At 47.8% G+C, this 144,179-nt stretch overlaps 1 protein-coding gene across 1 annotated transcript; it reads right to left on the bottom strand.

Moving 5' to 3' along the window:
- Nucleotides 1–72,126: 72,126 nt before the first annotated feature.
- On the bottom strand, nucleotides 72,127–126,944 carry LOC308578211 (uncharacterized protein; the record flags this gene model as incomplete). Its single annotated transcript, XM_081178464.1, has 10 exons — nucleotides 72,127–72,149; nucleotides 79,996–80,215; nucleotides 81,060–81,161; nucleotides 90,166–90,319; nucleotides 94,808–94,908; nucleotides 95,683–95,823; nucleotides 98,850–99,045; nucleotides 107,289–107,368; nucleotides 120,102–120,218; nucleotides 126,927–126,944. The coding sequence occupies 10 exons, from the start codon at nucleotides 126,942–126,944 to the stop codon at nucleotides 72,127–72,129; spliced, it is 1,152 nt and encodes a 383-aa protein (XP_081034590.1).
- Between the last annotated feature and the right edge of the window lie 17,235 nt (nucleotides 126,945–144,179).

Here is a 144,179-nt window from a genome sequence, read left to right as displayed (position 1 = left end):
GAGTTGTGTGTGCAGCTTATCCTCGGCGCTCCATGGATTTGGTTGCTTATCTGGCTCACGTGAGGAGGGCACATGCTCTCGCGGGAGAAAATGCCGCTTTAACGTACAATGAGAATTTCCGTAGAAACGCTTCTCTCCTGCCTTCCACCCACTGGGATCTAACGGATCCTAATTACTGGGGCGAGGACGTCAATCCCTACATCGAAAAGAAAAATCAGGACTCATCCAAGGCGGGTAAGACAGAGGTGAAGCGGCGCCGTCAGTGCTGGGAGTACAACAGGGGTGTATGCTCGCGACCCTCCTGTAAGTATCTGCATGAATGTGAGCGGTGCTGGGGTAACCACCCCGCCTCTGCCTGCTTCAAGAACAAACAGTAGCCCTTTCGGGGGGCGGGGGTTCTTCCACAACAATAACAGGGGTGCCCCCGGATCCACCCGCCAGGGGCCTGGTAACCGCCAGTAACTTGCACCTGGGTTTAGCCTCCTCCCCCATCAAACTTCAGCCCCTCAAAACCTTACTGGACCAGTATCCCAATCGAACAGCTGCACAATACCTTTGGGAGGGGTTCTCCAAGGGGTTCAGAATCCCCGTGGCTTCCCCCCCAACACCGGGAACCCACAAAATCAAAAGTCTGTTAAGGAAAGACCAGAGATAGTTAGAAAAAAGATAGAGAAGGAAATCAAGGCAGGGAGGGTGGCAGGCCCCTTTGCCGAACCCCCCTTTGAAGGACTTCACCTATCCCCTCTGGGCATTGTACTAAAGAAGACCCCAGGGGAATTCCGCATGATACACAACCTTTCCCACCCAAGGGGAGGCTCTGTCAATGATGCGATCCCCCAGGAGCTTTGTACAGTAAAATACGCCTCCTTTGACCAAGCAGTGAAAATGATTCGGCGATTTGGGCAGGGGGCACTTCTAGCCAAATGCATCATCGAGTCGGCATTCCGCCTCCTTCCCGTCCACCCGGCTGATTTCCGTTGGTTGGGCTTTAGATTTGACGGAGCGTATTTCATTGACAAAACAATGCCGATGGGTTGTTCCGTGGCTTGCTCAGCCTTTGAGTCGTTTAGTACGTTTTTGGACTGGGCCCTACGCTTCAGGACAGGGTCGTTGGGCGTGTCGCATTGTCTTGATGATTTTATTTTGGTGGCAGATAACAGGCAGCGATGCTCCGCCCTCTTGGAGGCCTTCACGGCTTTAGCTGGTGAGCTAGGGGTGCCGCTAGCCGCCGAAAAGACGGAGGGTCCAGCCACCTCTATTGTCTACTTGGGCATCGAGTTAGATACCGTGGCCCAGACCTCTAGACTGCCCGAGAATAAATTGATCGCTCTTAAAGCACTGATACAGCAGCTGCTACCCCTGAGGAAGGTTACCTTAAGGCAAGTTCAGTCCCTGCTAGGCCACCTAAATTTCGCCTGTAGGGTAGTGGCGCCGGGCCGCCCCTTTTGTGGCCGCCTGGCCAGATTGGCCACTGGTCTCAGGGCACCACAGCATAGGGTGCGCCTCTCCAAAGAAGTTAAGGCAGATCTGGGAGTTTGGTTACAGTTCCTCGACAAGTACAACGGTATATCCTTGTGGCAAGACTCCATGGCGCTCAACGCTGATTTCCAAGTTCAGCAGGTTCCTTGGGTTTCGGGGTTTACTTCAGGGGCCAGTGGCGTGCCAAAAAGTGGCCTGCAGACTGGCAGGGCCAGCCCATTACTCGGGACCTTACATTCTTGGAATTTTTCCCTATCGTGGTGGCAGTACATCTTTGGTCGGAGCAGTTCCGCAACCATAGGGTTTGTTTCAACACAGATAACCAGGCAGTGGTAGCGGTTCTTTCTCAGCAGTCCGCGCGCTCCACCAGGGTGGGTAACTTGTTACGGTCCTTCGTCCTCCTGTGTTTGGAGCAGAATATATATTTTTCAGCCAAATTCGTACCTGGCATTAATAATGACATCATGGATGCTCTGTCTCGTTTTCAGATGGAGCGCTTTCGCTCATTAGCGCCGGAAGCGGAACAATCATCAATGCCTTTCCCGGAGCATCTCTGGAGCCTTGGGAGCAGGAAATGATGAAGGGAGTATTCGGTGCAGTTGCCCCTTCCACAATGAGATCATACAAGAAGGCTTGGGCTGACTTTTTAAAGTTCCGCAGCAGTATACCCAGCGCAAAGCAGAATTCCATTCCCTCAACAAGGGAGGTCCTCCACTACTTAACCCATCTGAAGGAGCTGGGCAGGGCACCAAAGACTCTCAATATTCAGTCCGCGGGGATTTCCTATTTTTGTAAAGCCTTTTTCGCCATCGACCCGTGCGCACAATTTATCGTGCGTAAGACCTTAGAGGGCTGGCGCCAGCTACAGCCCCCCAGCTCTGACAAGAGGAGGCCCATAACGTATGATATTTTGACTCAGATACACAAAAAAATACGAGAAATATGCTGGTCAAAATATGAAGCGCGCCTATTCTCTGCCGCTTATTCCGTAGCCTTCTTTGGTGCCCTGCGCATAGGTGAGGTAGTCTGCGAGGGAGGGGTTGCCCACGGCCAGAGGGGCATCCTGTTAAGTGATCTGACCCTATCAGAGACTGACCTGATGGTTCAAGTACGGAGCTCTAAGACGGACCAACAGGGCAGAGGGGCCCTCCTTCGGCTACCAGCTGCACAGGCTAGTGGTCCCTGCCCGGTGAGGGATACGAGGCGTTTCCTCTACTTAAGACCCAGTAGCCCCGGCCCCCTATTTATTCACGCGGATGGATCGCTCTTGGCCAGGCATCAGTTTACGCGGGTGATGCGCTTGGCATTGTCAGCTTGCGGTCTGTCCGCGGCCGAATTTGCGGCTCACTCCTTTCGGATAGGGGCAGCAACCACTGCAGTGCACCTTGGGCTCTCAGCAGACAGGATAAAGGACTTGGGGCGGTGGAGATCTAATGCATACAGAGCTTATGTGAGAAAGAATTTATGACTAGCTGTGGGGTTTCCTGACCGTGGTTTTCTGCCTGTTTGCTTTTCAGAATACAAGAGGGTGCGCATTTGGCTGGTGGGCCACAGCGTCGTGCATTGGGCCAAGAATCGTGCCATGAACACCGGTTTGGGTATAAATCTGAGCTTGCCTGCAAATGTAGAGCTGGCGTGGATAGCGCATAGAGGGATGCGCTGGAGCGAATTCAAGCCAGCCGTGATGGCGAGAGCTGCCTCGGAGGGCCCACCTGATGCCCTGGTTGTCCAGTTGGGGGGAAACGACTTAGCGTATCGCAAAGCTATTGACTTGAGATGAAACATTTTTGACGATTTTGCTGATCTGATGGCGACTTACCCAAACATTACGATCTTGTGGTCCTCGCTGCTTGAGAGGAGGACGTGGAGGGATTGTGTGAGCCCGGTTGGAATCAACAAGGCAAGAAAGGTCTTGGAACGGGCTGTGGAACGTAGAGTGGTGGCTCTGGACGGGTGCGTCATTAGGCACCCAGGCATCCAGTACAGCAACAAGGCCCTCTACAGACGGGATGGCGTGCATCTGTCAGATGCTGGAAATGATATTTGGTTGGGGGACATCATAGCAGGGATTACGGATTGGTTACAGGCTTGAAGGTATTGGCGGCGAGCTTTGCTTGATTGGCGGTTAGGCATTGGCAGGGGTAATTGTTATGCAAATGAGGGGGGAAGGAAGCGCCATCACCTTCCCCCAATGAAAATGGGTATTCCGGTAGAGGACTCCGGGGGGCGTTGCCTTGTCCGAAACCTAGGGAGGTAAGGGCCTCCGGCACGCCCCCGAGCGGTGACACCCGTGGGATCCTAGTTGGCGTACTTCAACAGGACTCCCACGGCTTGTGGACAACCCTTCCCGGTCTCCATGCCGGTTAGTCGATAGGAGCCAATGCCTAAGGCCAATACCTTCCAATTCTGTAATCAATACAGTTGTGGCCTTTTTATGCCCATTAACCTTAAATAATGTGTCCCGTGTCTTTATTTCACATGGGGGAGGGGACTTGCCACGCAAAGCCATTTCCGAGCTAGAGAGGAGAGGGGGTTGCGGGCTAACCCCTCCCACACACTCCACTCGCGGGGACTGGCCTTTTGCCCCCGCGAGAACAGGGGAATCCCCGGGCATGCCGGCAACCCTGCCCGCCAATTGGTGGGGCCGGGGCGGCGGGGCCTAGCCCATTTAAGGCCAGGCACGTCCGGGGACCGCCCTCTTTGCCCCGTTCCAGCTCACCGGTTATCCCATCCCAACCACCCTTTAGGCTTAGCTAGATATGACCTTGCTATGGACTTCGGTTGGTCGCCGCAAGGGGCCTGGTAGGAATTTTTCCAACTTGGCGCACTTCCAGCCTTTTGGTTTTTTCGCCTACCTCGTAGCAAACGTCACAACTTCTCAGTATTGGCGGTTAGGCATTGGCAGGGGTAATTGTTATGCAAATGAGGGGGGAAGGAAGCGCCATCACCTTCCCCCAATGAAAATGGGTAGTCCGGTAGAGGACTCCGGGGGGCGTTGCCTTGTCCGAAACCTAGGAAGGTAAGGGCCTCCGGCACGCCCCCGAGCGGTGACACCCGTGGGATCTTAGTTGGTGTACTTCAACAGGACTCCCACGGCTGGTGGTTAACCCTTCCCGATCTCCATGCCGGGTAGTCGATAGGAGCCAATGCCTAAGGCCAATACCTTTCAATTGTGTAATCAATAAAGTTGTGGCCTTTTTTATGCTCATTAACCCAGTGTTTCCCAACCTTTTTTGGGCAAAGGCACACTTGTTTCATGAAAAAAATCTCGAGGCACACCACCATTACAGCCCCGTGACGTCAGCGCGCAGCGTCACGCCGGGAGGGACATGAATTGCTAGCAAATTACATAATCACCTCCTTGAGGGCTGGCTCATCTTCTCCGAAGGCAGAACCCCATTAATTAACAGCACAGACTCACACCATAGCCAAGACGAGGGGGAAAAACCTCAGTCATGCACAGTCATGCACATGTGGGGGCTAAATGAGGACGAAGACCGGGCAGAGAGCAGGGTTCAAATCACCCCACCTGGCCAGGACAATCCCTGGGTGCTCCCTTGGGCCACTCGCCTGACCCACCTCGCAGGGCTGTTGTTGCGAGGATAACACGGGGAGAACCACGCGCGCCCCCGGGAACTCCTTGGAGGAGAAAGCGGGCGATGAATGCAATGCACGAAATATATGAGAGGCGACCAGGTTTTGCAGGTGAGGGGCCCCCGCCAGCCTCCGCTTCCAACACCCGGCGCAACGACGCCGAAGTTTCTCCCCGGGCTCGGCTCGGGGAGCAGCGCTGCTCCCCCCGGCTCCCCTTTGCCCTCCCGGCTCTCTCTGCCGCCCACTGGGGACCCCCCTCACCTGCCAAGTCCGGAGCGCCGGTGGAAGTTGCATGCATGCATGCAGGGCGCCGTGTTGCCATTGCATTGTACTGCACTCCATGCAACGCCTGCACACATGCATTGCCTTGCACGCACGCCAAGGGGTCTCCCCGCGGTCCGATGCGTCCCCTCCGGCGCGGATACAGCATTGCAAAAATAACACACACACCCCGACGCAGCCCTACCTGGGGGGCAGCCTCCGCCTCCGCCGCTCCGCCTCCGCGGGGATCCCCGGGCTCCATCCTGCCGCCCGATCTCCGCGGGGGCGCAGGCAGGCTGCGTGGGGTCCACGCGGAAGAGCCCCTGCCCGCCCAGCCGCCGCCGCCACGCTCATTCCATGGCCGGGAGAAGAGCGCTTCAAACAAAACGCCCGGCCCGCCAGGCCACGCTGGGAAACGTAGTTTGTGCACCCCGCGCGGGCGCGGAGCCCAAGGGCGAGGGGACTACGGATCCCGGCAGCCCCCGCGCCGGGGACGGAGGGGGAGAGGCCGGGTGCAGGGATGGAGGGACGGGTGGGCGAGCGAGTGAGTGAGTGGCAGCCGCCAAGCCTTGGTCGAGAGCCAGGAAGGGCCTCCCCGGAGGAGGAGGAGGAGGAGGAGGAGGGAGGCGCAGAGCGGGAGGGAGGGAGGGAACCCCAGGGGTCATCTAGTGAGGGCGCCCCAATCGAAAATTTGACTTAAAAAAAAAAATCTTTCGAATTTTTTAATTTTTCCCACGGCACACCAGGCAACATCTCGCGGCACACTAGTGTGCCGCGGAACAGTGGTTGGGAAACACTGCATTAACCTTAAATATTGTGTCCCGTGTCTTTATTTCACAAGGGGGAGGGGACTTGCCACGCAATCCAAGATTCTTCTTTCTATGTAGTTGGAAACCAAAATAACCTGTTTGGCTTTCTTTAGGCTTATTACACTTCGCTTTGCTATTTGTGGGTGAATGAACACCGAAAGAGCAATCGAAGCTTATTCGTCCTTTTTCTATTGAGATGGAACCAAAACACCTATGCTTGATTTGGACTTATAACAAACATGTCATCTGCGATTTTTGGTTGAATGTGCATTCTAACCCCAAAAACACCAATTTGAAATAAGCCCAATTAGAGCTTTATCATCTTCTTTTTACGTAGATGGAACCCAAAACACCTTTTTGCTTTCGTTTGGGGTGATTCTGGCGCACACCCAAATAACACCATGCGAATTGAAAAAAGCCCAATCAAAGCATTCGTCTTCTTTCTACGCATATGGAAGCGAAAAGAAGGTGTTGTGTTATTTTGGTCTCATTACACACACTTTGCGATTTCTGTGTCAATGTGCATTAAAAGCAATGAACACGACATGAAGTAAGCGCAATCCAAGATTCTTCTTTCTATGTAGTTGGAAACCAAAACAACCTGTTTGGCTTTGTTTAGGCTTATTACACCGCTTTGCTATTTGTGAGTGAAGGAACACCGAAAGAGCAATCGAAACTTATTCGTCCTTTTTCTATTGAGAGGGAACCAAAACACCTGGGCTTGATTTGGGCTGGTAACAAACATTTCTGCGATTTTGGGTTGAATGTGCATTCTAACCCCAAAAATACCAATTTGAAATAAGCCCAATCAGAGCTTTATCATCTTCTTTTTATGTAGATGGAACCCAAAACACCTTTTTGCTTTCGTTTGGGGTGATTCTGGTGCACACCGAAATAACACCATGCGAATTGAAAAAAGCCCAATCAAAGTGTCAGGGAACTGACATCGGAGCAGAGGGGAGAGGCGGTGCTTCCCGATTCTGCAGAAGAAGGAACGAGTAAGGGTAGAGAGAGAAGGTCATCTGGGGAAGAATGTCCCGGTGACACCAGGAAGAAGGAAGAGGGAGGAAGCACCTCGGAGGATAGGCTCCGAGATGCTGGCACTGAAGGTAGTGAAGAGAGTGGAGGGGCACCTCTGGGCATGCCCACTCTGCGCAGAAGGGTTACGCGCAGAGAGGCGAGGCGAAGGGTGTCTGTCAATGAGCTTTTATGTTGGAGGAAATTTAGGAAACACCCACTCACGGATACGTCCAGCGACTGAGCAGCAGCAGCACCTAGGCTGCTCAGTCAGGGAAAGACACCACCAACTTCTAAGCAGTTTGGAATAGCTGGAGGTTTACACACAAGCAACCCCATTCCCGTGACAGCAATCCGTGAGTCCCTTACCTTGCTTGTGTGTAAGAGCACTGGGGAACAGTCATGAGTCAAACAGAAGGAGCAGGCGCAGGAGAGGGAGCCAGAGGCGGACAGAGTCTTGAGGAGAGAAACCGAGATCTGGAGAGGCAACTGGCTCTACTAGCGGCGCAGCTGGATGAAAGGAGGACGCATGACGCCCAGGGCAAGATTACCCCCATCGCAAGAAAGGTACCGGGACTTGTGCAGAAGTTTGGGGGCAACCCCAGAGATTACAACGCTTTTAAAACAGAAGTGCAGTATGCGTTGGACCTCCAGTACGATGACTTTGCCGACGATGGGGGAAGAGTTGCTTTCGTGGTGGGGCACCTGGAGGGGCGAGCTAGAGATTGGGTTCGACCCTTAATGGCAGCGGAGAACGCTGCCTTAAAGGACCTGAGAAAGTTCTTCTCCGCAATGGATCACATGTTTTCGAGCGATGTGGAATTGAGTGTGACGCGCAAAGAACTGATGGGGTGCAAACAGGGGAACCAGTCAGTGAGAGAGTACTGGTCGAGATTTGCTATGCTGATCCATAAACTTGGGTGGGATCTGAGTTCGGAACCTATTCAAATGTTGTTTGAGGAGGGCTTATCCCCTTGGGTGAGAGACGAACTTTCCCGCTCGCCCCGCCCTCAATCGATGGACCAGCTGACCAAGTTGGCGCTCACTGTGGGAGTCAGACAAGAGACACGCGCACTGGAAAGGCGGGAAGGGAGAGCTGAGCGTTGGCAGGAGAACCGGATTCCAGACATGCCAGCGTCGGCAGTGCCGCCCAAGGAGCCAATGGAGATTGGAGGAGTGAGCGCGCGCGGATTTTCAAACTCCAGCGAGGTGCGTAAGAAGGAGGGGAAAACCAATAAGAGGTGTTTCCTATGCCAGCAGCCGGGACATTTTGCCAGAGCATGCCCTCAGAAGAAGGCGTGGCAAGGAATGGTGGGGGCAGTGGGGAGTGAGGAGGAAAAGAAGGAGGCACCGGGAAACGGCAAGGCTTGGCTGCAGGAAAAAGGGCACAGCAGCCAGGCGGGCAACCAGTAGTAGTGCCCAAACCAGACCCCCCCCCCGAGCAGCCATCGCAATAGAGGTGGTGCTAGAACTCCCAAACGGACACCCCATCAAAGTGAAGGCGCTGCTGGATTCAGGCAGCTCTTGCAACTTCTTTAGCAAGGATTTTGCGCTAGAACACCAGCTACAGGTGGTGCCTTTAGAACATCCCCTGCAAGTAACCACGATAGATGGGAGAGAACTTTTGGGAGGGGATGTAACCCACCAGACCCCTCCCATGAAAATGACGGTTTCCAGACACACTGAGACCATTGCCTTCCACGTAGCCACCCTGGCAGGACCACCCATCATACTGGGAATGAGTTGGCTGGCACTGCACGACCCAGTAGTAGGGTGGCACCAGCGGACAGTCAACTTTGGGTCAGCTCACTGCGTAGAGCATTGCCACGGAGGGGAAACCTCGAGGATGGCAGTAGCCAGGGTGGCAGGGATGGTGGTGGGGGGAAAAGGGAGAGTACCACCTCAGTATGCGGACTTGGAAGAAGTCTTCAGCGAGAAGGAGGCGGATCGGCTACCCCCCCACAGGCCCTTTGACTGCCAGATCAACTTGCTCCCAGACGCTCAGCTGCCAGTGGGCAAGCTGTACGCCATGTCAGATAGGGAGATGCAGGAATTGCGGAAGTTTATTGACAAGAACCTGAAGCGAGGGTTCATAAGGGAATCGAGGGCGGTGGGGGGTAGTCCAGTGTTCTTTGTGGACAAGAGAGACTCTCATGAGCCCAGGCTCGTAGTGGACTACCGTGGATTGAACAGGGTGTCGGAACCAGTGACCTTCCCAATGCCCAGAATTGATGACATTTTGGCCAGGGTAAGGAAGGGGAAGATTTTTGCCAAGTAGGACCTTCGGGGGGCGTACAACTTGATAAGGATGAAGGAGGGGGATGAATGGAAAACCACCATGTTCACCCCTCTGGGAGCCTTTGAGTACTTAGTTATGCCCTTCGGATTACAATCGGGATCGAGCACCTTTCAAGCTTTCATGCACCACGTGCTGGGGTCCCTGCTGTACAAGAATTGTGTGGCTTTTCTGGACGACGTACTCATCTACTCAGAGAATGAGGAGCAGCATGTGAAAGACGTCAGAGAAGTGCTGAAAAGGCTGCAGGAGCATCAGCTGTGGGTCAAACTGGAGAAATGCCAATTCTATGCACGAGAGGTGGAGTTCCTGGGCTACAGGTTGTCAGCGAAGGGTCTGGCCATGGACCCAGGCAAGGTGCAGGCCGTGCTAGAATGGAAGCCTCCCAAGAACCGGAAGGATGTACAGAGGTTTTTGGGGTTTGAAAATTTTTACCGGAAGTTTATCCAGAACTTCGCTCATTTAACAGCACCCATAACAGATTGTCTCAGCAGCAAGAAGAAGTTCGTATGGACGGAGGAGGCCCAAAGTTCCTTTGAAAAGCTCAAGAAGGCGTTTGCGTCGGAAGAGCAGCTCCTGCACGTGGATCTGCGGAAGCCGATAAGGCTAGAGACGGACGCATCAGACAGAGCTGTAGGGGGGATATTGCTTCAGCAGGCAAATGGGGAGTGGAAACCGTGTGCCTTCTTTTCCAGGAAGCTTAACAAGTCGGAGCAAAACTACACAGTGTACGATCGAGAACTGCTGGCAATTCACGAGGCTTTTCGACGGTGGTGACATTTTCTCATAGGCGCACAGCACAAGGTCCAGGTGTGTACTGACCACAAGAACCTGGAATATTGGAGAACGGCAAGAGTGCTCAACCAACGACAGGTGCGGGGGGCTCAAGAGTTTTCCAAGTTTAATTTTGAAATTAGGTACGTGCCCGGGAAGGAAAATGTCAGAGCAGATGCCCTCTCTCGCAAGCCTGAATACGAGGAAGGGGAGGGAGGACCAGAAGCACGACATGTCATTCCCGAGGACAAATGGGTGTGTGGGGGAGTGTTCGTCGGGAGGCAAGAGCTAGCCGGGTTGACGAGGGATGATCAATATGCACAAACCAAAATGCGAGAAATTGATATCACTGGGGAAACTCGGGGGGGGGGGTTCGAAGTAAAGGACGGAGCATTGTACTATAGAGGGGTCTTGTACATACCTGAGGGGGAATTGAGAAACAGAATACTCAAACAGATGCATGACAACCCCACGGCAGGACATTTTGGACAACATAAAACTATGTTACTAGTCACCAGGCAGTTTTGGTGGCCACGGATGAGAGAGGATGTGAAGCAGTATGTACGAGGGTGCCAGGTTTGCCAGAGAGCGAAGGGGGAGAGGTCGGCACCTGCGGGGTTACTGGAACCCTTACCTACACCAGAGAGACCATGGGAGGTGGTATCAATTGACTTTATGACTGATCTACCCAAAGCCAGGGGGAAAACGGCAGTTATGGTGGTAGTTGATTTGATGACAAAAATGTGCCATTTTATTGCGTGCTCGCATGCGGTGACTGCAGAAGAAACGGCCAAGTTGTTTGTAGAGCATGTTTTCAGGTTGCATGGCGCCCCCTTGAGGATTTTATCCGACAGAGGCCAGCAATTCACGTCCCGATTCTGGAGAAAGCTTATGAGTCTGCTGGACGTGGAGGTGGTGTTCTCAACGGCCAGGCATCCGGAGACCAATGGACAGGCAGAGAGAGCGAACAGCGTGCTGCAACAATATCTACGCTGCTACGTCAACGAGAGGGAGAATGATTGGGTGGACAAATTAGCGTTGGCTGAGTTTGCATACAATAACGCAGAACATGTGTCTACAGGGATGAGTCCGTTTATGGCAAATTACGGGTGCCACCCCAGGGCTTTCCCAGGGGAAGGGGAGGGAAGTTGGAGTGTTCCCGCAGCGGAGGAGTTTGTGGAAGAGATGCAGGCTTTACACCAACAGCTTAAGTTAAACCTGGAGAGAGCCAAAGAAGTGTATAAGCGGCAGGCAGACTGGCACCGCAGGGAGGGGGAAAACATAGGAGTGGGGGACCAGGTGTGGTTGTCCACCAAAGGGTTACCGTTCAAAGGAGGGTGCAAGAAGCCAAAGAGGCTGGGACCATTCCAAGTAGTTCAGCAAGTTAATCCGGTGACCTTTAGGCTCAAATTGCCATCTCACATGAAACTGCACCCTGTGTTTCACAGGTCCTTACTTTCACCTTTCAGGGAAGGGAGGGAGTGTCTGGGTCAGCAAAATGAAGCACCCTTGCATCCACAGATGGAGGAAAGGGAACTCAGTGGACATTCAGCTGAGATTCTCGATTCCAGGTGGAAAGGGGGGAGGGTGGAGTATTTGGTGGCATGGGAGGGGGAGCCAGATGAGGAAAACGCATGGGTCCCAGCAGAAGAAATGAGGGATGAGTACCTGCAGGAGGAGTTTCATAGCAGGTACCCGAGAAAGCCCAAACCACCAGAGAGATTTTGGAGGGAGCAATTTGGCACCACCAATGAGGAGGAAGAGTTTGAGGGTTTTCCCACCTCCGAAGAGGAGGTAGGGGGTTGGCCAGAAGAAGAATCCGATTGGGAAGAGGGGAGAGACAGCAGCAAATGGAGAGGGGTGTTTGAATCGTCAGATGGAGAGGAGAGTTCTTTCCGCGGGTTTCCTGCGTCACCGTCAGAGGGAAGGACGGGGGGAGGGGAGGGCCCTGGGAGGGAGGTGGATGTCAGGGAACTGACATCGGAGCAGAGGGGAGAGGCGGTGCTTCCCGATTCTGCGGAAGAAAGAACGAGTAAGGGTAGAGAGAGAAGGTCATCTGGGGAAGAATGTCCCGGTGACACCAGGAAGAAGGAAGAGGGAGGAAGCATCTCGGAGGAGAGGCTCCGAGATGCTGGCACTGAAGGTAGTGAAGAGAGTGGAGGGGCACCTCTGGGCACGCCCACTCTGCGCAGAAGGGTTACGCGCAGAGAGGCGAGGCGAAGGGTGTCTGTCAAGGAGCTTTTATGTTGGAGGAAATTTAGGAAACACCCACTCACGGATACGTCCAGCGACTGAGCAGCAGCAGCACCCAGGCTGCTCAGTCAGGGAAAGACACCACCAACTTCTAAGCAGTTTGGAACAGCTGGAGGTTTACACACAAGCAACCCCATTTCCCGTGACACAAAGCTTATTCGTCTTCTTTCTACGCATATGGAAGCGAAAAGATGGTGTTGTGTTATTTTGGTCTCATTGCACACACATTGTGATTTCTGTGTCAATGTGCATTAACAGCAAAGAACACGACATGAAGTAAGCGCAATCCAAGATTCTTCTTTCTATGTAGTTGGAAACCAAAACAACCTGTTTGCCTTTGTTTAGGCTTATTGCACTTCGCTTTGCTATTTGTGGGTGAATGAACACCGAAAGAGCAATCAAAACTTATTCGTCCTTTTTCTATTGAGAGGGAACCAAAACACCTGGGCTTGATTTGGGCTGGTAACAAACATTTTTGCGATTTTTGGTTGAATGTGCATTCTAACCCCAAAAACTGTTGTAATTGCAGAGTCCTGTGCACAACGGAATGATGAGCAGTACGTGCCACATGCTTAATGTTGCTTTATTTTCAGTTCAATGTAGAGAAATTACAAACATGCATCTTGCCTCTGCGGGAGCAGAGAAGCAACCGTCCTTCTCCTCGGAATGAAGAACACCGAGAGAGTCAGTGAAAAACAGGAAACCAGTGTACGTCACATCCAGTTTCCCATTCCCGTGGGAAAACCCGACAGTACTCTGACTCTGGAATGTAAACATTGTCTTGTGACAAGCACTTTGCTGCACAGTGAAGAGAGCAGAAACCAACATCCTCCCCCTTTCCGTGAACATCACTGGGCAGCGTGTTCGTACAATATCAGTACAAACCCAACTTCTGTACATAGGTACAGTGTTGATCCCTTGATACAATCTTGGACAATACATCAGCAGGAATTTCATTACCTGGCATATAGGACACCGTTACGAGTCCCTTCTGAATATGTTCCCTAGCATGTTGCACCTTCAATTGCAAGTGCTTCGTGCTTTGCTTACAACCTTCCGAATTCAGCAAAGCCAAACATGCTTTGTTGTCCTGGTAAACCTGGATTGGACATTTGACAGGAATTCTCATGTCTTTGCACAATTGTAACAACCATTCACAATCCTTAAGTGAATAAGACAGTGCATTCAGTTCAGCTTCACAAGTACTTAAGCTAATTGTTGTTTGCTTCTTGCAAGACCAATCAAATAGACCCTGATTGTACATGTAGCAAACTCCAGATGTACTTTTCCTGTCTGCAGTGTCACTTCCAAAACTTGCATCTGCAAAAATCTCAAGACCACCAGACTTCTGATTGTTAAATCTCAGTCTGTAATGCATAGTGCCTTTTAAATAGCGTGCTATGCGTTTCAGAGCTTTCCAATCCTTAACAGTAGGATTGTTAATTTGTCTGCTTAGCAAATTACAGCTAGCAGCAATGTCAGGTCTTGAACATCTGGCAATGAAGTTTAGCTTGCCTAGCACACTTCTGTACAGTGTAGTGTCAGAAAATGCTTCTTCAGTGTCTTCTACCTGATAACCTGTTGTCATGGGTGTGTCTACAGGGTTAGCATCCATCAGGTTCAGTTTGCTTAACACATCAGCAATTTTTCGTGACTGGTGTACTAGAATGTTACCACTTTGATCTCTTTCTATTTCCAGAGATAGGTAGTTGTTTACCTCACCGAGATCTTTCATGTCAAAGTGCTCTTTGAGCTGAGCTAGGGCGTTATTGTACATTGTGACATCTTTCCAAAAGAATAAAATATCATCAACATAAAACAAACAATACAGCTTCTTTTGCCCCTCCTCTTTGACAAATACACATGGATCAGCTTTTCCTTGCTGAAAACCTAGAGAAAACAATGCTTCAGTGAGTTTTGTGTGCCAACACCGTGCACTTTGTTTGAGACCATAAAGGGACTTCTTTAGAGCACAAACAAATCCCTGTTTTACCTGTACGCCATCAGGTGGAAGCATATAAAGTGATTCACCTAGAGATCCGTACAAAAACGCTGTATTCACATCGTGGTGACTAATGTGTAGATTTTCCTCTGCAGCTAGCTTGAGCATAAGCCTAATGCTCTCATATCTCACAGTGGGTGAGTAGGTCTCGTGATAGTCTTCACCTGGTACCTGTGCAAAACCTCTGGCTACCAATCTGGCTTTGTGTCTGACTATCTTGCCATTTTGATCAGTCTTCGCTTTGAAGACCCATTTGCTTCCAAGCAGTTTCATTCCTGGAACTACTGGAACTAGCTCCCATGTTTTGTTCCTTTCTAAGGAATCAAGCTCAGCCTTCATGGCATTTAACCATGGCTCAGCTTCCTTAGAATCCAAATCCTGGATTTCTTGGAAACTTGAAGGTTCAAATACCTTCTTGGAGCTTTTAACAGCTGCTACTGCTGTCTTAGCAAATTCATCAGCAAATCTCTTTGGAGGTCTGCCTTTTGTGGTTCTTTGTGACCTGCGAATTAGCCTTAGGTCTTCAACACTTTCCTCTTCCTTCTTAGGAGAAAAGTGGCCTATTGTGAACAATGGTTCTTCCAATTCCTGATCAGAGCTTTCAGAGGGTCGCATAGAGGCTTTCACACTCTTGAAATCCTCTGAAGTATCCGATTCAGATTCAGACTCAGAATCAGAACCTTCATCAGTGGGTGTGGGTTGCTGTCGCTGCTTTTGCTGTTGCTTATCCTCAGTCTCATCACTGTCATCAGGATAACATTGAAAAATTCCCACATTCTCCCCCCACTTGGCATTGTACTCAACACTTCTTGTGAGCTTAATTGTCTTAGAGTCAGTCATCATTATTCTGTAAGAACCTTTCTGATAACCTAGAAAGATACCATGCAATCCACGCTTGCCTAACTTGGAGCTTTGTGGTGAGTGAACCCACATGTCAGAACCAAAAATTTTCATGTGCTTGATGTATGGTTTCTTGCCAAACATTTTCTCATAGGGGGTACAACCAATCGCTGAAGATAATCTGCGATTGTAACTGTAAACAAAACACGAGAGAGATTCGGCCCAATAACTCTCTGGAAGATTGGCATCATGCAGCAAGGTTTTTAACCCTTGAAGCAATGTCTGATTTGCCCTTTCGCAAAGTCCATTCTGCCATGGCGAGCGAGGACTGGACAAATCGTGTTGAATTCCTTTCTCAGTCAGAAAAGCTTCAAACTGCTGAGAAGTGAATTCTCCCCCGCGATCAGTGAAAAGAGTTTTTATCTTTTTACCATGCACATTTTCCAACCAAGCACAGAATTCCTTAAACCTTTGAAAAGCCTCTGATTTCTGCTTGAGATTGTACACATAAATATACCTGGAAAATGCATCAATGAGAACCATGAAGAACCTATTTCCACCCAAAGAGGGCGATAGTGGACCAACTAAATCAGCATGAACAACCTGGTATGGTTCTGTAGCTTGCCTACTAGACACCTTACCTTTCGCAGCCATTTTCACCTTGTTTGCTGCGCATGCTTTGCACTTCATGTGGTACCTGCAGGGTTTAATAGTCATACCTTCAACCAAGGCAGGAATTTTAGATACTGCCTCAAAATGCAAATGACCAAATTTTCGGTGAAAATCATGAATACATCCTGCATGCAAACTTTTGTTAGAACCTGCAATGCAACAAGTATCATTCTGCACAACATCATCATAATACAATACAAACAAACGATCAACATTTTCAGCATGCAATACATAATCGTCTTTCTTTGTGATGGTGCATTTCTTGTTCTTGAAGGAAACGTCAATGTTCCGTTCATTCAGTACATCCTGTATCGATAAGTCCAAACTGTGAAGTACAACAGTTCCGTAGCCTTGACTGGGGATCGTGTGGTCATCCGCCTGGTGAATCGCACCTTCCTGCGGTGTAAAAGACACGAACAGTCGCTTATCGTTGCACAGGTGGTGGGTAGCTGCTGAATCAACAACGAAGAAAGATCTAGACGTCTTCTGGACCTTTGCAACCTTTGGAGTGAAGCGTGAGACCATTGCCTTGTGCTGCGTTGTCCTGGACACCGGACCTTTGCCTTTGCTTTGGCCTTTTCCACGCGATGAACTTCCGCTGCGCTGCTCTGTCTTGGCCCTGGGATATTTGCATTCCCTCTTCATATGGCCTAGACGTCCACACGAGTAGCATTTCACTGCCTTCAAAGCTTTGGCGCCCTCTGGTGGTTCCACTGCACTCTGGGATGACGTCTGTGAAGACTCCCCCATACCCATGCAGCTAGCACCCCGGCGATCTGCTTCATTCTGGATCACGGCAGTAACATAGGCTACTGTGAGCTGAGCAGTTGGCTGAACAGCAATCTGAGTGGCAACGGACTCCCAACTTGGACCCAAAGAATGTAGTATCATAAAGGAATACACAGCCTCTGGAAAGTCGAGTCCTCTCTGTTGCAACTCATGTCTCAGATTTTGCATCTCCATCAGGTGTGTACTCACATCTCCACCTTCAGCAAGAGCCATACCATGCAGCTTGGCATAGTAGTACATTGAGGAACCAGCCTCTGTCCTCAAGTGAGCTTCTCTTAAAGTGTCCCAAATTTCTCTGGCTGTGGTCTTTCCACGCAACAGACAGAGCTCTTCTGGGGATACTATCAACGTAAGCGTTCCCCTTGCTTTGGAATCCTTTGTAGCCCATTCATCTGTAATTGGAGCTGGGGGGTTGTCTGTAATAACATTAAACAGACCTTCCTTCCGCAGAACAGCCTCTGCATAAAGTACCCAGTCCGTATAATTTTTCTTATTGAGCTTAGGAATCCCAAAAGCATCAGCCAGCTTTGCATTAGCCATCATTGCTACTTTAATCAAGCTGCGTCACAGTACAGCTGCTTCCAAAAGCACTTGTGAAAAGTACTTTCGCTTTCCCAGCCACCAAGCCTGTGAGCCTGTGACTTAGTGCCTTTGCCTGTATCGCGGCAAAAACGGCTTCAAAAGTTCAAAATCCAGCCATAAAACCATAAACTAGAAGCTGGCAGGCTGCCCGCAGCATGAGCACATACCTCCATCAATCAAACTTGACGCGCAGAGCAGATAACGCCGATCCGTTTGTCTGTTCCTCTGCCGGCATTCCGACTCGACTTCTGGAGTCTCCATTCTTCAGTTTGATTGCGTCTTTCTGGGCCCGGAACCAAAAATGTTGTAATTGCAGAGTCCTGTGCACAACGGAATGATGAGCCGTACGTGCCACATGCTTAATGTTGCTTTATTTTCAGTTCAATGTAGAGAAATTACAAACATGCATCTTGCCTCTGCGGGAGCAGAGAAGCAACCGTCCTTCTCCTCGGAATGAAGAACACCGAGAGAGTCAGTGAAAAACAGGAAACCAGTGTACGTCACATCCAGTTTCCCATTCCCGTGGGAAAACCCGACAGTACTCTGACTGTGGAATGTAAACATTGTCTTGTGACAAGCACTTCGCTGCACAGTGAAGAGAGCAGAAACCAACAAAAACACCAATTTGAAATAAGCCCAATCAGAGCTTTATCATCTTCTTTTTATGTAGATGGAACCCAAAAAACCTTTTTGCTTTCGTTTGGGGTGATTCTGGTGCACACCCAAATAACACCATGCGAATTGAAAAAAGCCCAATCAAAGCTTATTCGTCTTCTTTCTACGCATATGGAAGCGAAAAAATGGTGCTGTGTTATTTTGGTCTCATTACACACACTTTGCAATTTCTGTGTCAATGTGCATTAACAGCAAAGAACATGAAATGAAGTAAGCGCAACCCAAGATTCTTCTTTCTATGTAGTTGGAAACCCAAACAACCTGTTTGGCTTTCTTTAGGCTTACTACACTTCGCTTTGCTATTTCTGGGTGAATGAACACCTGTAATGGTTGGGAGTTACTCGTGCGTAATCCTGCTCCGTTTGAGCATCGGATTGCCTGGTTAAACCCTCCGGGCTACGCAGCCCATATTAGCGTGGCTGCACTTAGTCACTTGTAGAATCTGACTGTGGGCGTTTCTTAAAGCGTTGCCGACATAAGAGTTGTTTGACGCCCAATCGTTTCCGCCTCTCACTGCGCGGGAGTCTCCTGCGCAGGGTGGGCGTGGGCAGCGGGGTGCTTGGGCTCTCCTCGCTAACTTCCAATGAAGAGTCTTGGAGCCCCTGCACCTCCCTGTCCTGTTGCTCTCCTGGATCCCTGGTGTTACACTCATTCTCTTCCCCTTCTTCCCGGCTAAGTCTCCCTCTAGTGCTAGGACCTTCCCCTGCAGAATCCGAGATCCTCTCCTTCTCCCGTGCCTCTGATGGCAGTTCCCTGACAACACCGAAAGAGCAAACGAAGCTTATTCGTCCTTTTTCTATTGAGAGGGAACCAAAACACCTATGCTTGATTTGGGCTGGTAACAAACATTTCTGCGATTTTTGGGTGAATGTGCATTCTAACCCCCAAAACACCAATTTGAAATAAGCCCAATCAGAGCTTTATCATCTCCTTTTTATGTAAATGGAACCCAAAACACCTTTTTCCTTTCGTTTGGGGTGATTCTGGCGCATACCCAAATAACACCATGCGAATTGAAAAAAGCCCAATCAAAGCTTATTTGTCTTCTTTCTACGCATATGGAAGCGAAAAAATGGTGTTGTGTTATTTTGGTCTCATTACACACACTTTGCGATTTCTGTGTCAATGTGCATTAACAGCAAAGAACACGACATGAAGTAAGCGCAATCCAAGATTCTTCTTTCTATGTAGTTGGAAACCAAAACAACCTGTTTGGCTTTGTTTAGGCTTATTACACTTCGCTTTGCTATTTCTGGGTGAATGAACACCGAAAGAGCAAACGAAGCTTATTCGTCCTTTTTCTATTGAGATGTTACCATATGTTTACGTATGCTTGATTTTGTCAGTATCTCAGCTCACAGTCAGAGGTAAACTGGCCTTCACGGGCAAACTGAGTGAGATACTTGTTTACCTTCCGTCTGCTACTCCCGGCAGGCTAGGTCGTAAACCGGCGATTCTCCTCGTTAGATGTGAGGAGAACACACCCTCTGCTTCTCTCTCCTTGCTTCCCCCCCCCCAGGGAGGGGAAATGAGACAGACAGGAGTCCTATTTACATATCTTTTATTCCTGTCATTCAGCAGTACAAAGAAACGTGACTGCACCCTTCAGACTCCATCAGAAGAGTCATAACTCCTTCCCTGTGCTTCCAGCACAGGTCAGATGACACTCTGAGCTAACATCCGGTGCTCAGTACAGAGAATAGACTCCCCCTTTTCCCCAACAGTACAGTTTGAAACAACAACATCCTGTAACACCTGCAGCTGGCTTTTGCCTTGGTGCTTTTTCCCAACATCCTCCCCCAAAAGCATCAATAGGCAAAACATGATTAGAAAACAAACAGTTGTTATACATATAACAGTCCCCTGTTGTTTCAGTTCCACCCTTGGAACTCCCCACCACTGGTTTCACCAGTGTACCTCTTGTCAGGAAAAAGCACCAACGCAAAAGCCAGCTCCAGATGGCTGGAATGCAAAACAGGATGTTATGTTTTGCAGATGTACTGTTGGGGAAAAGGTGGAGCCTATTCTCTGTACTGAGCACCGGATGTTAGCTCAGAGTGTCATGTGACCTGTGCTGGAAGTACAGGGGAGGAGTGTGTGTCTCTTCTGATGGGGTCTGAAGGGAACAGTCGCATTTCTATGTATTGCTGAGTGACAGGAATAAAACATGTAAAAGGGCTCCTGTCTGTCTCATTTCCCCTCCCTGGGGAGAATGCAGGGAGGGAGGGAGAAGCAGAGAAGCAGAGGGTGTGTTCTTCACGTCTGATTGATGAGAAGAATCGCCGGGTTTGTTTACCTAGCCTGTCGGGGTCGCAGATGGAAGGTAAACACAGTATCTCGCTCAATTGCCACGGGGGAGGCCAGGTACCTCTGACTGTGAGCGAAGATACTAACATATGGTAGCAGAGGATGGTTGTGATTCATCGGACATCTGCATGAGAGGCTGGTGGATTGTCCTCCTCTGCTCCAAGGCAGAAGGCAAGCGTCTGAGAGAAGCCAGAGGCTCAACAGACGGCTGGTGGAAAGAAGAGGTGTTTTCCACAGCAACAAAACTCAAGGTGTGCTGCATATCGGGCTAAAAGTGTGAACGCAGGTTGATTAATTCCCTGGTTCACGGGGGAGTTGCGTTGGAAAAATACAGCTCCGGGAGAAAGGCCTGCAGCTTGGAAGCTGAAGCCTGCATTCCACAAATTCCTGTGGTTAAGATAAGAAGTCCTGAATGCACTCTTGAGTGGAAAGTTACTGGCTACGCAGCTGCATTGTGAGGCTGGGAAAGCGAAACTAAGCCATGGAGTGTTTTGGCTACAAGCTTTACGTGCTCTTGGAAAGGGACTTTCCGTAGCACCCAGCATTTTGCTGCCAGGTGCTAAAAGCATAAACAACCTGCAGTTTCCCTGCTTGAGAAAGAAAAAAACAACTGTTGGATTTTACAGCTTGCTTGACAGTGTGAGCTAAAGACTTGGCTTCAAGATGGATGCCAAGAAGGGAGCGCTGCCTTGCCCACCTCCCTTAACCAATGACAATTATTCATCTTGGTCTGTAAAGATGAAGGCCCTGCTGCAGAATCAGAGGCTTTTTGATGTAATTGAAAACCCCATCCCTGCAGCAGCAACCAGAGGTTGGGAATCACAGAACATGAGGGCCAGGACTGCTATAATTCTGTGTGTCTCAGATCAGCAGCTTGTGCATATCCAGCATTTAGAAAATGTGAAAGAGTTTTGGGACACGCTGCGTACAACGCATCAGAGAGATGCTGGTTCTTCAGCGTTGCTGTATTTTGAGAAGTTGACCAATCTGAGACTTGTGCCTGATGGAGATGTTCAAGCGCACCTGACAGAAATGAAGTTTCTGCGTCAACAGATGGTGGAACGCAATTTCCGTCTACAGGAGGAAGTGTTTTGCTTCATGATGATAAACAGCCTTAATCGCACCTACAAGGTTGTTGCCAGTCAGCTTGGTTCCCTACCGGCTCAAGACCTAACCGCGGAAAGAGTGTGTGCCGTGGTCCTGAATGAACATGACAGACTTGCTGCACTGGAAGTGAAGGACAGGGGGAGGGAAGAACAGAGTTCTAATTCCCCCACTGTTGAATCTACTGGAGAGCATGGTGTAGCATTGAGTGCTGTCCGATGCTACAATTGTGGACAGACTGGGCATCTACAGCGAAACTGTAGGCAGCCGCGCCAGTCAAAAGGAGCGAAGAACAGCTCTACGAAGCCTGAGGCGTCAGGCAAAAGCCGTACCAAGTGTCAGGTGAAACCTGCAAAGGCTATGATGGCGAAAGGAACCACGCCAGTTGTTGGGAACGCCTTTATAATCGACACTGGATGTACAAAACATTTATGCCCACACAGACAACTGTTTTCGACGTTGAAGAAGCAAAGCTTCACTGTGAAACAGGCCAACGGTCAAGAGTTGGAAGCGACCGGAATTGGAACTGTGTATCTTGAGAGTCTGAACTTGACTATAAGCGATGTTTACCTGGTTCCAGAACTGAGATTTAATCTGCTGAGCATGTCGCAGATTGCAAAGAAAGGACTGAAACTGTCCTATGATGCTAAAAGCTGCAAGATCTACAAAGATGGAGAACTGTTTCTTACTGCCAAAGAGAAAGATGGACTGTATTTGTTGTCTTTTGATCAAAGTGATTACATGAAATGTAATTCTTCTGATTCTAACGAAATCTCTCTTGCAGGTGTGACCAGTGTGAGCACCAGGAAGGTGACCAAGAAGGTCGACAGAGCATTTCAGCGGGTGTATGCTGATGTGATTGGTCCTCTAGAACCATCTAGGGGCAATGCAAAATATTACCTTTTGTGTGTGGATTGTTTCACTAATTATTCTTGGGTTTATATGATGGAGAAACCGCAGGAAACTTTAGAAAAGTTTCAGGAGTTTTGTGACAAGGTTAAGAATATGCATGATGCTAACATTGATTGTCTTTTCACAGATGAGCAGCAAATTTTTCTGTTACAGAAGTTTCAGAAGTTCCTGGATGGAAAAGGGATAGACCACAAAATTGCTGTTTCAGCCGAAGCATGGAACAGAGGGGTCTGTGTTAGAGTGAACAAAGAATTGCAAAAGGGGATGCATGCGCAATTGCTTAGTTCACATTTGCCACATGAATATTGGGCCGAATCTCTAGCGTCCTATCTTCATGTGTGGTTGAGAAAAGTCTCAACAGAGTTGGGATGTTCTCCTTTTGAGAAGCTGTTCAATAGAAAACCTTCTGTTGCCTATTTTAAGGTTTTTGGGTCTCATGTGAGAACAGAAGCTCCAGGTGGAGTAAAGAGTGCCAGAGGCATTTTTGTGGGATATGAAAAGGGTCTCTACAGAGTAATTTTGTCTGAATCTGGTCAGGTGATTCTCACAAAGTTTCTAGAAAGTGCTCCTGAACAAGAGCGGGTTGTACAACACACATTTCCCACAGGAAACGATTCAGATGATGATGATTTTTCTGATGTCACAGATTACAGTGGTACTGATGATGACACTGATAGCTCAGAGAGTTCAGTTGTAACAGTCATTGAGAGAAAATCTCACACAATGGATAGACCTTCACAGGTGAAGGAAGAACCACTGAATGCTACTGGTTCTCAACAAAGTCCAGAGGTTGAACCAGTAAGCACAGAGGATCAGAACCTCGTACGCAGGTCTGAGAGAGTTACAAAGGGTGTACCACCAAAGAGGTACTCAAAAGAGTTTGCTAACTTAGCTGTTGCATGTGTTGCTATTGTTAACAACTCAAAGCAGGTTAAAGCAGTGTCTAAGTCAGAGACAAAGACACAACAGAGAGTAGCTAGCCAATGTAATGCAGAACTTCTGAAACTTCTGTAACAGAAAAACTTGTTTCTCATCTGTGAAGAGACAATCAATGTTAGCATCATGCATATTTTTAACCTTGTCACAAAACTCCTGAAACCTTTCTAAGGTCTCTTGCGGTTTTTCCATCACAAAAACCCAAGAATAATTAGTAAAACAATCCACACACACAAGGTAATATTTTGCACCGCCTCTAGATGGTTCTAGAGGACCAATCACATCAGCATACACCCGCTGAAATGCTCTGTCGACCTTCTTGGTCACCTTCCTGGTGCTCACACTGGTCACACCTGCAAGAGAGATTTCGTTAGAACCAGAAAAATTACATTTCATGTAATCACTTTGATCAAAAGTCAACAAATACAGTCCATCCTTCTCTCTGGCAGTAAGAAACAGTTCTCCATCTTTGTAGATCTTGCAGCTTTTAGCATCATAGGACAGTTTCAGTCCTTTCTTTGCAATCTGCGACACACTCAGCAGATTAAATCTCAGTTCTGGAACCAGGTAAACATTGTTTATAGTCAAGTTCAGACTCTCAAGATACACAGTCCCAATCCCGGTCGCTTTCAGCTCCTGACCGTTGGCCTGTTTCACAGTGAAGCTTTGCTTCTTCAACGTTGAAAACAGTTCTCTGTGCGGGCACATGTGTTTTGTACAGCCAGTGTCGATTATGAACGCGTTCCCAACATCTGGCGTGGTTCCTTTCGCCATCATAGCCTTTGCAGGTTTCACCTGGCACTTGGTACGGCTTTTGCCTGACGCCTCAGGCTTCGTAGAGCTGCTCTTCGCTCCTCTTGACTGGCGCGGCTTCCTACAGTTTCGCTGTAGATGCCCAGTCTGTCCACAATTGTAACATCGGACAGCGCTCAATGCTACAACTCGCTCCTCAGTAGCTTCAGCAGCGGGGAGATTTGAACTCTGTTCTTCCCTCCCCCTGTCCTTCACTTCCAGTGCAGCTGGAACAGTTCCTTCGCTCCCCCATCTAGGGTCAAAGCTCTCCTCAGTTTTCGATGAGCTCTTAGGAACTTGGCCAGCATCATCCTTGCTCACCCCTTCTGGGGTAGTCGTCTTTCCAGACCATGATGAATAACTGCCACTGGTCAGGGGAGATGAATAAGGCAGGGCTCCCCCCTTCTTGGCATCCATCTTGAAGCCAAGCCTCTGTCTCACTTTCCAGCCTTGCTAAAACTCCAATAGCCTCTGCTGGACTTGTTTACTGCCTTTCCAGGCAAGCTGCAAGCTGTTTCTCAGACCTTGCACAGCATCGAAGACATAGTCAAAACAAAACTTTCGCTTCCCAGGCCCTCTCTCAGAGCCATCTGCGCAGCCAGTAAATTTCCACGTCTCTGACGAGCGTCGCTTAGCAACTGTGCATACTTGAAAGCTTATCTCTAACTTTTAGCCCGAAATGCAGCATACCTTGAGCTCCGTTGCTTGGAAAACATTTTCCTCTGGGTCCAGCCGTCTGTTCAGCTTCTGGCTGCTCTCAGACGCTATTTTCTCCCTTGGAGCAGAGGAGGACAATCCACCAGCCTCTCATGCAGATGTTCGATGAATCGCAACCACCGAAAGCTGCCATACGTCAGTATCTCAGCTCACAGTCAGAGGTAAACTGGCCTTCACGGGCAAACTGAGCGAGATACTTGTTTACCTTCCATCTGCTACTCCCGGCAGGCTAGGTCGTAAACCGGTGATTCTCCTCGTTAGATGTGAGGAGAACACACCCTCTGCTTCTCTCTCCTTGCTTTCCCCCCCAGGGAGGGGAAATGAGACAGACAGGAGTCCTATTTACATGTCTTTTATTCCTGTCATTCAGCAGTACAAAGAAACGTGACTGCACCCTTCAGACTCCATCAGAAGAGTCATAACTCCTCCCCTGTGCTTCTAGCACAGGTCAGATGACACTCTGAGCTAACATCCGGTGCTCAGTACAGAGAATAGACTCCCCCTTTTTCCCAACAGTACAGTTTGAAACAACAACATCCTGTTTTGCATTCCAGCCACCTGCAGCTGGCTTTATCATTGGTGCTTTTTCCCAGCAGATTTGAGCTGGTAACAAACATTTCTGCGATTTTTGGGTGAATGTGCATTCTAACCCGCAAAACACCAATTTGAAATGAGCCCAATCAGAGCTTTATCATCTTCTTTTTATGTAGATGGAACCCAAAAAAACTTTTTTGCTTTCGTTTGGGGTGATGCTGGCGCACACCCAAATAACACCATGCGAATTGAAAAAAGCCCAATCAAAGCCTATTCGTCTTCTTTCTACGCATATGGAAGCGAAAAGATGGTGTTGTGTTATTTTGGTCTCATTACACACACTTTGCGATTTCTGTGTCAATGTGCATTAACAGCAAAGAACACGACTTGAAGTAAGCGAAATCCAAGATTCTTCTCTCTATGTAGTTGGAAACCAAAACAACTTGTTTGGCTTTGTTTAGGCTTATTACACCGTGTCAGGGAACTGCCATCAGAGGCACGGGAGAAGGAGAGGGTCTCGGATTCTGCAGGGGAAGGTCCTAGCACTAGAGGGAGACTTAGCCGGGAAGAAGGGGAAGAGAATGAGTGTAACACCAGGGATCCAGGAGAGCAACGGGACAGGGAGGTGCAGGGGCTCCAGGACTCTTCGTTGGAAGTTAGTGAGGAGAGCCCAAGCACCCTGCTGCCCACGCCCGCCCTGCGCAGGAAACTCCTGCGCAGTGAGAGGCGGAAACGATTGGGCGTCAAACAAATCTTATGTTGGCAACGCTTTAAGAAACGCCCACAGTCAGATTCTACAAGTGACTAAGAGCAGCCACGCTAATATGGGCTGCGTAGTCCGGAGGGTTTAACCAGGCAATCCGATGCTCAAACGGAGCAGGATTACGCACGAGTAACTCCCAACCATTACAGCATTCTGACTCACCCTGAAAGTTGCTCGTGCGCAACAAGCAGAAGGGGGCATCATGAGTAAGACCGGAGGAGCTGGAGCCAGGGGAGGGGCAGCTGGAGGCCAATCGCTGGAGGAGAGAAACCGCAATTTGGAAGAGCACATAGCCATCCTGACAGCGAGGCTGGAAGAACGACGGTCGCTGGATGCTCAGGGGAAACCCACCCCCATAGTGATGAAGGAGTTACGGGACTTTATCGACAAGAACCTAAAGAGAGGGTTTATAAGAGAGTCAAAAGCAGTGGGGGGCAGTCCAGTATTTTTTGTGGACAAAAAGGACACTGATAAACCGAGGCTGGTCGTGGACTTCAGGGGGGTAAATTTGGTGTCAGAACCTGTGACTTTCCCGATGCCCAGAATCGATGACAATCTGACAAGAGTGAGGAAGGGAAAGAATTTCACCAAGCTAGATCTGAGGGGGGCTTACAACTTAATCCGGATGAGAGAGGGGGATGAATGGAAGACCACCATGTTCACACCCCTGGGGGCCTTTGAATATCTCGTTATGCCTTTCGGATTACAGTCAGGCTCCGCCTGTTTTCAAGCGTTCATGCACCACGTGTTGGGGTCTCTGCTTTACAAGAACTGTGTAGCATTCCTGGACGACGTCTTGATTTATTCGGAAAATGAGGAGCAACATGTGAGAGATGTCAGGGAAGTGCTACAACATTTGCAGAAACACCAGTTGTGGGTCAAGCTAGAGAAATGTCAGTTTCATGCCCGAGAGGTGGAGTTCCTGGGGTACATGCTATCTGACAAAGGCTTAGCGATGGACCCAAGCAAGGTGCAAGCAGTATTGGAGTGGAAGACCCCAAAGACACGAAAGGATGTGCAGAGATTCCTAGGTTTTGGCAATTTCTACCGGACGTTCATCAAGAACTTCGCACACTTGACGGCCCCAATCACGGACTGTCTCAGTAGTAAGAGAAAGTTTGTGTGGACGGAGGAAGCCCAGCAATCCTTTGAAAGATTGAAGAAGGCATTCGCGTTGGAGGAACAATTACTACATGTGGATTTGGAGAAACCTATGAGGTTGGAGACGGACGCGTCAGAAAGAGCCATCGGGGCGGTTCTGTTGCAGCCAGGACTGAGCCAGCAAGAATGGAAACCGTGCGCCTTCTTCTCGAGGAAGCTGAGCAAGTCGGAACAAAACTACACTGTGTACGACCGAGAACTGCTAGCAATTTATGCCGCCTTTCGTCGGTGGCGCCATCTGCTGATAGGGGCGCAGCATAAGATCCAGGTCTGCACAGATCACAAGAACTTGGAATATTGGCGGACAGCACAGGTGCTCAACCAGAGACAGATTCGCTGGGCGCAGGAGTTTTCCAAGTTTTCTTTCGAAATCCAGTATGTGCCCGGCCAGCAAAACGTGAGAGCAAACGCTCTTTCGCGGAAACCAGAGTACTTCGAAGGAGAAGGGCCGCCGGAGACCCGCCACGTCATACCTGAGGACCGATGGGTGTGTGGGGGTACTCTAGTGGGCACGAGAGAACTGGCAGGACTCACTAGGGACGATGAATTCGCCCGGACTAAAATCAGGGAACTCCAAGAGGGGAGGGGAGCACCAGAGGGGTTTGAGGAGAAGGAAGGGGTGTTGTACTACAGGGGGGTGATGTACGTACCGGGGGAGGCTCTAAGAAGAAGGGTACTCAAACAACTACATGACACCCCCACAGCGGGACATTTTGGGCAACACAAAACCATGATGCTGGTGACCCGACAATTTTGGTGGCCACGGGTGAGGGAAGGTGTACGTGAATATGTAAGAGGGTGTGACCGCTGCCAGAGGGCCAAAGGGGAACGCACGATGCCAGCAGGTTTGCTGGAACCCTTACCCACGCCAAACAAACCCTGGGAGGTGGTGTCAATTGATTTCATGACGGATTTGCCCAAATCAAGGGGAAAAACAGCAGTGATGGTAGTAGTAGACTTGCTAACCAAAATGTGCCACTTTATCGCCTGCTCCCATGCGGTGACGGCGGAAGAAACGGCACGGTTGTTTGTAGAACACATTTTTAGGCTGCATGGCGCCCCCTTGAGGGTTTTATCTGACCGCAGAAAACAATTTACTTCCCGGTTCTGGAGGAAGCTCATGAGCCTACTGCAAGTCGAGGTAAGCTTCTCGACAGCGAGACACCCAGAAACCAATGGGCAGGCGGAAAGGGCAAACAGTGTACTCCAGCAATACTTACGCTGCTTCGTTAGCGAAAGGCAGAATGATTGGGTAGAGAAACTAGCGCTAGCAGAATTTGCGTACAATAATGCTGAACATGTGTCCACCAGTATGAGCCCCTTCTTGGCCAATTATGGGTGTCATCCCAGGGCGTTCCCGGGCAATGAGGAACAGAGCTGGAGTGTACCTGCTGCTGAACAGTTTGTGGAAGAAATGGAAGCGTTACATCAACAGCTCAAGATGAACCTAGAAAGGGCTAAAGCCAGTTACAAGAAGCAAGCAGATAAACACCGGAGGGAAGGGGAAACCATTAGGGTGGGGGATCGCGTGTGGTTGTCCACTCAAGGGTTACCCTTTAAGGGAGGGTGCAAGAAGTTGCAGCCCAGAAGACTGGGCCCGTTTGAAGTTATACAACAGATAAACCCAGTGGCGTTCAAGCTCAGGTTGCCCAACAACATGAAAATACATCCCGTGTTCCACAGGTCCTTGCTCTCACCGCACAGAGAGGGGCAGGAATTAGAGGGGCGGGAGGTAGAAGTCTTGCCACAACCACAGGTAGAAGAGAGGGAACACCAGAGCTCGGCCGCAGAGATAGTGGATTCAAGGTGGCGAGGGCGGCAGGTGCAGTACTTGGTGGCGTGGGAAGGAGAGCCCTGGTCGGAAAACACGTGGGTGCCGGCAGAGGCAGTTGGCGACGAGCATATGGTGGAAGTGTTCCACCGACGGTTCCCAGATAAACCCAAGCCCTTAGAGCGATTCTGGGAAGAACAGTTCGGCACGACGGAGGAGGAAGAGAGTTTCGAAGGGTTTTCAGAATCCGAAGAAGAATCGGATTGGGAGAGTCATTCCTTGGGTGGGAACCTTAGCAGGTGGGAAGAGGTGTTCACACCCACAGATGAGGAGGACAGCTCTTTCAGGGGTTTCCTTGGCTCGCCGACCAGAGAAGAGGCTGCAACAGAGCCCCCGGGTCGGAGGGGGAGTGAAGGGGGCCCTGGGAGGGAGGTGGATGTCAGGGAACTGCCATCAGAGGCACGGGAGAAGGAGAGGGTCTCTGATTCTGCAGGGGAAGGTCCAAGCGCTAGAGGGAGACTTAGCCAGGAAGAAGGGGAAGAGAATGAGTGTAACACCAGGGATCCAGGAGAGCAACGGGACAGGGAGGTGCAGGGGCTCCAGGACTCTTCGTTGGAAGTTAGTGAGGAGAGCCCAAGCACCCCGCTGCCCACGCCCACCCTGCGCAGGAGACTCCCGCGCAGTGAGAGGCGGAAACGATTGGGCGTCAAACAACTCTTATGTTGGCAACGCTTTAAGAAACGCCCACAGTCAGATTCTACAAGTGACTAAGAGCAGCCACGCTACCATGGGCTGCGTAGTCCGGAGGGTTTAACCAGGCAACCCGATGCTCAAACAGAGCAGGATTACGCACGAGTAACTCCCAACCATTACACACCGCTTTGCTATTTGTGGGTGAATGAACACCGAAAGAGCAATCAAAGCTTATTCGTCCTTTTTCTATTGACATGTTACCATATGTTTACCTATGGTTGATTTGGGCTGGTAACAAACATTTCTGCGATTTTGGGGTGAATGTGCATTCTAACCCCAAAAACACCAATTTGAGGACCACTGGTGTGAAATTTACGGCATGTAATGCCCTGAAAGAAAATATTATGAAAATGATTTACAGGTGGTACATGACCCTAATCAAGCTTGCAAAAATATATCATTTGCCAGACAATAAGTGTTGGAATTGTAAAGAAACTGAAGGAAAATTCTTTCACCTATGGTGGACGTGCCCAAGGGTTAAGGCTTTCTGGGAAATGAAATATAATTGTCAGGGGCTCAGGAGCAGAGGTACAGGGGAGAGAGGTGATGGAGAGCGAAGGGGAGACTTTAGAGATGAGGAGGAGAAAGTAGGCTTCATAATAACTCATCTGCATGGGGAAGCTAAATCGTGGCTGCGCAATTTATGGCGCTGTCAGGGGTTCAGGAGCAGAGGCACATGGGAGGCAGGAGAGGGAGGACTATTGGGAAGAGTCCGAGGACAGCGAGGAAGAGGAGGACGGTGGCCCGAGGGATTCCATGAGCCTTTCCAGCGAATCGGGGGATTCCCAGGAGGGGGCGCCTGTAGCCAAGACAAGAGGAGCCCCAGGGGGGACTCATCAGGGGGAAGGAGCAAATAGGGAATCCCGAAGCAGCAGCAGGAGATCGGGACCGGCTTCCCCTCCAGAGCGTAGCGGAGGGGGGGGGAGGTTCCAGTGTGTCAGGGGAAGCAGCTCCACCAGCAACAGCAGCTCCACCAGCAACAACACCAGCAACAGCAACAAAAGAAAAGAGGCTCAATTACAGGCGTAACTCCTACAGGAATAACAGGACAAGAAAAAGTGACAGCTGCCTCTATGGAGTCAGTGACACAAGCGTTACTCAAGATAAATCAATCTTTGGAGACCTTGACAAAGCAGAGTACAGAAAATACACAGAAATTAACAGAACTAACAGCAAGATTGGACTTGAATACAGAATCTATAAACAGGCTGGTTCAAGAAAATTCTGCAACACGTAAAATTGCAGAGGAAGCTAGAACTATTGCTGGAGAGACTCAAGAGAACTTAGAACCGATTGCTAAAAAGGTTCATGAACATGATGTAACTCTGGCTTTGTGGGAATTACAGAGAAAGGAAAGAAATCTGAAATTAAGACTGATTCCCGAGAGCGAAGGAGACAACCTGGTGGAGTTTTTAACACAAGAGTTTGCTGGTTTCTGGGAAGACTTGGAGGAGGAAGAATTTAAGATTACAACAGCATTTAGACTGGGCAGAAGACAGAACAGAAAGACCCCGAGGGACTGTTTGATTACCCTTAGATCTAAGGAAGAAAGAGATAAAATATTAAAATTACACTACCAAAAGGCCTTGCAAATTGAAAATTCATCCATACAGATTTTTAAAGACATCCCTAAACATATCTTGGAGTTGAGAACATTCTATAAGGATTTGGTTTACCTGCTGAAGAAGAACATCATCCCTTTCAGGTGGGAGTTCCCACAAGGACTGTCTTTTGACTATAAGGGAAAGAAGGTGAAAATAAAGACAATACAAGACAAAGAGAGATTCTTGGAAAGAAACCAAGAGGACTTACAGAAGGGAACTGTGGATCCAATTGCAGAACAAAGGAGAGCACTAGACATTCTGAACCTATCGTTTGGACTTAACCCATCACCATCAGAGGACGAGCAACAACTTGGAACGGTTGGAGGAGTAACAGAAAAATAACAAGACGGCTCTGCAATTCCTTAGCTGGACTTGTAATGGGCTGAACATGCCTTTGAAGAGACGTCAAGTGTTTCATATTTTGAAAAGAGAACAATTGGACTTGATTTGTTTACAAGAAACCCATGTAACCAGAGCACACAGGAAACTACTCATAAATAAAAGATTAGGACAAGAATTCATTTCATCGGATAAAGTTAAGAAAAGAGGAGTCGTGATCTATGTAAAAGAGAAATGGGTTCCAAAAATGATGTTTAAAGATGAACAAGGAAGATATCTGGCAGTTGAAATACAAGTACAAGGAGAAAAATTCTTAATAGTTGGAATTTATGCACCAAATGAAGGCAAGGCGGAATTCTTCAAGAAACTTCATGAAACTCTGATGGACTATTTGGATTACAATATGATAATTATGGGAGACATGAACGGTGTAGTTTCTACAAATATGGACAAGGCACAAAGACTGACAATCTCCAAGGAAGGGAGACTTCCGAAGACCTTTGAAATGACGGAAAATATGGACCTAATAGACATATGGAGAACAAGGAACCCTCTTGAGAGAGAGGGAACTTTTTTCTCTCAAGCAATGATGACCTGGACCAGAATTGATCAAATTTGGATCACTAGTGGGATGGCTCCAAAGATTAGGAGGGTAGAAATCTGCCCAAAAACTTGCTCCGACCATAACGCCGTGAAGATGGAAATGAAACTTACAACAACTGGTCAATTTAGATGGAGGATGAATGACACCCTGTTTCGAGATAAGGAGATCCACATGAAGGCCCAAAAAACTTTAAAGGACTATTTTGAAATAAATCTAAAGGCCGATGTGGAAAAAAGAGTGATCTGGGACGCAAGTAAAGCTGTGATGCGAGGATTCTTGATTCAACAAAATTCAATAAAAAAGAGAAAGCAGAATGAGAAGAAGGAAAAGATTTTGGAAAAGATAAAAGAAGGAGAGAAAAAATTAAGATCAAAACCAAAGTCCCAGGAGATTTTGAGAGAGATTAAGTTATATCAAACACAATATATGGAATTGATGAATCAAGAGATTGAATGGAAGATAAAGCAAATGAAACAAAAAACATTCGAATCGGCAGATAAATGTGGCAAACTTCTGGCATGGCAATTGAAGAAAAGGCAGAAACTAAATACAGTTACAAGCCTAGAAGTGGATGGAAAGAACATATCTAAACCCAATGAGATTAGAAACTGTTTTCTGAGTTATTTCAAAAAACTTTATTCTCAAGGACCACAAAATGAAGAGGACATAGATAAATTCCTTAAAAAATATGGATTACAAAAAATCTCTCATCAAAGCAAGGTGGATTTAAACCAGAGAATAACAGAACAAGAGATAGAGGGTGCCATTCAAGACATGCAATTGGGCAAGTCTCCAGGGCCAGATGGACTGACTTCCAGATACTATAAATCTTTGAAGGAGTGGTTGGTTCAACCGTTAAAGGAAGTCTGCAATGAGATTTCAGAGGGGGGAAAGGCACCAGAATCGTGGAAAGAAGCGTATATTTCACTCATACCAAAGACAGAGACTGAAAAGACTCAACTTAAGAACTACCGCCCAATATCATTACTTAATGTGGATTATAATTTTTTTGCAGACATTTTGGCAAAAAGACTTAAAAGAGTGTTGATGGAGAAGATTCATAAGGACCAAGCAGGCTTTCTCCCAAAAAGGCACTTATCGGACAATGTAAGGAATATAATAGACATTCTGGAATTGCTAGAGGTGAACATAAACACTAAAGCAGTGCTGATTTTTGTGGACGCGGAGAAAGCCTTTGACAATATTTCTTGGAGTTTTATGAAAAAGAATCTTCATGGGATGGGGGTAGGCCAAGGTTTTGAGAATGGTATGGGTGCAATATATTCTGAACAAAAAGCTAAGCTGATTGTAAATAATGTGATAACGGAGGAACTTAAGATAGAAAAAGGAACACGACAGGGGTGCCCAATTTCTCCATTGCTTTTCATTTCTGTTCTGGAGGTGTTGCTGAATATGATTAGAAATGACCAGCAGGTTAAAGGTGTACAGGTCGGAGCTAAACATTACAAGTTAAGGGCATTCGCAGATGACTTAGTATTGACCTTACAAGAGCCAAACACTAGTACGAAAAGAGTGTTGGAGATAATTCAACAATTTGGCCAGGTAGCCAGACTTAAACTGAACAAACAAAAAACTAAAGTCTTAGAAAAAAATTTGACAGTCATGGAGAAGGAGAAATTTCAAGAAGAGACAGGTTTGACAGTGGTTAAGAAGGTGACATACCTAGGGGTTCATTTGACATCTAAAAATTTGAACTTGTATAAGGACAACTATGAAAAATGTTGGTCAGAAATTAAAAAAGATCTAGAAATATGGTCAAATCTAAAATTGTCAATGTTAGGCCGAATTGCAGTTATTAAGATGAATGTATTGCCTAGAATGCTATTTTTGTTTCAAACTTTGCAGATTCTTGACAAGATGGACTGTTTCAAGAGGTGGCAGAAAGACATTGCGAGATTTGTCTGGCAGGGCAAAAAGCCCAGAATAAAATTTAAAATACTTACAGATGCAAAAGAAAGAGGGGGATTTGCCCTGCCGGACTTAAAACTGTACTGTGATGGGATGATGAGCTGCTTGTGCGTAAAATCGTAGTCCCTCAGAGTTTGTGCAACTCCACAAACCTCTGTGTGTGACAGAGCTCCTCAGACATGTCTGCTCTAGTCACTTGCAGATTCCGACAGTGGTTGTTTTCGGAAGCGCTTCCAGCATAAAAGCTCCTTAACGGAAACACGTCTTCGGGACTCACGGCGTGACAGCTTCCGGCGAGGAATAGGTCTCCCTATGGGAGCTTCTGACACCTCCCCACTGTTCTCGCTGGACGTGTCCCTGAGCCCTCCCTCTTGCTCGCTTTCCCTCAGAGATCCTCCCCTTTCCCTGCTAGTTCCTGCTTTAGCTGCTGCGTCTCTCTCAGCCTTTGTGAGACTCTCCTCCAGAGACCCATCTCTCCCCCTGCTGGTCCCTGCTTCAACTGTTGAGTCCCTCCCAGCCTCCGTGAGCCCTTTCCCCACCTGTTCCTCCGATGGCAGTTCCCTGACATCCACCTCCCCTCCAGGACCCCCTTCACCCCCGCCCGTTCCCTCTCCTCTGGGCGGTGAGGAGGTAAAACTCCGAAAAGAATCCTCTTCATCTTCAGACGTCTCGAACATTTCCCTCCATCGGTCGCTGTTCCGGCTCGCTGAATCCTCCTCCTCCTCGGAATCTGTGAACCCCTCCAACTCCTCTTCCTCATCTGTGGTGGCAAAGTATTCCCTCCGGAACCTCGCCACTGGCTGAGGTTTACGTGGGAACCTCTGATGAAAAGTTTCTATTAAAACCTCGTCCTTGACATCCTCTGCCATGACCCAGGTGTTTTTGTTATTGGTTTCAGAACTCACAGGGTTAAAGAGTTCTGTGTGACGTCTCTTCCCTGAGGCGTGGTTAGAAACACATACGGGGAGTGGTTTGACGCCGAGTGTTTCAGTCTGCTTTTGGGACGCTACGCGAAAGGGAGAATGGGCGAGCTTTCGCCAGGTTTAATTTACGATGTTATTCTACTTGATTAAAGGCTAGAGAAGATAAGGAACGCTTTGTGTCTGTTCTGAATTATTCACCCACACGCTGCAATTGCTTCTATCTGCTGCGATCGCTCTGCTGACAGCCAGGGAGCCAGAGGACTTTTGGATCGGCACAAACAGTCTGCAAGCCGCGCAAGGGAAGCGCGCTGGACTCCATGTTTGTTTTTCTTGGCACTCATGGCAACTTTGGCTTATCAGTTGCCATAGTTTTCCGACTCCGGTTCCCCTTCCCACGTTACCAAATACTCTACTTGATCTCCCTTCCACCTGGAATCGAGGATCTCCGCTACATGGTAGCTGTGTTCCCTTTCCTCCATTGCTGGTCCCCGAGTGACCCTCCCTTCTCTGTCCCCTTTATACGGTGACAGCAACGACCTGTGGAAAACTGGGTGCAGCTTCATGTGGTTCGGTAACCGGAGTCTGAAAGCCACTGGGTTGACCTGTTGTGTGACTTCAAATGGGCCCAGTCTTTTGGGTCTTAACTTCTTACAACCTCCTTTGAATGGTAACCCTTGGGTTGACAGCCACACCTGATCCCCCACCCTAATTGTTTCACCTTCTCTTCTGTTTTTGTCTGCCTGCCTCTTATATTCCTCCTTGGCCCTGTCTAAGTTAAGTTGGAGCTGGCGATGGATCGCTTCCATTTCTTCTACGAACTGTTCGGCAGCTGGAACGCACCAGTTCTCCCCTCCCCCCCCCCCCGGGAAAGCCCGGGGATGGCACCCGTAATTAGCCAAAAAGGGGCTCATCCTCGTGGACACGTTCTCCGCATTGTTGTAGGCAAATTCCGCCAACGCCAGCTTCTCCACCCAATCATTCTCTCTGTCATTGACATAACACCTCAAATATTGCTGGAGGATGCCATTGGCTCTTTCCGCCTGCCCGTTGGTTTCAGGATGCCGGGCAGTCGAAAAATTGACCTCTACATGCAGTAAGCTCATGAGCTTCCTCCAGAACCTGGAAGTAAATTGTTTCCCTCGGTCTGAAACCACCCTCAAGGGGGCGCCATGCAACCTAAACACATTTTCTACAAACAATTTAGCGGTTTCTTCTGCCGTGACAGCATGTGAGCATGCTATAAAGTGGGCCATTTTGGTTAACAGGTCTACCACAACCATGATGGCTGTTTTCCCTCTGGACTTTGGCAGATCAGTCATGAAATCTATTGCCACTGCTTCCCATGGTCTTTCAGGTGTGGGTAGCGGTTCTAATAACCCTGCCGGTGCCCGCCTCTCCCCCTTGGCTCGCTGGCATTGGTCACACCCTCTCACATACTCCCGCACATCTTCCCTGACCTTGGGCCACCAAAATTCCCTGGTAACCAGCCACATGGTTTTGTGTTGCCCAAAATGCCCTGCTGTGGGGCTATCGTGCAGTTGCTTGAGTACCTTCTCCCTCAAATCACCTTCAGGTATATATAACGCTCCCTTGTAATACAACGCCCCGTTTCTCTCCTCAAAACCCCCGGGTTTATCTCCCTCCCTCCTGAGACCCCTGAGTTTCTCCTGGGCGTATTCATCATGCACCGTTCCCTCTACCAGTTCCCTTTGCCCCACCAATGCCGCCCCACACACCCAGCGGTCCTCTGGAATGACATGTCTTTCTTCGGGTGCTCTCTCCCCCTCCAAATATTCAGGTTTGCGTGAGAGAGCGTCCGCCCTAACGTTCTCTGGGCCTGGCACGTAACAAATCTCAAAGTTAAATTTGGAGAACTCCTGGGCCCATCTCAACTGCCGTTGGTTGAGCACTCGTGCCGTTCTCCAATACTCTAGGTTCTTGTGGTCAGTGCACACTTGCACCTTATGTTGTGCGCCAATTAGCAGATGCCTCCATCTCCGGAAAGCCTCATGAATAGCAAGAAGTTCTCGGTCGTACACCGTGTAGTTCCTCTCGGATTTGTTCAGCTTTCGCGAAAAAAAGGCACACGGTCTCCACTCTGACTCCTCCTTCCCTGGCTGCAGAAGAAGCACCGCCCCTATGGCTCTATCTGATGCGTCTGTTTCGACTCTCATCTTTTTTTGTAAATCCACATGCAGAAGTTGTCCTTCAGAGGCGAAGGCCCTTTTCAGTTCCTCAAAAGCTCGCTCCGCCTCCTCAGTCCAAACAAATTTCTTCTTACTGCTGAGACAGTCCGTAATGGGCGCCGTCAGGTGTGCAAAGTTTCGGATGAACTTACGATAAAAGTTCCCAAACCCTAGGAACCTCTGCACATCCTTCTTGGTTTTGGGTGCTTTCCATTCCAGCACTGCCTGGACCTTGCCGGGATCCATGGCCAATCCCTTGTCTGACAGGCGGTACCCCAGGAATTCCACCTCCTTGGTATGAAACTGACACTTCTCCAGTTTCACCCACAGCCGGTTGGCTTGCAGCCTGCTCAACACTTCTCTGACGTCTCTCACATGCTGCTCCTCATTCTCAGAATACACCAACACGTCATCTAGGAAGGCCACACAATTCTTGTAAAGCAAAGGCCCCAGTACGTGGTTCATAAACGATTGGAAGCACGCCGAGCCTGCTTGTAAGCCAAATGGCATAACGAGATATTCAAATGCCCCCAAAGGGGTGAACATGGTGGTTTTCCATTCATCCCCTTTCCTTATACGTATCAGGTTGTACGCCCCCCTTAGGTCCAGCTTTGTAAAAATATTTCCCTTCCGCACCCTGGTCAAAATGTCGTCAATCCGGGGCATAGGGAAAGCCACGGGTTCTGACACTGCGTTTAACGCCCTGAAGTCACACACCAGTCTCGGCTTGTCCATGTGTTTTTTATCCACAAAAAACACTGGGCTACCTCCCACTGCTTTGGACTCTCTGATGAAGCCTCTCTTCAGGTTCTTGTCAATGAACTCTCTTAGCTCCTGCATTTCTCTGTCTGACATGGCATACAACTTGCTTACAGGAAGCTGTGCCCCAGGGAGTAAATTGATTTGACAATCAAAGGGTCTATGCGGGGGTAGTTGGTCAGCTTCCTTCTCGCTGAACACGTCGCTGAGATCTGCGTATTGTGGTGGTACCTTCACTTTCTCCATTACTTCCGTCCCTGCTAGGGTGGCTTGGGCCCCTGCTGAACCCTTTCCCCCTTTGCAGTGTTCTAAGCAATGTGCTGAACCAAAGGAAACCACTCTCTGATGCCAGCCCACCAGCGGATCATGTAACGCTAGCCAGCTCATCTCCAAAATAATAGGAGCTCCTCCCAAGGTGGCCACATTAAACGCTATCAGTTCTGTGTGCCTTGCCACCTTCATTATCATTGGGACGGTCTGCAAGCTGACTTCTCCTCCCAACAACTCCCTGCCATCGATCGTGGTCACCTGCAGGGGGTTGCTTAAAGGGATAGTCTGTATTTGGTGTTCAGCTGCAAACTCTTTGCTCATGAAATTGCAGGAGCTGCCTGAGTCCAACAGCGCCTTTATCTTTAGGGGGTGTCCATTTTGCAGCTCTAGCGACACTTCTATCACTAGGGCAGGTTGAGGAGCTTCTGGCATGGGCACTTTCACTGCTCTTTGGCCTGGCTGCTGTGCCCCGACTGTGGCAACCAGGCGTTGGCTTTTACCTGCTCCGGTTTTTCCTCCTCTCTTCCCTCAACAGCTCCCATCATCCCTTGCTATTCCTTCCTCTAGGGGCAGACTCTGGCAAAGTGACCTGGCTGTTGGCAGAGATAGCATTTCCGGGCGCCTTTTCCCTCCTTCTTTCCCCCCTCACTGGGCTTTGAAACTGCGTGCGCGCGCGCTGTTCCGATTTCCATCGGCTCTGCCGGCGGGAAAGTTGTCTCTGGAATGTCTGGAATGCGGAACTCCTTCCAACGTTCCCCCTTCCCTTCCCGCCTCTCCAAAGCTCTCGCCTCCTGGCGCGCTCCTATGGTCAGCGCAGATTTAGTCAGCTGATCCATAGAATCCGCCCTAGGACCCCGGGAAAGTTCGTCTTTCACAGCCGAAGCAAGGCCTTCTTCAAATAGCATTTGAATGGGTGCCGCCGATAAGTCCCACCCCAATCTGTGAACCAGCATGGTGAACTCAGTCCAGTACTCACGGACAGATCGGCTTCCCTGCTTGCAAGCCATTAGCTGTCTGCGCACCACTCCCTGCTCAATATCGCTGGAAAACATGAGATCCATTGCACGAAAGAACTTCATGGTGTCCTTTAGGACGTCATTATGCGTTGCCATCAGGGGTCTAACCCAGTCCCTCGCCCCCCTTTCAAGATGCCCAATCACGAAAGCCACTCGCGATTCCTCGTCAGGGAATTCATCAAACTGCACATTGAGGGCATATTGCATCTCTGTTCTAAAGGCATGGTAGTCCTTGGGGTCCCCCCCAAACTTCTGCACCAATCCTGGTACCTTTCTGGTGAACTGGGTGGCTCTCCCCTTCTTGTCTGCATCCTGAGCCCTTCTCTCCTCAAGCCTCGCCGTCTGCAGCGCCAGTTGGATTTCCAACACTCGGTATCTTTCTTCCAAGCTTGGACCCGCTCCAACTCCTGCTTCTCCGGTTCCGGCTGGGTCACTCATGATGCCTTCTCCTGCACAAACAGCTTACAAAGACTGTCGGAATGCTGTGATGGGATGATGAGCTGCTTGTGCGTAAAATCGTAGTCCCTCAGAGTTTGTGCAACTCCACAAACCTCTGTGTGTGACAGAGCTCCTCAGACATGTCTGCTCTAGTCACTTGCAGATTCCGACAGTGGTTGTTTTCGGAAGCGCTTCCAGCATAAAAGCTCCTTAACGGAAACACGTCTTCGGGATTCGCGGCGTGACAGCTTCCGGCGAGGAATAGGTCTCCCTATGGGAGCTTCTGACACCTCCCCACTGTTCTCGCTGGACGTGTCCCTGAGCCCTCCCTCTTGCTCGCTTTCCCTCAGAGATCCTCCCCTTTCCCTGCTAGTTCCTGCTTTAGCTGCTGCGTCTCTCTCAGCCTTTGTGAGACTCTCCTCCAGAGACCCATCTCTCCCCCTGCTGGTCCCTGCTTCAACTGTTGAGTCCCTCCCAGCCTCCGTGAGCCCTTTCCCCACCTGTTCCTCCGATGGCAGTTCCCTGACATGTACTATGAAGCAGCAGCGTTTTGCTGGCTGAAAGAGTGGATGCTCCTCGAGAATACAGATATCTTGGATTTAGAAGGCTTTAATAATACATTTGGTTGGCATGCATATCTATGGTATGATAAAATCAAAGTGCATAAGGCCTTTAAAAATCACATTGTCAGAAAAGCGTTGTTTAATGTTTGGATAAGATATAAAGATTTGTTGGAAAACAAAACCCCTAGATGGTTGTCACCCTTGGAGGCTAAGGCACTGAAGAAACTTAATATGGAGGTCGGATGGCCAAAGTATTGGGAAATTTTGGAACAGGATGGAGATAAATTGAAATTACAAAGTCATGAGAAATTGAAACCTAAAGTACGAGATTGGCTCCAATATTACCAAATAATGGAGGTTTACAAACAGGACAGGAAAATTGGCTTCCAGGTGGAGAAATCAAAATTAGAAACTGAATTGTTAGAACCCAATACTAAGAACTTATCAAGAATGTATAATTTGCTGCTGAAATGGAATACACAAGATGAAACAGTTAAATCAGCTATGATTAAGTGGGCACAGGACATTGGCCATAATATTATGTTTGCTGACTGGGAATGGTTGTGGAACACCGGTATTAAATTTACGGCATGTAATGCCTTAAAGGAAAACATTATGAAAATGATCTATAGGTGGTACATGACCCCAGTCAAGCTAGCAAAAATCTACCATTTGCCTGATAACAAGTGTTGGAAATGTAAAGAAACTGAAGGTACTTTCTATCACCTTTGGTGGACATGCCCGAAGATTAAGGCTTTCTGGGAAATGATATATAATGAAATGAAAAAGGTACTTAAATGTACTTTCCCTAAGAAACCAGAGGCCTTTCTCTTGGGCATTGTCGGCCAATTGGTGTCAAAGAAAGATAGAACTTTCTTTATGTATGCTACAACAGCAGCAAGAATACTTATCGCAAAGTATTGGAAGACACAAGATCTACCCACCCTGGAAGAATGGCAGATGAAAGTGATGGACTACATGACATTGGCTGAGATGACTGGCAGAATCCGTGACCAGGGAAAGGAGACGGCGGAAGAAGAATGGAAGAAATTTAAAATCTATCTTAAGGACTATTATAAACTTGATGAATGTTAGAATGTCGAGGTTTTGAGAAAGAAAGGGTTACAGTGATATAAGATTAGACTGAAGGAAAGATTAAGAGGACAGAGGCTTGAGAGAAATAATTAGAAGTTGCTAAAAATTTTGGACATCGGGATGCAGAAAGGGGAGGTATGGGGGAGTCTGAGAAACAAGGTTTATGAAAAAAAGATTATGAAACTATACGTGTTTGTATGTCTTTTTATATGTTTGTATTGTTTTTTAAAAAATTGTAAAACCAATAAAAAAAATTATAATAAAAAAAAGGGGGAAGCAGCTCCGTCGGCAGGAACGGAGGGGAGGTCAGAACAAGCTATCCTCCCGGAAGGGGAGGGGAGCAGTGAGAGGAGTGATGTAACGATCAGGAGAAAGGTTGGAAGCTGGGCGCGCGCGCCAAGTTCAAATGTGCAAGCGCGCGGGGAAACGGAGAGCCCGGGGGAGGAGCCAGGTCCCAAAGCCCGCAGGAGAGCCATCTGTGGATTCAGCGTCAGAGGAATCCAGGAGGGGTGAAACTCCAGCGGGCAGAAAGACCCTGCGGAAAAGGAAAGGCAGGAGGAGGTGGAGCAAAGCAAGCATCTTAAACTGGTGCAGGGGAGGGACTGATTCAGAGGGGACTTCAGCGGTCTAGCGTTACGGACGTGGGGCTGCGTGCCTCGGCTGTGAAACGAAAAATGAACTGCAATAAAATTTCTGTATATAAAGAGAGACTGGCGTTGGTCCTTTGTGAGCTGGGACCTGAGGCAGCCCTGACAGTAAGTCCCCTCTCTGTACGCAAAAAAATTTTTTTTGCAAGCTCACGAAGGTTGGCAGAGATGACTGCGGAGGAGCAACTAACAGAACTGCGAAACGCAGTAGCGGAGCTTTCCACGGCAGTACTGATCTCCAAAAAGACAGGAGAGGAAGCAGAAGCGCGATGCCAGGATCTGCAAGCCAGGTGGGAGCGTGCATGCAAAGAAGGGTTCCCGGGGCCCAGGTCAGAGGGAATTGGACTCGGCTGGCAGGGGGGCAGTTTAGTAGCCCACTTCGATGGGAACCTGAAGCATTATCCCAGTTTCAGAGCTGACGTCGTATATGCGCTGCATTTGCTTCGGAAGGATTTTAGAGATGAGGAGGAGAGAGTAGGCTTCATTGTATCCCACTTGCATGGGGAAGCTAAAGCCTGGCTACGCAATTTATGGCGCGAAGATGGTCCTGCCCGCAGGGATTCTGACGCATTTATCGCGGCCATGGATGCTTGTTTCCAATCTACCGTGGACATTGATGTGGCAAGGCGCGAGATGCATGGATTGAGGCAAGGCAAGGCTACAGTACGACAGTACCATTCCCGCTTTTTTGCATTGCTGAATGTGCTGGGCTGGGAAAAGGACTCCGTGGCAGTGAGAGATTTGTTCTGGGATGGACTCAATGGCTCCGTAAAGGATGAGTTGGCAAGGGGGGACAGACCTCAAACCCTCGCAGACGTCGTGCAGAGAGCGCTCACGATAGGAGTGCGCCACGAAGAACGCCCTTGGCACAGTGATGAGGGTCGCCAGGTGCGTGCACCGGCTAGAGCGTCTCCTTTTCTTCCCAGGGACCTGGGACGTACGCATCCCTCGCCTCCGCTGAGGGAGGGGGAGGAACCGATGGAGCTTGGTGGTGCCAAGGCTCAGACAGCAGCCGGAGCCCCAGCGCCCGGAGCAGTCAAGACTAAGCCTCCTAGAGGGAGCAGGAAGTGCTACATCTGTGACAGTGCACAACACATGGCCAAAGAGTGTCCCCAGAGGCTCCAGAAGCACACTGCAGCCTTAGCAACAGTAACAGAGGCAGCTCACCACGGAGAGCAGTTTCAGGGAAATGACAGTGCCTGGCTGGAAGCAGAGATGCTGGGGCTCAGACAGGCAAGTCAGTAAAGCAGTCCCCAGCGATTTTGCAGCCTACAGACCCCCTACCACCCAAGCCAGTGGTGCAACTCACTGCAACTCTCCAGTTACCTAATGGACTCACCCTGGAAGTCCCTGTTAGCATTGACTCCGGTAGCAACGCAGACTTCATGGGGGTGCAGTTCATCAAGGAACATCACATAGCGCTTCTACCAGCCACGCTGCCCTTAAACGTTGTCACAGTCGATGGCAGGAAGCTGCTGGGCGGGCAGGTGGTACAACAGACACCACCCATGGTGATGCAGATTGGGAATCACCGCGAGGTCATCAGTTTCAACGTCACCCGCCTGTCAGACACGCCTATAGTGTTGGGCATGAGTTGGCTGGATAGACACAGCCCGTCATTAGCGTGGTACCAGCGACAACTCACCTTTGGTTCATCCTACTGCGCACAGCACTGCATCCAGCCCGGCCAGGAAGCGGAGGGCCAGGAGGAAGGGCAGCAGCTGCACCTGGGCATGGTGCAGTCGGTGCCCCACAAGTACAGGGGGTTTTTGGAGGTCTTCTGCGAAAAGGAAGCTGACCAGTTGCCCCCCCACCGGCCCTACGACTGCGCAATTTACCTCTTGCCAGGAGCGACGCTGCCGACTGCGAAGCTGTATTCCATGTCCGAGGACGAGATGCAGGAGCTCAGGGAGTTCATAGAGCACAATTTGAAGCGGGGATTCATCCAAGAATCCAAGGCAGTGGGGGGCAGTCCTGTGTTTTTCGTGAAGAAGAAGGACACGCCCCAAAAAAGGCTCATCGTAGACTTTAGGGCCATAAACTCGATGACAAAGCCCAAGGCATTTCCCATGCCTAAGATTGACGACTTGCTCGCGACGGTGCGAAAGGGGAAGATCTTCACCAAGCTGGATCTGCGCGGCGCGTACAATCTCATACGCATGAGGGAGGGTGATGAGTGGAAGACGGCCATGTTTACACCGTTGGGCACCTATGAATACAAAGTTATGCCGTTTGGCCTCCAAAATGGCTCCCACTGTTTCCAAGCATTCATGCACCACGTGCTAGCGGGACTCCTTTACAAGAAGTGCGTATGCTTCCTCGACGACATCCTGATCTTCTCGGAATCGCCGGAGGCTCACGAGAGTGACGTAAAGGAGGTCCTGCAGAGGCTAAGGGAGCACAGACTCTACGCCAAACTGGAGAAGTGCCAGTTCGACGTGACGGAGGTGGATTTTCTGGGCTACAGGCTGTCCGACAAGGGACTCGCCATGGACAGCGCCAAGGTCCGCGCGGTGTTGGACTGGAAGAGCCCACACAATCGGAAGGAAGTCCAGAGGTTCGTCGGCTTCGCCAACTTTTACCGCAAGTTCATCAAAGGTTTCGCGAAAGAGACGGCGGCTATCACGGACACCCTCAGTTCCAAGAAGAAAAAGTTCATTTGGACGGACCAGGCGGAGCAGTCCTTTCGGAGACTTAAGAGCCTCTTCGTGTCCGAAGAACAGCTGCTACACGTGAATCCCAGCAGGCCCATGCGGGTTGAGACTGTCGCATCGGACAGAGCGGTGGGGGCGGTCCTCTTGCAGCAAGATCCGCAAGGGAACTGGAGGCCTTGCGCGTTCTACTCCAGAAAGCTCAGCAAGTCGGAGCAGAACTACACCATCTGGGACAGGGAGTTGCTGGCCATTCATGCAGCCTTCAAGGCGTGGAGGCACTTCCTCTTCGGAGCCAGACACACTGTGCAGGTCCGCACGGACCATAAGAACCTAGAGTATTGGCGCACGGCGAAGCTCCAGAGCCAGAGGCACATATGCTGGGCGGAGTTCTTTGCGGATTTCGACTTCAGGATAGAGTACATCCCAGGAGACAACAATGTCATAGCAGATGCGCTCTCCAGGAAACCCCAGTATCTCGAGGAAGCGGCACCAGTGGCGGCCAAGCACATTTTCGCACCGCAGGCATGGGCATGTGCTTCAGCCGCCGTGGACCTGGACGCGGTGCGTCGCACGCTGCAGACGGATCCGTTCGCGCAATCCAAGATGGAGGAACTGTGGAGGGGCACAGCAAAGGACGGCGATTTCCAGATACGCGACGGCCTGCTAACCCGCAAAGGTGCTCTCTACGTGCCGGGGGACGATCTCCGCGCGAAGGTCCTGCAGCAGTGGCACGACGCACCCAGCGCGGGTCACTTCGGCAAGGAGAAGACGGCGGACTTAGTAGCCAGGGACTTTTGGTGGCCCCAGATGCGAGGAGAGGTCGCGGATTACGTCGCCAGGTGTGACACTTGCCAGAGATCCAAACCAGTGCACAAGAAGCCAGCGGGACTACTGGAACCGCTGGAGACGCCACTACAGCCGTGGGAGAGGGTGGCGCTGGACTTTGTTACTGATCTACCCAGTTCGCGAGGCAAGACGGCGGTACTTGTGGTTGTAGACCTGTTCACCAAGATGGCGCATTTCATTCCTTGCGCGAAGGTGGCCACAGCGGAACAGACCGCCAAGCTGTTCATAGACCACGTGTTCAGGGTTCACGGCTTGCCACGGTCCATCCTGTCCGACCGGGGCCGCCAATTCATTTCCAGTTTCTGGCAGAAGTTCCTGGGTATCCTGAACGTCAAGATCAACTTAGCGTCGGCGAGGCATCCGCAGACCAACGGCCAAGCGGAGAGGGTCAACGCCATCATGCAGCAGTACCTGCGATGTTACGCCAATCAACAGCCTGCGACTTGGGTGGACTACCTACCGCTGGCCGAGTTTGCCTACAACAACATGAAGCACGCGTCAACGGGGGTGACACCGTTCTGCGCCAACAATGGGCGACATCCCAGAACCTTCCCGGGGTTGGAGACGACGGCACAGGGGGAGCCGCAGGGAGCTGAGCACTTAGCAGCAGAATTGCAGGAGGTCCACGAGGAACTCCGACGGCACTTGGAGCTAGCTAAACACGCCTACAAGGAGCAGGCAGACAGGCACAGGAGGGCAGGGGAAGACATCCAGGTGGGGGACTGGGTATGGTTAGCGGCCCAGGCAGTGCCGGCCAAGTCGTTAGCTAAGAAGAAGCTAGGACACAAACAGCTAGGGCCATACCAAGTTGAGGCCAGGATCAATCCTGTAGCTTTTTGGTTGACTCTCCCAGAAGGTTCCAGAATGCACCCGGTCTTTCATAGGTCGGTGCTCACACCCTACAAGGCCCCACACAGGTTTCAGGAGCCAGGGACAGCACCAGACCCACGCAGAAAGTCACCAGAGGGGGGGAAGTCACTGAGGGCTACGACATTCAACGAGGTCACGGAGATTCTGGACTCGAGATGGGGGGGAGGAGGGAGTAGAATATCTCCTCGCCAGGGAGGGTACCCCGGCCAGCGCCAACAGTTGGGTGCCGGATTATGCTCTGGAGGAACCGCTTCTCAAAGACGAGTTCCATGCACTCTTCCCACACAGGCCCATGCCAGCGGATTATTTCGACAGCTGGCTTTTTACGCCCACACTTTCCGCCAGCACGTTCCAGGGGTTCTCCTCCGCAGAGGAGACGACGCCGGAATCGAGCCCTCCAAGGGGATTGTGCTCTTTTTTTATATATATATAAATTTTTTATTGGTTTTACAGCATTTTTTAAACAATACAAACAAATAAAAGGACAAACAAACATGTATAATTTCCTAACCTTTTTTTCATTACCCTCATTTCTCAGACTCCTCCATACCTCCCCTTTCTGCATCCCAATTTCCAAGATTATTTCAGCAGCTTCTAAATAATTTTATCAAATATGTGTCCTCATAGTCTTTTCTTCAACTTATTCTTATGTCACTGTAATCCCTTTTTCTTTCTCAACACCTCGACATTTTAGCATTCATCAATTTTATAATAGTTCTTAAGATAAATTTTAAATTTCTTCCAATCCTCTTCCGCCGTCTCTTTCCTCTGATCACGGATTCTGCCAGTCATCTCAGCCAATGTCATATAGTCCATCACTTTCATCTGCCATTCTTCCAAGGTGGGTAGATCTTGTGTCTTCCAATACTTTGCGATAAGTATTCTTGCTGCTGTTGTAGCATACATAAAGAAAATTCTATCTTTCTTTAACACCAATTGGCCGACAATGCCCAAGAGAAAGGCCTCTGGTTTCTTAGGGAATGTACATTTAAGTACTTTTTTCATTTCATTATATATCATTTCCCAGAATGCCTTAATCTTTGGGCACGTCCACCAAAGGTGGTAGAAAGTACCTTCAGATTCTTTACATTTCCAGCACTTGTTATCAGGCAAATGATAAATCTTTGCTAGCTTGACTGGGGTCATGTACCACCTATAGATCATTTTCATAATATTTTCCTTTAAAGCATTACATGCCGTAAATTTTATCCCGGTGTTCCACAACCATTCCCAGTCAGCAAACATAATATTATGGCCAATGTCCTGTGCCCACTTAATCATAGCTGATTTAACTGTTTCATCTTGTGTATTCCATTTCAGCAGCAAATTATACATTCTTGATAAGTTCTTAGTATTGGGTTCTAACAATTCAGTTTCTAATTTTGATTTCTCCACCTGGAAGCCAATTTTCCTATCTTGTTTGTACACCTCCATTATTTGATAATAATGGAGCCAATCTCGTACTTTGGGTTTCAATTTCTCATGACTCTGTAACTTCAATTTATCTCCGTCTTGTTCCAAGATTTCCCAATACTTTGGCCATTCGGCCTCCATATTGAGCTTTTTCAATGCCTTAGCCTCCAAGGGTGACAACCATCTAGGGGTTTTGTTTTCCAGCAAGTTTTTATATCTTATCCAGACATTATATAATGCTTTTCTGACAATATGGTTTTTAAAGGCCCTATGCACTTTAATTTTATCATACCATAAGTATGCATGCCAACCAAATGCATTATTGAAACCTTCTAAATCCAAGATAATCCAAGACAGTAAGAGCTGTTCGACAGTGGAATTTGCTGCCAAGGAGTGTCGTGGAGTCTCCTACTTTGGAGGTCTTTAAGCAGAGGCTTGACAACCATATGTCAGGAGTGCTCTGATGGTGTTTCCTGCTTGGCAGGGGGTTGGACTCGATGGCCCTTGTGGTCTCTTCCAACTCTGATTCTATGATTCAAGATATCTGTATTCTCGAGGAGCATCCACTCTTTCAGCCAGCAAAACGCTGCTGCTTCATAATACAATTTTAAATCCGGCAGGGCAAATCCCCCTCTTTCTTTTGCATCTGTCAATATTTTAAATTTTATTCTGGGCTTTTTGCCCTGCCAGACAAATTTTGAAATGTCTTTCTGCCACCTCTTGAAACAGTCCATCTTGTCAAGAACCTGCAAAGTTTGAAACAAGAATAACATTCTAGGCAATACATTCATCTTAATAACTGCAATTCGGCCTAACATTGACAGTTTCAAATTTGACCATATTTCTAGATCTTTTTTGATTTCTGACCAACATTTTTCATAATTGTCTTTATACAAATTCAGATTTTTAGATGTCAGATGAACCCCTAGGTATTTCACCTTCTTAACCACTGTCAAACCTGTTTCATTCTGGAATTTCTCCCTCTCCATACCTGTTAAATTTTTCTCCAAAACTTTAGTCTTTTGTTTGTTCAGTTTGAATCCGGCCACCTGACCAAATTCTTGAATTATCTCCAACACCCTCTTTGTACTAGTATCTGGCTCTTGTAAAGTAAGTACCAAATCATCTGCAAAGACTCTTAACTTATAATGTTTTGCTCCGACCTGTACATCTTTAACCTGCTGGTCATCTCTAATCATATTTAGCAAAACCTCCAGGACTGATATAAAAAGCAATGGGGAAATTGGGCACCCTTGTCGTGTCCCTTTTTCTATCTTAAATTCTTCAGTTATCACATTATTTACAATCAACTTAGCTTTTTGTTCAGAATATATCGCACCCATACCATTCTCAAATCCTTGGCCTACCCCCATCCCATGAAGATTCTTTTTCATAAAACTCCAAGAAATATTGTCGAAGGCTTTCTCCGCATCCACAAATATCAGCACTGCTTTAGTGTTTATATTCACCTCCAATAGTTCCAAAATGTCTATTATGTTCCTCACGTTGTCTGATAAGTGCCTTTTTGGGAGAAAGCCTGCTTGGTCCTTGTGAATCTTCTCCATCAACACTCTTTTCAATCTTTTTGCCAAAATGTCTGCAAAGATTTTGTAATCCACATTGAGTAATGATATTGGGCGGTAGTTCTTAAGCTGAGTCTTTTCAGTCTCTGTCTTTGGTATGAGTGTAATATAAGCTTCTTTCCACGATTCTGGCGCCTTTTCCCCCTCTAGAATCTCGTTACAGACTTCCTTTAACGGTTGTACCAACCACTCCTTCAAAGCTTTATAGTATCTGGAAGTCAGTCCATCTGGTCCTGGAGATTTGCCCAGTTGCATGTTCTGAATGGCACCCTCTATCTCTTGTTCTGTTATTCTCTGGTTTAGATCCACCTTGCTTTGATGAGAGATTTTTTGTAGTCCATATTTTTTAAGGAATTCATCTATATCCTCTTCCTTCTGCGGTCCTTGTGAATATAATTTTTTAAAGTAGCTCAAAAAACAGTTTCTAATCTCATTGGGTTTGGATATATTCTTTCCATCCACTTCTAGGTTTGTAACTGTATTTAGTTTCTGTCTTTTCTTCAATTGCCAAGCCAGAAGCTTACCACATTTATCTGCAGATTCGAATGTCTTTTGTCTCATTTGCTTTATCTTCCATTCAATCTCTTGGTTCATCAGTTCCATATATTGTGTCTGGTATAACTTGATCTCTCTCAAAATCTCCTGGGACTTTGGTTTTGATCTCAATTTCTTCTCTCCTTCTTTTATCTTTTCCAGGATCTTTTCCTTCTTCTCATTTTGCTTTCTCTTTTTTACTGAATTTTGTTGGATTAGGAATCCTCGCATCACAGCTTTACTTGCGTCCCAGATCACTCTTTTTTCTACATCAGTTTTTAGGTTTAATTCAAAATAGTCCTTTAAGGTTTTTTGGGCCTTTCTGTGGATCTCCTCATCTCGAAACAGGGTGTCATTCATCCTCCATCTAAATTGACCAGTTGTTATAAATTTCATTTCCATCTTCACGGCGTTATGGTCAGAGCAAGTCTTGGGGCAGATTTCTATATTCTTGATCTTTGGAGCCAGCCCACTAGTAATCCAGATTTGATCGATTCTGGTCCAGGTCATCATTGCTTGAGAAAAGAAAGTTCCCTCTCTTTCGAGTGGGTTCCTTGTTCTCCAAATATCTATCAAGTCCATATTTTCAGTCATTTCAAAGAAGGTCTTCGGAAGTCTCCCTTCCTTAGAGATTGTCTGTCTTTGTGCCTTGTCCATATTTGTAGAAACCACACCATTCATATCTCCCATGATTACTACATTATAGTCCAAATAGTCCATCAGAGTTCCATGCAGCTTCTTAAAAAATTCCGCCTTCCCTTCATTTGGTGCATAAATTCCAACAATTAACAGTTTTTCTCCTTGTATTTGTATTTCAATTGCCAAATATCTTCCTTGTTCGTCTTTAAACATCATTCTTGGGGCCAATTTCTCTTTTGCATAAATCACCACTCCTCTTTTCTTAACTTTATCCGATGAGATGAATTCTTGTCCTAGTCTTTTATTTATAAGTAATTTCCTGTGTACCCTTGTCACATGGGTTTCTTGTAAGCAAATCAAATCCAATTTTTCTCTTTTCAGAATATGAAAAAATTGACGTCTTTTCCTGGGCATGTTCAGCCCATTACAATTCCAGCTAAGGAATTGCAGGGCCATCTTGTTATTTGTCATTTACTCCTCCTACCGCTCCAAGTTGCTGCTCTTCCTCTGATGGTGGTTTAAGTCCAAACGATAGATTCAAGATATCTACCGCCCCTTTTACCTCTGGAATTGGGTCTACCGTTCCCTTCTGCAAATCCTCGTGGTTTTTCTCCAAAAACTTCTCTTTGTCTTGAATTGTTTTTATTTTCACCTTCTTTCCCTTGTAGTTAAAGGACAGTCCTTGTGGGAACTCCCACCTAAAAAGTATGTTGTTCCTTTTCAGCAGGTAGACCAGATCTTTATAGAAGGTTCTCACCTCAAGAATATATTTAGGGATGTCCTTGAAGATTTGTATATGAGAGTTTTCAATTTCCAAGGCCTTTTGGCAATGTAGTTTTAATATTTTGTCCCTTTCTTCCTTGGATCTAAAAGTAATCAGGCAATCCCTCGGAGTCTTTCTGTTCTGTCTCCTGCCCAATCTGAATGCTGTTGTTATCTTAAATTCTTCCTCCTGCAATTCTTCCTGCCAAAAGTCAGAAAACTCTTGTGTGAGGAACTCCACAAGGCTGTCCCCTTCACTTTCGGGAACTAGTCTTAATTTCAGGTTTCTCTCCTTTCTCTGTAATTCCAGCAAAGACAAGGTCGCATCATGTTCATACACTTTTCTGGAGATTGGTTCTAGTTTTTCCTGTGTCTCTTCAGCAATATGTCTGGCGTCCTCTGCGATTTTACGTGTTGCAGAGTTTTCTTCAATCAGCTTATTTATAGATTCTATGTTAGATGTCACACTTTTCGTATTCAAGTCCAACCTTGCTGTTAATTTTTGTGAATTTTCTGTACTCTGCTTTGTCAAAGCTTCTAAAGATTGATTTAACTTGAGTAACGCCTGTGTCATTGAATCCATTGAAACAGCTGTCACTTTTTCTTGCCCAGCTGCTCCTGTCGGTGTTAGGCTTGATATTGAGCCTCTTTTCTTTTGTTGTTGTTGTTTTGCTTTAGCTCTGGTAGTTATCTCATCTGCTGGGCCGCTCATGTCCCAAGGACGTTCTCACAGGAGCAGTTTCCTGATGGAAAATCCCACTGTCTTAATCCGTTGCTCTGCAACTGTTACTTCTCAACCCTCTAGAGGGAGCAAACCAAAATGTCCAAGTGAAGGAAACAAAGAACAAAGAGACCAGGATTCCTCAATATAAGTGCTGCAACACTTTTTCTATATAATTACTCTGTCCACACTATCCAAAGAGTTGTTGCAGCAAAGTCCCAACACTGTAACAAGCAGAGCTTCCACAGTATAACTTTGTAACAAGTTGTATCAAGTTCTAAATACAGTTCCTGGTATCTTATTTTGACAGTCCGTCTCAGGGGATTAAGGCAGCGGAAAACTTTTCTCTTTTAAAAAGTCATGCAGGTTATAAAGTCACTTTTTCTCCCCTCTGCCCCTGCCTGCTAGAGAGGAGATCATGTCCAATGCCAAGGTTAAGCAGTCATAAGATTATTTTCCTTCAGATGCAGCTTTGTGTTTTCGTTGCTTAATCTGTCATGCAGTTGGGGGAAGGCAGACTTCCTTATTTTTTGCCTTTCCCGTTTCCGGCTGAATTTTAAATTTTAGTTTTAAAGTCCCAAATAATCTTTCAGTCCTACTCACGGGTTTTTCAGTCGAATTTCAATTTACAGGAAGGAATCGGCGCTCTCCGTTCATGGCAACGCGGCTTCACTCCGCGGGCTGGGTTGCGACTCTCAGCACCATGCTCACTCCCGATGCCGTTCCGGAGCCTTTAAAAAGGCTCTTTCGCAGTAAAGGGGGGCGCTTCTGGTTCCCACCGAGTCTCCTTGTTCACAGGCTTCTGCGCCTGTGATTTTAGGGGTCCCCCGCTTGCCGTAGCGGGTCAGACCCGAACTCACGGAGCAGTCCTTCTCCGGAGCTCGGAGAAAGGACAGCCATTAAACGCTGGCGCCGACTGGAAGTCTCCAAGGGGGGGATCGTGCTCGGGGGTGGACACGGACCGCTCTTACTGGTGGGACGATCAGCCAGAAGTGGGGTGGAGCAGGAGGTGGCTAAGGTGGCCTTGGCAAACAGCATCGCCCGAGGTAACAGGGGGAGAGGCGGACATGGACGTGTTGGGGGAGGAGCCCGGGTTCGAGCACACATACACTGAATTGGAAGCAGAGGAGATCGACGTAGATGAGGTCGTCAAGGACTGGCCGGATCCAGTTGGGGGGCGGCAGACCGGGGGAAATGAACTGTTTCCAGCATTACCCCCCATGGCAATGGAGCACCCGGAACCAGCACCCAAGCAGCGGGAGGGGGGAAGGGGGGGCTTCGAGGGGGGATGGATGTCAGGGGTTCAGGAGCAGAGGCACATGGGAGGCAGGAGAGGGAGGACTATTGGGAAGAGTCCGAGGACAGCGAGGAAGAGGAGGACGGTGGCCCGAGGGATTCCATGAGCCTTTCCAGCGAATCGGGGGATTCCCAGGAGGGGGCGCCTGTAGCCAAGACAAGAGGAGCCCCAGGGGGGACTCATCAGGGGGAAGGAGCAAATAGGGAATCCCGAAGCAGCAGCTGGAGATCGGGACCGGCTTCCCCTCCAGAGCATAGCGAAGGGGGGGAGGTTCCAGTGTGTCAGGGGAAGCAGCTCCGTCGGCAGGAACGGAGGGGAGGTCAGAATAAGCTATCCTCCCGGAAGGGGAGGGGAGCAGTGAGAGGAGTGATGTAACGATCAGGAGAAAGGTTGGAAGCTGGGCGCGCGCGCCAAGTTCAAATGTGCAAGCGCGAGGGGAAACGGAGAGCCCGGGGGAGGAGCCAAGTCCCAAAGCCCGCAGGAGGGAGGGAGAGCCATCTGGGGATTCAGTGTCAGAGGAATCCAGGAGGGGCGAAACTCCAGCGGGCAGAAAGACCCTGCGGAAAAGGAAAGACAGGAGGAGGTGGAGCAAAGCAAGCATCTTAAACTGGTGCAGGGGAGGGACTGATTCAGAGGGGACTTCAGCGGTCTAGCGTTACGGACGTGGGGCTGCGCGCCTCGGCTGTGAAACGAAAAATGAACTGCAATAAACGTTTCTGTATATAAAGAGAGACTGGCGTTGGTCCTTTGTGAGCTGGGACCTGAGGCAGCCCTGACAGGCGCGAAAATGATCCCGCCCTCCAGGATTCAAACGCATTTATCGAGGCTATGGACGCTTGTTTTAAATCAACGGTAGATGTGGATGTGGCCAGGAGGGAAACGCACGGGCTGCAGCAGGGCAAAGCCATGGTGAGACAATATCACTCCCACTTTTTTGCGTTGGTAAATGTGCTGGGCTGGGAGAAGGACTCTGATGCCGTGAGGGATCTGTTCTGGGAGGGGCTAAATGGACCCGTGAAAGATGAGCTGGCGAGGGGGGAGAGACCTACCACTACCACAGAAGTCGTCCAGAGAGCGCTGACGATAGGGGTACGCCTGGAAGAACGCCCTTGGGGCAGGGATGAGGGTCGTCTGGCACGCACACCGGCCAAAACACCTCCCTTCATACCCAGAGAAACAGGGCACGCGCACTCCACGCCTCCACTGGGGGAGGGAGAAGAGCCGATGGAGATCGGTGGTGCCAAGGCTCAGACAGCGACCAGAGCCCAAACACCAGGAGCAGTCAAGACGAAGGCTCCTAGAGGGAGCAGGAAGTGTTACATCTGCGACAGTGCACAGCACATGGCCAAAGAGTGTCCCCAGAGGATCCAGAAGCACACTGCAGCCTCAGCAACAGTAAGAGGAGCAGTTCAGCAGGGGGAACAGCTGCAGGGAAACGACGAAGCCTGGCTGCAGGCAGAGGCACTGGGGCCCAGCCAGGCGAGTCAGTGAAGCAGTCCCCAGAGATTTTGCAGCCCACAGACCCCCTCCCACCCAAACCAGTGGTGCAACTCACCGCATCACTCCAGCTGCCAAATAGATTCACCCTGGAAGTCCCTATTACCATTGACTCTGGTAGTAATGCAGACTTTGTGGGGGTGGACTTCATCAGGCGACATCGCATAGCGCTCCTACCAGCCACGATGCCCCTAAACGTTGTCACGGTCGATGGCAGGGAGCTACTGGGTGGACAGGTGGTACAGCAAACGCCGCCTATGGTACTGCAAATTGGAAATCACTGCAAAGTCATCAGCTTCAATGTCACCCACCTGTCGGACACGCCCATAGTGTTGGGCATGAGTTGGCTGGATAGGCACAGCCCGGCATTAGCATGGTACCAGCGGCAATTGACCTTCTGCTCCTTCTACTGCGCAGAACACTGCATCCGAACCGGCCAGGAAGAGGAGGGACAGGAAGATGAACAGCAGCTACACCTAGGCATGGTGCAGGCGGTGCCCAACAAGTACAAGGCAATTTTGGAGGTCTTCTGCGAGAAGGAAGCGGACAAGCTGCCTCCCCACCTGCCCTACAACTGCACGATTGACCTCCTACCGGGGGCGACACTGCCGACTGGAAAACTATATTCCATGTCTGAAGACGAACTGCAAGAACTCAGGGAGTTCATAGATCACAACTTGAATCCAAAGCAGTGGGGGGCAGTCCCCTGTTTTTCGTGAAGAAGAAAGACACGCCCCAACGGAGAATCGTAGTTGATTCCAGGATCATAAATTCCAGGACAAAGCCCACAGCATTCCCCATGCCCAAGATCGACGACCTGCTTGCGACGGTGAGGAAGGGACGGATCTTCACCAAGTTGGATCTACGAGGGGCGTACAACCTTATACGCATGCGGGAGGGCGATGAGTGGAAGACGGCCATGTTTACGCCTTTAGGCACCTATGAATATAGAGTTATGCCGTTTGGTCTGCAAAATGGCTCCCATTGTTTCCAAGCCTTCATGCACCACGTGTTAGCGGGCCTCCTCTACAAGAAGTGCGTATGCTTCCTAGACGACATCCTGATCTTCTCGGAATCGCAGGAGGCTCACGAGGGAGACGTCAAGGAGGTCCTGCAGAGACTACGGGAGCACAGACTTTACGCCAAACTGGAGAAGTGCCAGTTCGACGTGACGGAGGTGGATTTCCTGGGCTACAAGCTGTCCGACAAGGGACTCGCCATGGACAGCGCCAAGGTCCACTCGGTGTTGGACTGGAAGAGCCCGCGCAATCGGAAGGAGGTCCAGAAGTTCGTCGGCTTCGCCAACTTTTACCGCAAGTTCATCAAGGGGTTCGCAAAGGAGACGACGGCTATCACGGACACCCTCAGCTCCAAGAAGAAGAAGTTCACCTGGACGGACCAGGCGGAACAGTCTTTTCGGAGACTCAAGCATCTCTTCGCGTCCGAAGAACAGCTGCTACACGTAAACCCCAGCAAACCAATGAGGCTTGAGACGGACGCATCGGACAGAGCGGTGGGGGCGGTCCTGTTGCAGCGAGATCCTCAAGGGAACTGGAGGCCCTGCGCATTCTACTCCAGGAAACTCAGGAAGTCGGAACAGAACTACACCATCTGGGACAGGGAGTTGCTGGCCATTCATGCAGCCTTCAAGGCGTGGCGGCACTTCCTCATCGGAGCCAGACACACTGTGCAGGTCCGCACGGACCATAAGAACCTGGAGTACTGGCGCACGGTACTGGTTCCTGAACCAGAGACACATCCGCTGGGCGAAGTTCTTTGCGGATTTCGACTTCCGGATAGAATACATCCCGGGAGACAACAACGTCATGGCAGATGCACTATCCAGGAAATCGCAGTATCTCGAGGAAGCGGCACTGGTGGCGGCCAAACACATTTTTGCACCGAAAGCGTGGGCATGCACTTCAGCCACCGTGGACCTGGACGCAGTGCGTCGCGCACTGCAGACGGATGCCTTCGCACAATCCAAGATGGAGGAGGTGCGAAGAGGCACAGCGAAGGACGACGAGTTCCAGATACGCGACGGACTGCTCACCTGCAAAGGAGCTCTCTACGTGCCTGGGGACGACCTCCGAGCTAAAGTCCTGCAGCAGTTACACGACGCGCCCAGTGCTGGGCACTTCGGCAAGGACAAGACGGCGGAATTGGTGGCCAGAGACTTTTGGTGGCCCCAGATGAGGGGAGAAGTCGCGGATTACGTCTCTAGGTGTGACACATGCCAAAGGGCCAAACCAGTGCACAAGAAGCTGGCGGGACTGCTGGAACCACTACAGACGCCGCTCGAACCGTGGGAGAAAGTGGCCCTGGACTTTGTCACAGATCTGCCCAGCTCGCGAGGCAAAACAGTGGTACTCGTTGTCGTAGACCTGTTCACCAAGATGGCGCACTTCATTCCTTGCGCGAAGGTGGCCACAGTGGAGCAGACTGCCAAACTGTTCATAGACCAGGTGTTCAAAGTTCACGGCTTACCACGGTCCATCCTGTCTGACCGGGGTCGCCAATTCGTCTCGAGCTTCTGGCAGAAGCTGCTGGGCATCCTGAACGTCAAGATCAACTTAGCGTCGGCACGACACCCGCAGACCAACGGACAAGCGGAGTGGGTCAACGCCATCATGCAGCAGTACCTGCGATGCTACGCGAATCAACAGCCCTCGACCTTGGTTGACTACCTACCGCTGGCCGAGTTTGCCTACAACAACATGAAGCATGGGTCTACAGGGGTGACACCGTTCTTCGCCAACAATGGGCGGCATCCCAGAACCTTCCCGGGGTTAGACACGAAGGGGGAGGGGGAGCCACGGGGAGCAGAGCACTTGGCAGCAGAGTTACAGGAGGTCCACGAGCAACTCCGAAGGACCTTGGAACTAGCAAAACACGCCTACAAAGTGCAGGCAGACAGGCACAGGAGAGTCGGGGAAGACATCCAGGTGGGGGACTGGGTCTGGTTAGCGGCCCAGGCAGTGCCGGCCAGAACGTTAGCTAAGAAGAAGCTCAAACACAAGCAGTTAGGGCCATACCAAGTCGAGGCACAAATCAACCCAGTGGCCTTCCGGTTGACACTCCCGGAGGGCTCCAGAATGCACCCGGTATTTCATAGGTCAGTCCTCACACCCTACAAGGAACCCCACAGGTTTCACGCGCCAGGGACCGCACCTCGCCCACTTAGAAAGTCGCCAACGGGGGAGGGGTCACCGAGGGCGGCACCACTCAACGAGGTCACGGAGATTTTAGACTCAAGATGGGGGAAAGAGGGAGTTGAATATCTCCTCGCCAGGGAAGGTACCCCGGCCAGCGCCAACAGGTGGGTGCCGGACTATGCCTTGGAGGAGCACTACCTCAAAGACGAGTTCCATGCACTCTTCCCGCACAGACCTATGCCGGCAGATTTTCACACCCACACTTTCAACCAGCACGTTCCAGGGGTTCTCATCTGCTGAGGAAACGGCGCCAGACACAAGCTCCCCGGAGGGATCACTCTTGGGGTCTGCCACAGACCGCTCTTATTGGTGGGACACTCAACCGGAGGTGGGGTGGAGCAGGGAACTGCTAAGGGGGCCCTGGCACGCAGCATCACCCGAGGTAACGGGGAGAGACGGACATGGACGTGTTGGGGGAGGACCTTGGGTTCGAACACGAATGCAGAGAGATGGAAGCAGAGGAGATCGACGTCGGCGAGCCCATTACGGGCTGGCCGGATCCAACTGGTCGGCTGCACGCCAGGGGGGAAGGAACTGTATCCCGCACTCACCCCCACAGCACTGGAGCACCAGGAACCCGCCCCAGAAGAGGGGAAGGGGGGAAGGGGGGCTTCGATGGCGGGATGGATGTCAGGGGCTCAGGAGCAGAGGTACAGGGGAGAGAGGAGATGGAGAGCGAAGGGGAAGGATCTGAGGGCAGCGTAGGGGGCAAGGGGGGTCCCAGGGGAGACACACCAGAAACAAGGGGCCAGCGGGGACTCCCAAAGCAGCAGCTGGAGATCAGGACCAGCTTCCCCACCAGAGCATAGTGGGGGGGAAGAGTCCCAGGTGTCAGGGGCAGCGTCTCCTCCAGCAGGGAGAGAAGAAGAGTCGGGACTGACCACGCCTCTGTCGGAGAGTGGGGGAACAGAGGGGAGGTCAGGTCCAGCTGGCCTCCCCGAAGGGGGAAGCAGTGACAGGAGCAGTGTAACGGTCAGGAGGAGGGTTGCCAGCTGGGCGCGCGCGCCAAGTTCGAATGTACAGGCGCGCGGGACAGCAGAAAACCCGGATGGGGAACCAGGTCCTAAAGCCCGCCGGAGGCAGGGGGAAGACTCAGGGGACTCAGCGTCAGAAGAGTCTAGGAAGGGCGAGACCCCAGCTGACAGGCGGACCCAGAGGAGGAAAGAGCAAAGGAAGAGGTGGAGCAAGGCTAGGGTCTTAAACTGGTGTCTGGAGGGAGGAAACTCAGACGGAGCTTCGGCGGTCTAGAGTCTCAGACGTAGAGCTGCACGCTCCTGATGTGAAAGACAAACTGAACTTCAATAAAGACTTTTGTATATAACAACGGACTGGCGTTGGTCCTTTGTGAGCTGGGACCCTGGGCAGCTCTGACAATAATGAACTAAAAAAGGTATTTAAATATACCTTCCCTAAGAAACCAGAGGCCTTCCTTTTGGGCATTGTTGGCCAGAGGGTGCTAAAGAAGGACAGAATTTTATTTATGTATGCGACAACAGCAGCAAGAATACTCATCGCAAAGTACTGGAAGACAGAAGATTTGCCCACTCTGGAAGAATGGCAGATGCAACTGATTGACTACGTGGAATTGGCAGAAATGACTGGCAGAATGCGAGACCTGGGAGAAGAGACAGTGGAAGAGGACTGGAAAAAATTTAAGGACTATTTGCAAAAGTACTGTAAAATGTATGAATGTTAGAATGATGCAGGATATAAAGACAACATGGCATTAGTAACCTAGTTGAACGAAATATGAAAATAACTGAACTATAAGAACAAAGATGAAATTTGAATAATATTATGTCAAGTTTAAATATCTAAATATTTGATAACAAAGGGTAAAATTGGAGACATAATAGCTGAAAAGTTTAATTTAAAACAAATTCTGAGAGAAGGTGAAGCATTGCTGAACATGATTTGGTAAATGGGAACACAGGAAAGGGAGAGGCGAGGGGGGTCAAGAAAGAGGGTTATGGAAGTTTGGTTTAACTATGTTGTATGTTTTATGTCTGTATTTTTGTATCGTATTGTTTTTTGTTTTGTGTGATTTCGTACTTTTTTTGTCTTTTACTGTGAAAATTTAATAAAATATCTTTAAAAAAAACATAAAAAACAAACAAAAACACCAATTTGAAATAAGCCCAATCAGAGCTTTATCATCTTCTTTTTATGTAGATGGAACCCAAAATACCCTTTTTCCATTGGTTTGGGGTGATTCTGGCGCACACCCAAATAACACCATGTGAATTGAAAAAAGCCCAATCAAAGCTTATATGTCTTCTCTCTATGCATATGGAAGCGAAAAGATGGTGTTGTGTTATTTTGGTCTCATTACACACACTTTGCGATTTCTGTGTCAATGTGCATTAAAAGCAAAAAACACGAAATGAAGTAAACGCAATCCAAAATTCTTTTTTCTATGTAGTTGGAAAACAAAACAACCTGTTTGGCTTTGTTTAGGCTTATTGCACAACTTTGCTATTTGTGGGTGAATGAACACCGAAAGAGCAATCGAAGCTTATTCGTCCTTTTACTATTGAGATGGAACCAAAACACCTATGCTTGATTTGGGCTGGTAACAAACATGTCACCTGCGATTTTTGGTTGAATGTGCATTCTAACCCCAAAAACACCAATTTGAAAAAAGCCCAATCAGAGCTTTATCATCTTTGAATCATAGAATCATAGAATCATAGAATTGGAAGAGACCACAAGGGCCATCGAGTCCAACCCCCTGCCAAGCAGGAAACACCATCAGAGCACTCCTGACATATGGTTGTCAAGCCTCTGCTTAAAGACCTCCAAAGTAGGAGACTCCACCACACTCCTTGGCAGCAAATTCCACTGTCGAACAGCTCTCACTGTCAGGAAGTTCTTCCTAATGTTTAGGTGGAATCTTCTTTCTTGTAGTTTGGATCCATTGCTCCATGTCCGCTTCTCTGGAGCAGCAGAAAACAACCTTTCTCTCTCCTCTATATGACATCCTTTTCTATATTTGAACATGGCTATCATATAACCCCTTAACCTCCTCTTCTCCAAGCTAAACATGCCCAGCTCCCTTAGCCGTTCCTCATAAGGCATCGTTTCCAGGCCTTTGACCATTTTGGTTGCCCTCCTCTGGACACGTTCCAGTTTGTCAGTGTCCTTCTTGTACTGTGGTGCCCAGAACTGGACACAGTACTCCAGGTGAGGTCTGACCAGAGCAGAATACAGTGGCACTATTACTTCCCTTGATCTAGATGCTATACTCCTATTGATGCAGCCCAGAATTGCATTGGCTTTTTTAGCTGCCGCGTCACACTGTTGGCTCATGTCAAGTTTGTGGTCAACCAAGACTCCTAGATCCTTTTCACATGTACTGCTCTCAAGCCAGGTGTCACCCATCTTGTATTTGTGCCTCTCATTTTTTTTGCCCAAGTGCAATACTTTACATTTCTCCCTGTTAAAATTCATCTTGTTTGTTTTGGCCCAGTTCTCTAATCTGTCAAGGTCGTTTTGAAGTGTGATCCTGTCCTCTGGGGTGTTAGCCACCCCTCCCACTTTGGTGTCATCTGCAAATTTGATCAGGATGCCCTTGAATCCATCATCCAAGTTGTTGATAAAGATGTTGAATAAGACCGGGCCCAAGACAGAACCCTGTGGCACCCCACTAGTCACTCTTCTCCAGGATGAAGAGGAAGCATTGATGAGCACCCTTTGGGTTCGGTCAGTCAGCCAGTTACAAATCCACTGAGTGGTAGCATAGTCAAGACCGCATTTTACCAGCTTCTTTATAAGAATAGCATGGGGCACCTTGTCAAATGCCTTGCTGAAATCAAGGTAGGCTACATCCACTGCGTTCCCTTCATCTACCAGGTTTGTAATTCTGTCAAAAAACGAGATCAGGTTAGTCTGACATGACTTATTTTTCAGAAATCCATGCTGACTATTGGTGATCACAGCTTTCCTTTCTAGGTGCTCACAGACTGTTTGCTTAATGATCTGCTCCAGAATCTTCCCTGGTATTGATGTCAGACTGACTGGGCTGTAATTATTTGGGTCCTCTCGTTTCCCCTTTTTGAAAATAGGGACAACATTTGCCCTCCACCAGTCTGCCGGGACTTCGCCTGTTCTCCAGGAATTCTCAAAGATGACTGCCAGTGGTTCTGAGATCACATCTGCCAGTTCTTTTAATACTCTTGGATGAAGTTCATCTGGCCCTGGAGACTTGAATACATCTAAACTAGCCAAGTATTCTTGTACTATCTCCTTAGTTATTCTGGGCTGTGTTTCCTTTGCTGAATCATTTGCTCCAAATTCTTCAGGTCGGGCATTGTTTTCTTTATCGGAGAAGACTGAGGCAAAGAAGGCATTGAGGAGTTCAGCCCTTTCTGTGTCACCATCTTCTCCTCTGAGTGACCCCACTGTTTCTTTGTTCTTCCTTTTGCTACGAACATACCCATAAAAGCCTTTTTTGTTGCTTTTAACCTCTCTAGCAAGCCTGAGTTCATTCTGTGCTTTAGCTTTTCTGACTTTGTGTCTACACGTGCTGGCTATTTGTTTGAATTCCTCTTTGGTGGTTTCCCCCCTTTTCCATTTTTTGTACACATCCTTTTTTAATCTTAACTCAGTTAAAAGTTATTTAGATAGCCACCCTGGCTTCTTTAGGTCACCTTCCATGTTTCCATCTCATTGGTATTGCCTGACGTTTTGCTTTTACTATCTCCCTCTTAACAAACTCCCAGCCATCATGAACTCCCTTTCCTTTTAGTATTACTGTCCATGGGATCTCACCCAGCACTTCCCTAAGTTTTATGAAGTCGGCTTTCTTAAAGTCAAGAAATTGAGTCCTAGTATGCTTGGCTGCTCCTTTCCGCTGTATAGAAAACTTCAGAAGAGCATGATCACTCGCGCCTAATGATCCTTCCACTTCTACCCCACTAACCAGGTCATCAACATTGGTTAGGACCAGATCTAAAATGGCTGTTCCTCTTGTTGCTTCTCCCACTTTCTGGACAATGAAGTTGTCTGCAAGGCCAGTGAGGAATCTGTTTGACCTTATGCTCTTGGCCGGGTTTGAAATCCAACAAATATCCGGGTAACTGAAGTCCCCCATTACTACTATCTCCCTTCCTTTTGCATGCTTGGCCATCTGTTCCAGGAAGGCATCATCTATGTCCTCCGTTTGGCTTGGGGATCTATACTAAACTCCCACAATGAGGTCTCTGTTATGTTTCTCTCCCTTAATTTTGACCCAAATGCTCTCACTTTGGCTTTGAGGTTCTAAATCTTGGATCTCTTCACAGGTATACACATCCCTGACATATAACGCTTCCAGTGAAATCAGCGGAGAGAGCACAGGACCTCCGCTTGGCACGCCCACGCTGCGCAGAAGGCTTCCACGCAGAGAATCTAGGAGGAGACTTGGAGTCAAGCAACTTTTATGTTGGAAGAAATTTAGGTCACACCCACTGACGGATTCTGCCAGTGACTAAGACAGTCGCGTTTCAAGGGCTGTCAAACCAGGGAAAGTTTTAGCTATACGACTAGCTTGCAGCAGTTTGCAGTTTACGCACAAGCAACCCCAATTCCCATTACAGCAATCCGTCAGTCCCTTGTTGCTTGTGCGGAGAGCAGCAGAGGCAGTGTCATGAGTCAAGCTGGAGGAGCAGGCGCCGGAGAGGGGCCAGGAAGGAACCAACGCTCGAAGAGAGAAACAGAGAGTTGGAGCAGCAACTGGCTATAGTAGCGGCGCGGCTGGATGAAAGGCGGACTCAGGATGCCCAGGGGAAGCCCAACCCCATCGCAAGGAAGGTACCGGGACTAGTGCAGAAGTTTTCAGGCAACCCCAGAGACTATAATGCTTTTAAGACAGATGTGCAATATGCGCTGGACCTGCAGTATGAGGACTTTGCAGACGATGGGGGGAGGGTCGCTTTTGTGATAGGGCACCTGGAAGGCGGGGCCAGAGAATGGATTAGGCCCTTAATGGCATCGGAGAATGCCGCCTTAAAGAACTTGAGGAAATTTTTTAGCGCCATGGACCATATGTTCTCAAGTGATGTGGAGCAAAGCGTGACACGCCAGCAGCTGATGGAGTGCAAACAAGGGAACCAATCAGTGAGAGAGTACTGGTCACGATTTGCAATGCTAATCCACAAACTCGGGTGGGAACTGGGTTCAGAACCAGTGCAAATGCTATTTGAGGAAGGCTTAGCCTCTTGGGTAAAAGATGAACTTTCCCGCTCGCCCCGCCCGCAATCGATGGACCAGCTGACTAAAATGGCGCTTGCTGTGGGAGTACGCCAAGAGGCGCGCGCTCTGGAAAGGCGGGAAGGGAGAGTGGAGCGTTGGCATGACAATCGCATTCCAGACGTGCCTGGGCCACCTGCACCACCCGTGCTGCCCGCGGAACCAATGGAAATTGGAGGAGCGCGCGTGCGCGGGGTTTCAAACTCCGGCGAGGTTCGCAAGAAAGAGGGGAAAACGACCAGGAAGTGTTTTCTCTGCCTACAGCCGGGACATTTTGCCAGAGTCTGCCCTCAGAGAAAAGCGTGGTAAGGAATGGTGGGGGCCGCGGGGGGAGAGCAGGAGCAGGGAAACGGCAAGGCTTGGCTGCAGGAGAGCGGGCACAGCAGCCAGGCGAGCAACCAGTGAAGGTGCCCAAACCAGACCCCCCCCGGGCAGCAATAGCCATAGAGGTGGTGTTAGAACTCCCCAACGGACACCCTATTAAGGTGAAGGCATTGCTGGATTCTGGCAGCTCTTGCAACTTCTTTAGCAGGGATTTTGCACTAGAACACCAACTCCAGGTGGTGCCTCTCGAACACCCCCTGCAAGTAACAACCATTGATGGGAGAGAACTCTTGGGGGGGGGAGTGACCCACTAGACCCCTCCCATGAAAACGAGGGTCTCCAGACACACTGAGACAATTGCCTTTCACGTTGCCACATTAGCAGGGCCACCAATCATACTGGGAATGAGCTGGCTGGCACTGCACGATCCAGTAGTGGGGTGGCACCAGCGGACAGTCACCTTTGGGTCAGCTCACTGCGTAGAGCACTGCCACGAAGGGGAAGCCCCGAGGATGGCAGTAGCCAGGATGGCAGGGATAGCGGTGGGAGAAAAGGTGAGAGTACTGTTATTGGTTTCAGAACTCACAGGGTTAAGGAGTTCTGTGTGACGTCTCTTACCTGAGGCGTGGTTAGAAACTCTTATGGGAGTGGATTGACTCTGAGAGTTTCAGTCTGGTTTCGCTTTTGCGGAGAGAGGACGCAAGATGGGTGGCTTTCACCAGGTTTGAAGTTATGCTGTTAAACTTCATGATTAAAGGCTAAGAAGATAAGGAACGCCTTTGTGTCTGAATTTATTACTGCAATTGCTTCACCGCTGTGTTTATCTCTGCTACCGGCAAGAGGGAGAGGCAGGAAGGATTTTTGGATCAGCACGGACAGACAGCAGAGCTGCGCAAAGGGAAGCGTGCTGGACTCCATGTTTGTTTTTCTTGGAACTCATGGCAACTTTGGCCTCTCCGTTGCCATAAGTACCACCTCAGTATGCAGACCTGGAAGAAGTTTTCAGTGAGAAAGAGGCGGATAGACTACCCCCTCACAGGCCCTTTGACTGTCAGATCAACCTACTCCCAGGGGCTCAGTTACCAGTGGGTAAGCTGTACGCCATGTCAGACAGGGAGATGCAGGAGTTGAGGAAGTTCATTGACAAGAACCTGAAGAGGGGCTTTATACGAGAATCAAGGGCGGTGGGGGGCAGTCCAGTGTTCTTTGTGGACAAAAGAGACTCCAAGGAGCCCCGCTTGGTCGTAGATTATAGGTCGGTCAACCGGGTATCGGAACCAGTGACCTTCCCTATGCCCAGAATTGATGACATTTTGGCCAGGGTAAGGAAAGGGAAGGTTTTTACCAAGTTGGACCTTCAAGGGGCGTACAATTTGATAAGGATGAGGGAGGGGGATGAATGGAAAACCACGATGTTCACCCCTCTGGGGGCCTTTGAGTACCTCGTGATGCCCTTCGGATTACAATCGGGTTCCAGCACATTTCAAGCTTTCATGAACCACGTGTTGGGGTCCCTGCTGTACAAGAATTGTGTGGCCTTCCTGGACGACGTACTTATCTACTCAGAGAACGAGGAGCAGCATCTGAAAGATGTCAAGAAAGTGCTGAAAAGGCTGCAGGAGCATCAGCTGTGGGTCAAACTGGAGAAATGCCAATTCCACGCCCGAGAGGTGGGGGGAGAGCTTCCAAGATGGCGCCGGCAAGGGCAGCCCTGCTCTAAGCTCCATGCTAGTCGTGCAGTTTTTTATTAGTTTTTAACAGTTTTATTAATTTCTTTTTACCTGTTTTAATTGCTAGCTAAGGCATTTAAACCTACAAGTGACACAGCAATTTGTCTCCCTTGTTGGAAGGACACTGAATCACCGGCTACACAAGGAACTAGAAGGCAAGCGTTGGTTAAAATTACTCCCGGGCACTGGATCACCGCTGCTGTAGCTGTAGCCTGGAGACAGGGTCTGAGCGGAGTCTCAATACTTGGGGAAGGGAAAGAAGCCAAGCCGAAGTTTTGAAGCCAGGCCAGGGGAGGACCAGAGGAGACCATAGGAGTCCTCAGGTGCCTGGACAAGCAGCTGAACCCGACGGGCTTGAGGACCCAGCCTCCCTCCCGAGCCGCTTTCTCCAGCTGCACTTCGTCATCCTACCAGCTAGTGTGGAAAGCTGTGAGGCTGTGAGGCTTCGGGTTGCTGAAATTACACTTTGAGAGGCGAAGAAGAAGTCTACGGCAGAGAGAGGTGAGAAGAAAGGAGACAGAAGTTCCAATTAAACAAAACAAAAGCCTGGAAGTTCGCAAAGCGGTGAGACCCTTCTGTTTTAAGTAAAGCCTGCCTTCACTTACCCCAGAGACCGAATAGGGGAGGGACGGGGGACCGGATAAAGATTTAAATTGAGAGCCCTTGACTTGTATAATTAACCGTGAAGAGGGCTGAGCTGGAGAAGATTTACTAGAGCCCTCAACAGGAGTAAATCTCTATCGGAATTTTACTCTTATTATAGCTCTTCAACGAACTGTGGAGAAATCCCTGGAGTTAAATACTCAGCTGCACAGCTAAATCACTGACTGTGGTAGGAAGTTCCCTTCTTCTCTCCTGTATTATTTATATTATTTAGTTCATATTTACTGTGGCTATGGGCAAGAGGAAACGCCTCAGAGAAGCAGAGGAATTACTGCTTCTCCCTAGCCCCAAGCTACAAGCTAAGGGAAGAAGAGTCCAGTCAAATCCTCAAGCAGCAGTTACTACACACAATAGATTTCTTCCACTAAGTGACTTGGATGTAGCCATTCCCAAGCCCCAAAATACCATCTTACACACTTGTAATCTAACGAGCACTCCCATTAAAGGTGGGTCCGACGTGGATGGAAAAAAGATCCAGGATAAAGAGAACCAGCTGGGAAATGAGTCCTCCCATTTACAATTAGTCATTAGGACACTGGACTGTATATTTAAAAAGATAGACTTTCTGACGTGCTCAATTTCCAAGCTAACTGAAAAAGTGATGGATATGGATGCCAAAATTGCCCTCAAAAATAACTACCAGAGGGGACCTCCACGGATAGCCCCACCAAAATCTGGGGCAAAGGGGATGAGAAAATACAAACTAAACAATCTCATGTGTAAGCAAAATCTAACACTGCAACCAAAGAAGGTGTGCCTAACGATAAGGTCAGAGATATGGGACTGGTCAAGCTTAGAAGGAGCTAAAATTGCCCTAAGTAAAATCCTGAGAATAAGCACAGTTCATATCGATCTTCGTGCTTTACTTCCGCTAACTCAATCAAATGGCCCTTACAAAGTTATTTTAGCCTTCCATTCGCTGAGATTACCCTTATTAATAATAAGAGAAAAATGGAAATTCATAAAAACAAAAATCATACCCACAAGGGTTTTTGCGGACAGCATAGTAAATCCACTACTTGTGGAAAAAGGGAAAGAGACATTAGATTCAGAAACAAGCTCTATAAAATCGCCAGACAAAGAGATCTTGCTCTCCCCACAGAGAACGGAGGAGATCGTCTGCAGCCCACAACTAGGAATGAATTTGGGTAGTTCCAGAATATCCAGTGGTGAAAGCGCCCTTATGAATTCATTTGATGAATTACAATCACAAGAAAAAGAAAAAATAATAAATAAATTAGACAAATTAAGAGAGAAGATGTTTCAGGCCAAAAGTAAAATAGGAAACAAAGAAATTCAAACAAACAGGGCCATTGAAGGCTCGGTGGACCTTCTCCAATTTAGCCCACAGCCCCAAAATAGGTCTATAAAATCCAAGGCAACGATACAGACAATCGTCCCGCCACCTTCATTAGTTAATTTGGAACCAGCTCATCCTGTACCAACCGGAATGGATATATCTACTAAAGAACAGCAAAATGTAAACAAAATTTCGACACATTCCTCAATGCCTGACCTGGAGTCATCATTATCGGACGGAGAATCCCTAGCTGATGATCTAGAAGTTCAATCTGTTATCGATACGGACTGGACAGAAGACCCCTTGGGCCATATAAATAAGATGATATACCCATGGAAGGAAAATCTAATAATAGCTAAAACTTGTACCGACCTAATCTCTGCCCCCCTAGGTGATAAGCTCTCTGATAAAACAAGGGATTTCAGAGAGGAGATCAGACCAAACCAGGACACTACCCCTATAGGACCGAGCGAGCAGAGCAAAATTATAAACAGCTCAAGAGGCACACCTGCGTCAAAAGGAGAGAAGTCATCTACTATTAGTCAAAGGAAAATTACTGACTTCTTTAAATCTGACAACCCAAGATCAGCGTTCCCCCCTTCTCCATTGTGACTACCCAAACCCCAGTCAAATCTCCCCCCCCCCCCCCGTTCTCCTTTTTAAGCTGGAACATAGCAGGTTGGAAGGGGAAAAAATCTGACCCGGACCTTGTAAAACTAATAAACTTACACCAAGTAATTCTTTTACAAGAAACATGGGAAGAGGGGAGAGTAGATATTAATGGTTTTGATGTTACATCATTACCGGCATGCCCGTCTACTAAAGGAGGCCGGCCTAGTGGAGGATTAGTTATAGCAATTTCCTTGAAAATACAGGCAAAACTCACGCTTGTAAATGCTTCCACCTTTGCAATTACAGCCCTGATTACGGGGAAAAAATTTGAACTTGTTATAACAAATGTCTATCTTCCTCCTGGAGGCAACACTGCAGACTTATACAATAAATGGGGAATTTTGGAGGAACATCTTACTCTTTGTCTCTCCAAATACCCCAATATACCCAATGTTATAGCAGGGGACTTCAATGCTCGCATTGCAACAAACTGGGAGTCTTTAATCAAAGCCAAATGGTGGATAACTCCAGAATTCATTAATGACCTCGCCCTCCATACTCAAAGACTTTCCAAAGACAAAAGGGTAAATGAAGCAGGAACCCTTCTTTACCAATTGGTACTACGTCTAAACTTAGTGATTCTAAACGGGAACTGCCCACCAGACGTACCGGGTGATTTTACACACATAAGCTCCTCTGCAAACAGTGTCCTGGATTATATGTTAGTATCTCATGACATTTTCCCCAAATTTTCCCATTTTAAAGTTGAAAATATTCAACTGAGCGACCACCTACCGTTGGTCGCCACAATGACTATAGACTGGACCCCAGATGGAGACAGGCACCCAACACATCTGATTACGAACTCAGTATTGCAAATCAAAAGTGTTAAATGGTCCGAATTACAGGCCCAAAAATACTCAGCATATTTCCAACAAGGGCTAAAACAAGCATATTCAGGCTTAATTGAGGACTACTACGATTATGACCAAACTCTAAGACTATTCTCGAATCTGTCAGAAGATCTATCGTCCTTCTTCTCTGTTCCGACGCCTAAAATAAATCGAACACAAAGGAAGATAGGTGCATTGTGGTTCAATAGTGCTTGTAAACAGGCTAGACAACTTCTTGGTAACATCTACAAAGAATATAAAGCAACGGTCCTGCCAAAAGAATATTTCCAAGCAAAATCGGCCTACAAGCAAATTCAAAAGGGAGCTAGACAGGAATGGCAAGTGAATCAATGGCGGGCAATCATAGAAGCCTCATCATTACGGAACTCCAGACAATTTTGGCTCCTGGTAAATAAAAGAACTAAAAGATACCCTTTAACTATTATTCCTGCCCCGGTTTGGGAATCATACTTAAAAAATTATTTTGCCACAACTGACTGTACTGCTAACACAAGAGATGAATTTCAAGAACAGCTTCCCCTCTGGCCCCCCACTGATCCGGAGGACATCCATGATTTGATCGTTAAACTCAAAACAGGGAAAGCGCCTGGGCCAGACCTGATCCCGGCAGAAGCTATAAAATACCATGCGGACTGGTGGGCTTAAGTCCTGGCGACCATTTTTGATGCCGTTAACAACTCTGGAATGATCCCGGAAGTATGGAAGGACGCTATTATCGTTCCAATCCACAAAAAGGGCTCACCAGACGACCCAGGAAATTATAGAAATATCAGTCTGCTCTCAATAGTGGGGAAACTGTATGCCCGCTTCCTGTTGAACAGACTTACCCAATGGGCCGAAGAGAAAAAATTAATTGGGCCCGAACAAGCTGGATTTCGCCCAAAACAGTCAACAATTAATCATATTCTAATTTTACAGCATCTTGCCTGGAAATATTCCACCCCAAAGGGTGGCCAACTCTGTGTGGCATTCATTGATCTAAAGGCAGCATTCGATAGTATCCCCAGGAACATCCTCTGGGAAAAACTCACCCGCTGGGGCATCGACAGAAGGCTTCTCTGGCTAATAATTAAACTCCATGAGAACTCAGTGGCCAGAGTGAGACTCACTCCGGAGGGCGATCTCACCAATTCAATTCCCATTAACAGAGGTGTCCGACAGGGCTGTATATTGGCTCCATTCCTGTTTAATTTATTCATAAGCGACATGAGGACTCCCCTAACAGAGGCTCAAGAAAGGATTCACGCACCCCGCCTAGCACTTTATCGTTGCCCTCTGTTACTATATGCGGATGACGCAGTCATCCTCTCCTTTTCTAGAGTAGGTCTCAGGAGGGCCTTAAAATTTTTTGGATCATATTGTAACACAAATTCCCTTACAATTAATTATGGAAAATCTAAGATCCTAGTTTTCTCAAAGAGCCGGAAACTCCATAATTGGAGAATTGATGGGAGAGTCATCGAACCAGTTTATAGATTCCAATACTTGGGAGTTTGGTTACAACATAACCTTAGATGGAAGGCCCATGTAGCTTATGTTACAAACAGAGCCAAAGCTATCTCCTTGGCGATCTTGCGATTCTTCTTCACCGATGGAGCCCTCCACATCCCATCGGCGTTGAAAGTGTTCAAGGCCAAGGTGATCCCGACAATTGCTTATGCCATCTCAACTTGGGGGACTTTTGTCAACCTATCTCACCTACAGGTTATTCAAAATCAGTTTTTAAGAGGGATATTGAAACTGCCCAACTGTGTAAGTAATACAGCGTTACACATGGAACTTAATATTGTATCCCTGGAAAACGCCCTGTGGAAGCACATACTCTGTCACTGGTTATCTCTATGGCACAATCTCCCAAACTTGTATTTGATACAATGTATGTGGAGAGATGATTTCCAGAGCCCATGGGTAAAAAATTTACAACTGAAAATTACGGCAATGGGAATCTCCCCATCTAAATTACTAGAGCAGGACATAGTTCCAGCTAAAAGAACAGTAACCTGTAAACTAGAGGAGATGGACTTGCAGCAGAAAATGGTGTTGGGCAATGGTACCTGCTCACCTCAAAACCTTGGTTTATTACCCCTCTTAAGGCTCCCAAACTATTTGAATTCCTTAACTTCTTCAACTCATAGATATGCCTTTATAAAGGCAAGATTCAACGCCATCCCATCGAACATGCTGAGAAATAGATTTTCCAATGGACAGATATCGCTCTTATGTGATTGTAATTGTGGGGCACCGGAATCGTTGCATCACATAATCTTTGATTGTGCTTCTCACTCATCGGCCAGGAGCAAGTTTCTTGATCCATATCTAAAGGGAATCGCCGATGATTGGAATGAAGCCAAACTGAGATATCTACTAAATGATGAAGATCCCCTAAGATCACTCACGGTTGCCAGATTCTTGATCAGCGTCCTATCCCTAAAGAAGAAAAACGGACTCCTGTGCGGCTCAGATGACCCTTTTAAACCATGATATATGTTTTAGGATGTAACTAGGTGATATCACCACTGATGTCTTTTATTAATTTATGAGCAGAAGACGATGTCTATGTTGCAAATTTATTGTAATGTATGTTGTTGGGTCTTTTGCTTATTTTGCTTTGGTTCTTGTCTGTTCTTGTAAGTTTTTAGCTGTTTTAAATTTGGAGGTTTAAGTATATATATGTTGGTGGGAAACTGTCGTGTGACGGGCCAATGGCCGTAATAAATATCAATCAAGAATGGAAATAAAAAGTCCATTGTATAAAATACATTTGAGGGTCACTTGAGCAGGAAGCACGTGAGGCGCAGCAAAACACAGGCCGATAAACAGTAGACAAAGCCCATCTTTCCCAAACATCGCAGGAAAAGGCCAGAATTTACGAAGCGCATGAACCATCACAGCTTTCCTCAATGATGAAGCAATTGCTAATATATAATCATAGAACTAGGGAGTTTGAAAGGGCCACGAGGCTCATCTAGGCTTACCCCCTGCAATGTGGGAATCTTTGCCAAAGAGCTTCCCTCTTGTGGCTTATCCCCACAACAGATACTGACTTTGGGTTTTAGTCAAGCAAACAGTCTAATCCAGGCATTCCCAACCTGCGGCCCTCCAGATGTTTTTGTCCTACAACTCCCATGATCCCTACCTCACAGGACCAGTGGTCAGGGATGATGGGAATTGTAGTCCAAAACATCTGAAGGGCCGACGGCTGGGGATGCCTGGTCTAATCTGTCAGTGCCTAAATGATCTCAAGTGTCAGAACAACTTGACTGCTATCAGGAAATTTCCCACCGTCCCATTTCGACTCTCCAGCACCTGATCTGCATCACCAAGCAATCCCAAAATGCCGACAGCTTTGAACCTTGCAAGATCAAATGTCTCGCCCTGGACTGGACTCGAGGGACGATTCCGACAGATTCCACATGGGAAACGCTCATGTCCCATGTAGCACCAAATCAGTAGTGCATGTGCTTTATAAAAAGCCTTGAGGAGATGATTGTGTTGTTGTTTAGTCGTGTCCAACTCTTCGTGACCCCCTGGACCAGAGCATGCCAGGCACTTCTGTCTTCCACTGCCTCCCGCAGTTTGGTCCAACTCATGCTGGTAGCTTCGAGAACACTGTCCCACCATCTCGTCCTCCGTTGTCCCCTTCTCCTTGTGCCCTCCATCTTTCCCAACACCAGGGTCTTTTCCAGGAAATCCAGGAAATGCTGGGTGAGATCCCATGGACAGTAATACTAAAAGGAAAGGGAGTTCATGATGGCTGGGAGTTTGTTAAGAGGGAGATAGTAAAAGCACAACGTCAGGCAATACCAATGAGACTGAAACATGGAAGGTGCCTAAAGAAGCCAGGGTGGCTATCTAAAGAACTTTTAACTGAGTTAAGATTAAAAAAGGATGTGTACAAAAACTGGAAAAGGGGGGAAACCACCAAAGAGGAATTCAAACAAATAGCCAGCACGTGTAGACACAAAGTCAGAAAAGCTAAAGCACAGAATGAACTCAGGCTGGCTAGAGAGGTTAAAAGCAACAAAAAAGGCTTTTATGGGTATGTTCGTAGCAAAAGGAAGAACAAAGAAACAGTGGGGTCACTCAGAGGAGAAGATGGTGAAATGCAAACAGGGGACACAGAAAGGGCTGAACTCCTCAATGCCTTCTTTGCCTCAGTCTTCTCCGATAAAGAAAACAATGCCCGACCTGAAGAATTTGGAGCAAATGATTCAGCAAAGGAAACACAGCCCAGAATAACTAAGGAGATAGTACAAGAATACTTGGCTAGTTTAGATGTATTCAAGTCTCCAGGGCCAGATGAACTGCATCCAAGAGTATTAAAAGAACTGGCAGATGTGATCTCAGAACCACTGGCAGTCATCTTTGAGAATTCCTGGAGAACAGGCGAAGTCCCGGCAGACTGGAGGAGGGAAAATGTTGTCCCTATTTTCAAAAAGGGGAAAAGAGAGGACCCAAATAATTACCGCCCAGTCAGTCTGACATCAATACCAGGGAAGATTCTGGAGCAGATCATTAAGCAAACAGTCTGTGAGCACCTAGAAAGGAATGCTGTGATACCAATAGTCAGCATGGATTTCTGAAAAATAAGTCATGTCAGACTAACCTGATCTCCTTTTTTGACAGAATTACAAGCCTGGTAGATGAAGGGAACGCAGTGGATGTAGCCTACCTTGATTTCAGCAAGGCATTTGACAAGGTGCCCCATGATATTCTTGTAAAGAAGCTGGTAAAATGCGGTCTTGACTATGCTACCACTCAGTGGATTTGTAACTGGCTGACTGACCGAACCCAAAGGATTCTCATCAATGGTTCCTCTTCATCCTGGAGAAGAGCGACTAGTGGGGTGCCACAGGGTTCTGTCTTGGGCCCGGTCTTATTCAACATCTTTATCAACGACTTGGATGATGGATTCAAGGGCATCCTGATCAAATTTGCAGATGACACCAAAGTGGGAGGGGTGGCTAACACCCCAGAGGACAGGATCACACTTCAAAACGACCTTGACAGATTAGAGAACTGGGCAAAAACAAACAAGATGAATTTTAACAGGGAGAAATGTAAAGTATTACACTTGGGCAAAAAAAATGAGAGGCACAAAAACAAGATGGGGGACACCTGGCTTGAGAGCAGTACATGTGAAAAGGATCTAGGAGTCTTGGTTGACCATAAACTTGACATGAGCCAACAGTGTGACGCAGCAGCTAAAAAAGCCAATGCAATTCTGGGCTGCATCAATAGGAGTATAGCATCTAGATCAAGGGAAGTAATAGTGCCACTGTATTCTGCTCTGGTCAGACCTCACCTAGAGTATTGTGTCCAGTTCTGGGCACCACAATTCAAGAAGGACACTGACAAACTGGAACGTGTCCAGAGGAGGGCAACCAAAATGGTCAAAGGCCTGGAAACGATGCCTTATGAGGAATGTTTAGCCTGGAGAAGAGGAGGTTAAGGGGTGATATGATAGCCATGTTCAAATATATAAAAGGATGTCACATAGAGGAGGGAGAAAGGTTGTTTTCTGCTGCTCCAGAGAAGCGGACACGGAGCAATGGATCCAAACTACAAGAAAGAAGATTCCACCTAAACATTAGGAAGAACTTCCTGACAGTAAGAGCTGTTTGACAGTGGAATTTGCTGCCAAGGAGTGTGGTGGAGTCTCCTACTTTGGAGGTCTTTAAGCAGAGGCTTGACAACCATATGTCAGGAGTGCTCTGATGGTGTTTCCTGCTTGGCAGGGGGTTGGACTCGATGGCCCTTGTGGTCTATTCCAACTCTATGATTCTATGATTCTCTTCTCATGAGGTGGCCAAAGTCTTGGAGCCTCAGCTTCAGGATGTGTCCTTCCAGTGAGCACTCTGGGCTGATTTCCTTCAGAATGGATAGGTTTGATCTTCTTGCAGTCCATGGGACTCTCAAGAGTCTCCTCCAGCATCATAATTCAAAAGCATCAATTCTTCGGCGATCAGCCTTCTTTATGGTCCAGCTCTCACTTCCATACATCACTACTGGGAAAACATAGCTTTTACTATACTGACCTTGTTGGCAAGGTGGTGTCTCTGCTTTTTAAGATGCTGTCTAGGTTTGTCGTGAGATGATTACCCCTCCTTTATTGCCTGTTCCGGGTTGCCCAACCACTACCCCAGAGTCCTCTCTTGGCAGATCAAGAGGAGCAGGTGACGGCAAAGGCGGCCGGGTTTTGAGCTGGGGCAGTCAGAATAAGGTCCACTCTCGATTCAAAACCCTCAAATGTATTTGATATCATTGATTTTTCATTTCTATTCCTTGCAGATCATCTCGTTGTTTTATTGCTACAACCAAGGGCTGATGCAAATTAAGAGGATAATGAGAATGATGATGATGATAATAATAATAATAATAATAATAATAATAATAATAATAATAATAATAATAATAATAATAAATAAAAAATAAAAAAAACTTTTATTTGTATCCTGCCCTCCCCGTCCGAAACCGGGCTCAAGGAGGCTAACACCAAATATGTAACACTGGTATAAAATCAAGCAATAACGAAATTACCTCCTGAAAACAAGCCAGGATCAAATTCAAATCCAATTAGATGGCTTTCCGCAGGATTAGGGTTGGGAACAGTAAACGCTCATCAGGCCCAACTCTTATATGGGCCTGTGAGAACACTGGGAGGCCTCTTTCATACTAGTCCTTACACAAAAAGAGAAGGGGAGTCAGGTTGAACCAAAGGCCCGGCGGAACAACTCCATCTTACAGGCCCTGCAGAAAGATGTCAGATCCCACAGGGTTCTGATCTCTTGTGGCAGAGAGTTCCACCAGGCCGGGGCCAAGGCTGAAAAGGCCCTGGCCCTGGTCGAGGCCAGCCTAATCTCCCTGAAGCCCAGGACCTCTAACATTTTTTTTATTTGCAGACTGTTAGATCCTCCGTGGAGAGGCGGTCCTAGGCTGTATTCATTCGTTTGGCCCAACGTGGGGCTCGTACCCATGACCCCAAGATTCAGAGTCTCAGCGCTCTGCCGCTTGAGCTACTCACACAGCTGCCCTCTTGTGCACCTCACCTCAAATTTGTCCGAATTGTGCATGCCTGGGATTCACTGCATGAGATGGGAGGTGGGGTGGTTCCCAAAGTCAGAGCTCAGGTAGTCAACGCGGAGCCGGCCCTCACTGCCTTTCAGGTCCTTGGGGTGCTCGTAAGGCGGCTTGTGGAGCACGTTGATCTAGCAAGGGGATTCAAGAAAGCCGGGTTACGGAAATGACATGGGGGTGGGGGACATGAGGCCACATCTTTGAAGTTGTTCCAATGTTACAAATATACATACCTTTGACTTGACAGCCCAAGAAAGACACGCAGAAAATCTATGCTTTAACCGACTCTCCTCATTCCGCCATTTGAACGAATTTGGGCTCCACCTCCCTCCATGAGCCAAGAAGCAGGAAGTCATGTAGGCAGCAGGAACAGGGCATCCCGCCAGAATTCCCCAAGCCTGAGAGCACATACACGGCACCCCACCGAGGGAGGGACCAAGGGGGCAACCATAGACATCTGCCAAGGCAGTTTAGCAAGGCAGGTGTTCTGAATGCCCATCTCCAGACAAGTCCAGTGGGAAAGGACGTGTCAAGAGTTTTATTGTTCTTTCAGTGATGGAGATTTAAGGGGTCTGATAAAGGGACCTCATAGTGAATGCATAACCCTTGTATACCCCTCCTCATTTGTGATGTGCTAGTGATGTAGTGATGATGTATCAACGATGCTGCTTGAAGTGTATTCTGGGGGGAAGAAGGAAGTTTTAAAAGTTGACATTGCCCCATGCTCGGGGTTCTTACTCCTGGGCAGACCTGTGGTGCAACAGTAAGAATCATGGTCTACTGACCACTGTTTTGCTCCAAATTACCGGGCTGGGACTTCCTCCTTTTACTGACAGCATGGACCCATGGGGGACAAGTGCCCCGGTGAGCTAGGCTGTCAAGGAGTCACTCACCCTGGAATTTTTTCGCTTAACAGCCATTGGCGCCAATACAGAGCAGGCTTCCTAAACCTTGGCCCTCCAGCTGTTTTCAAACTACAGTGCCCATCATCCCTGACCACTAGACCTGCTAGCTAGGGACCATGGAGCTGTAGGCCAAAAGCATCAGGAGGGCCAAGGTTGAGGAAGCCTGATAGAGAGCTCTACCTCTCTTTCAAATCAGAGCCGGCAAAGGCGGTGGAGTTCCTGCGCGGGTGCCTCGAGGCGGTTGGAGGATGGATGGCAGCTAACTGGTTGAGGTTGAATCCTGACAAGACTGAAGTTCTGTGGTGTGTGGGCGGGTGGGGGGGACTCCCTGGTCCTGAACGGGGCAACTGTGCCCCTGAAGGACCAGCTGCACAGTCTGGGGGTCATTTTGGACCCATGGAGGCACAGGTCTGTTCTGTGTCCAGGGCAGCTCTATCTGGGATGCAGGATAAGACCCTCCCTGCCCACGGACTCTCTTGCCAGAGTGGCGCATTGTCAGGGGTTCAGGAGCAGAGACGCAGAGAAGGGAGGAGACAGAGAGCGAGGGGGAGGAATACGAAGGAAAGATGAGTGGGGATGACGAACCGAGATCACCGAGCCTGTCCAGTGAGTCCGAGGATTCCCAGAAGGGAGCGCCAGCGGTCAGAGCAAGGGGGGAAAGCAGGGGGACACCCCAGGAAGAAGGGTCCAGAGAGGGATCAGAGAGCAGCAGTTGGAGATCGGGACCCACGTACCCAGCCGGGAGCAGCAGGGAGAAAGGGGACCAGATATCGGGTTCCGGAAGCTTTCAGAAGGAGGGAGGGCATGAGTCAGGAGTAGTCACGCCCACCTCGGGGAGCGACGAAACGATCAAGAGGAAGGTAGAGAGTTGGGCGCGCGCGCCAAGTTCAAATGTAGCGGAAGCTGGCGCAGTAAGCAGCCCAGAGAGTGAGCCAGGTCCCAAAGCCCGCCGCAAGGAGGCGGAAGGGTCAGGGGGGTCCGCGTCAGAAGAGAGTAGGAAAGAAGAGACCCCGGGGGGCAGAAGGACCCAGAGACGGAAGGAAAGGCGCAGGAGGTGGAGCAAGGCTAGGGTATTAAGCTGGTGTGCTAGAGGCGGAGACTCAGACGGGTCTTCGCCGGTCTGACCTAGAAGAAGTAGGGCTGCACATTGCAGTTTGGAAATGGAACCTGTAATCCAATAAAGACTCTTTTAACCTGAACGCTGGCTAACGTGGTCCTATGTGAGCTGGGACTGAGTGGCAGCCCTGACACGCATGCTCTTGTTATCTCCAGCTTGGACGACTGCAATGCGCTCTATGTGGGGCTACCTTACTGCAATTAATCCAGAATGTGGTAGCCAGACTGGGGGCCGTGAACAGCCGCAGAGACCACATAACACCAGTCTTGAAAGACCTGCATTGACTCCCAGTACGTTTCCGGGCACAATTCAAAGTGTTGGTGCTGACCTTGAAAGCCCTAAACAGCCCAGCAGATGAAACTTTCCTCTGGTTGTCAATATTAAGAGGATGCCAGCAAGATCAAACCTTTCTGTAAAATAAAGGATTTAAATCCAGTCTGACTGAGACCACATACCACCGGTCCCAAGAGATCTGCTTTGGCTCCCAGTACGTTTCCAAGCACAATTCATAGTGTCGGTGCTGACCTTGAAAGCCCTCAATGGCCTCGGCCCAGTAGACCTGAAGGAGCATCTCCACCCCGGACACCGGGGTCCCTCTCCCGAGGGCCTTCTGGCGCTTCCCTCCCTGCAAGAAGCCAAGTTACAGGGAAGCAGGCAGAGGGCCTTCTCGTGGTGACGGCCGCCCTGTGGAACGCCCTTCCATCAGATGTCAAAGAAATAAGCAATTATCTCACTTTTAAAAGACATCTGAAGGCAGCCCTGTTTAGGGAAGTTTTTAAATATTTAATGCTGTCTTGTGTTTTTAATATTTGGTTGGCAGCCACCCAGAGTGGCTGAGGATACCCAGACAGATGGGCAGGGTAGAAATAATAAATTATTATATATTATTATATATCCAAAGCCAACATGAAAGCATTCAAACTCTGACGGAACGGAGCGGCGCACACCTCTTCACAGCATAGACCCACCTTGTCCAGGCAAAGGTTCCCATGTCTCTCGGCAATAGCCTTTCGGAAGCCGTGAGACAGTGGATACAGCATGCTGTGATGCGGGTGCACCGAAGGGAGCCGGTTCTTCTCCAGCTGGTCAGCCACAATACTGACAAGCTTCTTCATTCTCTCGTCATAATCGGTCCAATCACAGACGATCTGAAAGGGGGCAAAGAAAACCAGGGTTCTAGATTCAGGTAGGTAGCCGTATTGGTCTGATGAAGTCAAAATATATTAAAATTGTCCAGTAGTGCCTTAGAGACCAACAAAGTTTGTTCTTGGTATAAGCCAGGCACCCCAAGCCTTCGGCCCTCCAGATGTTTTAGACTACAATTCCCATCATCCCCGACCACTGGTCCTGTTAGCTAGGGATCATGGGAGTTGTAGGCCAAAACATCGGGGGGGGGGCGCAGGTTGGGGATGCCTGATATAAGCTTTTGTGTGCATGCACACTTCTTCAGATACACTGAAGCGGAAGTCCCCAGACCCTGATATACAGAGGGAGAAGTCCCCAGACCCTGCTATATAAGAGTAAGGAGAAGCCCCCAGACCCTGATATATAGTGGGAGGGTGAGTTGGGGTTTTTCTCCGAAGGGTAGTAGGAGTCAATGGGTATGGTCCACCTGCTGGCAACTGTGAATGACTGAAAAAACAAGGGATGGTACACAGATGACCTGAAATAGTTTTAGGATATGTAATGAGACACAGTCGTCCACAGGTTGACCATACCGATTGAGTCCTACTACCGTTCAGAGAAATACCCCGCCCCACCCTCCCTCTAAATATCAGGGTGTGGGGACTTCCGCTTCAGTGTATCTGAATAAGTCTGCCTGCACATGAAAGCTTAGACACAGAACAAACTGAGTTGGTCTCTAAAGTGACATTGGACAATTCCTGAATTAGGTGACGCTTTTACCATTACCGTGGTACCTTGGGACTCAAACGCCTCGGTTCCCAAATGCCGGAAACCCTGGGAGTGTTGGCCCTTAAAACTCTGCCTCACCTGCAAACAGTGCGCCAGGTTGCAGTAAGCGTCAGGAAAATCCGGCTTCAGTTTCAAGGCGGTGCGATACGAAGCAATTGCCTCTGGGATGTTTCCGGAATCCTAGAAAGGGAGGGATATTTCAGCAATTGCCACTAGCTTTTTTTCTCAACCATCAAAACCAAAGATGAAGAACAGACAGAAGGCACGATGATCCACACCTGGTAGACTTATAAAGTAACATTCAACAATCATTGGAATAGAACAGGGGTCGGCAAACTTTTTCAGCAGGGGGCCGTCCACTGTCCCTTAGACCTTGTGGGGGCCAGACTAGATTTTGGGGAGGGGGAAAAAGGAACGCATTCCTATGTCCCACAAATAACCCAGAGGTGCATTTTAAATAAAAGGACACATTATACTTGTGTCAAAACATGCCGACTCCCGGCTAGATTGAGAAGGCCATGGGGCCGTAGTTTGCCTCCCCATGCTATAGAATAATATTGAGTATCAGCATGTAAAAATTCAATAGAAACCTACTCTTAACAATTACAATAAATTGTAATTAATCGTACAATAAATGAATATTACAATGAATGATTATTGTAATTGATCATAGAATAAATGTTACAATAAATGGTTATAAAACAATGGCAAGTCACAGTGTCTACAATAGCCGCAGCGAGAATCTTAACAGACAAAGGATGGAAAGGAGAATCCCATCCCTACTAAGTTGGCGTAGCTAGCAAAAAGGCTAAAATACGCAGAATTAGCAAGATTATAATACAGGCAGAATTACGAGAGGTTTTGGAAGAAACATTTCATAGAGAACAGGACACTTGCAGAGTACAGTGGTACCTCTGGATGTGAATGGGATCCGTTCCGGAGCCCCGTTCGCATCCTGAAGCGAATGCAACCCGCATCTGCACGTCGCAATTCGCCGCTTCTGCGCATGACATCATTTTGAGGGTCTGTGCATGCGGCGAAACCCGCAAGTAACGTGCTCCGTTACTTCTGGGTCACTGCGGAGCGCAACCCAAAAATATTCATCCTGAAGCATATTTAACCCGAGATAGGACTGTATTGTCTAAATTTACAGGGGTGCCCAAATTTTCCCAAAGAGGGCCAGATTTGACATGAGGGCGGGGCAAATTTGTTGAGCTGTTTTAGGATTTAACCCCAAGGTTGTTGAGCTCTTTTTAGGATTGAAGTTGTTGAGCATTTGGGGGGGGGGGGTTGCCCCAGTAAGTAAACCAGGTTACGCTCCCCGGCCACACGCTGGACATGTGTGGTCTAAAAAAAAATGTTGGGAAAATTTAAATTCTTTGGCAGGTGTGGATTGACAAAGGACAGCAGGAAATATGACAAAACCAATGCATTTTGAGATCTAGGAGAGACGAGCAAAAGGGCGCCATCGGAAATGTGACGTAGGGGTGATTGGAAGTCACAATGAGATTTTTGGGTGTGGAACTCCACCATACTTTCCGTCTATATAAGCCACCCTCTATTTGGGGGGGCTCAAATTTAAGAAAATGAGCCATTCACCCACCCAATCACCCGTATAAGACCTCCCCCCCATTTTTATTTCAAAGTAAAAATAGCAATTTTTTCATTTTCCTTTTAAAAAAATTATTTACAAACAAACACATAGACACAAAACAAAATTCGTATTACCCTACCACCCAAAATTTCAGACATTAAAACCACCCTTGTGGCTTCCCTCCACCGCCCCTCACCCTCCTATATAATATTTCACATTGCCATTTTTATTTCCCCCCTATTTATTTATTTATTTATTTTTGATTTCATTTTACATGCTAGTTGCCGTACATTTTCAACACTATACATTACATATATGGATTCCCCACATCTAACCCTATACACAACTCAGCATTTACCCAAATACCCACGTGACTTCCTTCACTCACATTCACATTGCAATTTTTATCTAAATTTATATTTCTTAACTCTTTTAACTTACTATTTATTATTATTATAAACCAGATTTACAAACATTAAACCAAACATATCAACATGTTAGTTTTTGAGCAGTACTTGAACACATAATCTTCAAACCATTTCCATTATATTTTTATTTTCCAGTTTGATTGGTACCTTATTACTGCACTTGACCTTGCCAGTTCTATAAATTCAATTAGTTTCTTTATCCAGTCATCCTTTGTGGGTATATATTTCCTGTTCCAGTTTTGTGCAAGGAGTAGCCTTGCTGCAGCTGTCGCGTATAAGAATAATATCTTCCCATCTTGTGGTATTTCTTTACCTCTTATACTCAGTAAATATGCCTCTGGTTTTCCCCTCTAAATTAATTCTGATCATCTTTTTTATTTCCTCATGAATTTTTTAACGTTTCTGTAGCCCCACCATAAACGTATCTGTCAGGGGTTTAGGTGCAGAGGCACGGGCAAGGGAGGAAACAGAGAGCGAAGGGGAGGAGACAGAGGAAAGGATAAGTGATGACGACGACCCGAGATCTCCCAGTCTTTCCAGTGAATCAGAGGATTCACAGAAAGGAGCACCAGTGGCCAGGGCAAGGGGGGAATCTAGAGAGGCACCCCAGGAAGATAGAGCCAGAGGAGACTCAGGGGGGAGCAGCTGGAAATCGGGACCAGCGTCACCGCCAGGAAGCAGGGAAGAGGAAAGGAGCCAGGGGGGAAGCGCTGGCAGCTCACCACAGGAGGGAGGGCAGGAGTCAGGAGTGGCCACACCTCCATCGGGGAGCGAAGAAACGGTTAAGAGGAAAGTGGAAGGTTGGGCGCGCGCGCCAAGTTCAAATGCAGAGGAAGGCGGCGCAGTGAGCAGCCCCGAAAGGGAACCAGGTCCTAAAGCCCGGCGCAAGGAGGCAGAAGGGTCCGGGTCAGCGTCAGAAGAATCCCGGAAGGAAGAAGCCCCGGGGGGTAGAGGGACCCAGAGGAGGACAGTCAGGAGGAAAAGGTGGAGCAAGGCTAGGATATTAAGTTGGTGCGCACGGGGCGGAGACTCAGACGGAGCCTCGCCGATCTAGCTAGTAGACGTAGAGTTGCAGACAGCAGCGTGAGAATGGAAACTGTAATTCAATAAAGACTTTTACTTAGTGACCGCTGGCTAGCGCGATCCTCTGTGAGCTAGGATCTTGAAGCAGCTCTGACAGTAGGCTCCGTCTCCACATTGTGGGCATCTGCAGCCTCGAGGAGGGGAGAGAAACAGGCGCCCACTAGCGAGCTCACGAACGGCAGGAGACATGACGGCTGAGCAGCAGATAGAGGACCTCAGAAAAGCAGGGGCACAACTGAACGCCGAGGTTCTCGCATCCAGGAAGAGAGAGGACGAGGCAGCTGCCGCCTGCAGGGATCTCCAGGTCAGGTTAGACGTACTGGCAAAGCAAACACCCCGGCAGGAGGGAATTGGGTTGGCGAGACGGACAGGCGGACTGCTCTCTCACTTCGATGGGAACCTGCAACAGTATCCCAACTTTAGAGCCGACGTACTGTGCGCACTGCAACTGTTGCATAAAGACTTTAGAGATGAACAGGAGAGAGTGGGGTTCATCATGTCCCATCTGCATGGGGAGGCGAAAGCATGGTTGCGCAATTTATGGAGAGATAACGATCCGGCGCTCCAGAATGCGGATGCCTTTATTAAAGCGATGGATGGGTGTTTCTTATCAAGTATTGACATTGATCTTGCACGGAAGGAGGTGCATGGGCTGAGACAAGGGAGGGCCAGCGTCAGACAGTATCATGCCCGCTTTTTCGCCTTGGTCAGCGCCCTGGAATGGGACAGAGATTCGGCTCCTGTAAGAGACCTCTTTTGGGAGGGACTGCACAACTCGATTAAAGATGAGATAGCGAGGGGGGAGAGACCCCGAACCACCCAGGAGGTCGTTCAGAGGGCACTGGCTGTGGGGGTGAGGCTGGAAGGACGTCCGTGGAGCAAGGACGAAGGACGTGGAGGGCGCGAACCAGCCGGGGGCCCCTCCTTCTTTCCCAGAGAAGCAGCACGGGCGCAATCCACGCCTCCGCCAGGAGGAGGAGCCGAACCTATGGAGGTTGGAGGTGCAAGGGCTCAGTCAGCAACCAGAGCCCTAGCACCGGCAGCAGTGAAGGCGAAGCCTCCTAGAGGGACCAGGAAGTGTTACGTCTGTGAGCAGCCAGGGCATATGGCGAAAGAGTGTCCCCAGAGGCCCCACAAGCTTACTGCAGCCTCAGCAATGGTGACTGCAGCAACGCAGCAGGGAGGACCACAGCAGGGAAACGACGATGTCTGGCTGGAGGAAGAGGCACTGGGGCCCAGCCAGACGTGTTAGTGACGCAGTCCCCAGAGATTTTACAGCCAGTGAACCCCCTCCCGCCCAAACCAGTAGTGAGGCTCACAGCATCTCTCCAGCTGCCCAATGGAATCACCATGGACGTGCCAATCACCATCGACTCCGGCAGCAACGCGGACTTTATAGGGCAGGAATTTGTCGACAGGCACGCTGTGCAGTTGCTGCCGGCCACACTGCCCCTGCAGGTTGTCACTGTGGATGGCAGGGAGCTGCTAGGGGGGCAAGTGGTGAAGCAGACGCCACCAATGGTGATGCGACTTGGAAATCACAGGGAAGTCATCAGCTTCAACGTCACTCAACTGTCTGACACGCCCGTTGTATTGGGCATGAGTTGGCTGGACAAGCACAGCCCAACGATGGCTTGGTTCCAGAGGCAGCTGGTTTTCGGCTCTTCCTTTTGTGCTGAACACTGCATCGTACCCAGGCAGGAAGGAGAGGAAGAGGAGTCACAGCTGCTGCTAGGCACGCTGCAAGCGATTCCCCACAAGTACGCAGAATTTCTGGAAGTTTTCTGCGAGAAGGAGGCGGACAGGCTACCCCCTCACAGACCATATGACTGCAAAATTGACCTGCTGCCGGGGGCGGCGCTGCCTAAAGGGAAGCTGTATTCCATGTCTGAGGACGAACTGCAGGAACTCAAAGACTTCATCGATCATAATTTGGAGCGCGGTTTCATCCGAGAGTCTAAGGCAGCGGGGGGCAGTCCTGTATTCTTTGTTAAGAAGCGAGACACACCCCAAAAAAGACTCGTAGTGGATTACAGGATTTTGAACAGTGTGACCAAGCCGTCGGACTTCCCCATGCCCCGCATTGACGACCTCCTGGCGAAGGTACGGAAGGGAAAGGTGTTCACCAAGTTGGACCTGCGGGGGGCGTACAACCTCATTCGCATGCGGGAGGGTGATGAGTGGAAGACAGCCATGTTCACGCCACTGGGTACCTACGAATACAGAGTTATGCCTTTTGGACTGCAAAATGGCGCTCACGTTTTTCAAGCATTTATGCATCACGTGTTGGCGGGACTTCTCTACAAGACGTGCGTCTGTTTCTTGGATGACATCCTGATCTTTTCGGAGTCGCAGCAAGAACATGACAAGCACGTCAAGGAAGTGCTGGGCAGGCTAAAGCAACACAGGCTCTACGCCAAGCTGGAGAAGTGCCAATTTGACGTGCCGGAGGTGGATTTTCTGGGCTACAAGCTGTCTGACAAGGGGCTCGCCATGGACAGCGCCAAGGTTAGAGCAGTGTTGGATTGGAAGAGCCCACGCAACCGGAAGGAGGTCCAACGGTTTGTCGGCTTTGCGAACTTCTATCGCAAGTTTATCAAGGGCTTCGCGATGCAGACGGCGGCCATCACTGACACCCTTAGCTCCAAGAAGAAGAAGTTCATCTGGACAGAGCAGGCGGAGCAGTCCTTTCAGGCCCTCAAGCGTCTCTTCGCGTCGGAAGAGCAGCTGCTTCATGTCAACCCCAGCATGCCGATGAGGGTGGAGACAGACGCTTCGGACAGAGCAGTGGGGGCGGTCCTGCTGCAGAAGGACCAGCAGGGCGTGTGGCGGCCGGGAGCGTTTTACTCCAGGAAGCTCAGCAAGTCCGAGCAGAACTACACCATATGGGACAGGGAGTTGCTGGCCATTCATGCAGCGTTCAAGGCGTGGAGGCACTTTCTGATCGGCGCCAAGCACACGGTGCAGGTTTGCACGGACCACAAGAATCTGGAACACTGGCGCACGGCACAGTTCCTGAACCAGAGGCAGATACGTTGGGCTGAGTTCTTTGCGGACTTCGACTTCCGAATAGAGTATGTCCCGGGGGACACCAACATCATGGCAGACGCTCTCTCCCGCAAGCCACAGTATCTGGAGGACGCAACACCAGCGGCCGCCATGCACATCTTTGCACCGACAGTGTGGGCGTGCGCCGCGGCGACCGTGGACCTAGAGGCGGTGCGGCGAGCGTTGCAGGGGGACTCCTTCGCACAAACGAAGATGGCAGAGGTGCGAGGGGGCAAGGCAGCGGCCGACGGTTTCCAGCTACGAGATGGCTTGCTCATCCGTAAAGGGGCCATCTACGTGCCGGGTGACGAACTTCGAGCCAAGGTGCTTCAGCAGCTGCACGACGCACCCACGGCCGGGCACTTTGGCAAGGAGAAGACGGTGGAATTAGTAGCCAGGGATTTCTGGTGGCCTGGAATGAGAGGGGAGGTCGCAGACTACGTGGCGAGGTGTGACACTTGCCAGAGGGCAAAGACGGTGCACAAACCGCCGGCTGGACTGTTGGAGCCGCTGCAAACTCCGGTCGAACCTTGGGAAAGGGTGGCTCTGGACTTTGTCACGGATCTGCCCAGCTCAAGGGGCAAGACGGCAGTGTTGGTGGTGGTGGACCTGTTCTCCAAGATGGCGCATTTCATTCCGTGTGCTAAGGTGGCCACGGCAGAGCAAACCGCCAAACTGTTCATAGACCACGTGTTCAAGGTTCACGGTCTGCCACGGTCTATTCTGTCCGACCGCGGGCGGCAGTTCATCTCGAACTTCTGGCAGAAGCTGATGGGCTTCCTAAACGTCAAGATCAATCTGGCGTCGGCGAGACACCCGCAGACCAACGGGCAAGCGGAGCGAGCCAATGCCATCATGCAGCAGTACCTGAGATGTTATGCGAACCAACAGCCTGCGACGTGGGTGGATTACCTGCCGCTTGCAGAGTTTGCCTACAACAACACGAAGCACGTATCCACGGGCGTCACGCCGTTCTTCGCCAACAACGGGCGGCACCCTAGAACCTTCCCGGGACTGGAATGCAGGGGAGAAGGGGAGCCGCAGTCAGCAGATGCGTTCGCGTCGGAGCTGCAGGAAGTCCACGATCAGCTGCGGCGCCACCTGGAGCTGGCTAAACACGCATACAAGGTACAAGCGGACAAACACAGAAGGGTTGGCGAAGAGCTCCACGTGGGAGACTGGGTCTGGTTAGCAGCCCACGCAGTGCCGGCCAGGTCGTTGGCCAAGAAGAAACTAGGGCATAAACAACTGGGGCCCTACCAAGTCGAAGAGCAGGTCAACCCGGTGGCTTTCAGGCTGGCGCTTCCGGAGGGTTCCAGAATGCATCCGGTGTTCCACAGATCGGTGCTCACTCCCTACAAGGCACCGCACAGGTTCCAGGAACCCGGAACGGCGCCGAGTCCGCTCAGAGAAGGAACGGGGCACGCGGGAGTGGCACAGGAGGAGCGCATCAACGAAGTCACGGAGATTTTGGACTCCAGATGGGGGGAAGAGGGAGTAGAATACTTTCTCGCCAGGGAGGGCACCCCGGCCAGTGCGAACAGCTGGGTGCCGGGCTACGCTTTAGACGAACCTCTGCTCAAAGACGAGTTTCATGCCCTCTTCCCACATAGACCTATGCCAGCGGACTTTTTCGACGACTGGCTTTTCACGCCCACGCTTTCGGACAGCACGTTCAGGGGGTTCGACTCGGACGAGGAACCGACACGAGACGTCCGTTCCCCGGAGGGGTCACCCTCGGGATCTGTCTCAGAACCCTCGTATTGGTGGGACGATAGGCCGGAGGAGCAGTTCCGCAGGAAGTGGCTGGACTGTTCCGGCCGAGCAACGCCGCCTGGAGGAAGTGCGGGAGAGACGGACATGGACATTTTCGGGGACGACCCTGGTTTCGAGCACGGCGGCACAGAGATGGAAGAGGAGGTGACTGTCGTCAACGAGAGCAGGGAGGAAGACCCGGAAGAGTTCCGATGGAGGCCTGCCACGGGAAGCGACCGATATCCGACGTTCGTCCCTTTGCAACAGCAGCCCCCAGCTCCAGCACCGGAAGGAGGGGAGGGGGGACTGGGGGGCTTCGAGGGGGGGATGGATGTCAGGGGTTTAGGTGCAGAGGCACGGGCAAGGGAGGAAACAGAGAGCGAAGGGGAGGAGACAGAGGAAAGGATAAGTGATGACGACGACCCGAGATCTCCCAGTCTTTCCAGTGAATCAGAGGATTCACAGAAAGGAGCACCAGTGGCCAGGGCAAGGGGGGAATCTAGAGAGGCACCCCAGGAAGATAGAGCCAGAGGAGACTCAGGGGGGAGCAGCTGGAAATCGGGACCAGCGTCACCGCCAGGAAGCAGGGAAGAGGAAAGGAGCCAGGGGGGAAGCGCTGGCAGCTCACCACAGGAGGGAGGGCAGGAGTCAGGAGTGGCCACACCTCCATCGGGGAGCGAAGAAACGGTTAAGAGGAAAGTGGAAGGTTGGGCGCGCGCGCCAAGTTCAAATGCAGAGGAAGGCGGCGCAGTGAGCAGCCCCGAAAGGGAACCAGGTCCTAAAGCCCGGCGCAAGGAGGCAGAAGGGTCCGGGTCAGCGTCAGAAGAATCCCGGAAGGAAGAAGCCCCGGGGGGTAGAGGGACCCAGAGGAGGACAGTCAGGAGGAAAAGGTGGAGCAAGGCTAGGATATTAAGTTGGTGCGCACGGGGCGGAGACTCAGACGGAGCCTCGCCGATCTAGCTAGTAGACGTAGAGTTGCAGACAGCAGCGTGAGAATGGAAACTGTAATTCAATAAAGACTTTTACTTAGTGACCGCTGGCTAGCGCGATCCTCTGTGAGCTAGGATCTTGAAGCAGCTCTGACAGTATCGGTGTGCCCTCTGCCTCCTCACACTTCCAGCATAAATTCCAATTCTCCCCTTTTTCTTTTTGTGCCCCATCTCGGTTTGGGACGGCTTTTGCCAGTTGTTTTCCTTTTGTAAAAACTAAGATTCCCCTGCTGCCCCCCCCCCCAGTTGTTTTTTTTAAATAGATTTAGCAGAGACACAAAGCTTACCTTATGGATGGAAGCGAGGTTGCTGTGGGCATCGGCAAACGCAGGATTTATCTGGATTGCTCTTGTGTAGCATTGCAGAGCTCCCTGGACGTCTTGCATTTCCTTCAAGGTGTTCCCCATGTTGGAATAGGCGTCTGCAAAAGTGGGGCTGATTCTGACATGGAGGGGGAGAGAAAAAGTGCCATTTTGGTACAAAAATACTCTGAAGTTACGCTGGAAATGTAAGGGTCAAGAAGGCTCTTTCTATCCTATACGGTGGTCTTTAGGGCAGTTCATTAAAAAAACTTTTTTTAAAAATGCCTTCTCCAAAGCCTTCACAAAATAGGAAAACGTCCAAGAAAACAGCTATTTTCATGGAGGGTTGAGATATTAACTGATATGCACAAAATTTCAGATATAGCTATATAATCCCTAGTGTAGTAAGATAAGACCTTGGGAGCAGGCATCTTCAAAAAAGTGTTTTTTTATGAACCACCCTAGTGGTCATGTGAGACAGTGAGACCTTGGTTCTCAAATGTTTTTTATACAGGTTTCTTTATACAGAAGGTTTTTTATACAGAAAGGTTCAGCATTGTGGCATCCTCTTCATACGGACAAGCAGCACTTTCCTTTTGGGAAATTCCATGCTCCTCAATTCTGGCAATTATTAATCACTCTCAATTCCACCCTAATAATTGCCACCTGCCCGGATTTTAACTTGTCTGAATTAATTTTTATTTGAATTACTTGATGTCTGCTTTTAGGCTCGTTGTGTTGTTTTTATGATGTTAGCTGCTCTGAGCCCAGCCTTGGCCGGCGAGGGTGGGATACAAACAAAAACAAATTATTATTATTATTATTACTACTACTCAAACGCTTTGGTTCCCAAATGCCGAAAACCCAGAAAAAGTGTTCCAGTTTCCAGGCGTTTTTCGGAAGCCAAACATCAAATTTGGCTGTCAGCTATTCTTTCTGGGGCGCCTGCACCAATCAAACAGACTTCGGGAACAGATTAAGTTTGGTGCTTTGGTTTTTGCAATTTATGTGGTGTTTTTGTTTCGGAGGCTTTTTTGGTTCATTTGTTTTTGCGACTGTGCGGATCCCAGTTTAGTTACTGATTGATTGATTGATTGATTGATTGTGTGATTGCAGAAACGGATAGAAGCCCCGGTCCCCATCCGAACAATGACTATCATCAGTGCAGGTGAGGAAAAAAAATAATTTTCATTTTTATCATTTACAAGACTGTTGTATTTATTTTAGAGTACAGTACATGGATGACTGCTTTCATTTTAGGGATCAGTGGTCTCGTTAGATAGTAAAATTCATGTTAAATGGCTGTTTTAGGGATTGTTTTTCAAAGTCTGGTACGGATTAATCCGTTTTGCATGACTTTCTATGGGAAAATGCACCTTGGTTTTGGAACACATTCAGTTTGAGAACCAAGGTACCACTGTATAATTAACTGGGGGGGGGGGGAGAGAACATTTGTGTAAAAACCAGAAGCCTTTCTAATAGGTTTAACGGGTGAAGAAATACCAAGAGACCTAAAAAGACAGTGTATTCTATTTATGCCAGAATGTTCTTAGCCCGGATGTGGAAGGAAGAGAAGGTCCCAACAAAAGAAGAGTGGATTATCAAAATGACTGTGAAGATCAGACATCAAGATGATAGGAAATTTAAGCAAAGAAAAAAGTTAAAAGGACAAAATGGGGAAAATAATGAAGATGAAATGTGAAAAAGCATGGTGCAAAAACCTTAAGGATATAACCATCGTTAGTTCAAAGATGGCAAAATTAAGGGAGAATGAGATAGGCAGGAGAAGTAAATATTTAAAAAACCAGAAGAGGGAAGCTGGGGGAGATTGGGATTCATCTATGCTGTCTGCAAGAATGATGTTTGTGTTGAATATAAAATGCTAAAACTTAATAAAAACTATTTATATATATAAAAAAATTAAACAAGAATGGGAAAAATTTATTGAATACCTTAAAGATACATATTTAGAAATAATAATAATAATAATAATAATAATAATAATAATAATAATAATAATAATAATAATAATAATTGTATCCCGCCCTCCCTGGCCGAAACCGGTCTTAGGGCAGCTAACATCAAATATATAACATTAGTATAAAATCAAACAATAATTAAATTACCTCCTAAAAACAAATCAGGATCAAATTAAAATCGAATTAGATGGTTTTCCACAGGCAGGATTGATATAACATTGATGAAGCCAAAGTAGCAAATAAGGAAATGGAATAGAACGAATCATTGTAATTACATGCAAGAAAAGATGGCAAAATATGGAAACGGGGGGTGGGGGGTGGGGGAGAGTCCAAGGGGTTTGTATAATCCCAGTATTGTATATATTGAAAATGTTTGGAGTGTATGGAAATAAAATGATAAAATAAAAAAACTGAATAATAATAATAATAATAATAATAATAATAATAATAATAATAATAATAATAATAATAATAATAATATTTATATCCTGCCCTCCCCAGCCGAAGCCGGGCTCAGGGCGGCTAACAACAATCAAAATAGTCCAACATTTTAAAACATTCATTATAAAATTAATTAAATCAAATTAAAATCAAATTAATGGCAACCATCAAGCAAAATTCTGTGCAGGTTGCCAGAGGAGGGAGTCAGTCTGCGCCCTGACCAAAGGCCTGGTGGAACAGCTCTGTCTTGCAGGCCCTACGGAAGGATGTCAGGTCCCACAGGGCCCTAGTCTCTTGTGACAGAGCGTTCCACCAGATTGGAGCCGCAGCCGAGAAAGCCCTGGCTCTAGTTGAGGCCAACCTAACCTCTCTGTGACCTGGGATCTTTAGGGTGTTTTTATTTGCAGACCGTAAATTTCTCTGTGGGACATACCAGGAGAGGCAGTCCCATAGGTACGAGGGTCCTAGGCCGTATAGGGCTTTAAAGGTTAAAACCAGCACCTTAAACCTGATCCTGTACTCCACCGGGAGCCAGTGCAGCTGGTACAGCACCGGATGGATATGATCTCGCAGCAAAGACCCCGTAAGGAGTCTCGCCGCGGCATTCTGCACCCGCTGGAGTTTCTGGGTCAGTCTCAAGGGCAGCCCCACGTAGAGCGAGTTACAATAATCCAGTCTGGAGGTGACCGTCGCGTGGATCACAGTGGCTAGGTCAGGGTGAGAGAGATAAGGAGCCAACTGCTTAGCTTGGCGGAGATGAAAAAATGCCGCCTTTGTTATAGCTGTAATCTGCGCCTCCATGGAAAGGGAGGTGTCGAAGATTACACCCAAACTCTTAACGGACGATGCTGGCACTAATTGCACCCATGCAAGAGATGGGAGTTGCCCCCTCAATCCCATATCGCTCCGTCCCAGCCAGAGGACCTCTGTCTTCGAAGGATTTAACTTCAACCGGCTCCCACGTAACCATCCAGCCACAGCTTCCAGACATCTGGTCAGTGTATCTGGGGCCGAGTAAGGATGGCCATCCATCAACAGATAGAGTTGGGTGTCATCGGCATACTGATGGCAACCCAGCCAAAAACTCCGGACAAGCTGGGCGAGGGGGCGCATAAAGATGTTAAAAAGCATCGGGGAGAGTATCGCACTCTGAGGCACTCCACACACCAAGGAGTGGCGCGATGACAATTCCCCCCCCCCAAGCGCCACCCTCTGTCCCCGACCGGAGAGAAACGAGCGCAGCCATTGAAGGACTGTGCCCTGGATCCCCACGTCGGCAAGGCAGTGGTCCAGAAGTTCGTGATCGACCATGTCGAAGGCTGCTGACAGGTCTAGAAGAATCAGCAGCCCCGACCCGCCTCGATCCAGCTGCCTGCGGAGATCATCTGTTAGGGCGACCAGAGCCGTCTCGGTCCCATGACCAGCGCGGAAGCCGGACTGGAATGGATCGAGAGCAGATGTTTCATCCAGAAACCTACCAAGCTGTTCAGCAACCGCTCTCTCAATCACCTTACCCAGGAATGGAAGATTCGAAACCGGGCGGTAATTGGATAGATCTAAAGGATCTAATGATGTTTTCTTTAAGAGCAGACACACCACTGCCTCCTTCAGTTCCCCTGGGAATATCCCAGTGCCAAGGGACAAATTGATGATATCCCCCAGGGGGGCCCACACCTCGTCTGGGCACGCTCTAATCAGCCAGGACGGGCACAGGTCAAGAGGACAGGTGGTGGGCTTTCCAGCTCGGAGGAGTCTGTCCACATCGGCTGGGGATATCCGGTCAAAGTGGTCCAATACTGGACCCGAGGACAGTCGAGGGGCCTCCAGTTCCTTTATTGTATCCAAATTGGCAGGGAGGTCATGGCGGAGCAACAGGACCTTCTCCGCAAAAAAGCTCGCAAATGCCTCGCAGCTGTGTGTCGAATTGTTATTTAAATTTGGCTGTCCTTCAAGGGACAAAAAATAAAATAAAAATAAAAATAAAAAATAAAAAAACCTAAAAGAAAAAGAGAAAGTGCTTTATCCACAAGAGGAGAGCTTTCCCACAGGCACCAGACCAGCGCATGAGGAGTAATAATAATTATTAACAACAGCAACAATAATTTATTATTTATACCCAGCCACTCTGGGCGGCTTCCAGCAAAAGATTAAAATACAGTAAGGAGGAGCTCTTTCAATCTATTTTCCCCATGGCTTTGGAAGCTCACCTGATGGCCTCCTTGTAGTGCATGAGGGCCTCCTGGAGCTTCCCCTGCTGTTGCAAAACACTGGCTAAATTTGAATGCGCAGCTGCAAACTCCGGGAAGACCTGCGGGGAAGAAGCTCACTCTTAGTTTCCCTGAGAAGCATTCTAAAGAGACGGAGGCTGCTCTTTGAGGCTCAAAGGTTGTGGGCGTGAAATAAATCCTCATTTGGATTGACTTGCAAAAATTAAGGAGGAGGAGGAACCTATGGACTGCCTTTTTAGCATGCATAGGAAATACTGTTGGGAGATCAGACTGTCAAATGACCAATGCCATATTTTAAAGAGCCCCTCTTTGATGCTCAAATGTGGCAGGGGCTGGCTGCAAAATAAATCACCGTTTGGAATGATTTGTGGTAATGATAATAATAATAATAATAATAATAATAATAATAATAATAATAATAATAATAATAATAATGGGCCTATGAACTGCCTTTTTCGTACGCATAGGAAATACTGTTAGAAAATAAGACTGTCAGGGGATCAAGCTCAGCCGACACAGAGAACAGCATGTGCCCAGCTTTTATTTCAATTTCTGTACCGTTCCTTAACACCTTGCATTGTTCTTCTGATGAAAAAGCAGATTTTTGGTCATTCCAGGAGGCCTAGGAATATAAAAAGGGGGACAGACCCTCTTCCTTCCAAAAGGGACTTATCGGACCATGCTTTGTCGAGCCTCAAAATGCTACTTCACTTTCACTTCTTCACCATTATTTCCGTTATTGATCAAGAAAAATTTGATCGGCGATTTTTAAAAAGACCCAGACTAGGAGTCCAGGGTACGCATGCCTAACCCTTATATGTCAATTTAATTGTTGTAATTCTCCACGCACGTACCTCAAGAGCTTTCCGGTAGAGGCGGACAGCCTCCTCGATATTCCCTTGTTCTCGCTTGATGTTCGCCAGGTTATTAAGAGAATCCGCGTGAGTCGGACATAAACGGAGAGCTGTATTGTAGCATTCCTCGGCTTCGGCAACCTTCGAAACACAAAACAGAGTTTTTACACGAATATTAGTATGTCTTTCACAGGAGCCCAAAAGGCTGCTCTGTGATGTGATGGCTGGATTGAGGTTTGATACGGCCCCTCAGCTCCTGACGGTAACTTGGTATTAGAGCGGTTCATAAAAAACTCTTTTTTTGAAAATGCCTGCTCCAAAGTTCTTCTCTTACCAACAGTAGAGATTATATAGCTATATCTGGAATGGCATGCATATCAGTTAATATCTTTTATATATATATGCCAGCTGTCCTTTGTCAACAACCAATTGTTGCTGTTTTTTATATTGAATATATGCTATATGGTAACTGTTGCACCTCATAGGTAACTCAAGCCTTCTGCACGTCACAAAAGATGTATTTTATCAAAGTCATTGTTGAACTGAAATACAATTAAGAAGTATATTAATAGTGAAATGCAATTAAGAAGAAGCATATTAACAGTAAAACCCCACAATTGTTGAGCCTTTTTTAAGGATTTGACCCCAGAGGTGCTGACCTTTTTTTAGGATTAAAGTTCTTGAGCTTTTTGGGGGGAAGTTTTGCCCTAGTAAATAAACCGCCACGAGGGCCGGATTAAATCGACCAGAGGGCCAGATTAGGCCCCTGAACTGGACTTTGGACATGCCTGGTCTAAAAGAACATTGGGAAAATTTAAATTCTTTGGCAGGATAGCAGGAAATATGACAAAACCAATGCATTTTGAGATCTAGGAGAGATGGGTGGAAGGCCCCCAAAGTGGACTTTGGACATGCTTGGTTTAGGGGAACATAAATACAAGAGCAGACTAATCCGATTCAAACTCTCTTTCCCGCACACTTACCGTCTTTTGCAAGATGTATTTAAGGAAGACAGTAAGGGAAATGGTTTTGGTCATACTAAATCAAAATTAAGAGACAGAGTTGCTAGATAGTAAAAGAAAATCATTGCCAAAAACGTATAAGAATGGCATACAAAGGATGAAGAAGTTAAGTCGGTTATGATTAAATGGGCTCAAGATTTTGGTCATAACATTGAATTAGATAAGTGGGAAAGATTATGGGCAAAAACAATTTATTGAATGTACAGCACTAATTAAAAATTTAATGAAGGTGACGTATAGGTGGTATTTGACGCCGACTAAACTTGCTAAAATATATATAACTCAAGATAAGGCACGCTAGAAATGCAAGGAGAAGGAAGGGAATTTCGTCCATAGGTGGTGGATGTGCACTAAAGTCAAAGTCTACTGGGATATGATTTACAAAGAATTGAAAAAGATCTTTAAATATACTGTTATTAAAAAAACCAGAGGCTAATTTTTGAAAGTGATTTACAAATGCTAAAGTAAATTGTTTTAAGTAGAGTAAGAAGGTAAATAGGGCGATATATGTTCAGGTAGGCAGCTGTGGTGGTCTAACGCAGTTGAAATATATAAAAAATATATAAATTGTCCAGTAGCACATTGCAGACCAACTCAGTTTGGTCTTGGTAGAAGCTTTTGTATCTGAAGAAGTGGACCTGCATACAAAAAATTATACCAAGAAGAAGCCAAGTTTAGCAAGCCCTGTTTAGGGAAGCCAGTGTGGTGTAGTGGTTAAGAGCGGTAGTCACGTAATCTGGGTAACCGGGTTCGTGTCTCCGCTCCTCCACCTGCAGCTGCTGGGTGACCTTGGGCTAGTCACACTTCTCTGAAGTCTCTCAGCCCCACTCACCTCACAGAGTGTTTGTTGTGGGGGAGGAAGGGAAAGGAGATTGTTAGCCGCTTTGAGACTCCTGAAGGGGAGTGAAAGGCGGGATATCAAATCCAAACTCTTCTTCTTCTTCTTCTTTTAATGTTTGACGGACTATTGTATTTTAATATTTTGTCGCCAAGAGTGGCTGGGGAAACCCAGCCAGATAGGCGGGGTATAATTATTATTATTATTATTATTATTATTATTATTATTATTATTATTATTATTATTATTATCAGGTGCTACTGGACAATTTTTAAAGGGTGATATAGAAATGCTAAGAGGATCGTGACTGCTTAAGAAAGCCAGGGAGTGGGAGCGGGGGAAGGGGGAGGGGAGTCGACGCTTGGTATGAGCAAAGTTGTATGTGACGATATGACAAAGGAAAAAATAAAAGAGGACTTCTTCTAGGTTCTGTACCCCAAATCCCCCCCCAAAGAGCCCAATTTCGAGGTCACCATCATCCGGAAGGCTTTTTTCAGCAAACCCTCTGACATACAGAAAGCAAAAGGGACCGGTTTCATTTTCTTTTTTTAATTTTTATTTTATTTATAACATAGTCCACAACAACTCATACATACAAACAGACCCACCACCATTGACTAATTATCAAAATTAAACTCCTATCCCCTTACACAAAGAAAACATAACATAAAAATAAAAGACTTTATTCTGTTAAATGGCCGCCTTATTTACCTCTTGTATACTATTTCTTTTGTATGGGATTATTACAATTTTTCCTAATTATGACTTAAACCACAAAGTCTCCTGTAGAAATTAATTGAAACAAGTCCAAGTGTATATTTTGGGGCACTGTTTGGTAAAGTATTCTCTGCATTTTCCCCATTCCTTTTGGAATTCTTGTCTGGGTTGTGCCCTAATTGTCTCTGTTAATCTGGCCAATTCAGCATGGGGTAAAAGCCTAAGAAAAAGCTAAACAACTTCAATCCTAAAAAAAGTTCAACAATTTAAACCCTAAGAAAAGAGCTCAACAACTTCAATCCTTAAAAAAAGTAAACAACTTTGGTCGGCCCTTATGGCCCTTCACTTCATCAAATCTGGCCCTCTTTGAAAAAAGTTTGGACACCACTGCCTAATAGGAAAGTTTCTGTATTTTTTTTTCACAGGCCCACCAGAAATGTATAAGTGTCCCTTCTTCTTTACTGCACCTCCAGCACAGTTTTTTTGTTTTATACATTTTAGCTATTTTGGCAGGTGTTAAGTACCATCTATAAAACATCTTTTATATAGATGTTCCCCCCACCCCAAGGCAAAAGGGACCAGTTTCTTACGCTGCCTTTCTCTTTCAGCGCGTTGGCCAGGTTGCAGTAGGCGTCAGGGAAGTGGGGCTGGAGCTCAATGGCCCTCTTGTAGGTATCGATTGCCAGATCGATCAGCCCCTGTTCGTAATACACACATGCCAGGTTGCCGTGGACAACAGCGTGGTTGGGACTCAGGCTCAGGGCCCGTAGGTAGGCTGCAACGGCTCTGAAATGAGATCAAGGACTGGTTCAGTTTCATTGTCACCAGGGTGGATAAAAATCTGTTTTTTAAAAAATAAAATGCTTTGGGAGGACGATTAAGAGGATCGAGGCGGGCCGGGACTGCTGATTCTTTTAGATTTGTTAGCGGCCTTCGACATGGTCGATCACAAACTTTTGGACCACCGCCTTGCCAACGTGGGGATTCAGGGCACAGTCAGACAATGGCTGTGCTCCTTTATCTCAGGTCGGGGACAGAGGGTGGCGCTAGGGAGGGAGTTGTCGCTGCGGCACTCCTTGTTGTGTGGAGTGCCGCAGGGCACAATCCTTTCCCAGATGCTTTTCAATATCTTTATGCACCCCCTTGCCCAGATTGTCCGGAGTTTAGGGCTGAGTTGTCGTCAATATGCTGATGACACCCAACTTTATCTGTCAATGGACTCGGCCCCAGACACACTGACCAGATGCTTGGAAGCCGTGGCTGGGTGGCTGCGTGGGAGCCAGTTGAAGTTAAATCCTTCGAAGACAGAGGTCCTCTGGCTGGGTCAGGACAACATGGGGTTGGGGGGCCAACTCCCATCTCTTGTGGGGGCGCAATTAGTGCCAGAGCCTTCTGTCAAGAGCTTGGGTGTAACCTTCGATGCCTCTCTTTCCATGGAGGCACAGGTTGCAGCCACAGCAAAGGTGGCATTTTTCCACCTCCGCCGTATTAAGGAATTGGTTCCTTACCTTTCTCGCCCTGATCTGGCCAGTGATCCATGCGATGGTCACCTCCAGGCTTGATTATTTTAACTCGCTCTATGCTTAGACTCACTCTGACACCCTATATGGGATTTGGTATATAAATTTTCCCGTGGCTTTTTTGCTGGCCCATGTAGCACCAGCATGGATAGCTGGCTTGGGTGAATAGCTGATGTTTCCTCCCTTTGTAGTCTTGATGAGGCTGCATTTTAAGCTGTATTTTAATTAACTGGGGTTTTTTTCTATTCTATTTTATTGTAATTTATATTTGGTGTTAGCCGCCCTGAGCCAGGCCCTGGCCAGTGAGAGCGGGGTAGAAATAAATAAATAAATAAATAATTCGGGGAAGAATTATTTGTTTTAAGTTTTTCATGTGTGCGAAAACTCAGTCCAAGTTTTTCTTGGGGAAAAAATGTTTCAGCACATCAGTTAAGCAACATGGATACATATTGTCAGGGCTGCCACTCAGTCCCAGCTCACATAGGACCACGTTAGCCAGCGTTCAGGTTAAAAGAGTCTTTATTGGATTACAGCTTCCATTTCCAAACTGCAATATGCAGCCCTACTTCTTCTAGGTCAGACCGGCGAAGACCCGTCTGAGTCTCCGCCTCTAGCACACCAGCTTAATACCCTAGCCTTGCTCCACCTCCTGCGCCTTTCCTTCCGTCTCTGGGTCCTTCTGCCCCCCGGGGTCTCTTCTTTCCTACTCTCTTCTGACGCGGACCCCCCTGACCCTTCCGCCTCCTTGCGGCGGGCTTTGGGACCTGGTTCACTCTCTGGGCTGCTTACTGCGCCAGCTTCCGCTACATTTGAACTTGGCGCGCGCGCCCAACTCTCAACCTTCCTCTTGATCGTTTCGTCGCTCCCCGAGGTGGGCGTGACTACTCCTGACTCATGCCCTCCCTCCTTCTGAAAGCCTCCGGAACCCGATATCTGGTCCCCTTTCTCCCCGCTGCTCCCGGCTGGGTACGTGGGTCCCGATCTCCAACTGCTGCTCTCTGATTCCTCTCTGGACCCTTCTTCCTGGGGTGTCCCCCTGCTTTCCCCCCTTGCTCTGACTGCTGGCGCTCCCTTCTGGGAATCCTCGGACTCACTGGATAAGCTCGGCGATCTCGGTTCGTCATCCCCACTCATCTTTCCTTCGTATTCCTCCCCCTCGCTCTCTGTCTCCTCCCTTCTCTGCGTCTCTGCTTCTGAACCCCTGACATCCATCCCCCCCTCGAAGCCCCCCCTTCCCCCCTCCCCACTTTCAAGGGTGGTTGCAGGGTGCTCCATCATCACAGGAGTGAATGCCGGATACAGTTCGCTCCTCGTTGCTGGCCGCCAACTGAAGACCTCCGAGTCTTCCTCCTCGCGTTCGTCAACGGTGAGCTGCTCCGCCTCCATTTCAGTGCCGCCGTGCTCGAAACCGAGATCCTCCCCGCACACGTCCATGTCAGTCTCTGCGTCGGTCGCTTGACCTGGCATCTCCAGCCACCTCCGGCGCCACTGCTCCTCTGGCCGATCGTCCCACCAATACGAGGTGTCGGACGCCGAACCCTCCGGTGACCCCTCTGGGGAATGTGTGCGCTGTGCGGGCTCCCCGTCCGAGTCGAAGCCATGGAACGTGCTGGAGGAAAGTGTGGGCGTGAACAACCAGTCGTCGAAGAAGCCTGCTGGCATGGGTCTGTGTGGGAAAAGGGCATGAAACTCGTCCTTGAGCAGGGGTTCCTCCAAAGCGTAGTCTGGCACCCAGCTATTAGCACTAGCCCGGGTGCCCTCTCTGGCTAGGAGGTATTCCACTCCGTCTTCCCCCCATCTGGAGTCCAAAATCTCCGTGACTTCGTTGATGGGGTCCTGCTGTGGCAATCTTCCCGCCTCCGACCGCTCCTGAGACGGACTCGGTGCTGTTCCTGGTTCCTGGAACCTGTGAGGTGTCCTGTAGGGAGTGAGCACCGACCTGTGGAACACCGGATGCATCCTGGAACCCTCCGGGAGCACCAGCCTGAAAGCTACTGGGTTGATCTGCGCTTCGACTTGGTATGGACCAAGTTGCTTGTGCCCCAACTTCTTTTTGGCTAACGATCTGGTCGGCACTGCGTGGGCTGCCAACCAGACCCAGTCTCCCACTCGGATCTCTTCGCCAACCCGCCTGTGCTTGTCCGCTTGCACCTTGTATGCGTGCTTCGCTAGCTCCAGCTGCCGTCGGAGTTGATCGTGGACCTCCTGCAACTCAGACGCGAAAGCGTCCGCCGTCTGCGGTTCCCCTTCCCCCACTCTGTCCAGTCCCGGGAAGGTTCTGGGATTCCTCCCATTGTTGGCGAAGAACGGTGTCACCCCTGTGGACACGTGCTTCGTGTTGTTGTAGGCGAACTCGGCGAGCGGCAGGTAATCCACCCACGTCGCAGGCTGTTGATTGGCATAGCATCTCAGGTACTGCTGCATGATGGCATTGACCCTCTCCGCTTGCCCGTTGGTCTGCGGGTGTCTCGCTGATGTCAGGTTGATTTTGACGTTCAGGAAGCCCATCAGCTTCTGCCAGAAATTCGAGATGAACTGGCGACCGCGGTCGGACAGTATAGACCGCGGCAGCCCGTGCACTTTGAACACGTGATCTATGAACAGTTTGGCTGTTTGTTCTGCCGTGGCCACCTTCGCACACGGTATGAAGTGTGCCATCTTGGTGAACAAGTCCACCACCACTAGTACAGCCGTCTTGCCTCTCGAGCTGGGTAGATCCGTGACAAAGTCCAGGGCCACCCTCTCCCACGGTTCAAACGGCGTTTGCAGCGGTTCGAGCAGTCCCGCCGGTGGTTTGTGCACCGGCTTGGCCCTCTGGCAGGTGTCGCACCTCGCGACGTAGTCCGCGACTTCCCCTCTCAGTCTGGGCCACCAAAAGTCCCTTGCGACTAATTCCACCGTTTTTTCCGTGCCAAAGTGCCCGGCCGTGGGTGCGTCGTGCAACTGCTGCAGTACCTTGGCGCGAAGGTCATCTCCAGGCACGTAGATGGCCCCTTTACGTAAGAGCAAGCCGTCCCGTATCTGGAACTCGTCGCTCTTCGCCGTGCCCTTGTGCACCTCGGCCATCTTCGCCTGCGCGAATGAGTCGTCCTGCAACGCCCGCCGCACCGCCTCCAGGTCTACTGTGGCTGAAGCGCACGCCCACGCTGTTGGCGCGAAGATGTGCATGGCTGCCGCTGGCGTCGCCTCTTCGAGGTATTGCGGTTTTCGGGACAGTGCATCCGCCATGATGTTGGTGTCGCCTGGGACGTACTCTATTCGGAAATCGAAGTCAGCAAAGAACTCCGCCCAACGTATCTGCCTCTGGTTCAGGAACTTCGCCGTGCGCCAGTGCTCCAGATTCTTGTGGTCCGTGCAGACCTGCACCGTGTGCTTGGCGCCGATCAGGAAGTGCCTCCATGCTTTGAATGCTGCATGAATGGCAAGCAACTCCCTGTCCCAGATGGTGTAGTTCTGCTCCGACTTGCTGAGCTTTCTGGAGTAGAACGCTCCCGGTCTCCAGACCCCCTGTGGGTCCCTCTGCAGCAGGACAGCTCCCACTGCTCTATCGGACGCGTCTGTCTCTACCCGCATCGGTCTGCTGGGGTCGATATGCAGCAGTTGCTCTTCCGACGCGAAGAGACGCTTGAGTGCCTGAAAAGACTGCTCTGCCTGCTCCGTCCAGATGAATTTCTTTTTCTTGGAGCTTAGCGTGTCCGTAATAGCCGCCGTCTGCATCGCGAACCCTTTGATAAACTTGCGATAGAAGTTGGCGAAGCCGACAAACCGCTGCACCTCCTTCCGGTTGCGCGGGCTCTTCCAATCCAACACCGCTCGCACCTTGGTGCTGTCCATGGCTAGCCCCTTGTCCGACAACTTGTAACCCAAGAAATCCACCTCCGTCGTGTCGAACTGGCACTTCTCCAGTTTGGCGTACAGTCTATGCTGCTGCAACCTCTCCAGCACCTCCCGAACGTCTTGGTCATGCGCTTGCTGCGACTCGGAGAATATCAGGATGTCATCCAGAAAGCAGACGCACTTCTTGTAGAGGAGTCCCGCCAACACATGATGCATGAAAGCTTGAAAACAGTGAGAACCGTTTTGCAATCCAAACGGCATCACTCTGTACTCGTAGGTGCCCAGAGGCGTGAACATGGCTGTCTTCCACTCATCGCCCTCCCTCATGCGGATGAGATTGTACGCCCCTCGCAGGTCCAACTTGGTAAACACGCGTCCCTTGCGCACCGTCGCCAGTAGGTCGTCAATCCTGGGCATGGGGAAATCAGAGGGCTTGGTCATCTTGTTCAAGAGGCGAAAATCCACCACCAGCCTCTTTTGGGGCGTGTCCTTCTTCTTCACAAAGAAAACAGGACTGCCCCCTACTGCCCTGGACTCCCGGATGAAACCGCGCTCCAAATTGTGATCTATGAACTGTTTGAGTTCCTGTAGTTCATCCTCAGACATGGAATACAGCCTCCCCTTCGGTAGCGTCGCCCCTGGTAGGAGGTCAATCTTGCAGTCATATTGCCTGTGCGGTGGTAACTTGTCTGCCTCCTTCTCGCAGAAGACCTCCAGAAAGTCCGCGTATTTGTGGGGGACTGCTTGCAACGTTCCCAACTGCAGTTGTGATTCCTCCTCCTCTCCCTCCTGTCCGGGCAGGATGCAGTGTTCTGCGCAGTAAGAGGAGCCGAAGATCAGCTGTCGCTGGTACCAAGCCAGTGTCGGACTGTGCCTGTCCAGCCAACTCATGCCCAACACAATGGGTGTGTCCGACAGTCGTGTGACGTTAAAACTGATGACTTCCCTGTGGTTGCCAAGGCGCATCACCATTGGCGGCGTTTGCTTCACCACCTGCCCCCCCAGCAACTCTCTGCCATCCACTGTGACGACTTGCAGGGGCAGAGTGGCCGGCAATAGCTGTATAGCGTGCTGCTCCACAAAATCCTGTGCTATAAAGTCTGCGTTGCTTCCAGAATCCACAGAAAGCGGGACTTCGATAGTGACGCCATCGGGCAGCTGGAGAGATGCTGTGAGTTGCACTACTGGTTTGGGTGGGAGGGGGTCTGTGGGTTGCAAGATCGCTGGGGACTGCTTCAGTGATGCGTCTGGCTGGGCCCCAGTGCCTCTGTCTCCAGCCAGACATCGTCGTTTCCCTGCTGGTGTTCGCTGTGTTGCGTGGCCGCTTTCACCGTTGCGGAGGCTGCAGTGTGCTTGGAGCTCCTCTGGGGACACTCTTTCGCCAAGTGTTGAGAGCTGTCGCATATATAACACTTCCTGGTCCCTCTAGGAGGTTTAGTCTTGACTGCCGCCGGTGCAGGGGCTCTGGTAGCTGACTGAGCCCTGGCTCCTCCCACCTCCATAGGTTCCACTCCCCCTCCTGGCGGAGGTGTAGATTGCGCACGCGTAGCGTCCCTGGGAACGAAAGAGAAACTTCTCGCTGCTTCGCGCCCTCCACGTCCTTCGTCTCTGCACCATGGACGTTCTTCCAGCCTCACCCCCACAGTCAGCGCCCTTTGGACCACCTCCTGCGTGCTCCGGGGCCTCTCCCCCCTCGCAATTTCGTCTTTAACAGCACTGCTTAATCCCTCCCAGAAGAGGTCTCTGACTGGGGGCGAATCCCGGTCCCATTCCAAGGCACTGACCAGCGCAAAAAAGCGGGCGTGATACTGGTGTACGCTCGCCCTCCCTTGTTTCAGTCCATGAATCTCCCGTCGGGCAAGATCCACGTCAATGGTAGATAAAAAGCACGCATCCATCGCTTTGATAAAGGCATCTGCATTCTGAAGCGCCGGATCTTTATCCCTCCACAAATTGCGTAGCCACGCTTTAGCATCCCCATGCAAATGGGATAGTATAAACCCCACTTTCTCTTCCTCATCCCTAAAGTCTTTCGCCAGCAGTTGCAGTGCGCACATTACGTCTGCTCGAAAATTGGGGTACTGTTGTAAATTCCCATCGAAGTGAGCCACAAGCCCTCCTGCTCTCCGTGCCAACCCAACCCCCTCCGGTCTGGGTCCTGGCTGCCCATGCTTAACCAATGCTTCAAACCTGGCGTGGAGATCTCTGTAGGCGGCTGCCGCATCCTCCTCCCTTTTCTTGGATGCCTGTACCTCCGCGTTCAATTGGGTCACTGCCTGTTGCAGCGCTGAAATTTTCTCTGCTTCCGTCATCTCTGCCAACCGTTGTGAGCTCGCTCCCAAACACCAATTTCCTCCTCTCGCTGCTTCTGCCTCCTCTGCGAGGTATCAGGTGTCCGAAGCTTAAAAGTGACGGGTCTTACTGTCAGGGCTGCCACTCAGTCCCAGCTCACATAGGACCACGTTAGCCAGCGTTCAGGTTAAAAGAGTCTTTATTGGATTACAGCTTCCATTTCCAAACTGCAATATGCAGCCCTACTTCTTCTAGGTCAGACCGGCGAAGACCCGTCTGAGTCTCCGCCTCTAGCACACCAGCTTAATACCCTAGCCTTGCTCCACCTCCTGCGCCTTTCCTTCCGTCTCTGGGTCCTTCTGCCCCCCGGGGTCTCTTCTTTCCTACTCTCTTCTGACGCGGACCCCCCTGACCCTTCCGCCTCCTTGCGGCGGGCTTTGGGACCTGGTTCACTCTCTGGGCTGCTTACTGCGCCAGCTTCCGCTACATTTGAACTTGGCGCGCGCGCCCAACTCTCAACCTTCCTCTTGATCGTTTCGTCGCTCCCCGAGGTGGGCGTGACTACTCCTGACTCATGCCCTCCCTCCTTCTGAAAGCCTCCGGAACCCGATATCTGGTCCCCTTTCTCCCCGCTGCTCCCGGCTGGGTACGTGGGTCCCGATCTCCAACTGCTGCTCTCTGATTCCTCTCTGGACCCTTCTTCCTGGGGTGTCCCCCTGCTTTCCCCCCTTGCTCTGACTGCTGGCGCTCCCTTCTGGGAATCCTCGGACTCACTGGATAAGCTCGGCGATCTCGGTTCGTCATCCCCACTCATCTTTCCTTCGTATTCCTCCCCCTCGCTCTCTGTCTCCTCCCTTCTCTGCGTCTCTGCTTCCGAACCCCTGACACATATGCTACCATTTTACTGTTTTAGTGAAATAAATTGCTTAAATTGTTATGAAGGAAATGTTTCTTTTCTCCTTCCAATCAAGTACAGCAGAAAAGTTGTTCAAATAAAAAGTGTTCACTTATTAAAACTCACCATCATTTCGTCACAATCGGGCTGTATATAGCAGAACCAAATCATTTTGATATAACTGTAGAAAAGACTCTGAAGTTAGGATTCCAAAAAGGAAACCTGCCTCCGATTGTCAATATTAAGAGGATGCCAGCAAGGCTGAACCTTGCGGTAAAAGGGGGATTTAAATCAAGTCTTATGGATTTGGGATTTAAATCAGTTTGCTTTAAATAAAATCAACCCTCTAGGCAACAATGGGAGTTAGTTTGGGTATGGGTGCAACCACTAAACTGAGAATATAAGACGTAATGTGATTATACGCAAAACCAATAAAAAACATTTATATAAAAAAGAGAATATAAGCTCTATGCCTATTTGCTTACCTGTCAAATATACGCGCCTCCTTCAAGACGTTCCCCAGATTAATGTAAGCATCCAGGAAGTTGGGGTCCAGGGTCACCGCCTGAAAATATTTAAGATAATAGATTTTTGTTACTAATACAGTCATACCTCAGGTTGAAGTAGCTGCGGGTTAAGCATTTTCGGGTTGTGCTCCGTGGCGACCTAGAAGTAACAGAGCCCGTTACTTCCGGGTTCTGCAGCTTGCGCACGTGCAGACACTCAAAATGATGCCACACGCATCTACGGAAGCAGCAAATTGTGACCCGAGCATGTTCGCTTCAGGATGCGAACGGGGCCCCGGAACGGATCCCGTTCGCATCCAGAGGTACCACTGTATAACAGCATGGTTACTTTTAAATAAGTGGGTCAACTTTGACCTAGGCTGCCTCCTACCTACCTTCCTACCTTATCGATCTACCGACTTTATCTTATTATCTATCTACTTGCCTACCTATCTTATCTATCTATCTATCTATCTATCTATCTATCTACCTACCCTATCTATCAAATCTATCTACCTACCTACCATCTAATCCAGGTGTGGCCCAACTTGGCCCTCCAACCCCCATCATCCCTACCTAACAGGACCAGTGGTCAGGGACAATGTGAGTTGTAGTCCCAAAACAGCTGGAGGGCCAGGTTTGGCCATGCCTGAATCTATCTACCTACTCAATCAATCAATCTAACTAATCTATCTATCCATCTACCAACCTTTCTTATATATGTATCTATCTAATCTACCTACCTAATCTATCTAATCTAATCTAATCTAATCTAATCTAATCTAATCTAATCTAACTATCTATCATCTATCTAATCTATCTATGCAAGGAATATCAACTGTACGAGAAATGGTACCAACTAATGTACTAACAGGACACCGGAGGCCCATTGCAGCTGAAAAAATGCCTCCAGTTTTAATATAAAAAAGAATGGGAAACGTTTATTGCATATTGACAAAAGCAGTGCACACAGGTTAATACATTAGCAGGATTAATTTTTTTAAAAAAACCCACCTGTAATGGTTAAATTTAAAGTAGAATCATAGAATCATACAGCTGGAATAGACCACAAGGGCCATCGAGTCCAACCCCCTGCCAAGCAGGAAACACCATCAGAGCACTCCTGACATATGGTTGTCAAGCCTCTGCTTAAAGACCTCCAAAGTAGGAGACTCCACCACACTCCTTGGCAGCAAATTCCACTGTCAAACAGCTCTTACTGTCAGGAAGTTCTTCCTAATGTTTAGGTGGAATCTTCTTTCTTGTAGTTTGGATCCATTGCTCCGTGTCCGCTTCTCTGGAGCAGCAGAAAACAACCTTTCTCCCTCCTCTATGTGACATACTTTTCTATATTTGAACATGGCTATCATATCACCCCTTAACCTCCTCTTCTCCAGGCTAAACATGCCCAGCTCCCTTAGCCGTTCCTCATAAGGCATCGTTTCCAGGCCTTTGACCATTTTGGTTGCCCTCCTCTGGAGTAAGGACAGTCCCCGGATTTACAAATCAGTCCCCATACAAAATCCATTTAAGTTGAAAAGTATCCCCGGACTCATTGAAAAAAAATCTGATAACCTTAAATTAGTGATGATGATTTTATTGAAGAAGAAGAAGAGTTTGGATTTGATATCCCGCCTTTCACTCCCTTTAAGGAATCTCAAAGCGGCTAACATTCTCCTTTCCCTTCCTTCCCCACAACAAACACTCTGTGAGGTGAGTGGGGCTGAGAGACGTCAGAGAAGTGTGACTGGCCCAAGGTCACCCAGCAGCTGCATGTGGAGGAGTGGAGACGCGAACCCGGTTCCCCAGATTATGAGTCTACCGCTCTTAACCACTACACCACACTGGCTCTCCAGTGATGATAATGAATGATGATAATACAAAGGAACCAGGGGAGGCAAGTCAAATAATCCCATAATGTGGGATTAACATTGATTGTGTATACAGTTGTTTTTTTAAAAAATATTATTTAATTTAATGATTTGGTTTTTTGTGAAAACTAAAAAAATATTATACAGTGGTAGCTTGGGTTAAGTACTTAATTCGTTCCGGAGGTCTGTTCTTAACCTGAAATTGTTCTTTTTTTAAATAATAATAATAATTTTTATTAAATTTTCCTATTTACAAATTCGCCATCCCAAACAGTATTCACAAATTTCAACTTTTTGGACTTCCACAAGCTTTTCCACCAATCCATATTTTCTATTTTTATGCATTCTCTAAATTTATATTGCCATTTAATATTATCCTTTCAGTTCTATTTCTTTTTTACAATACATCTTTAACTTTCACAAAGCCTCTTTAAATCCCACTAGCGTTGTCTGTTCGTCACATATGCTTTTCCGATAATCTGTAAACTTTCCCGAGTCCTCGATGAACTTGTGATCCCATTGATATCTAATCTTCCCAGTCAGTTTATCCAGTTCTGCATAGTCCATAAGTTTCATTCTCCACTCTTCAAGGGTCGGTAGCTCCTCTTGTTTCCATTTTTGGGCCATTAATATTCTTGCCGCTGTTACTGCGTATTGGAAAAGTTTGTAATCCTTTCTATTTATCTCTCTTCCAGTTATTCCTAACAAAAAGGCTTCTGGTTTCCTTACAAATGTGTATTTAAGCATCTTCTTCAACTCATTATATATCATTTCCCAGAAACCCTTTACCTTCTTACATTCCCACCACATATGGAAAAAAGATCCTTCTTTTTCTTTACATTTCCAACACTTATTACATGTTTTGAACATTTTTGCTAACTTAACCGGTGTTATGTACCATCTATATACCATTTTCATAATATTTTCCTTTTTCCATTTTCATAATATTTTTCCCAGTCAGCCAATTGTATATTATAACCAAAGTCTCTGGCCCAATGTATCATAACCGACTTTACCTCCTCGTCCATCGTTTGCCAATCCAACAACATTTTATACATTTTTGACAATATCTTATAATCATTGTTTATCATCTCTATTTGAAATTTCGATTCTTTTTCCGTATATCCACTCTTTTAAATCCTTTTTAAACATTTCATTTACCTGAAAATAATGCAACCAATCAAACACATGTTCTTTTACTTGTTCATATGGCTTCATTTTCCATTTCCCCCCTTCTTTAATTATTAGCTCTCCGTAAGTGATCCAATTCCCTCTCATATTGATTTTCTTTACACTCATAACCTCTAATGGAGACAACCAGTGTGGAACTTTGGGTTCTAATATATTTTTACACCTATCCCATATTTCTATTATGGAGCTCCTGAAAATGTGATTCTCAAAACCCTTGTGACTTTTCTTCTTCTCCAACCACAAATACACGTGCCACCCAAATCTATTATCAAATCCTTCTAACTCTAACAGTTTATTGTTTTTTAATTTTATCCATTCCCTTAACCAGCAGAGACAAGACGCTTCATAATATAATTTCAAATCTGGCAGCGCAAAGCCTCCTCTTTCCTTTGCATCTGTCAATAACTTACATTGTATTCTTGGCTTTTTGCCCTGCCAGATATATCTTGAATTTGCCACTCTTTGAAAGTCGTTGTCCCCCTAATTATAGGAATCATTTGGAACAAAAATAACATCTTTGGAAGCACACTCATTTTGATCGTTGAGATTCTACCCCAAAAAGAAAGTTTCATCCTTCCCCAAACTTACAAAACTTTTTTGATTCTGTTCCACACCGGTATATAGTTGTTTTGAAATAAATCAATATTTCTTGGAGTTAACCATATTCCCAGATATTTTACCTTCTTCGCCACTTCAATCCCTGATTCTCGTTGCATTACTTCTATTGCACTTTGGTCCATATTCTTAATCATTACTTTGGTTTTTTTCTTATTTAATTGTGGGAGCCAGGAAGTCATGGAAAAGGCTTGTAGTGCCACCTGGTGCCTTGCTGACCTCGGTGACCAGCACTCTGAGCTTACAATGTATTAGAATGTATTGACCCTATAAGGAGTTAGGTTCCCCCCTCTGGGCACTGTAACCCTATATGGTTTGTGGGTGGGTTAAAGCTTGACCGGATGAGGTAACGTGAGACATTGGAATGCAGCCATGCGGCTGGAGAGAACAAAGGATAATAAAATCGGAGGAGAGAGAGGAAGGAGCTTTTTTGCCCTCCGTCCATGGAGACATTTGCCTTTGTGTGTGTTTTTTCTTTGCCTTGCACCCCAAAATGACGGCTGGTTTCCGTCAACTGGTTCCCACAAGTGGTGCCCTCTCTGAGGCAGAATAAAAGGATACGGCTGAGGTTTTTAAAAGGGAAAAAAGAAGCAACTGGAAGCAAACAGTCTGAGGCAGACTAAGAGGATTTTAAAAGAAACTGAGAGGATTTTTGATCCAAGCAGTGGTTATCATCGACTCACTACGTCCGGCAAGGATTGCAAAGCGCTCTACATCTTTAAAAAAGATCCCGGTGAGTTCGATCCCTTCTATTATATTGATTTTTGAAAAATGGGCAGCTCTTTGACTACTCCCCAACAGAAATTTTTAAAAGACTTAAAATTTCTCCTCTCCTCCAACAAACTGGAAGTTCCCGAGGGTGATTTGATACAGCTCATTCTGGCCATTGATGAACATTCTCCCTGGGACTTGGGTGTAATTGCAAATGGGACTTGGGAACTGAAACTTTGGGACAAGATTGGTGAACATTTTCATGAGCTCCCCAGCATCAGTACTCGGATTTTAAATGCATGGTGCAAGGTTCATTACGCTATGGGCTCTTTATCACCAAAAAATATCTCCCTGGCTGCATTGCCATCACAACCTCCAGCTTCTTTAATCCAGTCTGCTGTGTTAGAGTTTGTTCCAATCCTTGCCCTGCCAGCAGCTCCAGAACCCAAGCCTCCAGATTATAGTTCCTCACTAGAGGACCCAATCCTGCAAAAATATCGTGGTCTGGCTGGAAATGACCCTGCTCTTTCAGCAGCAGAACCAGCTACCCCCTTTCAACGTGCAGCCCTTGCCTGTTCCTTATCTCAGGATACCATGGCATTCCCTGTTATTGTGCCCCCTGCTGGTGCTCCAGCAGGAACTCAAGCCCAGCACCAACCTTTTGACTTTAAAATCTTGAAAGAGCTCCAATTGTCAGTCAGGACAAATGGACTGCAAGCACCATTCACACAGGCTCTTTTGGAAGCCACATTAGCCCAGCTGTTGGTTCCAGATGACATCAAGCTTTTGGCACGTACAGTTTTACCTCCATCAGCTGGTGTATTATTTGCTCATGAATGGGAAATCGCCTGTCATGGTTATGCTCCTGCCTTACTGCAACAAGCAAGAGGGAATAATCCTAATATTACCCTCGCAGATGTGATGGATGCTATGATGGGCCGTGGGCCCTTTGCTCAGGCTTCAGTACAAGCCACACTGCTGCAGATTTTATTGAGGGATACTGCTCTTGCTGCTCAACAAGCAATGAGAAAAATCCCAGAACCCACCAGTATTCAATCAAGGTGGGGTTCAATCAGGCAAGAGGCAAGAGAATCATATTCTTCCTTTATGGACAGGCTGATTACAGCAGTGAGTAGACAAATTGAAAATCCTGAAGCCAAACAAATAATTATCAAACAATTGGCCTTTGAATATGCCAAAGAGGATTGTAAGGTTGCGTTAAGACCGATAATACACAATCCTGCCACAGACACAGCAGCCATGCTTCGCATTTGTCAGTCTGGTGATACAGCCACCCACAAGATTCATCTGCTAGCAGCAGCGCTCAATGAAAACCAGCCTGTAGCCACCGATACAACGTTTCCAGCGTGGCGAACCAGGATCACCGATACCTCAATGTGGGTAGAACGGTGGCCTCCACCAAAAGAAAAATCCGCAGCAATGGCACCATCCTGTTTCTGAACAGCTTATCTCTGAACAATTGACTTTCGGCCACATTGAACCATCTTCATCCCACTGGCTCCAGCAGACAAGGAACAGTTTGCTTTTACATTGCCAGTATATCACGATTCGCAACGTTATCAGTGGATTGTCCTCAAGGCATGCGGAACTCCCCTACACTTTGTCAACATTTTGTGGGTGAAGCATTGAAACCTTTCCACATGCGCCACCTAGAGGTGCTGCACACGAGCTGCACCTGGCCGTATTTGCTACATCGTTGCCAACAGGAATTTTATATGCTCAGGCGGAACAAGAAGAAGACTATCTGCATTATAGAATGGTTACATCTACCACATACCCCACCGAAGAACATTTATTCAGTAATTGAATCCACATCAGACATTGTTATCAAAGGACGTTCACGTGCAAATTGCTTTAGCTGATTTTATAGGTGTCATCATTTTTAACCCTCCAAAGGATGACCGTTTGACATTTCTGACACAGGTCACCTATGTTTGGCTACCCCCTTGTCTCTCACACCTCTCCCCTCTGCACTAACCCTCTTCATGGATAGAACAAGAAGTAGGGGGGTGGTGACATGGGAGGAGGGAGGAAAATGGAAATGTTTATATACCCCTCCACAGTCTTCTGCCCAGTGAGCTGAGCTAGCAGCTGTGATTCTTGCCTTTCAATCCTTTCCTACTCAACCTTTCAATCTTATTGTGGATACTCAGTATGTATATCGCCTTTTTGCTAGTTTACCAATATCTTATATAACTCCTTCCTTGGATTCTGACTTGTTTTCCTTGTTTCTTGGCCTGCAGGCCTTACTTCAGCACAGAGAGTTATCTTATTATGTTGCACATCTTCGCTCCCACACATCACACCCAGGGTATTTAGCAGAGGGCAATGCAAGAGCAGATGTGGCTCTGAGGGACATTTCTACCTTTTCTCTCTTTTCTGACCCTATACTAGGTCATAACACCTTTCACCTTCCTGCGAAAGCATTGGCAAAGCATTTTTCTATTCCTTTGGCCCAAGCAAGGGATATAGTTTCCCAATGTGCTTCTTGTTCTAAATCTCAGCTGGCCATTCCTTTTGATGCTGTCAATCCTAGGGGCACGTCTGCATTGGCGTGTTGGCAGATGGATGTCACACACACACCTGTGTTGGCTCCACTCTCCAAGGTTCACCTCACGGTGGACACCCACTCTGGATTCATATGGGCTACGCCCATGAGGGGGGAAACAGCTCGGCATGTCATTCAGCACACTATCCGCTGTTTCTCAGTCATGGGTAAACCTGCGCGTATCAAAACTGATAATGGTCCAGCATATATTTCTAAAACATTTTCGGAATTTTGTATGTTGTGGAATGTGAAATTAACTCATGGCATACCCTTTAACTCCACAGGTCAAGCTATAGTGGAAAGAGCACACCTGACGTTCAAAACACTATTGCTTAAACAGCTTGGCGGCCGAAGCATACCAACGGCAGATATCCCTTCGGCTGTTCACCAAGTTCTTTTTGTACTTAACCATCTTTTATATCCACATAATAGGACCCATACTCCCGCGGAATTGCATTTTAGGAAGGAGGAGGCACTCCCCCGCCCCTTGGTGGTGTACCGACGCTTGCCTGATCCCGCGTGGCATGGACCTGTTCCGCTGATCACGTGGGGACGAGGGTACGCGGCAGTGGACGTCGAGGACAAGCCTTTGTGGGTTCCAGCTCGATGCGTGCGGCCATGGCGAGTCCCTTCAACTACAGAAGTGCCTTCCTAACCATTTGCCTTGCCATCTTTTGCTGCATCATTATACAAGGATGAGAAGCAGACGACACAATCCAGTTGCAGCCACCATATTTCACCTTATCGGCTGGCAAGCAGCTGTCGCCTGAATCCTACTCTGGCTGGCAGTATCCACGGCTCAGCCACTCTCGAACTATAAGAACAGCATTGTTGAATAAGACTTTTAGGGGAGAAAATTATCATAAGATATGGAGGAATAATATTTTTGTACAAGATATGATTAAGTTTACCAGTTTATTGCATGCTTCTAAATGTTGGTTATGTATGCACATGCCGCCCTTTGCCAGTCATTCAGGCATAATGCTTCATGGCGTGCCTGTCAATGGATCTTTTCAATTTACTGATATTATATCCCCTAAGCAAACTTTTTGGCCTCCAGTACAATTGACCCTCCATGAGCCTGCCCCCATTTGTTTTCAAATTAAAGAGGGGAAAGAATCATGGGGCATATATCCAAACTGTCAATATACATTGAAATTCATGTTTAATAGCTCTTGTTCTCTTACAGGAACATACAGTGACCAATCTCAGTGCTTTAGAAGCGATAGCAGTGCATGGCTAAAAACTAGGAAAGAAACCTACCATGCAAATTGGAGTCTGAATTCTTCTATCCCTGGCTTAGCAAATGCCACAGATGAGCAATTTCATATCAGTTCCTTATTTACTGAAGCCTTTAATTGGTCCCAACAGAGTAGTAATATCAGCTATTTACTCCAAAGAGAGTTATGGTTGCTTTGTGGCGAAAAAGCATACAAAGCCATTCCTCGAAACCTCACAGGCACATGTACATTGGGTCTCGTGGTTCCGTTGTTGTATAAGGTTGATAAGTTACCATCTTCTCTTAGACTACGAAATCGTCGGGAGGTAAATTCACCCATAAATCAATATATCGGTACCCAGGTCTCTCGGGCCTTGCTGCCCTCGGTGGGTGCAGCAATGAACTATAGGGACCTCCATCGGCTAGCAAATTGGACTGAAGGATTATTCAATGATACCATAAAAGCTTTGAAGGAACTCAACCAGGAGGTGTCTGCAATGAGAGAAGTGGTTTTACAGAATCGTTATACTTTGAATGTGATTTTAGCTTCAAAAGGAGGAGTTTGTGCGCTTGTTCATTCTCACTGTTGCATGTTTATTCCTGATAATAATGTCAGCATATCTGCGACAATCGACCATATGGAAACCATGGTAGCCCACAATCCGTTTGCCCCCCCTCCTTCCGTTGATCCATGGGCATGGTTATATTCTTGGCTTCCGGATGGAAGTTGGCTTCGACATTTATTGATTTTAGTGATCATTATAGTAGTTATTTGCATTATTTTGTGTTGCTGTATACAATGTATTCCTTCTTTAATTTCTGTATGTACTGCATGGTTCTCCAGTCCGCGGCCCGCTTCCGGTCTCACAAGAGTCGCCTATCGCGCTCGATATAACCGTATTGGTACTGACATATATGACTCTGATTAAATAAATAAAGAAAGAGGGCATGTGGGAGCCAGGAAGTCATGGAAAAGGCTTGTAGTGCCACCTGGTGCCTTGCTGACCTCGGTGACCAGCACTCTGAGCTTACAATGTATTAGAATGTATTGACCCTATAAGGAGTTAGGTTCTCCCCTCTGGGCACTGTAACCCTATATGGTTTGTGGGTGGGTTAAAGCTTGACCGGATGAGGTAACGTGAGACATTGGAATGCTGCCATGCGGCTGGAGAGAACAAAGGATAATAAAATCGGAGGAGAGAGAGGAAGGAGCTTTTTTGCCCTCCGTCCATGGAGACATTTGCCTTTGTGTGTGTTTTTTCTTTGCCTTGCACCCCAAAATGACGGCTGGTTTCCGTCAACTGGTTCCCACATTTAATATAAACCCGGCCACCTTGCCAAATTCCATCTCCACATTTAAACTCTTTAAAGGATCTTCTATCGTTATTACCAGGTCATCAGCAAAGGCTTTAACTTTATATTCGTTTTGACCTACTGTCACCCCTTTTATTAATTCATTTCGTCTAATTGCACTCAAGAGGACTTCCAGAACCATTATGAATAACAGTGGCGAGAGAGGACAACCCTGTCTTATACCCTTCCATATCTTCACTTCTTCTGTTATTACATTATTCACAATCAATTTAGCTCTTTGCTCTGTATAAATCGCCCTTATTCCATTATAGAAATCGTTCCCCACTTCCATAAATTCTAAATTTTTTAACACAAATTCCCATGATATACAGTGGTGCCTCGCAAGACGAATGCCTCGCAAGACGGAAAACCCGCTAGACGAAAGGGTTTTCCGTTTTGGAGGCGCTTCGCAAAACGAATTTCCCTATGGGCTTCCTTCGCAAGACGAAAGCCCATAGGGAAATCTCCGGGACAGCGGGGAAGCGCAGCACGTCTTCCCCACTGTCCTCGGACCTCCTCCGAAGGCTGGCGGTGGTGTGGAGACCTCCTCCCGCCGCCAGCCTTTGGAAGGCTGCTCTGAAGCCTGGCGGTGGGGTGGAGAAACCTCCTCCCGCCGCCAGGCTTCGGAAGGATGCTCCGAAGCCTGGCGGCGGGAGGAGGTCTCTCTGCCCCACCGCCAGCCTTCAGAAGGCTGCTCCGAAGCCTGGCGGCGGGAGAAGGTCTCTCCGCCCCACCGCCAGCCTTCAGAAGGCTGCTCCGAAGCCTGGCGGTGGGGCGGAGAGACCTCCTCCCGCCGCCAGGCTTCGGAAGGCTCTCCGAAGGCTGGCGGTGGGGCGGAGAGACCTTCTCCCCGCGCCAGCCTTCGGGTGGCTGTCCTGAAGACTTGCGGTGGGAGGAGGGTTTTCCTTCCCACCGCCAACATTCAGAATGCTGTTCTGAATGTTGGCGGTGGGGAGGAAAAACCCTCCTCCCACCGCAAGCCCCGGGAACAGAGGAGAAGCGCTGCGCCCCTTCCCCTCTGTTCCCGTATCTGTCCTGAAGGCTTGCGGTGGGGAGAAAAGCCCTTCTCCGCACCGCCAGCCTTGAAAGCGGTTTCCATAGGAACGCATTAATTGATTTTCAATGCATTCCTATGGGAAACGGTGCTTCGCAAGACGAAAAACTCGCAAGAAGAAAAAACTTGCGGAATGAATTAATTTCGTCTTGCGAGGCACCACTGTATTATCAAATGCCTTCTCCGCATCTACAAACATTAGTATAGCTTGTTTCTCATTCCTAGCAGACAGATATTACAAAACATTTATTATATTTCTCACATTATGTTTCATCTGCCTGCCTGGAAGAAACCCTGCTTGATCATCGTGAATAAATTCTCTCAATACCTTTTTTAATCTTTTTGCTAATATTCCAGCAAAAATCTTATAGTCTGTGTTTAACAATGAGATCGTGTGTTAAATCAGAATCTTGCTTGGGAATAAGTATGATGAAGGCTTCTTTCCAAGTTTCCAGAATATCTTTTTCCTTCAAAATATTATTCATAACTTCTTTCAGTGGTACCGTCAGGGTGTGCCTCAATTCTTTGTAATAACTGGCTGTAAATCCATCTGGTCCTGGAGCCTTTCCTTTTTTCAATTCTTTTATGACCTCTATTATTTCCTCATTCTCAATTGGGGCATTCAGTCTGTCTTTCTTTTCTGTCGGGATCTTTTGCACCTTTTTTTCTTTTAAATATCTTTCTATTCTCTTCAAATTGTTCTTTTCTCTGTTGCTGTACAAATGATTATAAAAGTCCAAGAATCCTTTTCTAATGCCTTTCGGGTTCTCAATCTCTTCTCCATCCACAATAATTTTGTTGATTATGTTTTGTTCCTTTCTTTTCTTAATTTGCCACGCGAGCCATTTACCTGACTTATTGGCATTGTCCATAAAATATTCCATCAACTTCTTTTGCGCCTCTTGTATGATTTTTTGATCACCCAAGAGGTAATCGTTAATTCTCCATCTAAATGATCTTTCTTCATAACCTTTAATTTCCAATTTTATTGGACTGTGGTCTGAAATTACTCTTGGCTGAATTTCAATTTGCCGAATTCTTGGAGTTAGTTCATTCGAGACCCAAATTTGATCTATTCTTGACATTGACTGATTTGGTTCCGAATAAAATGTAAACTGTTTCTCCAGTGGATGTCTAAGTCTCCAAACATCAATTAGATTACAGTTTTTCGTCATTGAAAAGAAAGTCTTGGGTAGTTTTCCTTCTTTGCTAACCTGAAATTGTTCTTAACCTGAACTTTAGCTAATGGGGCCTCCTGCTACCATTGAGCCGCCAGAGCACGATTTCTGTTCTCATCCTGAAGCAAAGTTCTTAACCTGAAGCACGATTTCTGGGTTAGCGGAGTGTATAACCTGAAGTCTATGTAAAACGAGGTACCACTGTATATATTTAAAAATTGCATCCAATTTTGACAGTGTTATTACAAACCACTTCATTCAGCCCTGCAACATCTTGCGAAGCAGCGATATACTAATATGCATCTGTTATTATGTGACATTGGTCAAGGCTTTCTGGGAAATAATATATGATGAATTTAAAGAAAATGTTTGAAAATACATTTGTCAAAAAAGCCAGAAGCCTTCTCACTAGGTATAAGACTTCTTATGTCTGCAACGACGGCAGCAAGAATGCAACTAGCCCAATGGGGCTTAAATTGGATTGTTATGAATGAAAAAAATTAGTAAAAAAATATTTCAAAAGAGAATGCTACTTGCCCAATTAATGGGGCTTAGATCAGGTTATTCATGAAAGAAATGATAAAAAAATATTTAAAAGAAGAGAGAATGCTACTAGCCCAATTAATGTGGCTTATATTTGATTGTTATTAATAAAAAAATTAATAAAAAATAATTTAAAAAGAGAATGTCACTAGCCCAATTAATGGGGCTCATATGGGATTGTTATTAATGAAAAAATTAATGAAAAAATAATTTACAAAGAGAATGCCACTTGCCCAATTAATAGGGCTTAAATCAGATTGCTATGAATGAAAATAATAAATTCTTTAAAAGAAGAAGAGAGAACGCTACTAACCCAATTAATGGGGCTTCTAATGGATTGTGATTAATGAAAAATTAATAAAACATTATTTAACAGAAGAAGAGAGAACGCTACTAGCCCAATTAATGGGGCTTATATTGGATTGTTATCATTATCATTATTTTTCCAGGCCTTCCCATCTAGAGCCCAGAAACTCTGTAACAGTTACCTTCTCAAAGTGATGAATCGCCAGCCAGATTTCCCCTTGCGCATTGAACACACAGCCGAGGTTACTCCATGCCACAGCAAAGTTGGGTTGGGTCTCGATGGCTTTCAGGTAGCAGGCCTTGGGAGGGTCGAGAGGTAGGTAGGTACAGGGGGAAGGGGGTATTTGCACAAAAGAAAAGCAAGAGAAAAGTCCCAGTTAGCAGAGGCTTGACAACCATATGTCAGGAGTGCTCTGATGGTGTTTCCTGCTTGGCAGAGGGTTGGACTCGATGGCCCTTGTGGTCTATTCCAGCTGTATGATTCTATGATTCTACTTTAAATTTAACCATTACAGGTGGGGTTTTTTAAAAAAATTAATCCTGCTAATGTATTAACCTGTGTGCACTGCTTTTGTCAATATGCAATAAACGTTTCCCATTCTTTTTTATATTAAAACTGGAGGCATTTTTTCAGCTGCAATGGGCCTCCGGTGTCCTGTTAGTACCATTAGTTGGTACCATTTCTCGTACAGTTGATATTCCTTGCATAGATAGATTAGATCAGTGTTTCCCAACCGGTGTTCCGCGGCACACTAGTGTGCCGCGAGAGATTGCCTGGTGTGCCGTGGGAGGGAGGCGGGCGAGTCGGGCGGCGAGAGGCGGGGCGGCGGCGGCGAGGATCCGCGTCGAGCCGGGGGCGGCTCCGCGGTGGTGGTGCCGAGGTTTCTCTCTCCATTCTCCCCTCACACACACACATAGGAAATAACACAGGATCAGCTGACAGGACCCGGCCAATGGGGCAGCGGTGGGGCAGCGCGCGCAAAAGGGAGGAGCGCGAGACAGCGGACAAGGAGGTGGCCGGCATGTCCGGGCAGCAGCAGCAACAGCAGCAGCAACTCCCGGCGACTGCTCCTCAAGCCCCGGGCAACCCTACTCCCTCACCGGCCTCGGCCGCCCTCCTGCTCCACCGCCGCCGCCTCCCCCGCCGCCGCCGGCTACCTCGGCCCCGCCGCCGCTCCCTCCTCCGCCCGCTATCGCCGCCACCACCACAACAGCCGCCGCCGCCTCAGCTGGGCCCATGCCTGCCGGGAGCGGCGGCGGCAGCAGCAGCAGCAGCAGCGCCCCGGCGCCCTTCCCTCACGGCGGCGACCCGGCCCTGCAGTGGCGTAGCGTGGGGGGTGCAGGGGGGGCCGGCCGCACTGGGCGCAACATCTGCGGGGGGCGCACTCGCAGCTCTCTGCCCCTCCCGAGGTACTATTTCTGGGTTAGCGGAGTCTGTAACCTGAAGCGTATGTAACCCGAGGTACCACTGTACTTCCAAGTCAGCGTGCAAGGGATTGCAGGACCGGCGGACTTGGCGGTGGGGGTGGTTGCTGGAGCCTTGTCTGTCCTTTCAGCCCCGCACCCACCGCAGACCCCTTCCTATGCCACTGGTAGCTAGGCGAGGCGGGGGGCACTGGGCGCCACACCTCGGTGCCTGCAGCGTGCCTGAGCCATGCGTCTGCGGGCGAACTGCCCGCAAGCTCCGCTCTGGCCTCTGCCCACCGCCTCAGCCTCCCTACAGCTGAGGGGGAGGCTGCAGCGAGGCTCCACGCAGCGCGCCCTGCCATGGCTCGCCCCCATGGCACTCGCCCCTGGCTGCAGGACGCGCGCGCCGCCCCGGGCCCCTGAGCGGCTAGCTGCGCCGCTGCGCTGAGCGCAAGGAATACGTCCTCTCCGAGTTCGGCGTCCTCTTCGTGGGCAGCGCGAACCGCATCTCCAGCTTCGGGTGGAACTTTGGCCAGGTAGGGGGAAGCCTTTGGGCGGGGGGGGGGGCTGGAGACCGGGGTGGGGAGGGGTTAGGAGAGACGCTACCGGCCCCGTCCAGAAATGCCCAGAGCAACTGGAGCTCAGCTACACGCACACATGCGCCCTCCAAATCCCGTTTCCCACCCCTTTCTCAAAAGAAGAGAGAAAAAATGGGTCCTGGGTGTGAAACCAAAGGACCTTTCCAGCTCCTCCTCAATTCCAGGTGTGGATGGCAATGCCTCGTGTCTCCTCCCCCGCGACCAGAGCACACTTCCTAGGCTGGTTGGACGGTCCCTGGGGGTCTTCGGGTTGCCACATTTTGAAGAGCAAAAAACAGGACACATTTGTCGACTTCTGCTTTTAGCTATGGATCAGTGGCCTAGCGTGGGGGGTGCAGGGGGGGCCGGCCACACCGGGCGCAACATCTGGGGGTTAGTGTTAGGGGGCGCAAATCCACGGGTTAGGGGGCGCAAATTACTTGCATTGTCCCGGGTGCTGACAACCCACGCTACGCCACTGCGGCCCTGAACGAGCAGGAGAAGGAGCTCAAGTGACGCTGCGCGCTGACGTCACGGGGCTGTAATGGTGGTGTGCCTCGAGATTTTTTTCATCAAACAAGTGTGCCTTTGCCCAAAAAAGGTTGGGAAACACTGGATTAGATAGATGATAGATAGTTAGATTAGATTAGATTAGATTAGATTAGATAGATAGATTAGGTAGGTAGATTAGATAGATACATATATAAGAAAGGTTGGTAGATGGATAGATAGATTAGTTAGATTGATTGATTGAGTAGGTAGATAGATTCAGGCATGGCCAAACCTGGCCCTCCAGCTGTTTTGGGACTACAACTCACATTGTCCCTGACCACTGGTCCTGTTAGGTAGGGATGATGGGGGTTGGAGGACCAAGTTGGGCCACACCTGGATTAGATGGTAGGTAGGTAGATAGATTTGATAGATAGGGTAGGTAGATAGATAGATAGATAGATAGATAGATAGATAGATAGATAGATAAGATAGGTAGGCAAGTAGATAGATAATAAGATAAAGTCGGTAGATCGATAAGGTAGGAAGGTAGGTAGGAGGCAGCCTAGGTCAAAGTTGACCCACTTATTTAAAAGTAACCATGCTGTTATACAGTGGTACCTCTGGATGCGAACGGGATCCGTTCCGGGGCCCCGTTCGCATCCTGAAGCGAACATGCTCGGGTCACAATTTGCTGCTTCCGTAGATGCGTGTGGCATCATTTTGAGTGTCTGCACGTGCGCAAGCTGCAGAACCCGGAAGTAACGGGCTCTGTTACTTCTAGGTCGCCACGGAGCACAACCCGAAAATGCTTAACCCGCAGCTACTTCAACCTGAGGTATGACTGTATTAGTAACAAAAATCTATTATCTTAAATATTTTCAGGCGGTGACCCTGGACCCCAACTTCCTGGATGCTTACATTAATCTGGGGAACGTCTTGAAGGAGGCGCGTATATTTGACAGGTAAGCAAATAGGCATAGAGCTTATATTCTCTTTTTTATATAAATGTTTTTTATTGGTTTTGCGTATAATCACATTACGTCTTATATTCTCAGTTTAGTGGTTGCACCCATACCCAAACTAACTCCCATTGATGCCTAGAGGGTTGATTTTATTTAAAGCAAATTGATTTAAATCCCAAATCCATAAGACTTGATTTAAATCCCCCTTTTACCGGAAGGTTCAGCCTTGCTGGCATCCTCTTAATATTGACAAACGGAGGCAGGTTTCCTTTTTGGAATCCTAACTTCAGAGTCTTTTCTACAGTTATATCAAAATGATTTGGTTCTGCTATATACAGCCCGATTGTGACGAAATGATGGTGAGTTTTAATAAGTGAACACTTTTTATTTGAACAACTTTTCTGCTGCACTTGATTGGAAGGAGAAAAGAAACATTTCCTTCATAACAATTTAAGCAATTTATTTCACTAAAACAGTAACATGGTAGCATATGTATCCATGTTGCTTAACTGATGTGCTGAAACATTTTTTCCCCAAGAAAAACTTGGACTGAGTTTTCGCACACATGAAAAACTTAAAACAAATAATTCTTCCCCGAATTATTTATTTATTTATTTATTTCTACCCCGCTCTCACTGGCCAGGGCCGGGCTCAGGGCGGCTAACACCAAATATAAATTACAATAAAATAGAATAGAAAAAAACCCCAGTTAATTAAAATACAGCTTAAAATGCAGCCTCATCAAGACTACAAAGGGAGGAAACATCAGCTATTCACCCAAGCCAGCTATCCATGCTGGTGCTACATGGGCCAGCAAAAAAGCCACGGGAAAATTTATATACCAAATCCCATATAGGGTGTCAGAGTGAGTCTAAGCATAGAGCGAGTTAAAATAATCAAGCCTGGAGGTGACCATCGCATGGATCACTGGCCAGATCAGGGCGAGAAAGGTAAGGAACCAATTCCTTAATACGGCGGAGGTGGAAAAATGCCACCTTTGCTGTGGCTGCAACCTGTGCCTCCATGGAAAGAGAGGCATCGAAGGTTACACCCAAGCTCTTGACAGAAGGCTCTGGCACTAATTGCGCCCCCACAAGAGATGGGAGTTGGCCCCCCAACCCCATGTTGTCCTGACCCAGCCAGAGGACCTCTGTCTTCGAAGGATTTAACTTCAACTGGCTCCCACGCAGCCACCCAGCCACGGCTTCCAAGCATCTGGTCAGTGTGTCTGGGGCCGAGTCCATTGACAGATAAAGTTGGGTGTCATCAGCATATTGACGACAACTCAGCCCTAAACTCCGGACAATCTGGGCAAGGGGGCGCATAAAGATATTGAAAAGCATCTGGGAAAGGATTGTGCCCTGCGGCACTCCACACAACAAGGAGTGCCGCAGCGACAACTCCCTCCCTAGCGCCACCCTCTGTCCCCGACCTGAGATAAAGGAGCACAGCCATTGTCTGACTGTGCCCTGAATCCCCACGTTGGCAAGGCGGTGGTCCAAAAGTTTGTGATCGACCATGTCGAAGGCCGCTAACAAATCTAAAAGAATCAGCAGTCCCGGCCCGCCTCGATCCTCTTAATCGTCCTCCCAAAGCATTTTATTTTTTAAAAAACAGATTTTTATCCACCCTGGTGACAATGAAACTGAACCAGTCCTTGATCTCATTTCAGAGCCGTTGCAGCCTACCTACGGGCCCTGAGCCTGAGTCCCAACCACGCTGTTGTCCACGGCAACCTGGCATGTGTGTATTACGAACAGGGGCTGATCGATCTGGCAATCGATACCTACAAGAGGGCCATTGAGCTCCAGCCCCACTTCCCTGACGCCTACTGCAACCTGGCCAACGCGCTGAAAGAGAAAGGCAGCGTAAGAAACTGGTCCCTTTTGCCTTGGGGTGGGGGGAACATCTATATAAAAGATGTTTTATAGATGGTACTTAACACCTGCCAAAATAGCTAAAATGTATAAAACAAAAAAACTGTGCTGGAGGTGCAGTAAAGAAGAAGGGACACTTATACATTTCTGGTGGGCCTGTGAAAAAAAAATACAGAAACTTTCCTATTAGGCAGTGGTGTCCAAACTTTTTTCAAAGAGGGCCAGATTTGATGAAGTGAAGGGCCATAAGGGCCGACCAAAGTTGTTTACTTTTTTTAAGGATTGAAGTTGTTGAGCTCTTTTCTTAGGGTTTAAATTGTTGAACTTTTTTTAGGATTGAAGTTGTTTAGCTTTTTCTTAGGCTTTTACCCCATGCTGAATTGGCCAGATTAACAGAGACAATTAGGGCACAACCCAGACAAGAATTCCAAAAGGAATGGGGAAAATGCAGAGAATACTTTACCAAACAGTGCCCCAAAATATACACTTGGACTTGTTTCAATTAATTTCTACAGGAGACTTTGTGGTTTAAGTCATAATTAGGAAAAATTGTAATAATCCCATACAAAAGAAATAGTATACAAGAGGTAAATAAGGCGGCCATTTAACAGAATAAAGTCTTTTATTTTTATGTTATGTTTTCTTTGTGTAAGGGGATAGGAGTTTAATTTTGATAATTAGTCAATGGTGGTGGGTCTGTTTGTATGTATGAGTTGTTGTGGACTATGTTATAAATAAAATAAAAATTAAAAAAAGAAAATGAAACCGGTCCCTTTTGCTTTCTGTATGTCAGAGGGTTTGCTGAAAAAAGCCTTCCGGATGATGGTGACCTCGAAATTGGGCTCTTTGGGGGGGGGATTTGGGGTACAGAACCTAGAAGAAGTCCTCTTTTATTTTTTCCTTTGTCATATCGTCACATACAACTTTGCTCATACCAAGCGTCGACTCCCCTCCCCCCTCCCCCGCTCCCACTCCCTGGCTTTCTTAAGCAGTCACGATCCTCTTAGCATTTCTATATCACCCTTTAAAAATTGTCCAGTAGCACCTGATGATGATGATAATAATAATAATAATAATAATAATAATAATAATAATAATAATAATAATAATAATAATAATAAATTTATACCCCGCCTATCTGGCTGGGTTTCCCCAGCCACTCTTGGCGACAAAATATTAAAATACAATAGTCCGTCAAACATTAAAAGCTTCCCTAAACAGGGCTTGCTAAACTTGGCTTCTTCTTGGTATAATTTTTTGTATGCAGGTCCACTTCTTCAGATACAAAAGCTTCTACCAAGACCAAACTGAGTTGGTCTGCAATGTGCTACTGGACAATTTATATATTTTTTATATATTTCAATTGCGTTAGACCACCACAGCTGCCTACCTGAACATATATCGCCCTATTTACCTTCTTACTCTACTTAAAACAATTTACTTTAGCATTTGTAAATCACTTTCAAAAATTATCATGACAAAATATTTTAAATCAAACCAGCAAACATTCTCAGATGTTCTTTCACATCTTTTATAAATTTACTCCAGTCCTTTTCAAACAGTTTGTCGCGCCGATTTCGGATTTTCACTGCCAGCTTTGCCAGTTCTGCATATTCAATTGTTTTTGTCTGCCATTCTTCCAAAATTGGAAGTTCCTGCCGCTTGCATTTCTGGGCTAAAAATGTCCTTACAGCTATGGTAGCATACATAAGTCTACTTTTGGAATTTCTTCTCCCACAATACCCAATAGAATAGCCTCTGGTTTTTTTAATAACAGTATATTTAAAGATCTTTTTCAATTCTTTGTAAATCATATCCCAGTAGACTTTGACTTTAGTGCACATCCACCACCTATGGACGAAATTCCCTTCCTTCTCCTTGCACTTCTAGCGTTGTGGCATCTGAATATAGACTGCATTTTTAATCAAGGCATATATTGGATTATATCTTGATCAGGTTCCTAAATTAAATGGGCTTAGATTTTCAAATGTTTCATGCCAGCTGTTTAGAGAACCTTGGCAATGTTTTCCTCCTAGACAAGGGGCCCCTTGATTTATAGCAGAAAACAATTCTCAAAGTCGTAAAAAGGGAATTACAGGTTAAGAACAAGGTTACATAGACCAAACATAATTAGGAATGGGTAAATAGTAAAATAAAACCGTTAAACTTGAGCCACAGGACAAAAGGCCAAGAGCACATGGAAAACAAAGCAACTGGCTGGAGAAGGGGGGGAGTGTAAACAGGGGAAGAGGCTTTTTTCCTATTTTATTTTGAGGCTGTAAACTGTTCCTTCCTTTTTACTTTGAGGAAGTTTATCCTTCTAAAAAGCTATCTATGATAATGTATGAAATATGCTGGCTTAAATGTAATTATGCAAAAGATTTAAGAAATGCTAGATTCTTATTTCATATAGTTGTAAGAGTTGTATTTATCCTGAAATTAAGTCAGCCACCAGCCTAGCCCCCTGCCAGACAGGAGACGCCAATCGAGCACTCATGACAAATGGCTGTCAGGCCTTTGTTTAAAGACCTCCAAAAGGAGATATTTCATTGATGATGCATGAGAATATGAACCCAAGGTCTCTGACATCTGTTCAAGATAAAAATTTAAAATTATTAACCATCTGTTTTGGAGGGCAAGGAAGGCAAGAGGTGAGCTGGTAATTAAGATTCCTTGTTGAGACACATGTAAGATATATTACTACTTATTTGTCATTTATAGATGTAACAATATATAGCTCTTTGTGTTCCATATAAGGACATATAAGGACATATAAGGACAGGAGGATATGGGTGTATCTTTTAGAATTGGTTATAGCAATCAGCCAATAGGAAATTCAACCAGGCTGATTGAACAGAGGCAGCCACAGGAGGAGCAAAGGGGGCTGGATTAAGGGAATATAAGTGCTGGCCATAATGGCAGGAGGCCAGGCCAGAGCTTGGTAACCATATACCACTGTGCCTCTCATTTATTTGTCTGACAAATAAATTATTATTTTAATTTCTCTGTTGCTGCGTTGAATATTTCATTCCAGCTAAGCGTTAACCACAAGCAGGGTGCTACAGCGTGCCTTATCTTGAGTTATATATATTTTAGCAAGTTTAGTCGGCGTCAAATACCACCTATACGTCACCTTCGTTAAATTTTTAATTAGTGCTGTACATTCAATAAATTGTTTTAAATTTTCCCAATGTTCTTTTAGACCAGGCATGTCCAAAGTCCAGTTCAGGGGCCTAATCTGGCCCTCTGGTCGATTTAATCCGGCCCTCGTGGCGGTTTATTTACTAGGGCAAAACTTCCCCCCAAAAAGCTCAAGAACTTTAATCCTAAAAAAAGGTCAGCACCTCTGGGGTCAAATCCTTAAAAAAGGCTCAACAATTGTGGGGTTTTACTGTTAATATGCTTCTTCTTAATTGCATTTCACTATTAATATACTTCTTAATTGTATTTCAGTTCAACAATGACTTTGATAAAATACATCTTTTGTGACGTGCAGAAGGCTTGAGTTACCTATGAGGTGCAACAGTTACCATATAGCATATATTCAATATAAAAAACAGCAACAATTGGTTGTTGACAAAGGACAGCTGGCATATATATATAAAAGATATTAACTGATATGCATGCCATTCCAGATATAGCTATATAATCTCTACTGTTGGTAAGAGAAGAACTTTGGAGCAGGCATTTTCAAAAAAAGAGTTTTTTATGAACCGCTCTAATACCAAGTTACCGTCAGGAGCTGAGGGGCCGTATCAAACCTCAATCCAGCCATCACATCACAGAGCAGCCTTTTGGGCTCCTGTGAAAGACATACTAATATTCGTGTAAAAACTCTGTTTTGTGTTTCGAAGGTTGCCGAAGCCGAGGAATGCTACAATACAGCTCTCCGTTTATGTCCGACTCACGCGGATTCTCTTAATAACCTGGCGAACATCAAGCGAGAACAAGGGAATATCGAGGAGGCTGTCCGCCTCTACCGGAAAGCTCTTGAGGTACGTGCGTGGAGAATTACAACAATTAAATTGACATATAAGGGTTAGGCATGCATACCCTGGACTCCTAGTCTGGGTCTTTTTAAAAATCGCCGATCAAATTTTTCTTGATCAATAACGGAAATAATGGTGAAGAAGTGAAAGTGAAGTAGCATTTTGAGGCTCGACAAAGCATGGTCCGATAAGTCCCTTTTGGAAGGAAGAGGGTCTGTCCCCCTTTTTATATTCCTAGGCCTCCTGGAATGACCAAAAATCTGCTTTTTCATCAGAAGAACAATGCAAGGTGTTAAGGAACGGTACAGAAATTGAAATAAAAGCTGGGCACATGCTGTTCTCTGTGTCGGCTGAGCTTGATCCCCTGACAGTCTTATTTTCTAACAGTATTTCCTATGCGTACGAAAAAGGCAGTTCATAGGCCCATTATTATTATTATTATTATTATTATTATTATTATTATTATTATTATTATTATTATCATTACCACAAATCATTCCAAACGGTGATTTATTTTGCAGCCAGCCCCTGCCACATTTGAGCATCAAAGAGGGGCTCTTTAAAATACGGCATTGGTCATTTGACAGTCTGATCTCCCAACAGTATTTCCTATGCATGCTAAAAAGGCAGTCCATAGGTTCCTCCTCCTCCTTAATTTTTGCAAGTCAATCCAAATGAGGATTTATTTCACGCCCACAACCTTTGAGCCTCAAAGAGCGGCCTCCGTCTCTTTAGAATGCTTCTCAGGGAAACTAAGAGTGAGCTTCTTCCCCGCAGGTCTTCCCGGAGTTTGCAGCTGCGCATTCAAATTTAGCCAGTGTTTTGCAACAGCAGGGGAAGCTCCAGGAGGCCCTCATGCACTACAAGGAGGCCATCAGGTGAGCTTCCAAAGCCATGGGGAAAATAGATTGAAAGAGCTCCTCCTTACTGTATTTTAATCTTTTGCTGGAAGCCGCCCAGAGTGGCTGGGTATAAATAATAAATTATTGTTGCTGTTGTTAATAATTATTATTACTCCTCATGCGCTGGTCTGGTGCCTGTGGGAAAGCTCTCCTCTTGTGGATAAAGCACTTTCTCTTTTTCTTTTAGGTTTTTTATTTTTTATTTTTATTTTTATTTTATTTTTTGTCCCTTGAAGGCCAGCCAAATTTAAATAACAATTCGACACACAGCTGCGAGGCATTTGCGAGCTTTTTTGCGGAGAAGGTCCTGTTGCTCCGCCATGACCTCCCTGCCAATTTGGATACAATAAAGGAACTGGAGGCCCCTCGACTGTCCTCGGGTCCAGTATTGGACCACTTTGACCGGATATCCCCAGCCGATGTGGACAGACTCCTCCGAGCTGGAAAGCCCACCACCTGTCCTCTTGACCCGTGCCCGTCCTGGCTGATTAGAGCGTGTCCAGACGAGGTGCGGGCCCCCCTGGGGGATATCATCAATTTGTCCCTTGGCACTGGGATATTCCCAGGGGAACTGAAGGAGGCAGTGGTGTGTCTGCTCTTAAAGAAAACATCATTAGATCCTTTAGATCTATCCAATTACCGCCCGGTTTCGAATCTTCCATTCCTGGGTAAGGTGATTGAGAGAGCGGTTGCTGAACAGCTTGGTAGGTTTCTGGATGAAACATCTGCTTTGGATCCATTCCAGTCCGGCTTCTGCGCTGGTCATGGGACCAAGACGGCTCTGGTCGCCCTAACAGATGATCTCCGCAGGCAGCTGGATCGAGGCGGGTCGGGGCTGCTGATTCTTCTAGATCTGTCAGCAGCCTTTGACATGGTCGATCACGAACTCCTGGACCACCGCCTTGCCGACGTGGGGATCCAGGGCACAGTCCTTCAATGGCTGCGCTCGTTTCTCTCTGGTCGGGGACAGAGGGTGGCGCTTGGGGGGGAATTGTCATCGCGCCACTCCTTGGTGTGTGGAGTGCCTCAGGGTGCAATTCTCTCCCCGATGCTTTTTAACATCTTTATGCGCCCCCTCGCCCAGCTTGTCCGGAGTTTTGGGTTGGGTTGCCATCAGTATGCTCATGACACCCAACTCTATCTGTTGATGGATGGCCATCCTGACTCGGCCCCAGACACACTGACCAGATGTTTGGAAGCTGTGGCTGGATGGTTACGTGGGAGCCGGTTGAAGTGAAATCCTTCGAAGACAGAGGTCCTCTGGCTGGGATGGGGCGATATGGGATTGAGGGGGCAACTCCCATCTCTTGCGGGGGTGCAATTAGTGCCAGCATCGTCCGTTAAGAGTTTGGGTGTAATCTTCGACACCTCCCTCTCCATGGAGGTGCAGATTACAGCTATAACAAAGGCGGCATTTTTTCATCTCCGCCAAGCTAAGCAGTTGGCCCTTTATCTCTCTCGCCCTGACCTAGCCACTGTGATCCATGCGACGGTCACCTCCAGACTGGATTATTGTAACTCGCTCTACGTGGGGCTGCCCTTGAGACTGACCCAGAAACTCCAGCGGGTGCAGAATGCCGTGGCGAGACTCCTTATGGGGTCTTCGCTGCGAGATCACATTCACCCGGTACTATACCAGCTGCACTGGCTCCCGGTGGAGTACAGGAGAAAGATACAGTGTTTATAGAGTGCTGGTTTTAACCTTTAAAGCCCTATACGGCCTAGGACCCTCGTACCTACGGGACCGCCTCTCCTGGTATGCCCCACAGAGAAACCTAAAGTCTGCCAATAATAACATCCTCAAGGTCCCAGGCCTCAGAGAGGTTAGGCTGGCCTCAACTAGAGCCAGGGCCTTCTCGGCTGTGGCCCCAATCTGGTGGAATGCTCTGTCACAAGAGACTAGGGCCCTGCGGGACCTGACATCTTTCCGCAGGGCCTGCAAGACAGAGTTGTTCCACCAGGCCTTTGGTCAGGGCGCAGCCTGACTCCCTCCTCTGGCAACCTGCACATAATTTTGCTTAATTGGTTGCCTTCAATTTGATTTAATTAATTTTTATAATGAAATATTTTTAGATTGTGTAACTATTTTACTGTTTGATTATTTGATTGTTGTTAGCCGCCCTGAGCCCGGCTTCGGCTGGGGAAGGGCGGGATATAAATAAATTTTATTATTATTATTATTATTATTATTATTATTATTATTATTATTATTATTATTATATATAAAACGGTTGCAAGTCAGCTTGGTTCTCTACTTGCCGCAGAACTCACGACGGAGAGAATCTGCGCCGTGATTCTCAATGAGAAAGATCGCCTTGCTGCAATAGATGTCAAAGACAGGGGGAGAGAAGCTCGGAGTTCTGACACCCCCACTGCTATTGCTAGTGAAGAACAGGCTGTTGCTTTGAACGTTGTCCATTGTTTCAATTGTGGACAGACTAGGCATCTTCAGCGGAATTGTAAGAAGCCATGTCAACACAAAGGAGCTAAGGGGAACTCTGCAAAGCCTGAAGCGTCAGGCAAAAGTCGTACCAAGTCCCAGGTGAAACCTGCAAAAGACTTCCGGTCAGCACCAGCGACAAATGGCGGATTCCCTCTGAGCTCCGGAGGGAATCGGCTCCACGGGGACAGGGTCTGACCGCTGCGGCGAAGCGGGACCCGAAGAAATCTCAGGCGGGGAAGCCTGAGAACTTGGAGACTCGGCGGGCTCCGTTTGCGCCCCCCTTTTTAAAGGCTCCGGAACGGAAAGGGAGTGTGTGGCGCGGAGAGCGCTGATTTCTTTCTGGACAATTGGAAGCTAAAGCAACTACCCGTGAGTAGGAGTAAGCAAGTAATTGGAAGAAAAATTTAGTTAATTTGGCACCGAAACGGGAAAGGCACAAACAGGAAGTCTGCCTCTTCCGACTTGTAAATAGATTAAAGTAAAGAGACTGTAAAGCTGTAACCCTGAAAGACGACTTTTAAAGGTCAAATCCAGCACCAAAAAAGACGACTCCCCTCCGGTTTGCAGGAGTGGAGGGGGGAGAACCGAGCATTATTTTACCTGCAAGAAAAGAGGGTGTAAATATATTTCTGCTGTCTCGGAAATCTGGGAACGGACTGCCTATGACAGGGAAGGTCGACCAGTGGGAAGAATTGTCTGCATGTTAAGGGTAAAGAATATTGACACTTTGAGAAAGATACAGTGTTTATAGATCTGCCTTTGACTATAAAGTAACTTTTTAGAGACACTGAAACTTTTCTAAAAGCATTGAAACTCTGGCTTTTGAGGGATATTGGAACTTTTAAGAACTATACTTGTTTTTAACAGTTGCATAGTGAAGTTGGAAGGGTGTCCCCCTAGAGGAGACTACGTTGTAACAACTATTTTGTCATCAAGTTACCAAGCTCTGGAAAATTACTTTGCAAAACAAACTCACCAAGCGTGTGACTGACCTTGGGCTTGTTATGGCAGATGGGAAAGGGAAGATAGAGCTGGTGAGTGGCATACAGGATAAAACTACCAGATCCGGCAGACAATACAAGACTGATATTACTTTTCAGAGAAGGGCCTCAACATCTGGAGCGGCAGGCACAGTAGGAGCTGCTGCTTCGCAAGTAAAATCAAAAGCTATGTCATCTGAAGAGCTATTGGCTCAGGCACTTGGCAAAATTGATGCATCTTTGGAAAAATTAGCCAAACAGGTTGCAGAGACAAATAAACAAGTAGCTGGGGCCTCAGCAAAAATAGATTTGAACACTCCAAGTATTAATGAACTGGGGAACAAGGTGAACTCCAATACACAGTCCATTGAAAAACTATTAGAGGAATCGGCCTCGACTCGACAGATTGCAGAGGAAGCTAAGGATATTGCAACTGCTGTTCAAGAGAAGATACCACCGGTATATAAGAAATTAGAGGATCATGACCTGACACTGTCTATGATTGAATTACAAAGAAAGGAGAGAAACCTAAGAATTAGAGCAGTACCTGAAAGTGAGAAAGACAACTTGATAGACTTCCTTACAAAGGAATTCACAGACTTTTGGCAACAAGACCTGGGGAAAGATGAATTCAAGATAGTGAGTGCATTTAGACTCCGCAAAAGACAAGGAAAGAACAGAGCAAGAGATTGTTTGATCACCTTAAGAACAAAAGAAGAAAGAGATAAAATCTTGAATCTGCACTACCAAAGAACCTTGGAAATTGAAGGCTCATTTGTTGAGTCCTTCAAGGATATACCTAAACACATTTTGGATATAAGGGCTTATTATAAAGATCTTGTCGGCCTACTTAGAAGAAATAAAATACTCTTCAGGTGGGAATTTCCCCAAGGTTTATCTTTTAAATACAAAGGAAGGAAAATAAGAATAAGGACAGTGAATGATAAAGACAAGTTTCTGAAAGATCACGAGGAGGACTTACAGAAGGAAGTGGAATCAGGAGAGGAGCTGACTGCATCAGGAAAAGGAATTCTAGACATAGCAAACTTGTCATTTGGATTCCCGGGCCCAGGGAAAGACACACCACCGACAGAAGAACAACAACAACTCGGTGCAGTTGGAGGGAAAGCTAAGTAACTTACCATGGCTCTGCAACTTTTAACCTGGAATTGTAATGGACTGAATTCCCCTCGGAAGAGGAAATCTGTTTTTCATGTATTAAGGAAAGAACAATTGGACTTGATTTGTTTAAAAGAAACACATGTAATGAGGCTACACAGGAAAATGCTTATTAATAAGAGATTGGGACAAGAATTTATTTCGTATGACAAAGTTAAAAAGAGAGGCTTGGTGATATATGCAAAGGAGAAATTGCTACCAAAATTTCATAGAATCATAGAATCATAGAGTTGAAAGAGACCACAAGGGCCATTGAGTCCAACCCCCTGCCAAGCAGGAAACACCATCAGAGCACTCCTGACATATGGTTGTCAAGCCTCTGCTTAAAGACCTCCAAAGTAGGAGACTCCACCACACTCCTTGGCAGCAAATTCCACTGTCGAACAGCTCTTACTGTCAGGAAGTTCTTCCTAATGTTTAGGTGGAATCTTCTTTCTTGTAGTTTGGATCCATTGCTCCGTGTCCGCTTCTCTGGAGCAGCAGAAAACAACCTTTCTCCCTCCTCTATGTGACATCCTTTTATATATTTGAACATGGCTATCATATCACCCCTTAACCTCCTCTTCTCCAGGCTAAACATGCCCAGCTCCCTTAGCCGTTCCTCATAAGGCATCGTTTCCAGGCCTTTGACCATTTTGGTTGCCCTCCTCTGGACACGTTCCAGTTTGTCAGTGTCCTTCTTGAATTGTGGTGCCCAGAACTGGACACAGTACTCCAGGTGAGGTCTGACCAGAGCAGAATACAGTGGCACTATTACTTCCCTTGATCTAGATGCTATACTCCTATTGATGCAGCCCAGAATTGCATTGGCTTTTTTAGCTGTCGCGTCACACTGTTGGCTCATGTCAAGTTTGTGGTCAACCAAGACTCCTAGATCCTTTTCACATGTACTGCTCTCAAGCCAGGTGTCCCCCATCTTGTATTTGTGCCTCTCATTTTTTTTTGCCCAAGTGCAATACTTTACATTTCTCCCTGTTAAAGTTCATCTTGTTTGTTTTGGCCCAGTTCTCTAATCTGTCAAGGTCGTTTTGAAGTGTGATCCTGTCCTCTGGGGTGTTAGCCACCCCTCCCAGTTTGGTGTCATCTGCAAATTTGATCAGGATGCCCTTGAGTCCATCATCCAAGTCGTTGATAAAGATGTTGAATAAGACCGGGCCCAAGACAGAACCCTGTGGCACCCCACTAGTCACTCTTCTCCAGGATGAAGAGGAACCACTTATACCGAAAACAGAGACTGAAAAGACTCAACTTAAGAACTACCGTCCCATATCCTTATTAAATGTGGATTACAAAATTTTTGCTGATATTTTGGCTAAGAGGCTGAAAAAAGTACTGATTGAAGAGATTCATAAGGACCAAGCGGGTTTTCTGCCGGGAAGACATTTATCTGATAATCTGAGGAACGTAATTGACATTTTGGAAAAGTTAGAAGTGAATATAAACACTAAAGCAGTTTTGATATTCGTGGATGCAGAGAAAGCCTTTGATAATATATCTTGGAGTTTTATGAAAAAGAACTTGCAGGGTATGGGGGTAGGCCAAGGTTTTGAAAATGGTATAGGTGCAATATATTCTGAACAAAAGGCTAAATTAATTGTAAATAATGTGGTTACGGAACAATTTAAGATAGAAAAAGGAACACGACAGGGGTGCCCAATTTCCCCATTGCTTTTTATATCGGTCCTGGAGGTTCTGCTCAATATGATCAGAAGAGACCGGCAGGTTAAAGGTATACAGGTCGGAGCTAAACAATATAAATTGAGAGCATTTGCAGGTAACCTAGTTTTGACGTTACAGGAGCCAGAGTCTAGTACCAAAAGAGTATTAGAATTAATTCAAGAGTTTGGTCAGGTGGCAGGATTTAAATTGAACAAATTAAAAACTAAGGTTTTGGAGAAAAACTTAACATCATTGGAAAGAGAGAAGTTCCAGAATGAAACAGGTTTGACTGTGGTTAAGAAAGTGAAATACTTGGGGATTAATATGACAGCTAAAAATGGAAATTTGTTTAAAGATAACTATGAAAAATGCTGGACGGAAGTTAAAAAAGATTTAGAAATTTGGTCAAACTTGAAGCTTTCCTTGTTAGGTCGAATTGCTGTTATAAAGATGAATGTATTGCCAAGAATGTTATTTTTGTTTCAATCATTGCAAATTTTGGACAAAATGGACTGTTTCAAGAAGTGGCAGAGAGACATTTCTAGATTTGTCTGGCAGGGCAAGAAGCCCAGAATAAAATTTAAAATATTAACTGATGCAAAGGATAGAGGTGGATTTGCCCTGCCAGACTTTAAACTCTACTATGAATCAGCGGCATTTTGCTGGCTGAAAGAATGGCTGCTTCTTGAGAACACAGACATTTTGGATTTAGAAGGTTTTAATAACGTTTTTGGGTGGCATGCATACTTGTGGTATGACAAGGTTAAAGCACATAAAGCATTTAAAAATCATATTGTCAGAAGAGCATTGTTTAATGTCTGGATAAGATATAAAGATTTACTTGAAAATAAAACCCCAAGGTGGTTGTCACCGATGGAAGCAAAGGCCCCAAAAAGGCCAGTGAGGAATCTGTTTGACCGTATGCTCTTGGCTGAGTTTGACATCCAACAAATATGTGGGTAATTGAAGTCCCCCATTACTACTATCTCCCTTCCTTTTGCATGCTTGGCCATCTGTTCCAGGAAGGCATCATCTATGTCCTCCGTTTGGCTTGGGGATTTATAGTAAACTCCCACAATGAGGTCCCTGTTATTCTTCTCTTCCTTAATTTTGACCCAAATGCTCTCACTTTGGCTTTGAGCTTCTAAATCTTGGATCTCTTCACAGGTATACACATCCCTGACATATAACGCCACTCCTCCTCCTTTCTTGTCTGGTCTGTTTCTCTGAAATAGATTGTATCCCCCCATTATTACATTCCAATCGTGGGACTTATCCCACCAGGTTTCAGTGATGCCTATTATGTCATATTTAGTTTGCTGTACCAAGAGCTCAAGCTCATCTTGTTTATTTCCCATGCTTTGCGCATTAGTGTACAGACATTGAAGTCCATTAATCATTCCCCCGTGTCTCTTATTTAAGGATTTTTTCCTCCCACCACTAGGTCTGCGTGCTGTTTGCTCCATTTGGTCTATGACATTTGGATGATCATCTTCATCAATTGATAGACTCCTACCTTCAGGAGCACTGTCTCCCTCCCCCACATTAGTCAGTTTAAAGCCCTCCTGATGAGGTTTCTGAGCTTTTTGGCAAAAACATTTCTCCCAACCGTTGTGAGGTGCAGCCCATCACTTGCCAGAAGTCCATCTTCAAGAAACTGCAGTCCGTGATCTAAGAATCCAAACCGTTCCTGTTTACACCATTTGCGAAGCCAGCTGTTCACTTCCACTATTTTTCCCTCTCTCCCTGGGCCACGTCGTTCAACTGGGAGGACAGATGAGATGACAATTTGTGCATTTAGTTGCTTCAATTTCCTGCCGAGGGCCTCGTAGTCTCTTTTGATCTTCTGGAGGCTATTGCTTGCAGTGTCATTGGTTCCCACATGAACCAAGAGGAAGGGGTATTTGTCAGTGGGTTTTATGATTCCTTGCAGTCGTTCAGTTACATCTTGGATCTTAGCCCCGGGGAGTCAGCACACTTCCCGAGACATCTTGTCAGGCCCACAGATCACTGCTTCTGTTCCCCTCAGTAGGGAATCCCCTATCACCACTACACGCCTCCTCTTAGGTTTGGTCGGGGTTCTTCCGTGAGCTGTCCGTTCCAAGGTCGCCTGCACATTCCCTGAGGACTGACTTTGCTGCTCGTCTTCATATACCTGATCGACTGTAATGAGGGAGAGATCCTCAAATGGAGTCTGCTCTTCGTCTTCCATGCTAGGGGAGAGGACCTCAAAGCGATTGTGTATTTCTAAACAATCAGAGCGAACCCTGGGCCTCCTACTTCTTTGAGTCATGTTTCTCCATATATCTGGCTCCTGTGTTGGTGAACTAGCCTCCTTCTCAGGGGAGTCCCCTGTCTCCTCCTTGGTGGAGACGGTGTGCTCTGTTGCTTCCAAGAAGAGCTCCAGCTCTCTAATTCTTTGGAGCGTAGCTACACGTTCTTCCAGTTGCTGGACTTTGTCTTTTAAGAGGGCAATCAACATGCAATTGCTACAGGTAAAGCTGCCTGAACCTTTGGCAAGATGGCAAACATTGCGCAGGAACCGCAGGCGACTGCAGCTGTTCCCTCCCCCTCCATCTTGAGAATGTGTCATTGGGGGTGGCTACAGCGGTCCTCCATCATAAAAAGCGTGAAGACAGGACAAATAACTCCTCCCATAAAAAAACCCTAGGTCTCCCCCAACGAACGTTTGAGACTAGCTCCCCTAAATCTACACGATGGATCAAACTGCGCGCGCTGCTGCCCTGCAAGCTCTGATAAGCTCTTCCCACAGCTAATCACCTGCCTCAACAGAAACCCTGCCCCCTCTGACCTTTGCACAGGGAGAACAGCTAATCAGCCACAAAGAAACACACACACACAAGAAAACCCTTTTTGCTCTTTCTTCAACTGCTGCCCTGCGAACGGCGATCTGGCACTTCTCCCTCTTTACCTTGAGCGCGGCCTCCTGGAACCTGGTCAGTACGGTGTGGAGGCGCTCGAACAGCTGCTGGTGTGAGTCTGCGGACACCAAGACATCATCAAAATATGGTACCATGCCCGGAAGCCCTTGCAGGAGACGCTCCATAAGGCTTTGGAAGATCCCAGGAGCCACATTTACTCCAAACTACAAACGGCGGCAACAGAATGCCCCTCGGTGGGTGACGATTGTCGGGGCTTCAGCGGTGGCATCATCGACGGGCAGTTGTTGATGGGCTTGGGCAAGGTTCAGCTTAGCAAAGACCTTACCCTCATCCAAGGAACGCAGCAGGTGTTGAACAATAGGAACCGGGTAAGCGTGCTGCTGAAGTGCCTTGTTGATTGTGCACTTGTAGTCGGCGCAGATTCTCACCAACCCATCCGGCTTGACAGGCGTGATGATGGGGGTTTCCCACTTGGCGTGGTCAACTGGCTCCAAAACTCCTTGGGCGATCAGCTTGTCCAATTGTTCATCCACCTTAGCCTTGAGAGCAAAGGGAACCCGGCGTGGCTTTAGCTTGATGGGGGCGACTTGTGGATCAAGGCTAAAGGAGATGGGCGTACCTGTATATTGCCCCAAGTGCCGTCAAAAACCTCAGCAAAGTCTTTGACCAGATCCTCAGTCTCTGCGTTAGAGATGCAGTTGATGCTGGTGACTTCCATCAAACCAGTCTAGCCCTAGGAGGCTTGGCCGCTGACCTTCGACCACCACCAGTCAGAGCAGGCCTGAAAAATCCTTGAAGGTGATCTGGAACTGGCCAACGCCTACCACGGGAATGTTGTTTCCCTGGTAGTCTCTCAGGTGTACACGGTGAGAGTCGAGTTGCCTTTTAGACACTCTGGGTACCAGTCTTTTGATGGTGCTCCAAGACACGATGGTGTTGGGAAACTGCCAGGGAGATAACGTCCATCTGAGCCCCCAAGCCGGAGTTCTGGACATCCATCGGCCTCCCGTAGTCACGCAGATCCAACAGTTAGGGACACGAAGCCTTAGAAATTCCTAGCCAGGCTGCATTCCTAGGCTGGTGCACCCTCTTTCAGCAGAAAGCACAGTCAAAAGCTTGCATCACAGAAGAGCATAATTTACAGACTTTATTAGCGTTTAACAGAACAAAAGAAAACGTAACCGTTCTGTGTCAGCATATCTGGCCGACTGACAAAAACGAAAGGAATATTAGAACAAAAACATCCTGTGATCAGGACATGCGCAGACTCTGTGACTCCCCAAAGCCTGCTCCCTTTAAGGTGGAACGGAAATATCCTAACATCCTCCCCCTTTCCGTGTAACCTGTTGTACCTGTGGTTCACCCAATTGCAACCTTTGTACATAAACCTTAAGTTGTTCTTTCTTAACAACCTTAGACAACAGATCAGCAGGAATCTCATTTCCTGCCATGTAGGACACCTGAATCAGTCCTTTCTGAATACACTCTCTTGCACGATGTAGCTTAATCTGCAAGTACTTGGTTCTCTGCTTGCAACTCTCGGAGTTCAGCAAAGCCAAACACGATCTATTGTCTTGATACACTTGTATAGGACATTTCACAGACACCCTGATGTCCTTAAACAGTTGCATCAACCATTCACAATCCATGAGTGAAAATGACAGAGCATTGAGTTCTGCTTCACAGGAACTTAGGCTCACTGTTGTCTGCTTCTTGCACAACCAGTCAAACAGGCAGTGGTTGTACATGTAGCATACTCCAGAAGTGCTTGTACCATCCGTGGTGTCACTTCCAAAACTTGCATCAGCAAAGATTTCAAGACCTCCAGTCTTCTGACTGGTGAACCTCAGCCTGTAGTGCATAGTCCCTTTCAAATAGCGGGCTATGCGCTTCAGAGCTTTCCAATCCTGAACTGTAGGATTGTTGGCATGTCTGCTAAGCAGATTACAGCTTACAGCTATGTCAGGTCTTGAACATCTGGCAATGAAATTCAGCTTGCCTAGAATGCATCTGTACAGCGTTGTGTCAGAAAACGCTTCAGCAGTACTGTCTACCTGGTAACCTGTCACCATCGGTGTGTCTGCTGGGTTTGCATCAACCAAATTCAACCTGGTTAACACATCAGCAATTTTCTGTGTTTGGTGTACCAGAAAATTACCTGCTTGGTCCTTCTCCACCTGCAGAGAAAGATAGTTGGATACCTCACCAAGATCCTTCGTGTCAAAGTGCTCCTTCAGCTGAGCTAGGGTGCTTTGATAAAAAGCCTGATTCTTCCAAAACATCAGAAGATCATCAACAAAACATAAACAATACAGTTTGTTTTGCCCCTCCTCTTTGACAAACACACATGGATCAGCTTTGCCCTGGTGAAAACCTAGAGAAAGCAATGTCTCAGTGAGTTTTGTGTTCCAACACCTGGCACTCTGCTTAAGACCATATAAGGATTTCCGCAGTTTACAGACCATTCCCTTCTGTATCTGCATCCCATCAGGTGGAAGCATGTACAGCTGTTCATTCAAAATCCCGTACAAAAAAGCTGTATTAATGTCGTGGTGGGAAACATGCAGTTTCTCCTCCGCAGCGACCTTGAGCATCAGCCGAATGCTCTCATATTTGACTGTGGGAGAGTAGGTCTCGTGGTAATCCTGTCCTGGTACCTGTGAAAAACCTCTGGCAACCAATCTGGCTTTGTGTCTGACTACCTTGCCATTCTGGTCTGTCTTGGCCTTGAAGACCCATTTGCTGCCAACTAGTCTCATTCCTGGGACTACCGGTACCAGTTCCCAAGTTTGGTTCCTGTTCAAGGAATCAACTTCAGCCTTCATGGCATTAAGCCAAGGCTCAGCATCTTTAGAGGTTAACTCCTGAACCTCTTTGAAGCTTGAAGGTTCCCATACCTTCTCTGAGCTACTAAGAACAGCAGTTGCTGTCTTAGCAAACTCATCAGCATACCTCTTTGGAGGTCTGCCCTTGGTCGCCCTTTCAGACCTACGTACTAGACGCAAGTCTTCTGGACTCATCTCCTCTTTCTTAGGAGAAAAGTGACCAATGGTGAACAGTGGTTCTTCCAGTTCATTGTCAGACGCATCAGATGGTCTGACTGAGGCCTTTGCACTCTGGTAGTCTGCTGTGTCATCACTGTCACTGACACCAGCAGCAGCAGCAGCAGCAGCGCCGCCCACTGAACTGGAATCCGAACTCTGATCATCATCATCATCATCATCATCATCATCATCATCCTCATCCTCATCCTCATCAGCAGCAGCTTTCTCATCTTTAGCTGCTTGCTTGACATCACCTTCATCCTCCTCTGGGTAACTCTGGAAAATTCCCACATTTCCCCCCCACTTAGGATTGTACTCAACACTCCTTGTGAACTTAATGGACTTAGAGTCAGTCATCCATACCCTGTATGCACCTTTTTCGTACCCCATGAACAAACCATGTGCCCCACGCTTCCCAAGCTTGTTGGTTTGTTGTGTGCGTACCCACATGTCCGAACCAAAAATTCTCATGTGTTTGGTGTTGGGTTTCTTGCCAAACATCTTCTCATAGGGGGTACAACCAATGGGTGATGACAATCTGCGATTATAACTGTAAACCAAATTCCCCAAAGCTTCCCCCCAAAACTTATCAGGGAGATTGGCATCATGCAACAAGGTTTTTATTCCTTGCAGCAATGTTTGATTTGCTCTCTCCGCAAGACCATTCATCCATGGCGATCTGGGCGTTGACATGTCATGCTGGATTCCCTTCTCAGTCAGGAAAGCTTCAAACTGCTGAGAAGTAAACTCCCCGCCCCGATCAGTAAACAAGCAAGAAATACGTTTACCGTGCACATTTTCCAACCAAGCACAGAATTCCTTAAACTTCGGAAACGCTTGTGATTTCTGTTCGAGCAAATACACATGAATGTACCTGGAAAAGGAATCAATTAGAATCATGAAGTACCTTGCTCCTCCTATAGAGGGCGCAAGTGGACCAACCAGGTCCGCATGCACTAGCTGGTAGGGTTTGGAAGCCTGCCTGCTAGACTCCTTGCCTTTTGGAGCAACCTTCACCTTGTTCTCTGCACAAGATACACATTTCATGTGAAATTTACAGGGTTTGATGTTCAAACCTTCAACCACCTCTGGCATCTTGGCCAGTGCCTTCCAAGAGAGGTGACAAAACCTTCGATGTGCATCATGAATGCAACCTGCATGAAGAACTTTGTTAGTTTGTGCAACACAACAAGAATCAGCATTTGATACAACAGCAGTGTCATCATAAGTTATATGGAACAATCCATCCATAAACTTTGCATGCAAATAGTCCTCTTTGCCTTTACTGATGACACAGACGCTCCTCTTGAAGGAAATCTGAAAACCACGCCCAGTAAGCTGTGGGACACTCAACAAGTTGCTTGCAGCTCCTGGAACATACAGTACACCGCTGATGGTTGTGTGCAAACTTGCAAGTTTCACAGTCCCTTCTCCTGCAATTTGCAACGTCCTTCCATCAGCCAGGTGGATCTCACCTTCCTGAGGCTTGAAGGAGATAAAGAGATGCCGATCCTTCGAAATGTGGCGCGTACAGCCTGAATCCACAACAAAGCTGCCTTTGGCTGTTGGAGCAGTCTTTACAGCAAGCAAACCCTTGTTTTGCACTGGTGTGGGCTTTTGCAGCTTGCCCCCCTGCTGCTCCTGGCCACCAGACGTGCCTTTAGCCTTTGGTGAAGCTGTGCCAGCAAGCAATGCTTTGTTTTTCTCTGACGCGGGCTCTTCACCCTCCCTCTGCTCCTGGCCATCTGCAGGTGTCTGCCTGTGGCTCTGTTTACCTTTGCCTTTCCGGCGTCTGCAAAGGCGATGGCCTTGGTTCTCACGAGAACCAGAGCTCTCAGCTGCCGA

The sequence above is a fragment of the Podarcis bocagei genome, assembly GCF_964188305.1.
Source record: "Podarcis bocagei genome assembly, chromosome: W".
Taxonomy (NCBI): Eukaryota; Metazoa; Chordata; class Lepidosauria; order Squamata; family Lacertidae; genus Podarcis; species Podarcis bocagei.
This window is presented reverse-complemented; position numbering and strand designations above follow the sequence as displayed.